A 114376-nucleotide genomic window follows, 5' to 3' on the forward strand; every position below is an offset into this window, starting at 1 on the left:
TTTAACCAGAAGTGAAGATTTCAGACCGAACAACAGAGCGGAGAGACGCTTCTGAAACGGACCGCAGCGCTTATGGTTTGGGTTTGAAATATTGACTAGAGCGGCCGCGATTAGCTCCAAAGGCTGCGGCGCAAAGGGTGATGGTCGAGTACGAACAGTCCAGATTCAAGTCAGAGACAGGACATATATGTTCGGCTCATCAGACTCTCAGCACTCCCTCATGACCCACTTGGCACCAATCTAAAGACTCCAGGTATCCCCCTTTTACTCCACCTGCAGCTCATGCACAGTCTGTGTTTTCCCATGAGGTTCATGTGGACAGATACAGATTGCTCTGGACCAATCAGAAGTCTCTATGAATGTGTCTCTTACCTGAGGCGAGGAGGGAGGAGTTAATTAACATACCGCTGCAGTTTTTTTGTGCCTTTCATTCTCAGTTGCAGTTGTTGGATATCACGCTGCTGCAGCACAGTTTGTTTATTTAGACACAGCAGAGTTTTTGGATTTCCTCTGAGAGACCGGGATAGTAATTACATTGCTGACTTTTCATCTGTGCGTCCACGAGAATGCGAGCACGGTGTTTGGGTTTTGTTTGTCTTTGTTGGCATTGTTGTAGTGAGTTTTGTGGGACTACAAACTTTTGTGATTCAGGTTTTGCACGCTGCACTGCGGCTCCGGGTTTTATGAGGCCTGAGGTCGGCAAATCAGGGAAAGGAACACCAGAGAGAGAGAAAGAGGGAGGGTGAGACTGCGTACCTGCTGAGTCATCCAGGTCAATCAGCTTTGGCATCAGGCTCTCAGGCAGCTTCTCGGGGAGGTCGTAGCCATTCTTCCTGGCCACGACCAGGTGGAAGGCGGCGCAGAACTCGTCCAGGGTCAGCGCTCCGTCTTTATCGAAGTCTGACAGCTCCCTTTAAACAAACAGCAGACATCAGTGAGTCCGCCGTCCTGACAAAACACAGAGCTTTAAAATGGATCAGCTGCCTTTCAGTCTGACTTTAACTTCCCCACATCAGTCAGATGTTTACTCTGCTCTCACTAGTTCAGACAAACACAATCAAGTTCACACTGCTATGCGCTAATAACAACCACCTCAAAACAAGTTGTGACAACTAAAATTAAGGCTTGCTCCTTCACCAATGAGCCTGTAAGACTGGTTTTTCAAGCACATTAATTAACTGTCCGTGATGCAAGTAAATGGTATTTCTCTTAAAAACTTGGGAGGAATGGTAGATTGGGGTTCAGACACAGATTTATTTTCTTTAATCAATCTTTTAAGTAACAAAATCAAATTGAAAAACAGATTTTTTCATTTCTGCTTTCTCATCTTGCAGGTTCTCATGGTAACCCGCCTGCTGCCGTGGTCCAGATCACGTCCGCTACAAATACTACTTTTAATATTGGAGTTTCTCCCTTTCCCCCGTCACTGAGTGATCATGGTGGGTAAAGTTGGACCTGCTCTATACGGAAAGTGTCATGAGATAACTTTTGTTATGATCTGATGCTAGTTCATTCATCAGAAAACTCAGATCCTCGAGTTAAAGTTTAATCTGTAGGGAAGTTCCTTTCAAAATAACTGAACAACAGCACTTCTTCATCCTGCCTTAACCCACCATGTTCAATAAATTATTAACTTTTTTTTATGCTGGTCAAAAACTTCACTATTAGCTGCAGTTGAACGACTCACCAAATATGTGATAACTCTAAAATCGGTAGTTTTGATTTGGTGAAGAACTCTTTTGCGGCTGAACCTGGAACACAAAGAAACAGAGCGCAGATGATTAAAACATTTTTATTTTAAAACAGAAATCTTTTTATTTTGTCTGTGTGTGTGTGTGTGTGTGTGTGTGTGTGTGTGTGTGTGTGTGTGTGTGTATCTTCCTACCAGGTATGAAGCCGGTGAGGTCTGGCTGGATGGTTTTAAACTGGTTAATATAATACTGTCTCTGCTCATCCGTGATCTTCCACGGATCATCGTAGCCGCTGGACTGTCGCTGGATCTCATTGGTCGTTGCTGCCGAGGCCACTGTCCGTATCGTTGTGCTTTCCTACGGCGAAACCGCACGGGACGTTTACAGAATTACACAAAATGAAGTAGATGGCTAAGTAAAGCAGTGTGTGGGATTTAGTGACATCAAGCGGTGCACTTTCTGATTGCAACACGTCTACTGTAGCTACTGTAGAAACATGGCAGTTCAATATGACGAATTACGTGCAATTCTGCAAATAGAGGCCTTTAAATCTTATACACCGGACCTTTAAGTGCAGTTTCTTCAGTGTCTATATGTACTGATAGAACCTCACATTATTCTGGGACTTTGGTGTCGTGGTACAGACAGTCCATCATCAGATCTCGTGCTCGTGCTCAGAACGAGGCACTGAGTACAGAGGCTGCCGCTGTTTGTTTTTTGCTTTGCCTGAGCAATGTCACACAAGCTGTTCGAGTCTTAGATAAAGCACAGATATGAAACGTTGACTCATGTTTTAGGCACAACTGTGGTTAGTAAGATATCTCATGTGTTATGTTTCGCACGGTTTAATGGCGCCTTTTCATCCGACGACAAGAGGTTGATGATACCATCATTCTTAACACAGCCTGTCAAAACAGTAAACGTGGACTTAACTTGCTGACTGTATTATCTCCTCCACGCCACTTGCATGTCCTGATGTTGAACGTGTGCGCCTCAAAAAAGCTCTTTGTCACCACCGGCATTGTTTCTGCTGTGTGGTTTGCGGAAAAGTTAGCACTAAACCTTTTGTGTTGCATATTATCAGAGTGGAGCTCGAACAACAAGCGAGCACGTCTGAATCGAGACGGTGACAGGAGCGTGGCGAAGCCTTACCTGGACTGACGAGGGATGCATTGCTGGGAGCGCACTGGATGGCGGGGTGTCCGCTGTGAAACTGACCCAACTTTCCTGACCCGGAGGAGGAGGAGAGTGGGACGACCACATTTTCTCACCTGGCACCGGACCTGGAGGGACAGAGGAGAGAACAGCGTACAGTGAGATCCCATGATGCACAGATAAATATACAGCAATATACGACAACTAACGACTATTTTCTTACTAGGTTTTTGTTGAAAATTGTAAAGAATTGTCTTTTTTTCATACTGATTATAAACCCAGAAGCTAAACATGTTAGTTTACTAACATAAATGACAAAGAAAGTTCAAAATCCAGACATTTTAGAAGCTGGAATCAGCAAGCACTAAAAGAAAACAACAGCTTCAATGACTAATCGATTCATTTTCTGACCACCGACTAATCAAAGAATCACTGCGGCTCTAGAGGGGATTATTTTCACACCGTTTCCACGACATTTTGTGCTGAAGAAAGCACAGCACCGATCATGTGACGCCCCCTTTGTTCCCCTAATGACTAACTGCCGTTCTCCGCAAACATCATTTATGTACAAGCTGCAAACGCGAGGACGCAAACGGATCCGCTCTGTGCCAGCTCTTTATTAACCCAAACTCACGACGAGTATCAGTATCACTTTCGTGTCACATCTCGTCCCCATTTCATCACATCTGTGGCCCCACAAAGCAGAAAAAAACTCCAGTATGTTCTTTGCTGTAAGACTCTCAGGTGGTGTTTGTTCTTCTAAAGAACTCTTCTCCACTCCGCTGTCCAGAAAAAGGCGCCGTTGTTATTTACCTTATCGCCTCCTCGTATTGACTTTAATCTTGGGCTGCAGGTAAAAAGTAATTACTTTCAGTATCAGTTCATCTGTTGTTTATTTTCTCGATTAAGGAACAAGTGAAAAATGTTCTGGTGTCTTGTTTTGTCTGACCAACAGTTTGAAATCTATAAATATTCAGTTCACATTGTTATGAAAGCAGGAAACCTGAGACAGCGGAAACAAACACAGAGAATATTTTGGGTCTTTTTGACTTAAAAAAAAAAGAGAAGAAGCTCCACACTAAATCATAACAGCGTGAACGTGGCATTAAGAAACTACCATCCAGCAGCGGCGGGTCAGCGGACGTTACCTGCTTGTGGTTCTCTGAACTGCGTCCACACGGCTCCGGTTGCGGCCACCACCGGTTGTCTTTCTGCGTTTCCACCGCTGTGCTGCCGCTTGTGTTTCCTCCACGAGTGAGGGGAGGTGGGGGGAGACTGGTGAGGGGAGACCACCGGGGACGTCGGTTCGGGCTGGCGATGCACAGAAAAATGGTGAAGAAACAGTTTGCAGCAGAGTACTACCGCCTTGTTTCGGTTTCACATGTTATGGGTATCAACTTTCAGATCGCATCTCAAACGCCACCCTAAGATTTACATCTCAGACATGCCACATCCGAGAGCCAATGAATACCACTTCAAAGCTTTTTTATCTGCTCGTCGCAGATATGGCGTGTTTGAGCTGTGAATGAACGTTGCACAACAGACAGCGGAGAGAGATACGAGGCGAGGAACATAAGTGACAGGCTGCTGGTTTCAGCGAAGAAAGGTCAGCATGGTAGCAGAAAAACTTATCTGAGCTAGAAGTACTCGAACAAGCAGGAAAAGACACAGGAAACGCATCAGACATATCTCTAGCAACTGCTGGTTAGGAGGAAATAAAATGTGTAGATATATACGAGTGAAGTGAACACAAAGCAGGCCTACACACTCTAAGTCTAATCTACTAACCTGTGGTTCTATGCTGGGTGCCAGAGGCTGGATGACCTCATGGACAGGAAGCGAGGTTGACGTTGGGGGACCTTTCTTGTTCTGGAGACCTCTGCCCGGTGGTCTGGGTATTACTGCTGTGGCAGAAGCTGGGTACAACCCCTGACTGTCTGGGTCTTGGTAGAGCGCTGCGTGCCTCGCCTCCGCCTCGTTCTTCCCCACCACAAACCTCGGCAGCGGCAGGTCTTTGACTGGCGAGAGACGGGATCACAGGATTAGAGGACTGATTAAAATCGTCAGGTCTGCGATGTTTAGTGGATGTCAGCGCGTAGCTGCTTTCCTTCATCCTTGCCTTGGGTGCTTCTAATTCAACCCACATCTCCCAGAATGCCTCAGGAAGGGGCGTGAACTTCCTTTGGTTTATAGGTATTTGTGGAGAGAGTGACAGCTGTACCTCAAAATAAAATGTTACAACAGATACTGCTGTAGCAGTGAACGGTGCGTTCGTCTCCTCTGACAAAACAGTGCAAAGAAAACAGACATTTTTGTTCCTGACTAGTTTTCTTTTGTTTACACAAAGGCAAAAAAAAAGAAAAACACAAAAATAAAATAAGCAAACAACATAACAACATGGACTTAAAAAACACACAAAGGTGCGTCACCAGAAGCTGTTCTCGTCTCTTTAACCAGCTGATTAAAAGCTCGCAGAGCAGGGATGGAAACAAATGAGATGCATGTTGTATTGGATTGTCATAACGAGCCATAATCAAGTGGGAGTTGGCAGATATTAAACCCGTATTGGAGTTCTAAGGGCTGATGTTCTGTCAACTCTTTCGATAAGATAAAATAAAATGTTCTGCTCGTCTTTGTCACACAAGTCAAATGTCTTTTTAAAAAGCTTTTACTGCGTCCAAACCCTTTGACATTTCAAAGACAGTAAAATAATCATCAGTTTAAATCGATGAGCAACCGAGCATCATTCAGCCTCATGTTGCAGAGAGGTGGAAGAGGCAGAGTCACAGATGAACCAGTGTCACAGATTTCGAGCTTCCAAACAGCTCTTCAGAAACCCGTGGGTGACGTCACGGATACGCTGTCCCTTCTTTAGACTGGGAGTGGTTGCAACGCTAAAACCGACAACTTGATGGTTGATCAGCCAAGTCAAAATAATGCTTCTCTTCACAGTAAACAACAGATCTGTGGTTTCAACTGAGGAAAAAAAAAAAGGTGCGTCAGCCAGAGAGACCTGAATGCTGTGGACTGTCTTCTAGAAATCACACAGCTACTGAACAAGCTTCTTCTTAGTTTGGGTTTTATGTGACACTTTAAGAATGTGAATCTTAAGTTGTCTACAAAATACCTGGAGAGCAGCTGTGCTCGTCTTCACAGAGGCCTCAGAAATGAACGACGGGGCACCGGTTAGTCAAACAACTTCATTTGTTCTGCCACTGTGTCTAAAACGAGTGTCTGGTTCTGGTTCTGACTATGACAGAAATCTTTAAACATAACTACATCAACAAATGTTAATATTTGTATTTATTTGGGGGTTTGGCTGTCTCTGTTATTTATTTATTCATTCATTTGCCAGTGATGGTCACCAAAGGCCAGGAATTGGTTGCCAGTTTCTCAAAATGGTTACCAGTGGCAACCTGGCAACCGTCACTGTCGAGTCCTGCTTTCTATTCAATATCTCAGCGTGACTTCAGGATTTCTGAACCCACAAAGTAAACCAACATTATTTTTTAACTTGCCGAGTCTGTAAACATCACTTTGTACTTCGTGTTCATCTCGCGATGAGGAAGTGACCTCGGTGCTTCCTTATATTTAAAGAAGAAAAAATTATGAAATTATTTCACCAACATCGTGTCGCAATATTTCAGGAAAAACAAGCGAGTCCGTGCAGCGGGTGACTGTGACATCTTCCAACGCACCAAAGACAAACAGAAAAACGCAATTTAGCATTTAGACCCTCGAGGGCTTACACTACACACACACACACACACACACTACACACTTTGCTCAGTTCAGACAAACACAAAGCTAGAACCTGATAACACAGGCGCTGAGCTGCACTGTGTGTGTAGAACATAATTTCTGATAACTTTAGATTACACGACACACAAATGATTGGCAGTTTGACGTTCTCCTCAAGGACACTCTGACATGTGGACAGACGTCAGCTCTGAACACTCTGTACCGACTGATGAAGATGAAGTGTGATTTGTTTGTTTTAATGTGACCTGACACAGAGACTTCTTTAACGTTAAGCCCATCATTTAACAGACAGTTCATCCTCCAGGCTTCCTATAGTTTCTGCCACACAATTCACCCGGGATAGACAAAAATCTTCGAGTTAAACCGACAAGCCGAGCGTCAGAGAACCTGATGGTGCTGAGCGGGGCTCTGTTCTTTCTTGTGTGTGAGAGAGGAGGAAGAGGGTTGTTGTGAAAGGTTTGGGAAAAGGTGGACTCACCCGAGTTGAGGCTCTCCACCCTCAGGGGCAAACCGGACTGGGCAATGGCAATGAGCTTCAGAGCGATGTAGAACTGGCTCCGCCCAAAGTGACCCAGTCGAGTGGCTCCACATAGCTCCGTGATCTACACACACACAGAAGGACAAGGGGGAACAGTTAGCAACATTGTATTCATGTGAAACTCTGATATTGAAGCGAAGAGAGGACCAGTCTTTATAAACGGAACACTGCAGACATAAACAAGAAAATAAAGGACATATACCAAGAAGCTAAACTGTTGTTGAGTTGTACTTAAGTTCTCCAAAGACGTGCTGACTTCATGTGATTCAGTTCACCTGCTTTAACGACACAGGACAGTCTTAATCACTCTGTTTATTGGCAGATGCTCGGCAGGTCTCACTCACTACTAAGCCTGATTATCACATATTTCCTTGGACTTGACGTCACGCTGAGCAGGCTTTGTCCAAAATGGCAGATTGAGGCAGCACGGGACAAACTACAAACACGTGTAGGATTTCATATTTACGTGCCCGGCGTGTCTACACATAGACGGCTAACTGACACCTGGGGGAGTTAAAACTTCACGACGTCAGGACAACTCCTTCAGCGCGTGGAGCCTGCCACAGCTGACCGATCCCTTTTCTTGCTGACAAAGGACTTATTCTGAAGTATGGTGTGGAAACAACGGTGACTTTCAGCTTCCAGCCTGTTACAACATGACACTGTAGCTTGTATGTGTCTCATAAGCCGCCGCTGCCACCACCACCACGGGTGTAGATTTTTGGAAAACAGGGGATTACAACACTGCCTAACTCTTCCACAGCACGCAGCTCTCTCCTCTTGTTGACCTTGAAAAAAAGAATTGTGACTCACAAACTGCAAATATTGGCCTGCTGAGAGAGAGAGAGAGAGAGAGAGAGAGAGAGAGAGAGAGAGAGAGAGAGAGAGAGACCTGGAGTCAAGATATAGGGCTGCAGCTATTTAACTGGCTGCTCATGAGTCTATAACAGTTAGCAGAGAGAGGGAAAGAGCTTACAGTTGATGTGAGCGTCGTGTAAATATTATAATGTGTGGAAACAAGCGTGCTTATTTACAGTGTAAAAGCCGGACTGACGTGTTGGGTGATACACCCCCCCTCCTCCCAGCAATGTGCTGTGAGGGCATGTTTGACACGTCGGGACGCTTTTTCAACACATGGAGCAGACATACAAACGTCTGCTTTATGTTTCTATATGTTTTAGATGTTAATACGAGCCCGATCTCACAGGTGCACTGCTGTTTTAACGCATGCATCCTTATCAAATGACCTCTCCGGTGTTTTAATCTGATTGCAGTGATGTTACAGGATGATACACACCATCTTCCTCATGTCATGTGTTGCTGAGATGAGTTTAGGTCAGAAGGCGACTTTGTTGACAGTGACACTGGCTCTGCATTTCCTCCATAATAAGAGGCTTTATCGGGAGACAGGAAACAGTGGGCAGTAATGTGACGAGGACATGATTTGACACGTGGGGTCGCTTTTTCAACACATGGAGCAGACATACTATGTTTTTCTAGATGTAAATACGAGCCCGATCTCACAGGTGCACTGCTGTTTTAATGTTTTAGTGCATGCATCCTAATAAATCAGGATGCTACACACCATCTTCCTCATGTCATGTGTTGTTGAGACGAGGTCAGGTCAGCGGGCGACTTTGTTGACAGTGACACTGACTCTGCATTTCCTCCATAATCAGAGGCAGTAGGCTCAGTCCATAGGGTGGCCGGTTCTAGTCCAGCATGGACCAAAAATATTGAAAACATAAACACCTGCTATATGTTTCTATACGTTTTAGATGTTAATATGAGCCCGATCTCACAGGTGCACTGCTGTTTTAATGCATGCATCCTAATTAAAAAAAATAATAACCTCTGGTCATGATTGCAGTGATGTTACAGGATGATACAGGTGAGTTTAGGTCAGGACTGTGCATCTGTATATACACTTTTGCATAATATATTTGATTTACTATTGCTATTTTGACATTTTATCATGTATAGTTTGTTCTTTATGTTTTTATTCTTATGTTGTCTATCGTCACTGTGTGTAATGCTGCTGTAATTTCCCAGCTTGGGATAAATAAAGTCTATCTATCTATCTATCTATCTATCTATCTATCTATCTATCTATCTATCTATCTATCCTTTTCCTTCACAATAAGAGGCTTTAATGTGGAGACAGGAAACAGTGGGCAGTAATGTGATGAGGACATGATTTGACACAACGTTAGGTCGCTTTTCAATAGCAAAAAAAAAGAGACACACACACAAACGTCTGCTTTGTGTCTAAAATGTTTGTTTTTTCTCCAGCTGGGGTTAACTATGTGACTTGTCTGCCCACTCTCTTTTAGCTACAGGCTAACATTAGCCCAGAAAGAAGGTGTGTCTCTCCCTTTGCTGCGCAGCGTTGCTAACCCAAACCGAGGGCTAACCATAGCCAGGTCAAGCTCTTACTGAAAAAGCCTGAGCTCAAGTTTAGTAAAAAAATAACAATGAACAAAAAGAGGAGGGGAGGTTACGTCTCTCATAGGTCCAGTCTGGTGGTATATATGTTTTAAAAGCTGTCTTACCTGCAGGACAACTTCGCTGGGTAGCTGGGCCGCCCGGAAAAGGTCAAGAACTCTCCCGTTGGAGGCGACTTTTTTGGTGTTGTCCGTGTCGCAGTAGACGAACAAATCCGAGTAATACTTCTGCTCGATGTCACTCAACGTTAGACTTTCCATCGTATCGTAGTGAGTAAGTACCAATCGGAACCTGGAGAAAGGAACCGGACTAGTTCAGCTAGTTTTCTGATTATTAACCAATGGCCGGGGCAGGATCCTAAAAAAATGGGCGAGACTTCACGTTCCACCAAAGCGACGGTTAGCGAGTGAATAACGTTCACCAACGGCTGCTCGTTCCACCCCCCGCTCCCTAACACTGTGTGTTCACAAATACAAACATTCAAAAACACAAAAAAACAAAAAGCGAGGCTCGCTTTCATACAGTTTAATCACTTAAAGTTAACTTGTTAGGGCCAACAGCTGGCTAGTAAACTGCAGCGGCGAGCTAACGGGGGCTACCTTGAATCAAAGTCAGTGGAAGCTAACTAAGCTAAAGTGCGTCCACCTCCTCCTCCTCCTCCTCCTCCTTCCTCCTCCAGCCGTTTGGAGCCCCCTTTTTTTTTTTTTTTTAAACCCGCTTTAAATCTCACGTACACCGCCACTTCTTCTCCTTTTAAATCCGGTTACGGGACTGTGTTTCTGCGTTTCGCTAGAACCGGATTCCTCCGCGGAGGCCGTTAGAAGTAAAGTTTCATGGTCTTCTCTGGGAGCCTTCCTCTAGTAATCTTAGCCGCCATTCCTACCGCCAGCGTCAAGACGCCCCGGAGCTAACGGGAGACTTCCGGTACAGTCCTTCAAATTAAAAGACGTTGCAAAAGCTATAATAACATTTTCACATGTTCCTTCACTAGTTAATTTGATTATTTGGAAATGTAGATAGATAGATAGATAGATAGATAGATAGATAGATAGATAGAATTCTTCCCAAAGCTATAATAACATTTTCACATCTTCCTTCACTAGTTAATTTGATTATTTGGAAATGTATGTAGCCCACAATAAAAGCTTGATTTAAGCCTTTTTTGACTAAATAAATAAAAAATAAGATAGATAGATAGATAGATAGATAGATAGATAGATAGATAGATAGATAGATAGATAGATATATAGAATTCTTCAAATTAAAAGACGTGCACTCCCCCCCAAAGCTATAATAACATTTTCACATCTTCCTTCACTAGTCAGTTTGATTATTTGGAAATGTATGTAGCCCACAATTAAAGCTTGGTTTAAGCCTGCTTTGACTAAATAAATAAAAAATAGAGAGATAGATAGATGCAGCCTCAGACCTGGATGCAGTTTTTGTGAGGACATGTGTGTGAGATAGACAGACAGACAGACAGACAGACAGACAGATAGATAGATAGATAGATAGATAGATAGATAGATAGATAGATAGATAGAATCTTTCAAATTAAAAGACGTAGCTATAATAACATTTTCACATCTTCCTTCACTAGTTAATTTGATTATTTGGAAATGTATGAAGCCCACAATTAAAGCTTGGTTTAAGCCTGCTTTGACTAAATAACTAAAAAATAGATAGACCTTCCGCACATACAATAACAACAAACCCTGGTTCACTGCAAAACTCAGGCAGCTTCATCAGGCCTAGGAGGAGGCCTACAGAAGTGGGGACAGAGTCCTGTACAACCAGGCCAGAAACACATTCACGATGGAGGGGATAGCAGCTAAGAGGAGGCTGGCCTTTCAGCCAGTGACCCAGCATCAGTGTGGAGACACACACACCTGCCCAATAAAGTGATTCTGATTCTAAATATTTCCACAGACTGTTTCTAGTCTCTAATCACTCTCTTTTTTTTTTTTTTACATAGTTTTCTATTTTTAGCTTTGCACAGATAAGACAGACCTTTAAAGTTCTAATCTTAAAGTGTAATCTTGAATAAATTTGTATTTAACCAAATAACCTCTCTAGTGCTTAAAACTGGCCATGCTTGTAGTGACGTTAAGGGAAAGCCCAAAGTTATATGGGTATATGAATATACAGCAGACATCTCATCATCTTTGTGCTTTCATTTTGCATATTTTGGAATTAATTCAATCCTGGGGTCGCGTCCAGCATAGTAAAACTGTTCACATTGCAGAGGGAGGAAAATAAGATAAGTAGGCTTTTCTCAGCACTGGGGGGCATTTTCTGTCTTTAAAAAACAAAATATTTTGATAATGAGCCAACAATTTTAGAGTTGTTTTTACACCCTTTTCCTTCAGCTGAAGTATTTTTATGAATGATAAGAGCCCAGCTGGTTACTTTATTAATCTGACTTCTGAATACATAAAGATCAACATACATGAACATTTATATCTAATAAATATTAGGCTCCCTAAAAAAACAAAACAAAAAAAACAAAACAAAGTTATGCTTTTGTTTTGAAGACAAACTCGACAAACTTCCGGTCGCATCTTTAGCTTTCTTATGGCTAACTTGATGTCTCGTGACGTCACTAGGCTACGGTCCGAGTCAGCGCGAGCTTGCTTGGCCTGCAGGGACCCGGATGAGTGATTTCAAAATAAAAGCCTCACCGATAACCGTGACTTGTTATGATGATGGAAACGGGACAATTTACTGCAGTTAGACTTTGAGACTGTCTTTTAGGACTCTGACACTCACTGCTGTATTTAAATGTTTAATAATATGCTAATAAATATTAATAAAGTAATCATGTGTCATAGTTTCATGTATACAAACATCAGTTCTACAAATTAAGAGCTTAAACTAAAATTATATGAGTTTTGGGGCCTTTTTTAACCTCTGTTTCTTCCAGCCTGTCATAAGCATACTACCTAGTCCAGATTCTCCCATTAATTTACAAATAAGCACTATATAGACACAAAACTGCAATAAAAACTAACTTGATACTGTGCTTTGGTGATTCATACTCCCACAATGGAGGTAAGGCTGCTGATTAATAATGAATGTCCTGGATGGAAATGTTCCGTGTGATGGAAATGTCTCTATTGTACTGGTTAGTTTCATTGATGGTGACTCTCTAACCGACATGTCTAACCTGTGAGTTGGACCTGAGACTGTGACCTGCTTCCAGAGGCGGATTACAGGCTGAGTGAAGACATCCTCTGTCCAAACACGCCATATAAGGGGCACACACCGTCCTAGTCTGGCATTGTGTCACGATGAAGTCAGATGAGCTTTTATGCTGCCTTAAAGTGCAATGGGGAAATTTGAGCTACCAAAGAAAGAGCTCATGATTTATCATCCCAAATGTGCCACTTTAGCAGAAAGTCACTCAGCTCTCAGCTGCATCTCATGACTTTAATTAGTAGGTGAAGTTTTATTCATGAGGTGATTCTGACGTTTGTTTATGTGATGTAAAAGTAATATGACGAGGCTGCTCGTGTGTTTCTGGTTCTGTGTTTTATGTTTGTACTTCTCTTTTAATAGCCACATACAACAGCTTTTTAATCAAAACACGTGTATAACATCCAAGCTGCAACTTCTGTGACTGTGAAGCCAAGAGTGAGTCAGTCTCCATAAGTCCTCATGTTAAAATGTCCAACTTCACAGCAGAAATAAACATGTTTACAGCCTGGTACAAAAAACAGTTTTGGTCTCTAATTTCCCTGTTCATGACAGCTGTACCAAGGGTGAATTTTATTTTGCTTATGATCAATCAATCAAAGATTTGTTATAGACATACCATAAAATATACAAATGCAAACAAAGTCCACAACATCAGACATTGCATATCAGAATCATTTTAATGACTTTAATTCGCCAGGTGTGTGTGCACACGCGAGGAATTTGACTCCGGTTACACTTTGCTCTCTTAGTACAAACAGGACTTGACAGGTAAACGTAGACATAAAAAGATAAATATATAAATATCTGTATCTGTATATAGGCTAAAATACCAATATAATTCCTTTCCTTTGTTCCAGATCATGTCTGGTGAATGTAAATGCCTAAACAACCCTGACTCCTTTTGCTATATTTGTGCTAGTTTCATCATTCCAAGTCAGAGGAAAGCAAACATCAGTGCATGTGTCAAACAAGCATATTTTGCATATCTTAAAGTAAAACTCTGTGATCAAGTCAAGCCATGGGCCCCTCACAAAGTGTGCAAGCAGTGTATCGAGAGTTTACGCATGTGGACTAAAGGAACACGTGAAAAGTTGGCATTTGGTATCCCCATGGTTTGGCGAGAGCAAAAAGATCATTGCACAAACTGTGTTACTTTTGTTTAGTGAAAACAAGCACATATCTGTTAAGTACAGTATTTTTCATATTTTTTTAAGAAAACAGGGATCCTATAGTTAAAAAACTTGACGTGATGGAGAAAAACTGAGATCAGTTTTGGATTCTGCAACAGCTGTCAGACCTAAATCAACAAAAAAATGTGTTCCCCAGTGAAATCAAGAAAACTAGTAAAGTCTAAAAAGTTCCGAGCAGACCGTGAACGCAGCAGCGTTATCCAGCACCGGCGCTGATTGAACACGGTGAGGTCGTCCACCATCATCCAGCTGCAGTCCAGACGAATTAAAAAGGTAAATCCGTGAGTTAATGTTACATTTAAACCTGTTTTCCACTTCGACTTTCATAAAATTATTGTGTCGCCCGCAGGTTTTATCCGTGCACCAGCCTAAAAACTCAACCCAGTTAACGCTAGAAGCTAAAACGTTACCGGCGAGCTCACGTCTGCTGCTCTTTGCTCTTTAATAATGTATATGAAGGGCTGAAAAACGTGTCTGAAACGTGACTATTAATCCACGCTTATGTATGAGTGCACACCGCTGAAATGGAGGAAGTACAATGAGTATTTGTGCTGTGAGGTGGATAGCTCGGAGCGCTACTCGTCCGTTTCCGCATTGGTGATATCCGCCCTGTTCGTGCTGCAGCTTGTTCTGCATGTTGCACAGTCAGTCCTCATGTTAAACCTGCTGCTTGTGCTCAATTTATTTGTGTTAATCGATTAAATAAAACTGCATTTTTTATTGCGCATAAATAACAGCTGCTTATAATAGAGGGAGAGAGAGGAAATCTCAGTCCCAAACTGCCTTCAGTAATCTGATTACATTAAAATGACCTCGCTGATAATCAAATAAAATCACACCGGAGAATAAAAGTTCAGCTTTTTTTTTTTAAATATCTTAATCATAAAAAATCACTCAATAATAATTAAATAACTGTTGTTTTATTCATTTTTACATCATTGTTGGTGCAATCGTACGGAAGCCCCAAATGGTCAAACATTCATATATTTTATTTCCTGGAGTTATAAATGCCATGATGTCAACAAATGTTGTTGATCAAGATCTCAAAATAATAAAATTTTGCTTTCCCGAGATGACGACATAATTAATGCGAGGAAATAATATACGAGGGAATAAAATGTAGGAATGTGTGACTGCTTAGGGTCTCCGTAGTGGGTCAGTCACTTAACTTACAAATTTTATTCAAATTAACTCCGTCGGGCAGATTCTACCTAATTACGGAAGCCCCAAGTAGTCATACATTCCTACATTTTATTACCTCTGTTTTCTTGTTATAGTGAGTTAATTTAATTTGTTTCCTCGAGATATCAATTTTATAAATGTCATTATGTTAAATCTTATCTCAAGGTAAGTAAATCATTTTCTCAAGATAATAAAACTTTTTGTTTTCCCACGATAACGACATAATTAATAGATATAGTTTATAATTGTTTTTTTTTGTTTTGTTTTCCCTTCTAGCAACAATGAATGTCGAACATGAAGTAAAATTGCTGGTGGAGGAGATTCAGCGACTCGGCACGAAAAGTGAGTCCATGCTATTATTTTGTATATATTATGTCTTTTATTTTGAAGTAGTTTCTCAGACAGTTGTTTAGACACACTAATGCTGTGTTCAGGGTCATATTGGAAATTTCAGAGAATTACTATAACAGCAATTCTCTGAGGCAAAGTTACCACAAGGCCACTTATTGCTGAAACTTTGCATTGATTGAATAAGCCTTGGTCAGACAACCAAATTTTTGAATATCTTTCATTTCTGGACAGTTGGTCGGACAGAAAACAGGCAGATTATAATCCATCCTCTTTGGATAACATCATCAATCTGCATTACTCTTGTTATTTCAGATGCTGACGGTCAAACCACCGTGAAGTTTGGGGTCTTGTTTAGTGACGACCGTTGTGCCAACATCTTCGAGGCGTTGGTGGGCACCCTGAAGGCGGCCAAGAAGAGGAAGGTGGTCAGCTACCAGGCCGAGTTGCTTCTACAGGGCGTCCACGATGACGTTGAGGTTGTCCTGCTAAAAGAATGAGGCCAAAGTTTGGACCAGATGAGCTTCTAACAACTGCGGATCATACTGAGTCCTTCCAAAATACTGAGCTTCTGCAGTGTGTACCGGCTTGTGTTTTCAGTTCTCTTCCTTCAATGTTTAAAATTCAAACATTATGACCAAACAGATTAGATCAAACAGTACACTTATAGACCCGGACGACATGTCTGCTTATGATTTCATTTGATTTCACTGTGCCAAGCAGATATTATGAAACTCTGAACGTCCACGTTCACAGTTTCAAATGACAAGAAAAAGTTCTCTTTCTCAGGCGCTGCTTTTTTATCAACCACGGGTCTGACATGTCATTTTGATCCATTTTTAAGACTATAAACGCACAAATCGGAAGTGTAATAATTTATGTAAAGCATTCATTTGGGATTCTTTTTTTGTTCATTTCTAGAAAAATTACAAACTATCACGACCCAATGCCTCTCATGATGGCATCAGTGATAGGATAAAGGACACAAAGAACAAGATACAAACTTCTTCTGTTTAATTGAAGCACTCTGATCTGGACAAATTGTTGATTTTTAAAGCTGCATTAGGCTAAAAACATGTAATATGTTAAATATTATCGCATTTAATCTAGCTCAGCTTTAAGACAACATTTACTGTTTACACGAGCCATTCATACTACCTCTTGTGGACTTTGTAAAAAAAAAAGAAAAAAAAAGATCTTATTAGACCAGTGCTTTTGGAAAACTAAAGATCAGTTCCTTCGTATGAAACTACAAAGACAAAGTGCATTTTAAACAAAACTTTTGCACCTTTTTGTACTCGCTGCAGTCTGCTAGAGTAGTTTTTATTCCATCTTTTTTATAAGCGGTCAACAAACTCCCGAGTTTTTCCTTTCGTAAAGAAGTAGCTGATGAGCAAATGGCAAAATGGATTTCTCGTGCAATTTTTATTAGTGTATAATTATAGGAAGGGCGGGGGGGATCGGTGCCAAATGCAAAAGATGAATAATGTTTAATAGGTTTCTCAGGACCAAATCGACACAACCAAAATATGTTTATTAATTGTCCTGTGGCTTAAATTAGGTGTCTTACTTGCGACACGATGTGCATTTATAGTTTTATTAGTTTGTAATTTTTTTTATTTCACCACACTTTGTTCTGTACTGTAGGTCAAATGATACTTGCAGATCAGGCGTGAACACTTTGTTTGGCTTCCCGCTATGAAAACTCGTCACTTGTGGGTGTTTTAATTGTGTCCGCAAATGTCCATTTTGCTAAATGTCAGAACATATCCAGCTCAGTATGGAGGCCCAAAGTGGTCCTAATTAAATAAATAATCAGACATAATGTGTAATAGAACATGAAATTGTGAAATAACGCAGTATATTTCTTAAATTCAGCTTTTTTTTTTTTTTACAAGAACATATCAAGATTTCAGCTCTTTTTATTTCAAAATATCATTTTCCCGAGGCATGGATACAGTTACATGATTGGCTGTTTGTCTCATATAGATCAAAGCAACAGCCAATCACCAACTGTCTCTGGCCTGGATTGAGGGAAAAGTGCATCATGAAATATCAATTAACATTGCCTGAGCTAAATATATTCGATTATTTAACAATTTAATGGTTATATTACACATTTTGTCTGTTTTTATTCACACAATTTCTTTCATAATATCTTGTTTTTTAATTTAATTTTGGTCATCTTTCGGTCTCCATAGCTTTGGCAGTTATTTAGACGTGAGCAGATGTGATTTGTTTCGGATACACATCAGAGGGACCAACAGTCTTCAGAGTTTTTGCCTGAATGTGACAGCTTTTTTTTTACATCACATTTAACATCCACCTCGCCTCATCTGCAAGTTTTATAAGACCCGTTTCTCATTCACTGCTGTCATATCAACCGAGCTATAATCTTACAGGTTCAGGTGTTTGCTGTTTGACTTGAAATATGTGTTGTTGTTTTTTTTGTTTTTCTTTTCTAAACCACACGACAGACTGTTCACTGTCTTTGTGACTGTTCTCTAAACGGTGTCAAAATCAGGAAAACCGAACGAGCTTATATTGTATTCTAAGATCCGCTGTGTGAAATGTAATCATCAGAATACGAACAATAAGCTGGTGTCGAGTTTGGAGAAGTTATAGGAACAAGCGTGGCAAAGAAACACGCTGCTTGCATAGATGTCATTTTGAATTATCCTGCTGTCGTTACACTGTAGTGAGTTTTAGGTGGCCGCCTGAACATAAATGCAAATCACAGTACAAGATTCAGTACAAGAGGAGAACATTATGATCAGAGCAGTGCCAATACCTCAAGCCATTTCTGTGAACGAGTGGGATGCCTGCATGATGTGTTCAAGTACGTCATCACTGTCTTTTTGTATTGGCAATAACACATTCCTAAAGGAACAGAGGTGTCTGTTACTGTGGGATACACTCCAAGGAATAAAACCTTCACACTTGAAGCCTTGAACCTGCCTCGCTGTGTGTTTTTGTCGCATGACTCCTGAAATACACTTTGTAACTTCACTTAATTGGATATTTACTTTTAATTTAGAATACGCTGCTTTTTAATGGCTATGTAAAGAAGCACAATCTTCATATTTCATTACAAAACCTTTACTTATATGGCATTTTAAGGGAAATTATACAGAATAAAGTAGTATTTTAAATGACAGTTAATTGTACAGTAAAATGCATGTCATATTTCATGGCAAAACCTTCATTTTATACAGCTTTCATATAGTATTTTCATGTCAATTATATAGCAAAAGGGTGCTTCTTTTGATGAAAAATTATTTTTTTATTTATACAGTAAAATATGTAATAAAATGCCAACCTTAAACATGAAATCAACAGTAATAATAATACATTTTCTGGATACATAAAAGAACATCAAAGCAGCAAAACAACATACTAAAAACACATTAAACTAAGCTAAACATTAAAAAATAAAACATTTAAATTCTATGTACTTCTGAGATTTTTTTTTAGCTTATCACTGCCCTATATACTGCCAATGATCAACACCCAGGCAGACGAAATATGTGCTGTCATAACTGTAAATAAGACAGTGATGCCTCCCCACAGGTATGTGAAACTCATTACAACTTCTGCTGAGACTCTGGCTGCGTTCAGGTACTGTGGGAATATCTGACAACATCTGTGAAGCCAATGCAGAAGTGCCAAAAACCGCAGTTCCTCAAACGTCCACTTGAGGCTGGTTACAGAACAAATGGATGTCCATAAATCCCCATGTTCAAATGTCCAACTTCGCAGCAGAAATAAACATGTTTACCACTGGCAGTATAAAGAATGGAGGCCGTGTGTGTGCCGTCACCCGTATGTTTCTGAAGAGCTTCCACCTCCCGGCTAATTTAAAAATCAGCAAAGTTGTGGATCTGGGAATTATAATTTTTAGTACTTTGGCTTTATTTCCCATCCACAGATGTTGCCACTTGGTCTAGCGCAGAGATGTCCAAATTACGGCCCGTGGTCAGATTTCATGCATCATTTTTATAATATATTATTTATGGCCTGTGAGGATTGTCAGATACTGTATGGCTGAAGATTTGCCTTTTTTGGTTGACATGATGAAGCATTTGAACCTTTAAGGACATAACTGCTGCTGTTATATATCTGTAGATTTGACACAAAATATTATTTTATGAATGATTTTGTTAAAGACAAGAGACAGAGTGATATATTTTAAACTTAAACGTTAACAGACTTTGCATTAGTGATTATATGTTAGAAATGAACATGAGGTTAAGATTTGTATCAAATTCATGCAAGTTTAACGTGTTTCCTACAATTTATTTGACTCCAGATGTGAAAGAAAGAAGAACTGGTTTTTAGATTTGTTCATGCCTGATTGTTTTAGATTTGGTTACATTGTCTTTTTTTTTTAAATGATAACTGTGACAATTAAAATGAAAAATAGTTGCAAAACATTTGTATTTTCTATTTTTAAAATCTTAGTATTGGCCCCCGGGCATCTTCACATTGTCAAATCTGGCCCTCTTTAAAAGGAGTTTGGACATCCCTGGTGTAGATGTTTCCCTGTTTCCATTAAGCTACGCTAACCATCTATCGCTTCATATTTTCAGACTTAAGACTTAACAACATATATCAAGATCAACCTCGTTGTTAAAATAAGTGAATGTGTGTTTTCCCACAGGACGTGAACGCCTCACAAATCGTCGAAGGCCAATGCGGGGGGCGGGGCCCTGTGACGTCAGGGGGTGGAAGAAAACAGCGGAGCAGGAATCAAAACAAGAGACGGACCCGCCTTCGTTTCTTTAAAGGTTACAGCAGCTTATTCTTTAAAACTGCTGCACACACACACACACACACAATACCTGTCGACCACGAGGAGAACCAAAAACAAACCAAGCAGCAACACAAAGAGAACAAACACTTGCAACAACACAAAACACTGGCGACCAACCATGGAGTCCACAGAAATGTCAGATGACAGCAGCCGCTGATAGAGGTCGAAAAATTAACACTCTTGACATCCGAATCCTGTAAAATGCCCAACCAGAAGAACAACAAGGGAAAGAAAAGCAAACGCACCAACAGCAGCGGAGATGAGCAGGAAAATGGAGCCTGCGCGGCCGCAACAGGAGGCGCGGCCGCGGCGGCGGCTGCACCCAGGAGCGAGCGCTCGAGTGGTAAGAGAGGAAACGGACACAGATGTACAAGTTCAGTGATGCTGTCTTCCTGCCAGGGGGAAACTCTTGGCTTGTCTCGTCTTTGTACGACCGTGACATTAATGTGCATGCACTGCAGAAATGGCACCGTGCTCCTTTCACTCGTTTTGCACAGCGGTGCCAAACTCCGGTTTGAAAATGCATCCATTTAAAGCTGACACGATTATCTGCATGTATACCAGGCTATGATGGTCGATCACGACTCGAGGCCTTGTGTCAAATGAGTGTTTGTTGTGTATGTGTGAACCAGCAGGTAGTTTGCGCTGAGCTGCATTGGATCTCTTGTCTGTGTCGTTGCTTTACGCACATTAAAAAAAAGGCCATTGTGGTTTGTTTTGGTACAAGACCAGAGCGAGAAAAAGTTTAAATATCACAAAGACAGGTGTTGCTTTGTTTGTTTTATGCAAGCCGAGTTTAAGAGTGGTTGCTGTGGTTTCACAAACAGTCTTTAATGTGGATTTGACGCGGATTATTCGTGCGTAATGCGCGATAAATCTTTAAATGGTCAGATTTATGAATGGAGTTTGGCGCAAGGAGCTTCACCTGGGCAAAACAAGGCATTACCCCTATGCATGTAATATTCCTCATGCGCAAACATATCCTCAGGAAGTCTTAATCACACAATGCAACACGTATTTGAACGTTATTACATCTGCGTTACTGATCCGTGGCTTGTTACATGTTGGTGTGTCAGTGAGGCTAACGTGCAAGGCCTCAGCTGTCTTTTCCTTTTCGCGCACCTTGTGCACACAGTTTTTTTTTTTTTTTTTTTTTTTTTTTGGTTGTGGCCTTCCTCAGGGGTAGTACTGACACCTCGCCGCTTGTCTGCGCACTCAAGTTCAACTTCGTCTCACACAGACTTTACAACGAGGGGCTTCCTGCGCCTCTGCAATGTGGTTTAAAAACAGACAGGAGGTCAGATCACATGCAGGTTATTGCACTAGTGCAATATATTCTGAGAAATAGTGTTAGATAGCAAAATAATAACTTTATTTCTTTGTTAGGACATTTATAATGTACACCTGTTATACCTACACTGCTTTAAAAGAGTAAAGCTTGCACCAGTCTTGCATTTATTTAATAAAACTATCACTTAAAGCCTGTTTTTTTTTTTTAAGTTAGTGGTCTTGACTTGATTTGGGAACCGGAGGGTGGTCGGTTCAAGTCCAGCATGGATCACACCGCTCCCAGGCTGCTGCTCCGTGGCTGCCCATCACTCCACCATCACACATCTATTAGCTCTTTGTGTGTGTGCTTGTGTTACGGGCCTATATGTGTAGAAATTCAAATTAATAATGCTTATCTTCTTCTTGTATATTAATCATTAAGTTGATCATCAGAAAACTGATCAGCTGATCTGGTGGTACCTGACCTCCTTGTCGTGGTACTTGGAAGAATTCCCTGGATAAATAAATATAAAACGTATAGTACTATCAAAATATGATGCTGGAATTAATATGTTGTTTTAATATCAGCCTGGTATGTTGTCGCTTTTATGCAGGTGGCGTGTAGCTCGTGTACATCCATGATTAGTTATGAGCTAAAATGTGTCTTCTCTGTTGACTCTTGTTTGGTGGATTGGGATGATTGAAGTCTGGAGAAACAAGACGTGTTGGCAATTTAACAATTTATTCATTGAGCAAACAGGAGCCTCAGTAGCGTTTGGAAGAACCATACACAGCCACAACAGCCTGGCACCTCCTCCTCATGCTGGTCACACACACACTGCTGTGGGATGGCGTCCCATTCTTTAACCAGCATTTGCAAGTCAGCCGTGCGTGGTCGTGTTGGTCACTCTAGCACGCCCAAGCTGGTCCCACAAGTGTTCAGTGGGGTTGAGGTCAGGTCCCCCCCGCCCCCCTGCGAGTTTGGTCGCAGACTGTGGAGATATGGGACTGCCACTGGTTGCAGAATTTGAGAGATTGAGATCGCCTCCAATGTTGACAAGCGTTGTTTTTCCAGTGAAGGAGGTGCCGCCCCAACGCCATCAACACAACAGTCACCAGCAAAGAAAAGCTGTGATCTGGCAAATTTTTCATGGGCACAGCTCACATACTCATTCCACAAATGCACGTTCCTTACAAATGTGGCACCATTTAAAAGGGAAATAATCAGACTTTCCCATGGTATAAGATTTATTGCCAGGAAGCATTGTTGCAACAAAGAAATAATCTACCAAACACACATTTCCAAACTTTTTGTGCATAGTTTAGAAGAAAGTCATGAAGTCGAGAGTGGTAGAGCTCCTTCGTCTGTTGCTGAAGGAGCTCATAAAGGAGGTATGAATAGATATGAATAAACCAGATATACTACACTATTTGAAACATATATAAATTGAGCATTGAGAGTGAAAGTATTAGACAAATATCAGTCCTGGTACAGGAGCAGCAGTCAGGGTTGGTCGTGCATATTTTGCAGACAGCAGTCCTGTTAGATTATGAGTTATGCAGCTGAAGGCCTGATGCTAGAAGCCATTAGACAGTAACAAGAAGAACAGTCTGTAAGCAGGGTGGCTGTTGTCCTTTAAGATGCTGCGTGCCATCTACAGACACCGTTGATGGAATATGTATCCCGTATGGCCGAGTGTCTGTCGCCTGTGATGTGCTGCGCCACTTCCACTGCTCTCTGTAGTGATTTCCGTCAACAAGCTCTTGACGGTGCACCTGTAGAAGTTTTGTGGGGATGCCGAACGTCCTCAGTCTGCTGACGGTGAACTGAATTATCTTTGAGTTTTGCGCTTCAGCAATCTGAATATGACACAACCTTTAAACTGACCAAAAATGAATCAATAAATGAATATGTATATTTGTGAGTAAAGCGTATTTTTAAGTCATCTTAGAGAATATCTTTGTAGATTTCTGGGTTTCTGTGTCTTCATTCAAGCTGAACTAGAACGCCTGTGCAGCACTGACAGGTCTAAAAATGCATGGGAAAGTATATTTTTCTCCTCTGTGTGGTGACGTTAGAGAGAAAAAAAGCACTTACAGTGTACCGGAAAAGGAGGAAACTTAACCCCTACACACACCCACGGTGTGTATTATCATGAGCTGCTTCTTGCAGAGGCCGTGTGCCCACATTTGCTTGATTCACACAGAGATTTGACAAAGCCTGAATGGAGCTGCTCACAGGCTAGTTGAGTTTCATAAATCGATGGCGAGGAGGCGGCAAGGACACTGAAATCTCTCTTTTTAACATTTCCACCTTGTGTCGATTGCTAATGTATCTTTAAGTGGAGAGACTGCTTTTAATGGCACCGTTTTCTGGTTAGGTCAGTGCGCATATGTTAGTGTTGAAGATATTAATCCACTATGTCACTGACAGATAAATAACAGATGGCAATCTTGATAGTTTTTAGCGCTGCGGTCTTCATATGTCTTGATTTGTTAAATCAGCAGTACAAAAACCAAAAATATTCACTTTACTCATATGTGACAAAGAAAAGCTGCACAGCCTCACATATGAGAAGCTGGAACTGGAACATTTTGTGGTGGTATTGCGGTAATCAACTGATTGTTTCAGCTCTTGTGACTTGATTACTGAAACCCTTTCAGATTATCCGAAATCTGGTGGCTTGCCTGGTCTTCAATCAACCCAAAAGGTCACGTTACCCCACTGCTCATTGAGGTACACTGGTTACCCGTAGCAGCCCGCATTAAATTCAAATCACTAATGCTGACTACAAAGTAGTCTCCGGTTCTGCACCCACCTACTTGAATGTCCTCATACAGACACGTTACCTCCTCCATTGAACAACGTCTGGCTCTGCCACTCGTACGCTCAGGACAATCCAAACTTTTCTCATCTGTTGGTGGAACGTCCTACCAGTTCCTAACAGATCATGGCCGTCCATCTCAACCTTCAGAAACCACCTGAAGACCTCCTTTCCAACACTACCAACAACTGGACATGCTAAATCTATCCCCCTTCTTTGCTGGTAGTACTTATTGCTGCACTAACGTGTCCTTGTCGTTGACGATCATTTCAGTTGTAAATCATTGATCAAACAAATCAAGCATAGCACAAAATCTGCCAAATATTCACCGGTTCCACCTTCTTAAATATTTGAGTTTTTGTTTGCTTTTCTGCGTCTCATATCAGTGTAAATTCAATATCGTTGAAGTCAAACATTTGATGGTTCCAGCTTCTTAAATGTGAGAATTTGCTGCATTTCTTTGTCTTGATTTTATAATAAATGCATTATTTTGGGGTTTTGTTCCTTTGAAGACATCACCTTGGACTCTCTGAGATCGTGAGCAATGATTTTCTGATGTTTAATAGACCAAACAATCAATCAAGATTAGTCACAGCCCTCAGTTGAATCCTTTGGGACATTTGGGTTTTGGACTGTTCCTGTTAGAAACTGCAAAATCTGATGCTACTTATAGAGAAATTAATGACAGAAGATCATTAGTTACTGACTTCAGTAGAATGCATGTAAGTGATGTGAATAGTCAGTTAATCACCCTCTTTTCTCCCCCACTCCTGTCTTTACCCAGAGGGCCAGTGTGCGACCCCTCTTGGCTGCAGCTTGGGCCGTCCCATCGACCTGGAGAAGGACGACTACCAGCGGGTTCTCTGCAACAACGAGCTCTGCCCTTACGGCAACTGGATGCATCTGCAGTGTTTCTACGAGTGGGAGAGCTCCATCCTCGTCCAGTTCAACTGCATCGGTCGAGCACGATCCTGGAACGAGAAGCAGTGCCGGCAGAACATGTGGACCAAGAAGGGCTACGATCTGGCCTTCAGGTTCTGCTCCTGCCGCTGCGGTCAGGGCCATCTAAAGAAAGACACCGACTGGTATCAGGTGAAGCGTATGCAGGATGAGCGCAAGAAGAAGCCGTCTGAGAGGAGCACGGGCAGGAATGGGGCCAGCGGAGGTGCTGCAGGGCCCGTGGACGGGCTTTTTGAGGAGGCCAAGAAAAGCAAGCTACCAGGAGGAGCTGTAGGAGGAGGTAAACTGTCCCACAGAGCCTCTAGTCAGGAGTTACCTCGGAGACAATCAGTGGACCGGCAGAACTCTTCAGAGAGAGGAGCAGCAGCAGGAGGACCCTTTTGTCTGGGACCTCCTCAGAAGTCTCCATGTGACTCACCGGGGCAGTCTCCCCCAGCTGGTTTCCCTTTCTCCCCCACTGCTGTCCTCGGATCAGGAGGCGGAGGAGCAGGTTTACGAGGTTCCCGTCCTCTGGGAGAGTTCCTCAAATCAGCCGTCCACATGGACCCGCAGAGGAAACACCTCCTGGTCGGGGGAGCTCTCGGTCGGGGAGGCGGCTGCTCGATGGGAGCCTCCGGCGGTGGAGCTCACCTCGACCCAGGGTCTGTTCTACCCCTGCCGCTGTCCTTCGCCCTCCCGCTCCACCACCGGCTCACCTCTAGCAGCGTGGGTGACGGCACCCACTCTCATCCAGTGCAGTTCCTGAGGAGGCTGGACCTCTCAGAGCTCCTCACCCACGTCCCTCGACACAAACTGAACACCTACCACGTCCGCATGGAGGACGATGCCCAGGCAGGCCAGGGAGAAGAGCTGCGCAGGTAGACTATAAAACATTTTTATCTGGCACAACTCAAAAATACAAAGTTATGTTGCTTTTGCTTTAAAATATGAGTTAACTGAACTTTAAATTGAATACTTAGTGAGTCTTGAATATGTAAACAAGCTTTGAATGTGAAAAAACAAGTTAGACAAACTATAAAATATTAAGTTTAATCTGACAAGCTCAGTTTGAAAGTCCGTTTTAACCATCAGAACTTGAAACAAAGGAGCTGTGACGGTTTCTCGTACACAAGAGTCAGTATAAAACATGCCAGGCTGAATTCTGTACTGACCTTCATCACGTTGTTTTCATTATTACGAAGAGGAACAACCATAACTTTAAGTTAAAGACACACAGCCGGTTTCCATCATGTCTGCTGTTTTTCCTCTGACTACAAAACAGTGGAGGTCTCTGGAGAGTTTTAACAATGCATGCTGGAAAGTCTGTTAATATCATCATGACGGTTGAACTTCTGTTAAAACATCATGATGATATTAGTGGTCTGACAATAAAATTCAAGTTGAACATATTTGTATTAAGTAAAATATATGTTTGGTTGAAACATTGTTTCTAATAAGTTGCCTTTGTTAACTGGTTTTACTGCAACTTATCCAGTATGTGTTAATATAACACGATTATTACACATTTGATGAATACACACCTGTGACCAGATAACTGCAATTTGAATATTAGTGATTTAATATATTAAAGATAGTTTACAATTGTGGCAAAGCAGCCATTTTATTCTTCTTTTCCACAAATATATTTTTTTTAAAAGACACGCCAAAGACAAAAAGTGACAGACGCTGAAGTTTTTCTGAATATCAGTCTTTGTTCAGCTACTAAATTACTTCATAAAAAAGGCAAATTTATTCGTACAGCACCTTCCAGCAGCAAAGAAATTCAAAGTGCTGTGTGTAATACATAAAAGGCATGGAGATGTGATCTAAAAGAAACTTTCAAACACATACAAACTGGATTTTAGAGGAAATATAAAACATCCATCTGTCTATTTCTTTCCGCTTATCCGGGGTCAGGTCGTGGTGGCAGCAGGTTGAACAGGGTGTTCATGATGTCCTTCTCCCCAGCAACTCATTCCAGCTCCTCCTTTGGGGATCCCGAGGTGTTCCTAGGCTAGATAGGCTATGTAGTCCCTCCAGCAGGTTCTGGGTCTGCCCCCGGGGTCTCCAAAGGAAGGCGTTCAGGAGGCATCCTAATCCAGATAACCACCTCCTGAGCTGGCTCCTCTCGATGCGAAGAAGCAGCGGCTCTACTTGGAGCTCCTCACCTTATCTCTAAGGCTGAAATACAAGATAAACCTGAGCTGTGTGAATGAATACATTCAGCTGTTTTCTGTGATGTGTGGAGCATAAAAACTAAAAGCTGCTTCTCCGTGTTTTGTTTTGACTCTGGGGACAGAAAACAGAGACCATTTGAGTGGTCTGGTTTATAATGGAGCAGCGGGTCATAAATTTGGTCTTAAAGTACTCAGTGCTTCATAAATCAACAGCAATATTTTAAACTGTGGACTTTGAATCAGCTGCAGCTGTCTGATCAACTGAAAAGACACAAGAGCTTCTATAATCATTAAACAGAAAAAGATTTTTATTCTGCTGCAACATCGCTTAACATCACTGTAAAGAATAGTGTGTTTGTCCTACATTTGTTTAGTTATAGTCAAAAGATTCTGCAATTATTTGGACTATACTTTTTATCTATGTGAAGTTCGTATCAGTGCCAGTAACCGTAATACAACCATAATATAATGTTTACAGCAGCCTTGATTAATTGTCTTTACTGATTGTGTCATAAACAATGTAAAATATGATAAACAGAGCTATGAATATTTCACAGTGACTCATTTTGGTCAACTTTATCAAATCAACAGTTAACATAAAAATCCTAGTTTAGGTAGTGACTAGCTTTTAGCAGCTAAAGAGACACTAAGACAACTAAAGGTAACTAAACAAATTAATGTTTCTCTGTTTCTTCATATATCTGCTGGATATGTAAATAGGCAACAGCCTCAGCTCCAGTTCTGGCACGACACTAGCTCGACTCCCCATCAGTATTCACCCACACCCTGAGCCTGTAAACCTCCTCTTCTTCTTCTTCTTCCCGGTGGTCCAAAACAATCCTGTGGTACGAACACTAACACTCCCCAGGTGCTCTGAGCTCAGTCTGGGCAGTCTGGCTAACAAACTGAGCTTAAGTTGGCTAACAGCAGCTACAGTTGTCAGTAGATTACTTCACTGTCCATCAGGAAACTCTGTAAATCACAGCGAGGGAAAACCAGAAAACCTTTTTTTCCATAAAATATGATCCAGTTTCACCAAAATCAGTGAAATAGTTGGTGATGTGTGACTTAGTGTTTGACTGTTCTGTTATTTTATGATGGAAAACTTGCACAATGTTGCTTTGAAGGTCATTTGAATGAATCCTTTCATGAAACATAAAACTCCAAAGAGATTTTTCACGCACATACGTAGACGGTGAGGTGACATTCATTGGCATTAGTGCGCTGCGGTCCATCATGTTAGAGGTACACAAGTTCTTAACCTCACCTTTAATATCACTAGTATCAGTCTGGAAAGTTGGCAGTCAACAGGAATCTGTCTAATAAAGAAGAAATCATATCACACACCAGAACCATTGTGGTGTTTCGAATATGCTGTCCATATTCTGAGTCTGTCCATGTCCATGTTGTCTGTCCAGGTTTATCCTGTCGGCCCTCAGTGCGAGCCAGAGAAACGTAGTCAACTGTGCGCTGTGCCACAGAGCGCTGCCTGTGTTTGAACAGTTTCCTTTGGTGGACGGGACTCTGTTTCTCAGCCCTTCACGCCACGACGAGATTGAGTATGACGTCCCCTGCCACCTTCAAGGTTAGACCTGGTTTCAAGATCCTGGCACGAGACCTGAGATTATATACTACTATATATGTCGTCTTATGTTATATGGAGTTAAGACAGCTCAAAATAATCCAAACATGTTGGCCATTTGAAAGAGTTGGAGCTGGTTAGAATAGCTCAGCATAAACACTGGAAGTGGGTGGAAAGAATTAGCCTGCATCATAAAAGTTGAGATTGCATAACGTGGTGTTTACATGCAGAATTATTTCCTAACATCAGCATGTTCGCAAGTTGTGTTAGGACACTGATGTTTAGCATTTAGCCTAAAAAAAAAAACATATTAAGTGGTTACATACACGCAGTTCTCAAAATAATTTTCACTAATTGTATATTCTGTCTGTGTTAGCTTTCTTTTCTGTGTAGCCAAATTACGACTGGTTAATCCATCCGTAAATCCATACCGTGTGTATATAGACATAAAAGGTTATGCTGGCTTCTGCACAGTCTAGTATGAATGTGAATTAGCTCAGTGGCTGCACAAAGCTTCTTTGATGTGCTGGCCCACAAGCTTTGATATGTATAGTCCTTGATACGCATCAGTATGAAAGGATTATTGATTAAATTTTTAATGCGTCTGTGTCAGGCAGAATATAAATATTGCAAGAGAAATGCTGTGTAGTTAAAAAAAAAGTGAGGTTTGTCAGTGTGGATGTTGCTTTGTTTATTTAATGGTAGTTAAAAGGACTATGTGTTAGATTCTGAAGCAATTTTACATATTAATTTTATGTTTTTATTGCCAAAGGGTGCAACATAACCTAAAAAGTAAGCTTTTCCATAAGTTCCTATAACAGCCTGTGGACGGATTTATACGTAAAGGACTCAGGACATATTTTCTGCAATACAGTGGTCCCTCGTTTATCGCGGGGGATGCGTTCTAAAAATAACCCGCAATAAACGAAATCCACAAAGTAAGGTTTACAATTATTATACATGTTTTAAGGCCGTAAAACCCCTAACCACACACTTGTATACACCTTTTTACACGCATTTCGTACAGTACTCCCTTAGCCAATTTAGGACGCAGAACACAATGCGCGTTCATACTGTACAGTACGCTGTAAAAAAAAAGATTAAAAATGACACAAAAAAAATCTGCGAATCAGTGAGTCCGCGAAAAGTGAACCGCGATATAGCGAGGGACGACTGTAATCCAAAGGATGTGACGAGCCAAGTCCAAAGTCAAAGCGAACATTACGGCAAAACTACTGAATGCTTCTCTCGCTGCTAACCTACAATCCATTTTCCAAACTTTAGAAGTGGAGTCTGCTAACAATTAAATGACGACACGTAGTCCAGCACAAAGTCCAAAGTCAGTTGTGATATTGTGGTTTTAACTAGATAACGTTAGCTTGCTTGCTAATGCAGATAAATGACTAGCTCGATAACGTAACGTAAATATTGTCTCGGGTGGATTACATTAAATTATTGTCCAGATTTCTGGGGCTGATCTGGCTGAGGTAAATTGCTCGCGTTAGCTGGCAAAGCCTGGTAGCATTGGATAGTGGTGTGGGTCTGGTTGCTTCGAAACACTTCCTCATCGGGGGTTTTGCAAACAACAAGCCAATGGTCTAAATAAAATATAGGAACATTGCACATACGTTATCCCTAATATGAATTTATCTCCCAGCATTCAGTGTTAACTTCAGCGTTCAGTCTCGTGTTTTTTAGTGGATGCCCAGGACGATGCTCGCACAGCTATGGAGCAAGAAGATGCTAAGCGCAGTTTACGTAACCCCCCAAAGGTGTCATTATTAACTAGGCTTTACTGAGTGTTACAGAACCTTTAACAGTTAAATCTTTTATCCCCTTTAAGAGGATTGAAGACTGATTTTGGCGTGGGGAAAATGGAAAACATGTGGGTTCCCACAAAACACATCAGAACACCATAATCATGACTCTCTTGTGACCAATTTTGGACTGCAGTGTTGCTAAATGCATTCATGTTTACTGTGACTTGGTGGTAAGCATTGTAGTTCCTCTATAACTTCAGTTTGATGAGGTTTACTCGCATAGTTTATTTGTTTTTTAGCTGTACAGAACTGGGGAAGTTTAATTTTGATACTTGGTCAGGGAGCTCTTTTAGGAATTGAAACCACTTCAGTTATAGACATCATGATTTATTTGTGGAGAAGTTTGCTGACTGTCCAGTACTTTGGTCAGTGATAATGAGTAAAGGAAGTAATCAGGAGTTTGTTGTTTTATTGATTTTCCTGACTGAGTGTTCTGGTTTGACAACAAACTGACTTGTTCTTTTGTTAATTATATGTCTTTATTCCTAACAGGCAGGTTAATGCACCTCTACGCCATCTGCGTGGACTGTTTAGAAGGCGTCCACAAGATTGTCTGCATCAAGTGCAAGTCACGCTGGGACGGGAGCTGGCACCAACTGGGCACCATGTACACCTACGATATACTGGCTGCTTCACCATGTTGCCAGGTAGAAACGCTGATTAACAACAATATAAGATAATAGAATATATATATATATATATATCATATATATTAATATATATATATATATATAATTATAGTATATATATATATATATATATATATCTCAGCACGATGTGATTAACTTAAGCTGCAAACCACACCACAGCCGTGCTGATATTCAGCACTCCCTCTCATGCAATATTGCTTTTATACAACAGTTCAAGCAGCATTTATTAGGTTACCATAATAAATGACAACAATTTATGATTTGTTTGTTTGTTTAATCATTTATTTGGCTCCACCCCACACAGTTTATCAAACACTGTGAGCTGCAGCTGAAAGCTCAGATAAAGCGAGTGAGTTGAGAGTGTTTTGTCTTGTTCGGCTTCAGTTCAGCATCCTGTTAACTGACCTGCGTCTCCTGTGTGTCCTCAGGCTCGACTCAACTGTAAACACTGCGGGAAGCCGGTGGTGGACGTTCGAGTCGGGATGCAGTATTTCTCCGAGTACAGCAACGTCCAGCAGTGCCCTCACTGTGGCAACCTGGACTATCACTTTGTTAAACCTTTCTCCTCCTATAAAGTACTCGAGGCTTATTGACAAATGCTGTTCTTGCATGCTAGTTAAGCTGCTTTTGTTCCTTTTTTTTTTTTTCTAACACAATCTAGAAAAGATTTTATTTTTTTGGGCCTTAAGGTGTTTTTGTTTTTGAGTTCTCTTTTTATGTATAGGAAAAGTATGACTCTAGTTTAAAAACACACACACAAAAAAAAAAAAAGTTCCAAGACAGTATCTCTACTGTTGAGAGAAAGGTGTTGATAAAAGTGTGGAACTGACCCTTCAAGTCAAGCAAACACATTTATCTGTGACAAGTGAATGTATATCTGTACGCCAAAATTTGCTTTTATTTTTGTTTTTTACCAAAAACATAAAGATAAATCTCAAATAAAGCAGAGAAAGATACACACTGGTGTTGGTTTGATATCTTCATGTCATCAAGTGGTTCACACACCTTCAGCTGATCATCCTTTACCTGAAAAAGTTCCTGTGAATTGTCAGAGTCAAAAAAGCGTTGTATTCCCTTCCCATTCCATTTCCCCCCTGAAAACAACTTATTCACGTGGTACAACACTATATTTTCACTCTATACTCCATAATTTTCTCCATAAAATCAGTGAAATAGTTGTAGTGGTGTGTGATTTAGTGCCCTAAAAGTGTTACGTACTTCTCGTGGATGATCGTACCCGGATCACGAAGTTACATAGTGTGAGAACAGATGTGCAGTTCGCAGAGTGAATTCACCTGATTATAAGTCATTGTATTGTTATTTTATGGTAGAAAAGTTACATAATGTTGCTTTAATTCATCACCTATTTGTATTTTGAAGCTAAGGAGCATTTTGGGGACAAACAGTGGAGAGATGATAAGAAACGAGGGAGAGAAAAATGCAACCAACTTGATGCAGGAACGTTGTAGCTCTTGGTCGCTGCCTTACTTTCACTGCCACTGTGTTACCGAAAGACTGGATTTTATTTGACAAGAACGTGTCACGATTCACAACATCCCTCCTTGGTTGTTCCTGCTCTTCCTTTCTTCCATTTTTTCCACTGTTAAAAGGATTTCTTTTTTACTTTTTCCTGATCTGAATTGAGTGTCTGAGAATAGAGGGTGTTGTATGTCGTACAGATTGAGGCAAATTCATGATTTTATATCCACATTTATGGTGAAAATGACTTGACAGGTCCCATTTAAAAAAAAAAACACCTGTGTTGCCCCATAGCTTAGGCGTCAGGACAACATGCTGTTATTTAGCTGATGACATTATCCAGTACAGGTGTATTACAACTGAAAATGGCGTCGAAACATTTATTCATTCACCAAAAAAATAAGATCTTCATTCAACACATACACGAGAATGTTCTGGTACCACCGCAGCTCTGCCACCTTCCAAGGACTAACGGCCCCTTTAGCTGGACGCATCATAATTACACATCGAACTTACACCAAACTCTGACACTCTTTGTGAAAAATGTTTATTTCCATCTGATCACTGCTGTAAAGTCTCTTCTGTTGTGTCAGTGTTGCTGACAGTTTTGCTCGGAGTTGCGTTGTCAGTCTGCGATGTCGCCGTCTCTTTTTTCCCCTTTTGTGACAGTTCCTTCGCTGAAGGCGGTCGGAGGACGCACATGGCTGCTCGACCGTCACGTACGACTTTTGGCTTTGAAACGAATCCAACCATCACCCCCATTTGTTGCACCATCTCCTCCAGAGTCGTGTCCTGTGGAAAACGGAAGAACGAACAAACAAATGTTGAAGATTTGTTGCGTCTCTGTGCTAGGACAGAGGACTGTAAAGTGGGAAGACGCCAACAGTTTCAGGAGAGTTATCAAAAGGAGATCATTTTAAAAAAAGATTCAAAGTTTAGAGATTCATTAGTTTTGATGAATTTCCCAGAGTCGGGCACTAAAGAACCAACCTTTTTAATGTCTTTATTGTAGTCTGAAGTGATGTCAAATAGCATTATTAGGCTATCTTGGCTCAATTATTGAGTGTTCATATGATCAAATAACGTAATCATGATCCCATAGGTATCCAGGAATTGAGCTAAAACTAACTTAAGAAAAGTAAAGGTGGGTGAGAGGATGGATCTTTCCAAGCTTTGTCTGTGTGGAGGCCCACTGAAAACAATCAAGAGAAGGTGATGACACAGAAAGAGTTTTAACTGAAGATGGTGGCATTCTTTTTACTTACAGTTACAAACCTCACTCACTGAATGTGACGTAAAAATTTACATGTTACAAAGCATAAAAAAGTTACCTAAAACTATTTAAATGGGAGATTGATTCCATATTCAAGCCTGTCTGATACTGATTCGGAAGTTATAACCATATAGAGGATGAGATTTGTTGTTTTTAATACAAACAAGTATTTGTAACAGTCCCTAAAAAATTAATTTGGCGACTTAAGTTGTTTTGGCAGATGGATTTAAATCTGCGATGCAAAAGTTGAATTTGGGAATGCACACAGAATATTTTGGATCTGTTTGAGGTGTTAATAAAAAATGTTAAAAAAGGTCATACTTAGATATTCTGTCTATTTTTGAAGGTCAAGAAATCAAATCCAGACATATTGGATAGCATCATTTCTTGTGAGTGTTAGTTGCACTGTCTAATAAGGGAACAACATGTGAGTGTTCTTCCTCACCAGGTTGGCTGCTGTCTGCCCTCGTCCTGATTTCAGAGTCATCCGAATGTGGTGCTTCTTCTCCAGCCAGCTCTCCACTTGTTTCAGCTTGGTGGTGAGGTCGTGAGCTGCGATGCCAGTTGTAAACGTGAGCTCTTTCACCTGCACGGGGGCTGCAAATATGAATACGATGAGTACAATTTCATATGCTGTGTTTCACGTACAGTGTGCACAACTGGTTGCTCTAAGATCTGTTGGATGTTACTGAGATGGAACTAGTCGCAAGGTCCTTTACAAAGTAATGGGGTACACAAGACTGAAGACTGCAAACAAACAGGATGCGTTGCTGCCGTGAAAACGCGGGTTTTTCCACTCATTTCAGTGCGTTTTGGCTGCGGCAGTGTGGACTGCAGAGGTGTCCACACAAAAATGTGGCAGAGAAGTCGAGTAGGATCCAACTTTTGAAAAAATCGCAGTGCAACATCACGCTGTGGCCACCAATCAGACAATCAGATCAGTCAAACCTCCACAGTCGCCTGAAATATGTCTGAAACTAACTGAATCTAAACTCTGATACTTTACTTGTTGTGCTCTGACTTTGTTTGTTTCATGAAGCAGCTTCTAAATCGGAGTCTGACTCGTAATTTAAGCTGCAAAGTAGTGAAACGAAGGTTTGTGTTTGTTCAAAAATAAAATTAATCCTCAGGAATACAACTGAACTGAAATACATACGTGGTCTGGCTTTCAGTTTCTCCCGTAGTTTCAGCTGCTCTTCATGGACTTGTTTGCCGCTCATCAGCCTGTAGACTGGAGGATCTTTGTGTTCACTGAGCACCACCAGTTTGAGACCCTCCTTGTCCATGATTTGAATCACTTGTGCGCGGTGCATGACGCCCAGGTTCTCGCCCGTGTCGCTTATCACCTGTATCAGACGGTGCGGGATCTTGCGGCCGACAGTACTGATCGTGGCGTGAGCTCGGGGATCCTGCTTCTTCTTCTTCTGTGGAGTCGCCTCTGTGTCGCTTTCAGCAGTGGAGAACGGAGACCACCTCCAGGAGGAAGCGATGATGTTGGCTCTTTCGCTGCATACGGTAAATCTCGATGACGGTGTCCGGCAGCCAGGGCTGCCGCCACACACAGCTCTCACTGTGCGGCTTAGCAGCCACCTCACACAACCTGCAGACATGTCCTGGATACAAAGAGAGAGGAGCTGAGCTGCCAGATCTGTTATATCAAACTCAATATTTCAGGAGATTGTGAATGAGATGCATTTTATATTTTACTGAGAGCTTGTTTTAAAATGAAGTAATTTAAACATGAAATCATCTAACCACACTTTGAATGAAATCAAACTGAAGAAGTAGCTGGCATGTTACCTAAAATATCTTGTTTCAATATCAGCCTGATACGTCATTCACGTAGCGCACGCATACATCCATGACTGCAATCGCGGCTCCAGACAGGAAATACATCCATCCATCTTCTGCAACCGCTTATTCTGATCAGGGTCACCATGGGGCTGGAGCCTATCCCAGCTGACTTAGGGCAAGAGGCGGTGTACACCCTGGACAAGTCACCACGTGTGGATCAGGACCAACACTCGCTCTGGTTCTTGAACTGGTGTGTTCAACATTACAACAGGAATAAACCTGCTTCCTGCTTAAACTGTCGGATCAGCCTACGCTGAAAGGAGCTGCTGGACTTTAATGCAGTCAATGTCAAAACAGTGCTACTTGGAGAGTTGAATATTTGATTGTATGTCTGGAGTTTGCATGTTCTCCAGGTGTCTGTGTGGGTTTAACAGGTTAATTGGTGCCTCTGAATTGTCCGTAGGTGTGAATGTGAGCATGAATGGTTGGTTGTCTCCATGTGTCAGCACTGTGATGAACTGCAGACTTGTCCAGGGTGTAACCCGCCTATCTCTCTCCTTAAGTCTGCTGGAAAAGGCTCCACTAACCCTGATGAGGACAAGCGGTTACAGATGTTGTAGTCCATGCAAAAACTCTTTCGTCCCCCCGGCCATAAGACAATGACATGACAATCTCATTCTGTCAACGTCACTTTTGACTCTGTCTGCACTACCTCTGTTTTATGTTGTGACCCAGATTCATTGTCTACAGCCTAATTTAATTCTATTTGTAGTTTTATTTCTTATTTCTATCAACAACTTTTTACTTTTTATATAGTTTTCTATTTGTAACGATCTTAGCAAAGGTTTAATTTAAATGTAGATTTATCTTATAGGTAAACTGTAATATATATTTACTGTGTTATAGGTTAACTTTAATGTATATAATATATATTTACTGTGTTATAGGTTAACTTTAATGTATATTTACTGTTTTTATAGGTTAACTTTAATGTATCTTCACTGTGTTATAGGTTAACTTTAATGTATATTTACTGTGTTTATAGGTTAACTTTAATGTATATTTACTGTGTTTATAGGTTAACTTTAATGTATATTTACTGTGTTTATAGGTTAACTTTAATGTATGTTTACTGTGTTTATAGGTTAACTTTAATGTATGTTCACTGTGTTTATAGGTTAACTTTAATTTATGTTCACTGTGTTTATAGGTTAACTTTAATTTATGTTCACTGTGTTTATAGGTTAACTTTAATTTATGTTCACTGTGTTTATAGGTTAACTTTAATTTATGTTCACTGTGTTTATAGGTTAACTTTAATTTATGTTCACTGTGTTTATAGGTTAACTTTAATTTATGTTCACTGTGTTTATAGGTTAACTTTAATTTATGTTCACTGTGTTTATAGGTTAACTTTAATTTATGTTTACTGTGTTTATAGGTTAACTTTAATTTATGTTTACTGTGTTTATAGGTTAACTTTAATTTATGTTTACTGTGTTTATAGGTTAACTTTAATTTATGTTTACTGTGTTTATAGGTTAACTTTAATTTATGTTTACTGGGTTTATAGGTTAACGTTAATGTATGTTCACTGTGTTTCATGCTGCTGGATGATTGAATTTCCCTCGGGATCAACAAACAATGTTTTGTATCATGACTGTCATCTGCCAGAACCAGTACAAATATATTTACAATCAAGGTATTAATATAGCTCCTGACTGACGCTGCATTGGCCTTTGTAGGTATTATGTCAGATAAACCTATGTTATATGTTAATAATCAATCAGTCAGTCATTTATTTATTTATTTAATTTTTCAGGTTAGACACACCTGATATCACAAAAATATGCATAAAAATTTAATTTAATTTCTGCTTCATGACCAGAATCTTGTTTTAAACTTGAATTTGTCTAAGCCTCTATTATAAAATCGTCCAATTAAACCACCCTATAAGTCACCACACACATCACAAACAGGGACTTATTCTATCACATAACTCTTTTAAAGTTTTACACTTTTATTTGTGCTTCAGTGAGGCTCCTTCACGTGTTATTCTGTAACAGCCTGTGAAAAATCTAACATTTACTATAAAGTCCATGAGTACTGTTATCCCGAACTGACCGACAGACATGAGTAACTCATAAAACGCTTTGCAGTGCATGCATGCTGCAAAATGAACATGTCAACATTAAATTGTGAGAGTTTAGACTTGGAGTCTGGAGATGACCGACAGAGCTGCTCACAGTTTAATGTCGGGCTGACATTGTGGAGACATTAATGCACATGCAAATGATCAGATCTGAGCTACAAACGCTGATCTCGTCTGTAAACAAACCCCCCGATCCTGTCTTATGTTGCAGCTGCAGCTGTGTACTCACTGTAGATCAATGTCGTTAACTCATGCTCTCTGCTGCAGGGTGACTGTTATGTCTTCTTCCTCCATCTATGCTGCTTCTTCTTCCTTTTTTTAGGGCAGTTTGCATCCTTTGAGTTGCATTACTGCCCTCTATTGACTTTACTCGTCCAAACTAGTGATGGGAAGTTCGTTTTTTGGGGGGGAGTCGGATCATTTGACTCACCGAGAAGACTCGGCTCTTTCGGCTCCCAAACAGCTCTTCATTTTACCACTTATACAGTAGTTGAATAGGGCTATTTATTATATGCCAACACTACCTCTTTAGGATTAAACATGAAACATTCAGCATGATCAAGAAATGATTATCTCATGACACACCTGTTCATTGTAAACCATTCCAGGTGATGAAGATGATGATGAGTGTGCAATGTTGTCACCAAAGACAAAGGAGGCTACTTTGAACAGTTTTAGTTTGTTTGAACACTGTTTTTTATTACCACATAATTCCATATGTGTTCCTTAATGTCTTCAGTGTTCACCTATAATATAGAAAATAATAATAAAATGAAAAAAAAGAAGAAAAACCACTGAATGAGAAGCTGTGTCTTTAAATAAGTGTGTGCATATCACACTGTATTATTCTATTATGAGCATGTTTTTTTGTGCATGAAGTGTTGTATTATTCTATTATGAGCATGTTTTTTTGTGCATGAAGTGTTAGGATCTATATGATTATTCTAATGTCTAGAAATATTATGTTAGGATTATGACATTTTTGTTTAACATGTTTTCTGTTTTGATGATGGTATTTCAGGCAAAGAGACATTAAGAAATAAATGCTGTGTCTTTAAATAATAAGGTTGTTTACACAAGTACACATCACAACCACCATTTATTCCATGGCTTTCACTTCATGGTCATCCCACCGTGATGTTATTTTCATAGAAGAGCATAACGTGTCATGACGTATCAGGAACTGTGAATTTGCAAAACAAAATTGGTGCAGCAGGCAGCTATGCAAAATATTGATCTGACCAAAAGGTTCTGTAGCTCTTGTTTAGTGCTGCCACTTCACTTCAGCCAGAGAAGAGGAAGAATTAAAACGTGGAAGAGTTTTGACTGAAAAAGTACTTTGGAACAATATTTGCTATTCATCTACTGGATCATACATCTTGAACTTGAGACTTTATGCCATCGGCAGAGCATGAAGTGGATTACTTGGCTTTTGTTTGTGGCGATTCTGGGGATTGGGATTGAGATGAGTAAGTAGACATGATTTCCATGTACTAAATCCTGACAGGAACCTAGTATAGTAACTTCTTTTATTTAAAGATATGTTATTGGTATTTTCTTCTTTTTATTTATTAGAGTGTGGGAAAAACAAAAACAAAAACAAAGATAACGATTCTCTACCAGGTGAGCTACCAAGGTGCTGCTATTATAGTAAAGTGTGTGCATATCGCACTGTATTATTCTATTATGAGCATGTTTTTTTGTGCATGAAGTGTTAAGATCTATATGGTTATTGTAATGTCTAGAAATATTATGTTAGGATTATGACATTTTTGTTTAACATGTTTTCTGTTTTGATGATGGTATTTCAGGCAAAGAGACATTAAGAAATGAATGTTTCGCTAAGGGACAGGCAAGTTTTGTTGTTATTGACATGTTCACCGGCGTCATCAAGAGAAATTTCGGTCAGGGTGAGTCTCCAATTATAAGAAACATTTACAGTAGTTGTTGATTTTTTTTACAAGCTATAGGAAATGGGGCTGTGGCCATTCAGAAAGGCAAAAACTTTTTACCTAGGATGTGCTTCGATGACACTACTAGTTTGCTTGCAAAACACTGATAACCTGTCTCTCTCTCAGTGGATGCTGGGATAGCTACCAGTTTAGACCAAATGACCAGATCATATTCCTTTTGCATCAATTGAACTGCTGTAAATTATTCTGATTTTATCATTTGTTTTTGCATTTTGTTTGTAAGTCATCCTGCTTTTGTGTAACTGATGTAAAATAACGTGTAAAAGTATGTAAGAGATGTACCGTATGAGTTTTACTGCTTGACATACAAAGGTGGCATATTTCTTTATCTCTCAGGCAAAAAAATTTGCGCAGTTTTTGTGAAAAATTGTTCATCATCAAGTGAAAACATGACGAAAGAGTGGCCTGAAATGGATTGTGATGGCCGACTGAAAATTTCAAAATGGCATGTTCAAAGGGAATTGCTTCTGCATGTCCTACGTGGGAGGCGGTGCAACAACACAGTAGCTGACCTCAAATTGAAAAGTGATGTTACACACGCACACACACACACACACACACACATATATATATACATACATACATACATACATACATACATACATACATTAAATTAAATATGCAAATATTTATATGATTAAATATACATTTTTATACAAACATAAAAGTTGATTATTTGTTTATGTTAATATAAATTTCTCTTATAATCCAAATTCAGAGTGTGACTCTCAGGCACAAGACCCAGGTAAGCCCATCATCCGACTGTGTTGGTCATTCTTCTCTCTTTTTCTTCCCTTTTAAAGTTCAAGATGTAAAAATTAAATGATAAAACAGAGCTAATTTAAATTTAATTACATCTGGAAATGTGTATCTTTTACATTTTAGTTAAATAATTTGGAACTATTTAGATCCAAAGTGGAAAGTTTCCAATGTGATATGCCTTAATAGCATTGGCACACCTATATTTCTCCTCTTTATATTTCTTCTTTACTGTGGATGTGTACTAAATTCAGACTCTTTTCATTAATAGAAACATGCAATGTTACATGTTTGGACACAAAGAACATATGTAAATCGTCTTACAGTGCTACATCATGCAGCAACACTGGTGAGTTCTCTTCAGATAAGCAAACAACAAATGTGTAAATGTTACTTCTATCATTTCTGTTTTGTTTTGTTTTTTTTTGCTGTTTTTTTTTTTGTTTTTTCAAGTTGTCGAAAAGGCTAGCTTGAGATAAAACTAGATGTCACTCCCTTTCAGGTCAAGATTCAAAGGACAAGTACATCATCAACTTAAATGACAAAAAATGTATTAACTGTGATAATCCAGTTAAACAGCCTGAGGCAACTTTGACTTCTGAAGATCTCAATCTCACGACGTTTGAAGAGCAAGGAAAAGTCAGTTCTTCCCAAGCTGTGTAAGTTATGTTCCATAAATTAAAAAAAATAGATATTTGATATAGATATTTATGGAAATATGTATGAAATTGAAACATTTTGCATGTGAGATGAATTAAACTAAACCAAGAGTTGTTTGGTGCCCGGTGGCCTCAAGCATTGATTTTAGAACAAAGAATATGTAATGTAATATATGTGTAAAAATGGACCTTAAAAAAATGTTTGCAAACCCTTTTTTGAAAATATACAGTATTATTGCAATGATTACAGAGTTGCCTGCATGACCTATATCAATGCTCTATTTGTCAACAGCGAAGTCATGGGAAAAATGTCCGACCTTGTCTCTAACCTCAACGAGTCTTCAGCTGCAGTGAGTCTAGGAAATGGAGTCCAGGGTATCATAGTAAGAGAAACGGAGCCCGAGGACGTGGATGAAATCTCCTTTGCTTATTCGTCTCCAGTTAGCGAGCTGAATGTGGGTGCATTACTTTTATCTGACCTTCACATATGTTACATATCAACAGAATAACAGAGTAGAACTCTCAATATAGACTTACAGTATGTTTTTGGATGGGACTATGGGACTTGGAAAACATTTGTTTTGGATTAACATTTTGGGAAATACTTGCTTTCTTGCTTTTTATAGAGTCAGTACATGTTTAGCACAGCAGTGGCTGGTGGGAATGGCATTAGTTTTGCAAGTATTTGGTCATTAAAAAAGCTAATTAAAGAAGAAAGTTATCACACAATTTTACTCCAAACCTAAAAAGCTGATGCTTGATCCCACCGGGCACAGCTGCGACGGGTTCTGGGTGCGGCCGCCAGAGTTGTTCATGACTGTCATGAATGTAAAATGCTTCGTCACGGCTGCAAAGTCACAGAGCTGAGCGTGGTGGGGTGCCCACTGCCCAAATCAGTATAGGAGTCAACCCCTGGTGACCGTAAATGTACAACATTTCATGGTAAAGCTGGCTGAGTGACCAAGAGATCACCCACAGAGCCATGCTAATAATTACATCAATATTTGATTTTAGGGTGAGCTTCAGTGTGTCGCATCAGAGTTACCATTGAACCTGTACAGTGACCAAACCCCAAAACCCAATCAGAGTGAATCTGGCAATCCAACAACGTGTTACCCATCTCTCAATATTTTTTTTATCTTCTCTAACCTGTTTGTGACACTAGTTAAATAAAAAAAATAGTAGTAAGTACTTTCCTATAATTGGACTTGGAGTTAAAGTGAATAGTTTTATAACTCTTTAGACTTAACTGCTGCATTGCACACAATTTTGACAATACGAACCACTTATGTCCTGTGCTCTTCCCTGCAGATTATAGAGGAAAGAAAAGAACTGGAAAAATTCTCAAGATCTGTCACAGTGTCAAAAGAAGCATTTGAAGAAGCTCTTAAGATGAACATTAGCGTACCATTTGCAGCTGTTTTCCGATTCATCAACATGTCCAAGGTAAGAATTATGAGAGACTTTCAGTGACACTGTAGATATATCTATATACTTATATACATATTTGTTAATGTTACAATTTTCCCCCCCATTTTTTTAGGACGAGAAAAACAGCACTGTTTTAGGTAATGAGATTTTAGCCGTTGAAATGGGAACCACAATTTCCAATCTCACAGACAAAATCGGGATTAATTTTTTTAATATGGACTACGTAAGTAAAGTACATTATCAAATGTGTTTTGAGCTTTTCTTTTACCAACCATGAGCATCATTTTTAATGCAGTTCTGTTGTTTTGCTTGCAGGAAGGATATCCGTTTTGTCATTCATGGAATGGTGAAGGTATTTTTTTTTTCCAGTTGCTAATTTGCAAGTTGCTGTAAGATATTGCTTAAAAGAATTGCAAGATTATACTTTCACCAAGCAACCTTGGCAACCTCTGCAGCTGTGAAGTGAAGCCAATGCAGAAGTGCCAAAAACAACTGCAGTTCCTCAAACGTCCACTTGAGGCTGGCTACAGAACGAGTCAGTCTCCATAAGTCCCCATGTTAAAATGTCCAACTTCACAGCAGAAATAAACATGTTTACAGCCTGGTACAAAAAACAGTTTTGGTCTCTATAGCTAAGTTCCACGTTCATGACAACTGTACCAAGGGTGAATTTATATGGAACTCACCTGTTCAAATTATATTAAGGCTTAAAGTTATGAATAATGAACAACCTGGCTGCTTTAACTGACAGATAGGTGACATAACAGGTGGCTTGTTTGAGTAACTAGACTTCATTCAGCCCACCTCAGCTCCTCAATATTTGAGCGTGGGATATAATGATAAAAGTTGAATGTGGTATCACAGCGTGTTAGGAAACAATATTTGCTGTTAGATTTTTACCATTTTTCATGTTTGATTTTTTTTTTTTATATACAAAACAAAAGTTAGAATTGGATTTTAAACTCCTGAACTTGAAGTGTCGATGCCAATTTCAGCTCTGCACTATTTTACAATTCTTGTCTTTCAGGAAGCCGACCAAACTGGACCGACGAGGGATGTGAGACAATACAAAATGGAACAAACATTACATGCCGCTGTTCACATTTGACATTTTTTGCCATTTTACTGGTGTGTTTTATTTCTTCTGAAATATTTTTGTGATATACATTCGAAGTGGAATACAAATATTTAACCTCAGCACCGCACTACCTCCTGATTACTGATATCAAACATTACATTTTTTGCTCTTTGCAGACACCTCTTAACGAAACCATCTCTAGCACTGACCTGAGCAATCTCACCATTATCACACAAGTTGGCTGCGGGTTGTCCATGTTCTTCCTCGGCATAGTCCTCTTCATGCACTGCCTTCTGACGTAAGGATAATATATTATAATACATTTGAGATTAAATAGATTTAATCTAAAATTAAATAGATTTCCAAGAAATTTTCCAGGAAGCTCTCAGGAAAGTACGGCCACGTAGAATACAGTATTACTGTCCAAAATAAAGGTTGAAATTATGTTCCAAAGCCTTCTTTATACAAGTAAGAATAATATGACATTGTAAAATTACTAAATGTATTTATTCAGTCATTTATTTCTGTTCATACATTGAGTTAAATCTGAATATACTGAACCTAAAAACACTAGACTTGCCCTAAGTAATCAACCATGTGTAAGTACTGCAGAATCTAAACTATCTGATCACCAGGGTTGTTTAAAAATATGGAGATCATGTTATAGATAGATGTAAATATGGTTGCTTAGGTGTTTCTTAGGAGTTTTTTCCTGTACAAAAAAGAAAAGACGAGAGACTGAAGTCTTAGTTTCAGTCCCAAATAGTAGAAACAGAGTAAAGATGTATATAGAGATTCACAGTTGCCAACACACACACAAATATTATGCCATCCGAGTACACGAAAATAACATCTCAGGCCAATAGGTGTATTGTTCGACAGTGGCTAATGTGGTGGAAGTTTGTAAGTAAAGCTGCTTTCCGGTATTAGTAGAACATGGAAATGAGACTGGTGAATAGTACCTTCATTGTGGGAGTGCTATGGAAATGATACATGTTATGTATCTGATGAAAGCCTGGTGAAAACATCCCATCATTTCCTCATCCTGTCATTTAACAGTCTCTGTTGCACCTTTGCATTACACAAATGAGGAATAGAAGGTTTTCAATATGATCTCTCTCTCTCTGCCCACAGGAAAAATAAGGCCAGTTTGTCCACAAAGATGCTCATCAACCTGGTGGTGGCCATGTTCCTGCTGAACTTCACTTTCCTGATCAACAACTTTGTGGCCTCACTGAAGAACTCCGTGGGTTGTAAGATCATGGCGGCTGTCATGCACTACTTTATGTTGGCCACATTCACTTGGTTTTCAGTACAAGCCTTCCACCTCTGCCTGCAGCTGTACATGATGGGAAAAGTTGTAATCAATCGCTACTTGCTCAAAGTCTGTATTATCAGTTGGGGTGAGTGCCGATATTTATATTCTACTATTTGACCCGATCATGGCTATCGCATTTGTAATTTTCCATTTCTGTTTCCAGTCCTACCGGGTATCTTTGTGATTGCCCTGCTCAGCACAGGGAAATATGGCGAACAATTCATCAACACTGATGACAATAATGGAAACGCCATGTGAGTCTTCAAATAAAGTCTGAACAATCATACAGTAGAGCCATGTTTCCGTTCCTTTACTAATGGTTTTTTTTCTGTCCCAAGGTGCTGGATCACTGACAATGACACCCACTACATTGTCAACATAGGCTACTATGTGGTGGTCTTCATCTTCACCTTTACTACTTTTATCATCACAATGTCCTGGCTCTTCTGTCTCCAGAGAACCAACACAGGCAAAACACAAAATGACACAAGTGGCCCAAGCATTGTAACTATCATGGGACTGTGTTGCTTGCTGGGTATCACATGGGGTTTTGCCTTCTTTGCCTACGGCCCCCTTCGGATGCCCTCCTACTACATTTTCACGATCCTCAATTCTTTCCAAGGTATCCACAACGGTGATCCAGCATGAATTTTGTATTATTTTGTTAAGCCTATTTTATATCATAGATTTTTACTGCTTTACTCACACTATACAGCTGCTTTAAATATTATTTCCACAACAGATGAATAGACTGTGTAATATGAAAGGGGTCACACACTGCAGAGCTTTACTGTTGTGCTCGAGTCTTCCAGCAAAATGCACTGCCCATTATTTAAAATAACTCTCCACTTGTTGACATATTTGTTTTTGTTTCAAAATTCACTTATTTGATTTTTGTTCCGTAGCTTTGGCTAAAACATGGATCTTATATTTTTCCCCCAATTTTTCACAGATTGGATGACCTATGTGTACATTAGAAACAAGTGTAACGTATTAATTTCCATCTTTCTTTGCCGGCAGGTTTCTTCTTGTTCATCTATTACTACAAGAGCACCCGCTCCCAAAACATAAAGGGTGGCGACAGGTCAACCATCAACAGCAGCAGCAGCACCACCACTCTTAAAACCAGCCTGGACATCTTGGAGAACCCCTACATAAAAAAATAGATCCTTCAAAGACAAACAGGATGGGTTGAAGAGACAGTAGCGAAAGAAGTTCTCAGGTAGCATCAAAACATACTTGCAGAATGGTCCATTTCAAAATAATATACAGTGCTTGACAAATTTATTAGACCTGTCAGAGACCATCCAGCATCATGAAGTGGTTTGATACAGACTATTTCATTTTCAGCGAGCTCTCGACTTTTGAACAGGAATGAGGAATTTCAAACTCAATACACAAATTTGAGCCGGCTCACTGGGCTTCTCTGAGAAGTTAGAAATTAATCAAGCATAACATTCAACCACTAAAACTAATTCTTCTGTTCAGGAGTGCAAGTAAATAACTATAATTTGACATCTTAATCAAGAAATAATAATGTGCATTACTATTTTTCAATTTTTTTGTAAAACAGTAAAATTGAAAATTCATGCATTAACATTAATAATTATATTTTAGCATAAAAAATATCATTTTGGTTAAAGAGCTTCTAAAGAGCATTACAGAAACAAAAACGATTTTAGTAATTACCAATACTGTTAATTTATGGCAGCTTTGGCATAAACTTTACATTGGGTGGTGGTCTAATAAATTATTAGACATTATTAGATAAAAATAGTTAAGCTCTGTATTTTACAACACTGCATTATAGTTAGGAATTTGGTATAAATCAGAATTTACTTGTTGAATTGATCATCTGAATCAAAAAAGTACCATCTAGCTACTAAGGTTGTCAAAAAAATGTAGTGGAGTAAAAAGTACTACTAATACTAGTACTAGTAATATTGGCTTCTGAAATGTAGTAAAGTAGAAGTAGCATAAAAAGAGGAATATTCAAGTGCCTCAAATTTGTAATCCAGTACAGTAGTTAAGTAAATGCACTTAGAGTGAAGATCTCAAATGGTTTGCAGTTTCATTTAATGGGATCAGAAAGTAGTGTATGCTTCATGCAAGTTGTTGACATACCTAATAACTTTTTTATGCTTTCGTAGATTTGTACTTTAATTTTTAAAGCTGTAAGTGTATGTGAACAGAATTTGGGTTTATGTAAATATTGTTACTACAAATAGCTAAAATATTATACATCCTGTTTCGACACATAAGAAGCTGCTGTATGTAAAAGCACCAGTTGAGAGATGAGGAACATGAGGAAACAAAAATCCTTTATTCATTTCAGCGTCACACTAACATTAAAACACACATCCATATACATTTTTTAAAATATTATACACTTTTACAACAAGAGAGCTTCTGCGTCCTTGAGAGCTTTTTCCATTTCAGCAGCCTCCAGGGAAAAATTCTCTCTTTCCTGCATCATATGTTCCCGTGCTTTAGTGAGTTCTGTCATTGTTGTCTGGATTTCCTGTAAGTGTGTAAAATTAGGGACATTTAAAAAAACACTTAAATCAACTACAACAAATAGAAAGGTTGCATTGGTCGACACAAAAGTTTCACTCACATCTAGCCGTGCACGTTGCTGTGATGCAATGTCTCCGAATGCTTTTAATTCATGCAGTAGGTCTGTGGAGAGACTCTGAAAAATACAATAAAGTTATGTTTAGTAGATGCCTATAATAACCTGTAACCGTTTATGTGTAGAATACAAATATAATGTAGATTGTAATTTTTTTAAAACATGTAATGTTACTCAATTTTCTTAAACAAATGAATATATCTGCTGTATGTTACCTTATTTTATATGTTCTAATTCTTTGTTTGATTTGATTATTTGTTGTGCTTTGATTTGAAATGTGATTAACCACACATACATATTATGACAAAGTAAATAAAACATATATATACCATGACTTCTTTTCTCTGGTCTTCATTCTGTCGTGCAGCTTCTCCAACCCTTTCACCTAAAACTAAGAATCAAAGATGTTATTTTTTTTGTTGAGCAACAACAGAGACTTGTCTGACAAAAATATATCTTGAAATTCATATTCACCTGGATCTATTTTAGCTGCAACAAGGAGTGCATGACAGTCTCTCAGGTTTTTCTGCACCTCTGAATTCTCCTTTTCAAGGTCACCGAACTGCAGCTCCAACTCAGTTACTCTTTGCTGCAATATAACAAGTACTTTAGCAAAGCGATGCAGATATTAATAACATAAATAAATGCAGCTGACGACATTTTACCAGGAGCCTGAGTATTAATGTATCAACACTTGAGTATAAATAAAAGTACTTAGTTGTATTACAGTGCAACAAGTACGTCATTAAAACTCCTTTCTGCACCTGTGTGTCTATGAGGTTTTTCTGCAGCTCCTCATTGGTGGCCATCAAATGCTGATTTTGCTCTTTGAGCTCTGCCTGTTGCCCATATCTGGTAGAGACCCTATAGAAAGGTGCAACATAAAGTTGTAAACAAAACAAAAAAACATTTGCAAAAGACATGTGCAAGTTCAGGACGTGCAATATAATGCATGACTTACCCTTTGTGAACTTTAGGAGCAACATTTTTTCTGGGAGACAAACATGAAACAAAAAAAAATTAATTCAATAACTTTGAAGAAAACATACGGAAGCTGGCAGGGATTAAAGTAAATCTCCTGTCACTAGTGTGTCCAGGTTTTTCTAGATGAAGTGGATGTTTACACCTTGATGCCCATTTCTTCCATTCTCTCCTTGAGCTTCAGGAGAAAGGCTCAAGATAAAAACTGATTTGGAACTCCCTGAACTTTTTTATGCTTTCATAGATTTATACTTTCATTTTTAAAGCTGATGTGAATAGTGTATGTGAACAGAATTTGGGTAAATGTAAATATCGTTACTACAAATAGATAAAACTTGATTTGGAACTCCTTGATCAAATTTTGTCCATCTGTCACAGACTAGTATGGAGTGACACGTTAGTTTATTTAAGTCTAAGTTCATTTGTACGGGTCCTATCCCACGGTTGGACACATTATTTTAAGCCATAACATCTCTCTTAATAGTTTTAATTGACAATTTCTTACCTTGGCACATTGTCTTTTTGAGATTTAAGGACACCATCTGATTTCTGGGCAGCGCTTGCTGTGTCTTTCTGACCCGCTTTCTTTGTTTCTGCAGGTAACTGCAAACCTGGACAACACACATGATGGTTATTATCAGCTTTGTTTGACTTCATATAATTGAAATACGCATTCATCTAAATACTAACAAAGTGCAAAATCAGCTATTTATGCTCACCTCTTGGGATTTTTGAAGACATTGCTCTCTCTCTCTGTCAATACAGAGGCACCTGAATGAAGAAATAATCAACCACGTTTAGTCAAGTCAATTTATTTATATAGCACATTTAAATACAACAAGACATTGCCCAAAGTGCTGCGCAACATCAAAACAAAATAAAATACATTACAAGGAAGGAAGAAATAAATAAATAAAACAAATTAAAGACTAATTAAGCAATTGCATAGAGTAATGGATAGTCATAAATACTGTAGACAATAACAAAATTGAAAATTGATCAACTCTTAAACGCCAGCGTGAATAAATGTGTTTTTAATCCAGATTTGAAGGCTGGTAGCGAGGTTGCCAACCTGATCTAATTTAAAAGATGAATCAAAAATAACGCCAAGATTCTTTTTATTATTATTATCTTAGTTTAGACTAACTTTACTGAACCAGTTCTTTAAATATGATTTAACTAGGTGTGCTTTTAAAAAAAACAACAACAAACAAACAGGTTATTCTCATATGGGTTCAAAAATATTAAAAAGCTAAAGGTAATATATATTTACTACTACACAGAACTACATAAAATACATATTTTGAATGTGGTTTAGACATAACTAGGTCTTAAAAAAAAACATAACAGGCGCCTAGTTAGCTTAAGTGCAAGTCAAGCGTTCAATCTGACTAAAACATACGATGTGTTTAATGGTTTAATAACACAACATCAGTGCTTACCTTTGTTGATACGTTAAATATTAAAATGTGTCAACAGTCAAAACGGAGCCGCACGAATTCAAAAACATCCCGCCCTCTGTCCTCACCTCCGGTTTGTCTACGCTATTTCCGGTCAAGATCAAACTAATTTTTTTTCAATTTATTGTCGTCGGACGTTTCTTATTTTTCGATTATTTCGAGTTTAGAAGTTGTAAAAAAAATAAAAATAAAAAAATTTTGTAATCCAGACACATAGGGTTTGAGTACACGGACTGCGCATGCGCGGAGGCGGCTAAATTCAAAACTCAAGACGTTAGCGTCACCGAGGCTCGTTGACGTTAGCTGCAGTTTGAAGCTCCGCGTAAAAAAAACAAAAACAACAATAAACGACATGAAAACAAGTTTAAAAGTAGTTTAGCACGAACAACACAACCGTAACCCGGTGTTAACCGTGAGGAGCCAGCTCACAACAACTCAAAGGTATGCGCTGTGTTGTTTTATTTAGTGCTGCGGGTGGCACGCGAACACGGACGTTAGTGTTAACGTTAACAATGGCGCTAAAGTCGGTGTCAATAACCTCGTTTGTGAGGTTAGTTAGTTTTGTGCAATGATTGATAATAGTTGGGACGCTGTTTTGTTTTAACTATGACAGATAGTTAAAAGCCTGTGTTGTGGTGCAGAAAAGCATTTAACTTGTGCATTGTGTAATTTATTTTCATACCATTAGGAGTTAATTTATCAGTTTGTAGCTGAAGACCAGTCTTCGTCATCCTGCTTCACTGTTGTGCACCTGATCTGCCTGTTATTTAACCAAAAAAGACGATACGTTTGGTTTATTTATTTAGTTATTTATGCTGTATGGCCATGAAAAGTCAGGTTAATTGTGCATATTTGTCATATCTGTCACTGCAAATGTCTTGAACTTGTCTTGTAAGTACTGACACAACAAACTGCAGTATATAAACTGCGATATATATATATATATATATGTATGTATGTATGTATGTATGTATATATGTATATATGTATATGTATGTATGTATGTATGTATGTATGTGTGTATGTATATGTATATATATGAATATGTTAGTAAGATATATACAGTATGAACAGCAACAGTCACATTTGCAGGTGTAATCAACAGTATGTGGGTGTAAATACAAGTAATTGAATTGGTCACGAACAAAAAGCAGAATAAATTGCACTATAGGTCATGTATATATATATATATATATATATTATATTTATATATAATTCTATATATATATATATCTATATATAATATATATATCCATCCAGTAGGACAGTATAGATATGTATAAGAAGCTGATCTTGTCTTTAAATGTGTTCACAGCTGAAAATGGAGCCTCTGGATCCTGCCAAAAATGAGTGAGTGAAAATGTTATTATTACTTTAAAGCGACAGTTTACACGTTATCTGAAGGCCAGCTTTACATTAACATACATACATAAATATGTGATATGACTGTATTCACATTGTACACCGGGCGGCCACTTCATTAGGTACACTTGTACAAGCCAATGTGATCCGATGCAACAACACTGCCATCAGTTTATACTTTTTACAAAATGACGATCTGATCACACCTGCCCACGCCTGCACACACACACCAGAGCTTAATACTTACGTGTTTCATGTTTTCTTGTGTTACAGTGACAGCGGTGGATTGTCCAAGCGCCGCCATATTTCTTCTGTCAGTGCTACAAATAATTTTTATGGACAAAGTGTATACATATTTTTTAGTGAATAAATCATTGAACCATATCATTTGCAATTTATCATTTCCAGATTTTAAAAGCACCACGGAAATCAATCAGATATCCTGAACCAGAGGAACAGGAAAATGTGGTAAATTGATTGTTTTATTTAACGTAGTTTAAAAATGTTTTTATACAAGTATCAATTCTCACCCTGACCAGGTAAAAACTGAATGAGGTTTATTGTTTCATATTTGACTTTGTATATTATTTTTATTTTTAATAAGGTGGAGGTTGCCAAACCAGTGGAAAGGAGGAATTCAAGGAGAGTCAGTTTTGCCCCTGCCAACAACGTTCTCCTGTTCACAAAGTGAGACACAAGAACAAAACTCCAGACTTAATGTTCCACCAGGACACTGACATTTCAACCTAATCAATATTTTGTCTTTACAGGGATGTAAACAATGCCTCTCCGACCAGAAGTCCTCTACAAGAGTTAATGACAACAAGTAAGTATGTTATGTATATATCTGTAAGTATGTGATGTTTTATTAAAGCAGCTTTGTAATATTAGTTCTGCACTTATTCACAGCAGCAACAGCAGCAGCCACACAAAACAGGTAAGGTGATTTGATCCTCTGTTCTTTCAGCTGTATTTCAGATGATAGTCTTAGATTTCAATGCAAATCAACAAGTCAAATTTTCTGTCTTAACAATATAAATATTGTGTTGTTGTTTTTTTCCCATAAGGGGCCAGGTGGCGGTCATGGAAGATGGGGTTCAACAAATTATGGGTAGGAATATTCATTTTTCAACTTCAGTCAACTGTTTGTGTGTTCACATTATTTGTTACAGGCTAAAATGACTCTTGCTAAATACAAGTCTTCATGTTTAGGAATGGAAACTCTACTGAATGCTCCTCTACATACTTCTCAACAAAGAGATAAGGTGAGCTGTTGCAATGTTGTGTTTTTTTTTTTTAACAGCCACCAAATGGTTGAATTGCTTTGTTCAGATTAAATTTATGATAACAATAATAATGTTCTTCACTGGTTTTCATGTGAAACCTGATATTTAGTGACCATTCATTAACATAAAGCTACTCATTTGCACCAGGTCAACTTTGATACTGGAAATGACTACGGGGAGAAAACAGTTATGTTTTCAGATGATGCATTCATGGACATGACCCACAGTCACACGATAAACATTGCCAATGATGGAGAATTACTTGCAGATATTTCCCTCCACAACTACGATGTATTAGCAACCCGCAGAGAGAAAACAGTGATGTTCACTGCAGATGATGGATACAAAAATAAGACCTTAAGTCATACTGTGACAAGTGGAAGAATGGATTTAGGTGCAGAGATAAGAAACGTATCGTCATCAGTGCCTAGTATGGATCCTGGATTTGAAAACTTTCTTGCAAGTCTGTCTAAACCAAGTGCACCCAGCATTAATCCTGTGATGACCAGAATGACACCTCCTGCCGGAGCATCCTCTGGTGATGCAAAAGGTTCCCTCGCCCAGATTAAAACACAGAAGGCTGAAGTGGATAAAGAAAATCAGGTTCCAACTTCTGTTTCAGCTGCAAAGGAGACACTGGAGAAGTCACTAAATACATCCAGGAAGATTAGTGAATCATCACTCTATCCAAAGGATGATGTAAAGGCAGATATGTCTGAAGCTCAGACAGACCGCATCAGGGGACTCACTGATGATAACGATCCCTTTCAGTGGCTTTTTCCCACACAAGAAACACACTCCCACCTTGACAACAGAGTGTCACAGACAGCAGAGAAGACCAAACCGCAGCAGAGCAGTAAAACACTGGCATCATTCAACACTAAAGGTATTGAGTTTTCTCCCAACTCATTTATTAGTAGGCTAAATGTTTCAACATCAATGTATTTCTTGCTTTGACTTTATACGTGGCATGTTGTGTGTTTTGGGGATGCTGGTATTACATTATTACATTTCAATTTCTAAATATAGAAGTGGCATCCTTGAAGAATCCTTCTCTACAAACCTCTCATCAAAGACACAAGGTGAGTCTTATATGTTTCTTGTTAAAACAAAATTTCTATCTTCATTTTAAGTCTGGAAATAGTCATACTATAATGTCATTAAATGAAACTAATGCCTGCATAAGAAGTATAATATGTATGTAAATCAAATGCTAGTTTTTGGAAAATGGTCAGTTTTGAGTGTATATATAAGTGAGTTTTTATAACAATGTCTTTTCTCCTTTAGGTCGACTTTGACACAAAAGATGAATGCAGAGAGAAAACAATCATCTTCACTGCAAGTAATGAGTTCATGGACATGACTCAGAGTCACACAGTTAACATTGCCAGTGGTTTATTCGCTCCTCCAAACCAAAGTAACACTCGTCTGGAGGAGAGAAAACGTGAGACCTGTGGTACTCCTGGCATTCCCTCGAATGGTTTGGATCTAGGATTTAAAAGCTTCCTTGCAAGTCTCTCTAAAACAGTACCAACTGCTGCAGTATCCTCTAAGGCGCCGGAAGAAAATCGCTCACTAAATACAACCAGAAGCTCTCGTGAGTCATTTATTGGAGGTGCTGAAAATGTGAGCATGGATATGACTGAAGCTCAGACAGGTCGCATTGTTGGGCTCACTGGCTCAGATGATCCGTTTCAGTTTTTGTTTCCATCACAAGCCCTGAACCCCCACCGTGACAGTCTGAAGAGCGCAGAGATGACTTCAGGACAGAAGAATATCAAGCCATCTTTAAAGACTAATGTGGAAAGACACCAGGTGAGTTTAAAAAGTAACTTCCAGAATTCAGTGAAGTCTGTAATGTGTTGTTACATTGATTCACATGAAATAAACACATTTATTAAGTTATACAGTGATTGCATTGAGGACAGTAGCATACTTTATTTTAATGGGGGCTTTGAAAAGTAAAGTATTCTAATTATTAATTAGAAATGCCAATGTGATGTTTTCTATAAGTGTACACAGTGATTTTTTTTATTTATTTATTTTTTTTCACAGGTCAAATTTGATGCTGAAGATGACTGCAGAGACAAAACAGTGAGGTTTTCTGCAGATGATGCCTGTATGGATGTGACACGAAGCGGTGAGAAGACAGTGAGGTTCACTGCAAATGATGCAGCCATGGATATGACGCAAAGTCACACTGTAAATATTGCCACCGATTTCGAGCCACAGTCACGACATAATGTGGAAGTATTACCTACAAGCGGTGAGAAGACAGTGAAGTTCACTGCAAATGATGCGGGCATGGATGTGACACGGAGTCACACTGTAAATATTGCCACCGGTTTCGACCAACAGTCACATCAAAATGTGGACTTTTTACCAGCTTGTGGAGAGAAGACAGTGAGGTTCACTGCAAATTATGCAGGCATGGATATGACGCAAAGTCACACTGTAAATATTGCCACCGATGTTGAGCCACAGTCACGACATAATGTGGAAGTATTACCTACAAGCGGTGAGAAGACAGTGAAGTTCACTGCAAATGATGCGGGCATGGATGTGACACGGAGTCACACTGTAAATATCGCCACCGATTCAGTTCTTTCACGTCAAGATTCTAACATTTCATCCTCTCATGAAAATATGGATTTTCCCTTATCTGTCAAAAAGTGCGAAAGTGAGACGTGTCGTCCGCGTAGAAACCATTCTTTATCAATACATTCTCTGGATCCAGGATTTAAAAACTCCCTGTCTAGGAGAAGTGGCCCCTCGGCTTATCCTGTGACCACCAAAGCATTGGCTCATGCTACACCATCCCCTCAAGAAACCGTGAACACAAATGGCTTCTTGGACCAACTTAAAATGCAGAAGCTTGTTGTAGATGCTGAAAAGGAAGAAGCTCCAGGTTTTGTATCAGCTGTCACAGAGAATCCAGTAAATAAAACCATGATAGATGACGATGTATGCATGGATATGACTGAGGCTCAAACAGGCAACATTTTGGCACAAACATGTACAGATGAGTGCTCACAGGACTTGCAGATCTATTCTGACCATTTGAAGAACACTGAGGTGACTTCACAACAGAGCAATGAAGCACAGGGATCATCCAATCCTGATGGTGTGGCAATCACAAACTGCCCAGATTCCCTTCCCTCAAATGAAACTGATGACAGGAAAGATCCCGATCCTAGAAGTCAACCTTGTTCAGGTAGTGCTGTTGACCACGATGTTGATGCAGTACCTTCACGAAAGTCTAGACGAATTAGTTTAGCTGATGTCCATTCAAAAGTAAGGCGTTTGAGCCAGATGATAAAAAGCGCTCCTGAGTCTGTCGCCTTGGACAACTGCACAGCAACTTTGCCTCAGCTGGAACACATGGACATGGACAAAAACCCAAAAGACAAAACTGAACTTGAACTGGGTTTGGAGAACACTGAAGAAAATACACAAGCTCAGTGTCTTGTGGAAGAAGAACAAACCACTATGACTACTACAACTCCTTTTAATTTGAAGACGAAACAACTTATGTCAAGACTGTCAGTGGGAGGTTTTAAGGCGAAACTCCCCCAAAGAAGCAAACCCGATGATCCAAAGAAGGTGAACTCGGTGGGAGAACATACAAGGACGATTACCGTCAATGTCACTAATCAACTGAACAATTTTGATGATGATGTGAGCGATATATATGATGAAGAGCTTGGTAGCTTGGAAGATATGTCAGAAATGTTGGACACAAGGAGTCCACAGAAAGCCACTGAAGAAGAGCATCCATCTCAGAAATTTAACATGGATGAGCCTTTGGAAGATGATGTGTTTGACCAAGACTTTATTAGTGCTGGCCATGGAAAAAAGAGACCTTTGCCAGTAGATGAAGATAGTATGGAGGATGAGAAGAGAATGAAAGGATCCATGGAGATGACTGCTGACTTTGACATGGTAGGTCAAATTAAAGAATGATAAATTATCAACTCATGGACTCTTTATTTACTTACATTTTTATCAACTGCATAGAAAACTACATTTATATGAGACATCCTTTAAGTTCTAATCTTTCTTATGTTGTTAGTATATTTTTCAGATTTACATAAGAAGCCTCCATGTTTCCTGGTGTGCTCAATCATGTTTCTCTGTTTTAGTAATTTCAGGATAATGTATATTACCACAGCGCTGATCCCATTAGTACAAAAACATAGTCATGTCATACTCACCACTTTGCTGCTGTAACTAGAAATGCAGTTCTTATTCCCTCATTATACCAGGTTGTTTCCATTTCTCCATTTTTGATCGTGGGTTAACTTTGAACACTTCCTTTGGTAGGCATTAATTAAAGGTAACTTAATCACACTTGAAAAAAACTATTATATTCTAAAGTAAAGCTCACAGCAGCAGAATATGGTGAATATGACATGACTGCTGTTCAGATAGACTTTGGAAATCTGTTGTGCTAAATTAGGTAGTTTACATTTACACTTATTTGACTAGTGACGTGTGCTTTGTGTGGGATTCTTCATTTGTATTTACAGGGCTTACAGTCCCAAGTTGTAGAGTATGAAGGTAACATTACTACAGCTCCAGGCATGACGACACAGACCACTGATTACTCCAACAGCAGTCACACAGCCAGCATCCGATGTGAAGCTACATTTAATTCAAGTAAGTTGTTCACATAGAGTAGCTCAGTGTTACTAAGATTCTTATATTTCTGCCATAAATATGCTTTCCTATATTTTCTGACTCAATTATTATTTTTACTTTTTCAGCCTTCAAACAAAGCATGTTTGAATCCCAGCTTGAAGACTACGCCAGTGATGTGCAGAGGGTATATTGACATATTTTATAAATATATATTTGAAACATTTATTTTTTCATGTCACTTATTTATTGTCTTAAATGTTTTAAATTTCAGAAACTCGATGACGGCACCATCACAGTATTGGAGTTCTTGAAACTCTTCAACATAGACTTTGTCATCCATAATCCTCGGCAAAGTGTTCTTCCTGGAAGAGTAGGTTGATCTTTTATTTATATTATGAATATATAGAAATACATGAAAATCAACAGCCAAATAGTGATTTGACTTTTGTTTTTGCAGCTTTTGTCAGACACAGATCGCACACCGATGGATTTTTTGAAAGACAGGCATATCAACCGTCCTAAACAGATGGTGTATGAGACAAACGTCCTGAACCTCACAGAAAAAGTGGAGGGGTATGTGCGCTTAATATTGTAAAACACATTTGGGACTAAGATGAAAAGTATATTCACATTCATCACATTTTAACTGTGTAATCTTGTGCTTTTCTTTCTGTGAGATGTGTGTCTCATTTTAGGTTTAAACATGAATTTCCTTTAAGACCTCAGAAAACTCTTGCCAGGAGTTTAAAATTTGATTGACAGCTGTGTGGCAGTGTGCTAGAAACAGCATAAAAGTTGGGTCTCAAAAAATCTGATATTATGATTGCAGCTCAAAGACAGACCTGTTTTGTCCTCTTAGGTTAAAAGTGCGAATGAGGGATCTCGATAAACCACTGAACATTGTCAATAGACCTCTGTGGGAGGAAATGAGAAATTCTTCAGAGAAGGAGGTAATAAAATATTTTAATTTTCAAAATGCTGTTTGTTTTCCTCTTACCGTGATGACGATGCTTATGTGATGCATGTGGATATTTAGCAGTAGGTAGCCGTAGAAAAAGCATCAGTTGATCTTATTACCGAACCTTCACTGCCTTTGTTTGAATTCACAGCTCAAATCTTTTGGTGCAAAACTAAAAGAGAGAAACAACTTGTTCAGAAAGACAAGCAAAGTCCAGTCGCATGAAATGAAGGAGGTGTTGTACTCAGAGCTTGTGCACGCTAATCTGGTAAGTGCCTTAACACAGAAATACTCACATGGATGTTTTGAAAGTATCTGAGGTTATTGATATATTTCATCTTTTCAGGAGGAGCAGCAGAAGTTGAGAGGAACGATCGAGAAAGCAGATGAGATGATACGAAGTTTGGATGACTGCATTGGTGAACTTGAAGCAGGTATGGCAACTGTTTACTCAAGTTTACAATGCAAGCTCATCTGTATAAATGTACTAATGATTCAGACCCACAGTAAGGCCAAAGAAAGAGTCTGTGTCTGGGAGAGCAGAAGATACACCACATGGCTGTAAAACCATCTCTGTTTTAATTTCTTCAGAACTTGCTGGAGTTAAAGAAAAAGGCTTTGACGGCAAACCAAGCCTGAAATCATGTCAGGAAGGTAACTCGTCATTCCACTTCATTATTTAATTTATTCATTCAATTCAGTTAAATTTTATTTATATAGCGCCATTTCATAACTTATATCATAAGTTATCTCATGAAACTTTTCATACAGAGCGGGTCTAGACTGTACTCTTTTTATAGTATTATTTACAGAGGCCCAACCGTTCCACTAAGAGCAAACACTTGGCTTGGCTCCGGGGAAGAAGTTTAGTACTAACATTAGTTTTATTATTATTTTATTGATCTTTGAATTTTATTTTATTTTTTTTACAGAAATGCAGAAAGTCACAGCAGCTTTGGCGGATAATGACCGGTGAGAATATTAATAAGCTTCTTCTTTTTTTCTTTTATTTATTTTTTCTATTTGGAAGATTACATAATGTACAGAACCTGTTGATATACTTTATATACATTTGTGTACTTATGCATACAAACAAAAAGGTATGACGTCTAATAATTCTTGTGCACCATAACTCAGTCCTCCATCTTCACTTCCAGGTGTCTCCATGTACTTCTGCTTGAATGTACCAGTAGTTTTCACCTTCAGCTTTCTCACATCTATCTCACATTATATTAAAAGATATGCCTTGCCCAAGAGATGAAATGAAGCAGTTCCATAATGAAAAGTATAAATAAATATTTAAAGTTTGTTTTGTTTCTTATTCTTTTTTTCCTTGTTTCTGCCACAGACAAATATCCGAACTGGAGATGCAGAAGAAGCAGAATTCAAATAAACTGAACAGGCTGAAAGCTGAGACCAGGAACCTTGAGAGCCACATCACCACGCTGCATATGTCAGTTTTTTAAAGTCTTTGAATGACTGTTTGTGTTCAAAAGTAGTCTTGACAATACTTTGTATACAAAGATATTAAAAGCCATTTTTTCATATGTCAGGGTGAATGAATGGAAGTTTGGAGAGAAGAGAGACAACTGCACAGTCTACACTTTTCTCCATGACACCTTCCATCTACAGTTGGTGTACGAAAAATCAGATGGTAAGAGTTTCCCTTCAACAGACACCATCCAAAAGTAGACATAATAATGTTAATTTTATTAGGATGTCCTTCCACTTGTACAGGCAAATAAACAAACATTGTTGCCCATGCTGTACCTGCTGCTTTGCAATTAAAATAAGTGTCAACTATAACTCTTTGAAGTTTGGACAGTGAACAGTAAAAGTATGTTTGTAATAGATAAAAACATGTTTTGTTTTTTTAAGGAAATGATGCTGATCATCAGCCTGAGAGGAAAATATCACACATCACATTCAAACATCAACTTGATGGTGAGAAAAAATACAAAAAGTAGTGTGTTATGAGCAGCCATTTGCTATAAAGTAGATTGTCATAACCTTATTATGTGTTTTGATTCATATCTGTTTCACATCTACTCACCTGTCCGACTATCGCCCATTTCATATGATTATTACTCCAATATTTGGTAGTTTCTAAGTAGCTGTGAATTGTTTATAATGATGGTGCATTTAATGTCTATTAGCGTCTTGAGTATGATGAACAAAATAATGTAAAAACTGCTGTACATTTTGTTTTCTAACCAGATGAGGAATCGCAGGGTCACGCCTGCCTTGTTCACAAACTGCTCTCTCAGTTCACCGAGGGCGAAGCTTCCTGGGTGGAGAAGTATCCAATGACCAGACATGTTCCAAAGGTAGGCATGAATAGAGGTTTGTTTTGTTGCTAGAGAGATGGACACATGTTCAGCTGCATCTTACATATCTTATCTTGCACTGTAAAGTAAATGTAAATATTGTTTATGCATCCACAGTGCAGGTTACTTTACCCAGAAGATGCAAATAAAAATTTTACTTCACTATACAGAAGCTTTGTTTCCTTTTGTACGTAGCTGCTCCATGACGTCAGCCTTGTGGTGAGTCGCTGCCGTCTGCTGGGGGAGGAGCTGCGTCTGCTGAAAATGTGGGGAAGTCTGAAGCTCGATATTCTCGACATCAGCTGTATAGACACTCGGTAAGGAGTGCTCCCCACAAAAGATCTTGAGCAGTGTTTCTCAAACCTTTTACACCACCTCAAAATATTTGTCTCTCCAACCACCACCATCATGTTCAGTTACAGACAATTATTTATTGAACGGAATGAATGAATAGATACTTTACTGATCCCTCGAGGGAACTCAAATCTTTTTCACAAGCATTTTTACCCGTGGGCATGTAGACATGCAAATGCGGAGAGAGATGGTGGAGTGATGGGCCGCCACCCAGAGCGGTACAACCAAAGTTGTCCTCCCAAGCCGTGTCAGGGGTTTATCCCTGCCGTGACCCTGATTCGAACCAGGGCTGCTGTGGCCACAAGTGCTAACCACTGTACGATCACGGCGAACTACTGGGAGTCATTGCTGACTATCATTGAATCAATTAAATGTGTAAAACCATAATATCATGATGTACATTTTGAATTAAAGTACTAAGATACTAAGATGATCTTACTCCCCAAACAAGACAAAGTAGAATGGACATGGCCACATATTCTGCTATAATTAGGACTAATTTGACCTCAAGTCAATGTAACTTGTAACACATTGACTTGATTTTTGAAAAATAAAGCTACATTACTTAATATCCTTTCTTCTTTTTCTTCCTCTAGAGTGCACATTGTCTTCAGCAGCCTCAAGAAATTTTCCAAGTTTGAGGTGATCTTCTCCGTCAGTTTGACCAACCATCTCTGTGCCCTTCAAGTGCAGAGCTTCAAAAACATGATCGGAAACACGACGTAAGTTTGACCCACCGTGACCTTTTTCAAAATACAGGAGGCAGTGCTTTCTCACAGGGAAATACAACTTTAAAAACACTTAAACACCACTGTGTTATGGTAGCAGCATTACAAAACAGTAATACTCGATTTGTTTTTATGTATTTACAGGATCCAACAGATTGAAGAGATTGTGGCATCGTTTGTCCCAGGCAAGAAACTCTTGACGAAGATTGTCAAGAAGATTCATGAAAGCCTACTCTGTTGAGAGTTTGCTCTTTACTCTTTGTACAATATAGATGTTAAAAGATTGAAAAAAAAAAACCTAAAATCTATGAAGTGAAAATCCATTGCATTTTGTTATAAATACTTCCAACATATATAATATACTGGCAGATAAATGAGGACAGTATAGTTTTGTCACAGCTACATGGTCAGTTCAAGTCCTGCTCAGTTGTGTCATCTAGAACATTTGTTTTGATTTAAATTTTCTAAGTGATCATGTGAAACGTTTAAAAGGTTAAATCCAGTCGTCTTTCACTGGTCTGGAGTGCAGACAGTGCAGTGATCTCTATGCACTTTCCAGAGTCGCCTGCAGGTGGTGAACATGGATTACCTGATATCAGACAGAAATGTCAGCTCATTACACTCAGATGAACTCAGTGGAGTGGGTGGCTTCAAATGTCTGGACCCAGACAAGAACTTTACAGAACTTTGTTCTTTGTTTGATAAAGGCGTGCTGATTTGTGTATCAGATGGAGGTCTGTCACTGTCTGTAGCTTTGTGCAGTACTGAACATATGTAAATATCTTTCATTATATTTTGTTCATAATATTACCACAGTTCCTCTGTTCTTTTAAAAACATTAAAAAAAAAACAACTTTGTACTTTGGTCATTAGAGAGCCGAAATTGTAAAATAAATGTCCCGATCCTTGAAAAGATGAATATTCTCAAACGTTTTCATTAAAATAATTTTGTTTATGATTGTTTTGTTTTTTGTGCCTTTGTTTGCATAAATGTGCTTTTCAAGTTAGTCGTTCTATGATTAATGCTTACAATACATGTTGTCGTATCAAGCTTAATCTGTTAATACAAGGAGTGATACATAAATCCATCATTAGATTAATGTACTTTAACACTGGCAGTACCTCCACTGACTTTAATAATAATAATCATAGGCTTTCAGCTGGATTGAATGTTTTTTTTTTAGGAATATTTAAATGATCCAGTAACCATTGGTTATCATCAAATTAAAGCTTCAAACCCCCCAAATAATCTTAAAAAAGGCACCTTCTGTGTCAGCTGCTGCTGAACCATAGTTTGGCTGTAGGTGGTGCTATGGGCCTTTATAATACATTATGCACACCGTCAATCCTGAGTGAATGTACTCCTCTTTTACAGTGTATTACTAACGTTTTACTTTAAAAGTAGGACAGCTTTCAAGTAATCGGAAGATGTTTTCTGACAATATGAGAGTTTAGAGTTTAGTGGTGCGTTTTAAAAAATAACCTTTTTTTCCTGTGACGTCTTAAGACAATAAAAATCCACCTTTGTCTCCTTGCCGCTGAAAATGGCCCCAGTGTGGATATGAGTTGTAAGCACTGCTTGCTCAGATTGTTTTATTTTAAGGATTTTAGAGACCTAAAGTATTTTATGACAAGTATAATCTAATATATAATATATTTGAATCATCTTATCACCCCATAAATGTATCTAATGATCCTTTGGGGGGGATCCCGACCTTGAGGATGTGAATCTCTGAATAATCATAGAGCAAAATGTAGGACAAAGATTTCAAAATAGTCCTAAGAGTAGACAAAAATAACTAATGCTGCAACTTACAAATACTTTTATGCAGTGCAACATTGGTCTGTTTTTCATCAATGAAATGTAAACAACTCAGCAGCAATGTTTTAAAGGCTAATAAACAGCTTTGTAATCAAATATGAACACAGTTTCCCTCAAGCAATCCCCCGAGAGCAGCTGCACCTCTTCATCAGACAAAGAAAACTCTCTGCTCTCTTTCTTGTCTTGAGCTGATATAAACCTGATGTTTGTATTTAGCTACAGATCTCTGCTGCTGTTCAAAGTCAAACATGTCAAAACAGCCAAAACCTGACTGACATGGACAGTGTCCAGAGGTCATTTGAAAGGTTAAACAGCCAGAGACAAGCCTCCAAGAGGGTGAGGGGAAAGACGACTGTCCACTCCTGAAACCCCGACGTCAAAGGTCAAAGTGGACTTTCCAAACCGTCACCCTCGAGTGAGCCATCAGGGGACACGAGTTCCTCCCACCCTCCCCCAGAAACAACGGCTGCTGTCAAAGCAGATAGAAGACACACAGGGTGTTCAGGCAAGAGGTTAAGTTTGGCTGAAGCGGCATTTGGGTCTCCTGACCTCAACCTGGGGGTCAACTCAATTTCATTTCAATTGATCCACTGAATGATTTTTTCGTTATTCACACGTGAAACTGAATCATTCAATAGATCATAATACAACAGCACAAATAGGTATTAGATGTTTTTACACCGCTTGAGTAAATTCAAAATGATTTTCTGTCAAATTTTCTCTTTGTGATTGAATTCCTATAACTTTGCAAATAGCTTGGTGATATGTGGTCTTTCCCATTTTTAAAAACACTTTGTTGCTGGTCTGGTGAGCGAAAAAAAGCTCAATCCTAATCCAGTTATCTAAACGGTAAATTGATAAATGAAAATATAAATTCGTGAGCATCTGCTTTGGACTGTTTAATCTTGTTTGTTAGCTCTCTTGGGTAAACAGTTTCATGTGGAATAAACACGATAAGCCTTGCGATTATGTAGCCTCGTCCAAGTAAGACTAATTTCTTTCTTCTCGTAAAATGATCAGCAATGACAGCGGTAGTAATCATCTCCACCTGCAATCACTGTAATTTCAGTGCTGCCTCAAGAGAAAATACTGGGTATAAAATGTGAGAGTAGCACTTTGACAAATTGGACTTAAAGAGATCGTTGATTAAACATAGTGAAAGAAAAATCAGTGTGTTTTGTGTTTGTTGCGTAGCTGAAAACACGACCGTAAGTCTAGTGAAACTAGAGTCATGTTAGCGCATGTAAACATTTGCTAATGCACCCAACTTTGGGATCACCAAAGTCAGTATCATGGTTCATCCTCTGGGGTCCATGAATGTCTGTACAGAATTTCATACCAATTCACTGGATAGTTGTTGAGATATTTCAGTCTGCACCAAAGTTGTTGTTAATCTAAATCATGTTGTCATTTCATGTATTAATTCATGATTAAAGAATTAATTGGAAGATTATACCAACTGGGATTTAGACAACATGCTAATCTTTTTTGGATTGGACGATTGGACCCAAAAAACACAAACTAAAGCAGAAACCAAAAACGTGAAAAGAAAGGCAATTAAATTAATTATATTTAGCTTTGTATTTAATCACACGCTCCCCAATAACGTAAAGTTAATTTCCACCTGATGGTAAATGCATCAACACATATGAGAGGTGCAATGAAACACCTTTTTTTGGGACGAATGTAACAGTTTATTGGGGTTCAGATGAAGTTAGCCAGCGACATAACGTCAACACTCTAAATGTCTAATTCTGTTAAGAGGAACATTTGGCCTCAAGCAACCTGGTCCAAATCTGTTTATCCACAGATCCAGGAGCAGTATTTCACCTTAATAACCCCATCAATGTCCTCCACTGACATTCAGCAGGGAGGGAGGTTTAAGGCTGCGGAATTGGTTTTGTAAGATGGAAAAGTGCTTCGAGGTTTCCTTTGTATTAAAACCAAAACATGACCACCTGCCAGACACACTGGTGCTTTATCCAAGAAAGAACAGAATAGGGAAATGAAGAGCATATGGACTTTCTTCTGTTAGGACTATTTTCCATTTCTGATTCTACAAATAAAATTAGAAACCTATGATGAGCTGTATCATTATTTTAACCAGCATGGATCTATACACACACAAACACACCTGAAGCCAAGGGATAACATGTTAAAGTGAGAATATATTTAGATGTTAAATGTATTCTCCATTACAGGATCATCTGCAACTTGGATAATAAAGTAAGTTTCAAGTTTTAATAGGGAACTAAATAATATTTCAATAATCCCAAGTCCACATTCTAAGATGTTGTTTGGCCTTACTCTGCGTATATATTTCTTAAATATATGTTAAATGACATGTGATAGAAATGAAATACTACAAAATAATGAGCAGTTAGTCAGTTAGTTTAAATAATTTTAATGCTACACTGACTTCTAATCAGATGATTTCAGCCCCTGTGTGCGGGTGAATGCTGACAGGGAGTGGATTGTCATGCCAGAACAGGAGCTGGGCAAGCAGACAATGTAACCGGGCTCAGTAGCCTATATGGTCATAATAACAGAGGAGAAGACACTGAAGGGGAGCCTGAAAAAGGGAGCTAGGAAGAGAGAAGGAGAGAGTAAGCCAGCAAGAAGCCACCGGAAAAGAGTAAATCTGGGACTGACTTTTAGTCGTTGGCGAGAGCTTGGTGAAATAAAAGACTGAAAAACAGACGCTGAGCTGAGAATTTCCAATTTCTACATAAAGTTGTTTTAATAAAGATGCTTGATGAAATGAAACATCTGAATGCGCAGAAGCTCATTCACAGTCGCTCCCGAATGAGGTCAGAGTTCATCAGGGAGCTCATTCGCAGTAAACCAACAACCATAGCTGTAACTGTAATGACAGACTGCTAACACCTCCAGTCTGCTGTAATTGGCCTCCATTGTTCGTCCCTTCCTCTGGCCTTGGTGGCCATGTTTGTCCATAGAACAACTCAGCCGTGTCTTATCATAATTATCTCACAGCGTCCAGCTGCGACAGCTTCACTCATAGAGTTACAGAAAGATAAAGGCGGCGCGGTTTAAAACAAAGTGTTGGGTTTCTGACAGGCACACAGGAAAGGCCTGTATTGAAGCCAAAACACAATGGATTTATTCTTAAGGCACTGCTGTACATTCACAACAACCCATAATACTTTCACTAAAAGGTAGAAAAAAGGTTTGTCTGGATTCCCTACTATTGATATAGATGAAAAAGTAGTTTTGTTTACTTGCTGGTGCTTTTGAACTGACATATTGGAGTTATCAAGCTGATAATGTTGCCGTCCAACAAGCCAATCAGCAGAAACTAGTATTAGCTGAGGCCAATGGCTGTTAAAAACACAAGGATAACAGATCAGCTCTGCTCTTATAATTACCCATATGCAAACATAATCTGTCATAGCCAGACCTCTGTTTTATCCACAATAATACCTTTATACTATGTAGATCTTGTTTATACCCAATCAAGAGCGCAAGTGTTTCAAACATGCCGCTGATCTAAAGGTTACTGGACAGTTTCCAAAAGCATTTTTATTTTTATAAGACCTCCATGACTTTAAAAAAAAAATGGGTTATGGGGTTGTATTAGTGCACATTTGTGTGTTGGCATCCTGAAACACAGACATAGAGTAGCCACGACTCCGCACAGTTGACTTGAAATGTCACTGTCCTGCACTGATCAGTGCCTCCCCACCTCCCACTTGCTGCCATCCTGCACTACTGTAGGCCTTCTGTAGATTATCTTGTTAGGGGGGCATTAGAGGGCGTCTTAATTGGTCCTTCCAGGCAGGTAATTAGCTCTGATGGCATGTGCTCCCATAGAGATGCGAATGACAGGGCCACAGCCACGTCCCACCCCTCACCCCAAACACCACCACACACACACACACACACACACACACACAAGTAAAGACTATGTGACCCGAGGAGTTTCCACATTCTCTGGTCATTCTTAGGAAAAGACAATAGGTCTAGCTTGTTAAAATAGGCTCCCACTCAGCAGGAGGACGGAGGAGCCGCAGCAGCTGTCCCATAGTATCAAGCTTCAATGGTCCCAGCAGCCTGAGAAAACATCCAGTCCAGAGGTTTTTTAACTTCTGTGGGGACATATTTACATCTCATTAGCAGGAAAAAAAAATAATTAAATATTCCCTTAATCCGTGTGCTCTTCTGTTGAGAGAGGATGTTACACAGCATCCAAAGTTTGTTAAAAAGCGAGGCACAACACTATAAAATACACTTAATCAAAATGTATGGTGTCTATATAAAAAGAAAATTACTACAAAACAATATTGTTGCATAGTTATAGAGTTACAAAGTGATCACACACATATTACACATACTGGATTTCCTTAAGGTCTCAGTATACTCCATCAGAGCTGCTCATCAGATGGTTGAATACTATCAGAGCTCAGTAGTGGGTGGCAGTAGCTTAGTCCATGTGACTGTTAAAACAGTTAAATGAACAAATGACTCGGTTCACAGGACCTTGTTTTGGGTAAAATGTTTGGGCTGACTTTTCTGACTTTCTAGCCCAAAGAGGTCAGACACTGATTCTAAAGTAAATATTCTGAGAGTGAACTGTTAAAACGGTTAAATGAATAAATACAATTTGAATTTCAGTTCATGGAAATTGTTTTTAGTTGGTGGCTTGTCAAGGGTTCCTCTGGGGGACTTTTTAGCTCAGATCATAGGCCCTTGGTTCAAGTCCATCATGGACCACAGTATGGAGCGTGGACTGGTAGTGGGAGAGGTGCCAGTTCACAGCACTGCTGAGGTTCCCTTGAGCAAGTTACCAAACCCCTAACTGTTCCCAGGGCACCGCTATGTGGCTGCCCATCCCTCCACATTTGCATGTCTATAAGCTCTTTGTGTGTGTGTGTGTGTGTGTGTGTGTGTGTGTGTGTGTGTGTGTGTGGAATTTCCCCATTGAGTGATCAATAAAGTAACTTGATGAAGTTAACCTTCCTCTTAACACTGAGCTCTTGGCTATATAATATATATATGTGTGTGTGTGTGTGTGTGTGTGTGTGTGTACAGTAATATATATGTCGTTCGGTATGAAATAAATATGACATAAACCAGCTGTAAATAAGATAGCGGCATGGTTACATATATATTTTGTGTTGTATGAAATCAACCCAAGATTTATAGGTTGTCACTTTAAACCTCCAGGCATCTGAAATGGTGAAACTAATTATTATTGATTCATTGGGAGTAAAACTGAATCTTTCTTTTTGTCCCTAGTCCATCTATTGCAAATGACTTCAGCGTCACTTCCAGCTGAGTTAGACTGAATTCAAACTATTCTCTGTCACAATAGCTTCACTTAGCTTCGGCCGAATGCCATCTCAGGTCTATTTGTATCCATGGAAGACAAACAAGTGCCAGGAACCCCAGTTAACAGAGAGTATTGTGGGTAAGTCGCCTATTCTCTTGTAGAATAATGACGACAAAACAGGAATTCTGACCTTGTTCGGGGGAACACATCCTGGGGCACGCAAGCAACAAGGGAACAGAACAATAATAGCTTTTCCTAAAAATATAAGGGCCTGACAGAGGAGGGTCTCCATTACAATGGCATTGAGAGTTGGATCTTGCAGAGGAGGTGGAAGAGGAGGAGGTGGAGGTGGGGTTTTCTCCTGAGGAGTTCAACATAGATCAGATTCACTTATTTAAGACCCTGCCAGGAAGAGGAGCTCTGATGAATCTGACTCATCCAGCCATGTGGCCACGCATCCGCAGAGCTGTTTTTAAATCCTTTGGCCGAGTCACTACTGTACTCTTTACAAGCAAAATGCAAGTCAATTGAAAGTCTTTCAGGTTTCTGCACGCTGACTATGACATGACTCAACATTAAGATATTTGTCTTAAAAGCGGTTATATTGTTACACAGCTGATACCAAGTTATTCAAAGGCATGTGTTAAACTTCTGCCTGCCTCTGTCTTCTGAGAGCTTCAAGTTAAAACTACAGACTTGAATTGTTGTCTTTCAGTCTTAAGTCGTGTCACTTCTTCAGGGAGTCAACTCTCAGTTATTCGCAAACTCTATGTTATTTGCCCCTATAGCTTAGTCCTATTAATAGCTTGGTCTCTTCCATCCCTGTTGTTTACCATAGACTGTACAAAACATGGATGTTGTATCCATGACGTCACCCACAGGTTGGTGCAGAGACATCCTGAAGCTCGGTGTGGTGGCTCTGGCTGCCACCGTCTTGGCAGCCCTGTCTCTGCCGCCTCCCCACTAAACTAACACGAGGCGGGCTGAATGAAGCTTCAACTCAAACAAGCCATCTGTAACAGAACCTACCTGTCAATCAAAGTAGCCACACTATTAATTATCCATAACTTTAAGCCTTAATATAATTTGAACAGGTGAGTTGTATATTAATTCACCCTCTGTACAGTTGTCATGAACGGGGAAATTAGCAGAGACTACAGAGACTAAAAAATTTTTTTGTACCAGGCTGTAAACATGTTTATTTCTGTTGTGAAGTTGGACATTTGAACATGGGGACTTATGGAGATCCTGCTTCTGGAACCAGCCTTGAAGGAACTGCAGTTTTTGACACTTCAGCACTGGCTTCACTTCACAACGACGGAGGTTGTTGGTTGTTTCCTGTGTTTTCCTCTCCCATTGTCTCTGCCTGTTCGTGTGTGCTGCTGGGTGTGGCCTCTGCTTTCCCTCTTTACCTGACTAATCGCCACCACACCTGCATCCCATAAACCAATCAACCCGCTCAGGACAGAAGATCGACTTTTCCACACTCCTAACCTACGCTACAGCCAAACTCTGCTTCTTGTATTTTTGCCTTTTTATGATCACTGTATTTCAGGATATTTCCTGCCACATCTTCCACATCTTGTCATCCTCTCTGCTTCTTGGATTTTGTCATCACCAGCCCTGCACCTCGCTCGACACCCCCCTCATCACTGATTTGCCAGACTACCCTGATCTCCAAGAACCTGCTGATCCATCTTTCTAATAAACTGTTTGTGCCTGGCTTGTGTTTAGTTCATTATAAAACTCAATATGATTCACTGTGTTCACCGCCAAGTCGCTAACTTTGTTCTATTCTTTGGTGGTAAGGAGCTGCCTGCTGCATCACCTGTGAGTGCAGTGAGCGTGAACCAAGACAGTAAAGATGTGGGAATGTGAAAATCTCACCGATCAGCTTGGCGGCAGTCCTGTCATCATCATGTCATACTGTCCTCACCATGGATCCTCCATCAACTCCTCAACCACCCAACACGTCGATGTCTGCGCTCTGTTATCGAGTGCCCTTTTGACACACGGCGCTATTTTGAAATCCAAGCTCACATGGGAGGATACAGGAGAGTCTCCTGGACAAGGCGATTGGCGGCTGAACGTCCAGACTCCCGGACGGGTGACTACTGGTCATCTTGACCCACACCCTGAGCCTGCTAACAGAGGTATAGCAGCCACCTTTACTAAGTGCATTCCCTGAGCCGCTGACCCAAATCCCTGCTTGACCCTGGCTGATAAACTATGCTATGGATAGACCACTGGAGAGTTTTTTCCTTTAAAATGATGCTTAGTCCAAAGTTTCCACAACAACAAATCCATGTTGTGTGTCATAAAAGTCTTTGGAGCCCAAAAAAGAATCTCATACTGTATACTTTCCAAAGAACATAGCACGATGAATTTGTTTTAGTTCAAATTATATTAAGGCTTAATGTTATGCAGAATTAACAGTGTGGACGCTTTGATTGACAAGTAGGTGCCGTTACAGATGGCTTGGTTGCAGCAAACAGGTGTCATACAGCTGCCTTCAGTCCACAGATGATCCACGTCTTTGTTGATTTTGGCCAGAGCCACAGATTTTGGCTCCTCAGAAACCTGTGGGTGATTTCAAGGATACAACGTCCATTCTTTATACTGTCAGTGATCAGAATCAGTTGAGAAACACACAAACAATACTGATTTTTCATCTGATAAAAGACTTCAAGGAAACATAATGTAAATGGTCACACGTGGTCACACGTTATAATCTTGTTACATTTCATTGTTTAAAAAAAAAATCAAAAGAGATTTTGAGTTTCAAAACAGCTCTTCAGAAATCTGTGGGTGACGTCACGATTCATTATAATGTCGGTGGGTATTACTGATAACTATAATCAATATCAATCTGTGTGTTCATGCTATTCAAAGTATTTAGAGAATAGACTAAGATGAACATTTTAGATATAAAAACCAGGTAGCTCTAACAAATAATAAATGAGTGAGTGTAAGTGATTTATTGTATACCAGTAAGTTGAAAAGTATTTAACCGTGATAAAATTACTGTAAAAGTTATGAGTTAATGGATCAAAAGAACAGAAAAATAAAAGAGAGCTGCACATACTTTGATTAAATGAGTGTCAGTTAGACATAAAAAGATGAACTATGCAGACAGACAGGAGGAGAAGGTTCGGTGGCTTCAGGAGGCTCCAGGTTTGGTGCTGAGCTAAGCCCGGTCAAAGTCTGGCCTGCATCAATCGCCTGCGGACGGTAATTGGTCATGACTGCAGTGGATCCTGGACCCACATGTTCATGGAAGGATGGGATTAACACGTTATGGGTGCCTCAGGACGCCGGCTGAGGAGCTGATAAGATTTTTTGGAGGCCTTTTTGTGGGTGATTCTCCCCTAGAGAGGCCCCAGAGAGGAGGGTACAGTAAGTTTTACATTTGTTCTGGTGACTGTGTTGTTCCAAGTTCACAAAGAAGTGATACAGAGGCTGTTTACAAACAATGAAACATATTCTATGAATCTGAATGACCACAGATACAAAATAGATTTTGTTGTTAAGACATTGGCACAGTATATCGGCTGTGAAGAGTTCTATTTGGGGAATATTAATATATACTCATTTATTTCCCACTTCTTTGTGCCTTAGTCTTATTTCATGCCCTCGTTCGTCTTCCATAGTTTCTTTGTCCTCATTTCTTTGAGTGTGGCAGCAAACCAGAGCACGGTGACTCCTGTACAATGCTGCATCAACTCGGCAGTCCTCCCCCCCGCCTCCGTCTTATCGTGCCCTGCAGCTTGGCTTGGATCGGGCAATATAAATGGGACGTGCCCAGGAGGAGAGACGCCGGTTCCTCTTTTGGGTCTGCACATTGTTTCGTCTAGGCCTGTATTTATTTAGATGTAAATCAGTTCGCAAAGAGTGTTACGTCCTGTCCTTGTGTAGTGGGCGGTGGACTGGGGCTCATTTGTTGGAGGAAGTCAGCCCCATCGAGATTGGAGCTCTGCAGATTGTTTTCCATTATAAGGCTGTTATTGATGTGAGGGGGTGACATCATGCAGCCTCACCCTTCAAGGCAGGGTTGGTGAGAAAGAGCTCCCACACCCATTTCTTAGTCATTACTCAGCACGGCGAGGATGCTGGACTTCCCATCATGTTTCGACTAATATGAACCTCCATTTGATGCCGTCAATCCCATATTTATTGATTTAATACAGTGACTGGCAGTACCAAGACCTAATTATGACGTCTGACTTGTTAAAGGAATAGAGTGACATTTTGGGACACTTGAACACTTGAAGCTGGGGGACACACCTCTAATGTTCATTAATTAACATGTTGTATCTGATCTGTTTAATCAGTGTAAAAACAACCCGTTGTGGTTTTACAAAGGGTTTTGGTAGAAAGGGCTAAATATTTTTATTTATATTTTGCCAGGAACATTAACTTCCTGGAGTCTCTGCAGGTTGCCATGCAACCCATCGCAGCCAGGAAACAGTCTGGCACACAACCCCCTTCAAACAAATCCTCATCTTCTTTTCTGATTCAAAGAACAGATATGGTGGATGGTTCTGATGGAAGAAGCTCACTCTTGACCTCGGAAATGGAAGTTTGATTTAAATATCTTAGTAAGTAGCTTTTTCTGGAGCTTTTTACTGCATCTCACAGTCTTAAATCTGCTGATGAAGACACTGATGACCTGTTAAAAGCTCCGTAGACTTATATTTCAGTTCAAAAGAGCAAGTCTGAGTATGGAAGTACCAAGCAGCCAATGTCCTGTGGTTGTAAAGTGAAGCCAGTGTTAATGTACCAAAAACTGCAGTTCCTCAAACGTCCACTTGAGGATGGCTACAGAACGAGTCAGTCTCCATAAGTCCCCATGTTAAAATGTCCAACTTCACAGCAGAAAAAAACATGTTTACAGCCTGGTACAAAAAAACATTTGTCTGTCTATGGTCTATCAGTTGAGAAACAATCACAATGCAGATTTTTCACCTGTTTAAAGCCCTTTGCTTTATACAGTACGTGGAAATATAATTTAAATAGTCACATAATGAAATTCTAATACACACACACACACACACACACACACACACTAAACATGCTGTCCTTGATAAATAATGCATTCTTCCTTCAGGCCAATTAGTTAGTCATGTCACCTTTATTTGACCTGTGACTGCTGGTTCCTCTCAGCCAATCAGTGTAATGTTAACGGTGAGATGCTGCATCTCTTTGTCTTCATTTCCCATCATCACCTGTTCCTGATGTTACATTACGTTTATACATTTTCGTGAATGCAGACTTTCTCTTTTTGAAATGGACACAGAACTGCAGCTGTAGGTGGAGCGTTACTACTAAACTAAATACTACATACACATAAAAACGGTGGCAGTGTGTAGTGGTTTGCACTTCTAGGTGCAAAATCCACCTGCTCTACCTGTGTGGCTCTAAATCACCTGTGTGTGTGAATGTGAGTGTGAACAGTGTGCCAGCCCTCTAATGGCATGTCTGTAGTGTACCAAACCATTGGCTTTTTTCCACATACACTTGGTTAATGGATGAACCAAAGAATCCCACACACTCTCCATAACACCCCGAATCGTCTGACAGTGACTGACAGTGAGTGATTCTTTAGTCCATTTAGTAGAGTTTCAGAAACCATCATCAAAGGTTTCAGCTTCTGCTTTAAGAAAAGATTTCAAAACTCACCTGATTAATCTTTATTTTATTTTTTGATTTAATTAAATCTTTCATTCTATTGATTTATTTGTCCAATTTGATTTATTATTTTTTTATGAATATTTATTGATTTTGTTTTATAACTGTACATTATTAAACCTGTACATTCATTATTGGAGGGTGCCATCCATCCACCACTGCTTATCCTTATCGGGATCTTGGTGGGCTGAGCTGATCCCAGTTGACAGTGAGTAAGAGGCTGGATACACCTTGGACAAGTCGATGGGGTGCAAATAAAGTTTAGATAGTAGATGATAGATAGATAGATAGATAGATAGATAGATAGATAGATAGATAGATAGATGATAGATAGTAGATAGATAGATAGATAGAAGATAGATTAGATACAGACAGATAACTTTATTCATCCCAGAAGGAAATTAGGTCGTCATAGCAGTCCGGTATATTTGTACAGTTAAAACAATCGACAACGAATAAATACTGGTAGACAAAAATAAATAAACAAATAAATAAACACCGAATGGGACAAGGACACTTAAAACACACAAGATATAATCATATAACATTATATCAACAACAATTATAAATATCTATAGAGATACACATAAGAAATGTGTCTAGCCTGTGCAAGGTGGCATACATACATAACTGCAAATATATGTACACATGTATAAATATGTGTGTATACATAAGATATGATATGATATAGAATATCAATATCTATCTATCTATCTATCTATCTATCTATCTATCTATCTATCTATCTATCTATCTATCTATCTATCTATCTAATATCTGTATACATCATTCATACATTATTCATTTGCTGACACTCTTCCACCTCTGCTCTGCTCGCAGCTCGCTCTCATGTCCTCTCCCGGCTCCCGTAGACATTCCTCCGTTGTCAGTGTGTGTGTGTGTGTGCGGTGTCAGACGAACCGTCGGCGAGCCAGCAGCCCAGCAGCTCCAGGTCCGAAACCATGGAAGAGATAAACAACATTGAAGTGGTTCCGTGCACAGAGTCCGACTACCTGAAGCCGCTCAGGGTGCACTACAACCAGGTGAGCCGTGTGTGTGTGACGGGAGGAGGCTGGATGCTGCTGTGGGCTAGCCCAACCCCCATCCTGCTCATTCATTTCACAGCTAACATGCTACCATAACATGGAGGCTGAGCCGACACAAACACAGATTAAACACAGCAACAGTTGACTTCTGCTTCACACACACACACACACTTCATCCTCTGTGTTCACACACACACACACACGGTGTGTTACACTGTTACACTGTGTCCGACGTGACAGCTATCAGCTGTTAGCGTGCTAACGTTAGCTTTTTTTTTTTTTTTTTTTTTTTAAAGGTTGAGCATCACGTTAACGTTTGCACGTGCTCCACATTAGTATGAGTAATAAGTTTTAGCAGTGTCACGTGACAAGGGAGCATGTCTGCCCGTCAGGTGAGACTTGTTGATCTCCTTCAGTGTGTGTGTGTGTGTATGTGTGTGTGTGCAGGTCAGAGGTCAGCATACATGTCATTCATATATATATATGTATGTACACACACATGAAGTCATGTCTCTTTTCATGCACTCTACAGTCAAAGTCCAGCATGCATGAAAGAAACACTGCAGGGAAAAAGTGCACACAGCTCACGACAGCTGCAGTCATTTACATAAATGTAAAATGATTTAAAGGTGCAGATTCAGCGTAGTTCTTATCAAGCCTGATCACGTGCACGGACTACAACCTTTTTCTTATTTTGATTTACTGCACCGATCGATTGTTTTGTTTGGTTCTTTCCGCTGTGGACTGATTCCTGAAGTCTCAGCGACAGATCGATTCGAGATTCGAGATCTGTTTACGGTTAAAAACGCGAGAGATGAGTTAAAAAAAGAGATGTGAAAACAGTGAAATAAGACATAATAAATAAGTAGGCAGAATAAGAAAAGGTGCTACATTAAAGGATTGTTCGATTTGGGAAGTGGTTGTTCAATTTTGAGTTCTGATTGGGTTGAAGCTGTTTCACAGTCTTGGTCCGTAAAACTGTGAAGAGAAGAGAAGAGAGTCTGTAGCCGGGTTGGGTGGAGGTCTTTGATGATACCTTTTGCATTTTGTCAGATATCTTTCACGATCCACCTCCTCAGTGGTTGGTAGAGTTGTCCCAATAGTCCAGCCTCAGCTATCCTCACCACTCTCCTCAGCGCCTTTCTCTCTGTAGTAGCTACAAACCAGAGAGAGTTAATGTTGCTGGTCAGGACACTTTCTGTGGTGCCCCTGTAGAAAGTGGTCAGGATGCACGGACTTGAGGTGGGCCCTCTTCAACCGTTGCCAAGAGGGACGAGGTGTGCAGGTCCCAAGTACAACAATCTCCACAGCAGTCCCACTGATGTGCGGCGTGCATCATCTCCTTGGTTTTCTTGACCTTCAGGGCTAAGTTGTTTGTCCCGCACCAGTTGGAGAAGAGTTTCACCTCCTCCCTATATCCACTCTCATCACTGTCCGTGTACTTCATGATGTGATTGGTGCTGGACTGAGCATGACAGAAGAGAAGAGGGATGAGAAAGATAGCTGGAAGTTTGTTCTCATTTTTGGTCTTTAAATCTGACAAAAAGTGTACAGGTAGCTTATTATATTACACCTTCAAACCCAAACACATTACTGAACTTTACTGCATGAGAGGGCGGTACGATTTGACTCAGCAGGTAGAGTGAGTCGTCTATCAGAAGATTGTTTGTTCCTTCTCTGCCTCCTCTGCATGGTGGTCCATGGGCGAGATCCTGAACCCCAGATTGCTCACAAATAGTTCCTTCACTGTCGGTGTATGATTGCGTGTATAGGTCATTAAACATATGTTTGTTCCTCTTTTAAGGTGGTATTATTTAGACCAGTATTTATCAAATATTTTATACTCTCTACCAGCTCAGAAAATATTAAGTACCAACATTATGACTGATGTTAAAATATAGTCGTGTGCTCTACTCAGCTACACAGGAGGCAGTGTCATTACTAACAGGAAGATTATTTATTGTGTACTGTTGAATCTGTAATGTTCATAGAACCGGAGCTCATTTGTTGTGAAGCGGTATTCCATCTTTAATCTTCTTGTCACATTTCAGCTCACGGGCAAGAATGTGTCAACGTATGATATCATAAATATTACAAGAAATGCAAAACTTATTTTAATTTACATTCCAGCGATCCAAGAGTTATATTCATGGTCATATTTATTAAATATGTTGTAGAGATCCCTCCATGTATCACTACCCATCAGTGGATTGAGAAACAGTGATTTAGAGACATGGTGCTCATATTGATCATATCGTTATCAGACCCTAAATAAATATGATGCATGGAACTTATTGGATTACATTTATTAATACTTTAATTATCATATTCGTTAGTGGAAAAATTTGGATTTGTGGTTATTTGTAGTGGATGTTGTGTTGTATTTTCACAGCTGCATACATTATGTATAAGTACGTTTATGAACATGTTGGTGGGGTTAATTATGTATATGGATACATTTATATTGTCTCACGTTATGTATCGTTTTATTGGCTAACTCTAGTTGGAAATCGATCGTGACAGGTTGACCTTCAAGCCTAAATGTGCTCGTACATCTCCTCCGATATGCGTGGACCTACTGTGGCACATTTATACCAGCATATACAGTCAGCTTATTCTATAGGGCAGTGTGGCTTCAGGTATAGTTGCTATTCATCCATCCATCCATCCATCCATCCATCCATCCATCCATCCATCCATTTTTAGCTGCCTATCCAGGTCATGGTGGCAAACAGGGCGGACAAAGTGGGTTGTCTGTGACAGACGTCTTGTTAACTGTTTGCAGTGAATGCACGATATTATCAACTGAAACAGGGATGAGGTCGTGGTCACCTGAAACGTGACTCAAGATCAGTGTTACAGTGCTTTATCTGTGTTTAAAGTATTAGCCTGCTAAAGGAAAACAAAGTGTGATGACTGTGCCATCCTGATGGTTTCTAAGTAAGAAATGCTTCCTCACCCAAACATCGGCTGCGGTCCAGGATGAATTTATTTTTAGGATCAAAATATTTCTTTTTGTTTGTTTGTTTGTTCCTGGCTTCTGGATGGAGGCAGCGGTGCACAATACAAGTTAGACTGCATTCAGACAGGATCCCGCACTGCAGCGAACACTCAGGTTTCTCCATTCATTTGAATGGGGTTAGTGGTGGTGCAGGCCGAAGGGGTGACCACCAAAGAACTGCAAGCGGAGGAGTTGAGCCAGATCCAAGTTTAAGGAAAAGACATGCGGTCAAACCTCCACAGTCAGCCTGAAATGTCAAACTGAGACTATCTAAACTCTAAACCAGCTTCTAAATCTGAGTCTGACTCACAATTTCATTGCAAAAAAGTGACAATAAGAAGTCTAATTTGATTTGTGTCCGATGGTTTGAGAGGGAGGGAGAAAGCAGTGGTTGAGTGACATAGACAGTGAATGAGAGTGAGGGAGCGCCAGCATCCATAAAGCCGGTTAACACCTCCAGCAACCCCGCACAGCGCCGGACAACCCTGCGGCGATTTGCTGGATTCTGCCTGAATGGCAAAACTCATACATGCATTAAAAACTGATTTATTTACACCACGACGAAGAAGATGTTATTTAAAGTAGTCATACTGATGAAATATGGTTTGTGCCATTGGCACGTACGATAAAGACTATTTAAATTGGTCTTACAGTGTACACTGGTGCACATCTCTGATTGGAAGGTGCTCTTTTGTCATGTCGTGTCCAATTTAATCAAGTAAGCTCACAGTGGAGTTTTTTTTTTCCATTTGGGGTTCACACCTGTGACAGCGGAGAGGAGGGGGGGGGTGTAAGCTTGTCAAGAGACTGGCTAAGACAGCAGATGGACAACAAAAGGAGGTGATGGTGGACTCCCTCTCGCCTCCGTCCTGTCCTCTCTTTCATCCTCGTCATCGCTCCTGCGCTCAGCTCAGGGTGGGGCTCTTCAGGGACTCCCCTCGTCCCTACAAAGGCTTTTTCAATCACACCGAGGGAGCATCTCTTCCCCCCAAAAAACCTTTTATGTTCTTCGCTACATCTGCAGCTTAGCCACTGGTCACTAAACTTATTCACACACACAGAAACACACTCTAAAAGTAGATAAGGTCACGTGTAAGAGGCTGTCCTCATCATTAGTGTTTACTGGTGTTTTGTCTCCTCTCCCTCGCCTCGCTCTACAAAGCAGGTGATTGTCCCTCGTTGACTCCGGGAAACCCCTTCTTATCTTGGTTGCCTCGTGCTTACGTTGAATCACGGGTTGCCACTTAGAGCGGGATAATTACCTTCCATTTATTCATTATAATGACTTGAATTATTCATCTGGAATTATTTATCTTGTATAGCTTACAGCCCCGATTGGCCCCGCCTCTCCTTCAGTGAATACGAGATCTTAAAACACACATGAATAGTTATAGGCTTGAGCATGAATCACGGCAGTAAACTGAGTCCTAATGAGCGCATGTTCTGTGTACGGAGAGAGGATTGTCAGTGGAAAACTAACAAAATAAGTTATTGGAGTTTACCCAGTGAACATTTTGGTCTGAGGTACTAAACAATGGAACACACGCTGCGTTAAAAACCTGAGTTTCCTGAACTAAAATTGAAAAGTTTCCACTTATATTTCCTTCGTTTGACACAAAGAACTCAACAGCCGTGTTGGGATAAAGGCAACGTGCAAGGCCGCTCCCAGTGACCTTGTTAAATTAAACGTGTTAGGAGGGTAGGGACTGAAATCGATCCTGACCTTGGCCATTGTACACTTTGTTTTCATTGTTATGAGAAGAAACAACCACGACTTGGCATGTAATAAAGACACACAGCCTCCAATTTCCATCATGCAAACTCTAAAGCTCTAAAGTTTGGGGTCACCTGCCACAAAGGCTTGATTCAGTACATATACGTACGTATATTAGACAATCTTCTTTGTATTACTTTATGGAGACAGTAATGTTTTGTACATGAACAGAACATAACACTGTACAGCGGTTCAACCAGATTAACATTAAAAAGACCAGAAAGAGACAAACATCTCTCTGAGTAACCGTTAAATCAGAATATAAGAAATCAAAATCTGTGCAGATTTAAGTGGCAGTTTCCTGTTTCAGTGTCAAGTGGATTTAACAGGCATGTCGCTTTAGCAAAGTCATTCCTTAAACTATTTTCAAAACTAAAAATAGAAATTGAAGGTTGGTCTAAGGTTAGCACTGTTGGAATTGGGTCACAGAATCTCAGCTGAACATACTATGAACTGACAAATCACAGTTTGATCTAAACACTGAGCAAACTGCACAAGGCCCAAATATTTAGAGCCCAGTTACAAGCACTTACACTTTTCCGGACTGGAAAGAAAAATTTGAAATCAAAGATATTTGAAGGAAAATGGTTACAACAGTACTCTCCACTGTGACGGCATTTACTAAATAAAAGTTTAAAATATTTCTTCTTCTTTTGGGGCCAAACCTCGAGCATGTAACCATGACGATATTAGTATTTAGCTCAAAGCACTAGAAGAACTTCTAGCATGACTGTAGACTCTTAAGCTGTGTATCAGTTTGGATACTTCTGTTAGTACACTTCTATGTAGTACACTGTGTACACCATCTACTGCCTGGCGTAGTTCGCAAATTTCAGCAGGGTAGTGTCTCAATTTTAGTTTCTTCTTCTTCTTCGCAGATTTGCAACCAGGCGGAGCATTAACTCCAACATTTGACTGCCAGAATATAAATATAAAACATACGTACAACTTACATTTATATATTGCTGGTTTTCAACTGCTTCAGCTCCAGCAGCTTCCTTGGCTTCCCATTTTCACAATGCCGGTTCTGATACGTAGCCAAAATGGTGAGTTCCTCAAATGCCCACTTGAGTCAGTTTCAATAAGTCCCCATGTTAAAATGTCCAAACAGTTTTGGTCTCTATAGCTAGTTTCCCCGTTCATGACAAGGTCAGTGTGAGGTTTGTATTTAAACGAATTAGAAGAAGTTCAGATCCTTGAAGGATTGCAGGAACCTCTTTAGGATCTCAATATCTTCTATAGTTTGACCTGAGGAACCTGTTCTACCATGTGGTCAAACAGTGACATAGTCTGCTGGGATTGACTTGGCACTGAATGCTGCAGATTGCTCAGGGTGGCCTCAGCGTGTCATCGAGGCACCCTTTAAGGACCGCCCACAAAATCCTGAACTGAAAACTGGTGAAAAACTGAGGGTGGATTTTTATAGAACTCACCTGTTCAAATTATATTAGGGCTTAAAGTTATGAATAATTAAGAACCAGGCTTCATTCTGCCCGCCTCAGATCCGGCACGATTTTTAGATTAGCCGGGAGGCAGAGGTAGTCTGCGTGCTCAGGACAGACAACAACATGTAAACTGACTTGATGTGATTTGAGGTCTTCATGCTTTCTGTGGCTTTCACTGGAGGACACAGTCACATGGGCGCGTACTTGAACAGAGTGTGTCCTTGACGCTGGATTTGGCGCTAACGGCTAGAAACCACTCACCAGGTCATTTTTTTTAATGCTGCAGATCTGTAATTTGATCATTAAACGGTCCGTCAGTTCACGCAGGTGCAGAGCTTTTTTTTTTTTTTGTGTTTGATTTTTAAACTCCGCTGATCATTAGTTCACTGCTTGTAATGTGTGTGTGATAGCGGCGCCGCCTTTGTTGAAGCTTGTGTGAAGACTGACCGACCAGAAAAAAAACAACAAAAAACTGGAGAGCACATGTTGAGATTCAAAGAGTGCTTTTGTATTTTGAGGATGGGAGTTGATTTTTTTTTTTCTTTCTGCTGCAGCTGCCGGCTTTATAGTGAGCACAGGAGGTGTGTGTGTGTGTGTGTGTGTGATGGTTGTTAGACTTTAAGCACCTAAAAAGATCAAGACCATACATCCCTCCCTACAAAAGCCATTCATGCAGGAGTGTGTCATTTCTGATGCCCAAAGCCAGAGGGACCACATTAATTTCAAGGTCCTGTGTCGCCTTGTTCCTGCTTCCCTTCCTCTCTCTCTCTCTCTCTCTCTCTTTCTGTCTCCCTCTATCTCTCTCTCTCCCTCTCCCCATGGGCTAATCTCTCTGTCGTAATCCATGTCGGCCATGATTCTCCGTCTCCCCTGGGCCATTCAAGCCGTCCTCCCCGCCCCCCTTCTCTCAGCAAGTGGCCCGAGTAATGAGGGGAACCCCACCATCTGTGAGTGGTGACAGGATACTAGACAGGGAATGTGTGTGTGTGTGTTGGTGTGTGTGTGTGTGTGACGCATTCATGCTGAGTCGCTTTACAGTATGCGGTCGCTGGAAAAGAAACGTGTCATCTTGAGCGGTGTAATCAATCATCGCCAAATTAATTGCTATATTTAGATATGATTACGGTAAACAACCGCAATCTAAATGTCTGTTAGTCTTTGTCGTCTGTAACTTGTATATTAACTGGTACTGTTGGTGTTTGTTTGTTTTTTTCTTTAAATTGAGACCACATTTCATTAATCCTTGGAAAGATTTGCTTTGCCTTCCTAAAATCGTTTCTTGGAAGTGATTTTCATGATCTTCCACTGCTGTTTTAGAAATCTCTGAAATCTCTAGCTCTGATTTACGCCGGAAGGACGGCACACTCCCTGTGTGTTGTATCACAGTTCACAGAACCAGTACTGTAAAGCATTCTTACACTATGTCTACTCTAAGGTGGCCAAATTTGACAGTTTTAGCCTTTCACTCACATTAAACTTGACTTTTTACACTATGTGCATCCTCTATACACTATGATTTTGTTCCGAGTTGCAGTGTGTGTGGCCCCCTGAAGTGCTGCTGCTTTTGATTTTCAGTAAATACCTCGGTTTATTGTTGTCGGGCAAGACGCAATAGGCATTTGAATGAATTATGGGAGTTGTAAATTAGTGCTTAGCAATTTTTTTTTTTACAGTTAATTGCCCATAACTTTCCAGAAACCATATATTTGTTTGCTAAATATTGATAATGCTGCTGTTGGCGCTGCATCCTCCACAAATCACGTTTTATTTACTAAACATTTAATAAAACAACTATTAAAAGAGAGAAAAGATAAGGCACCTTGCTTCAAAAAATGTATTTACATAGCTAGTCAAGTAGTGTCAAGTATCCTGGTTATTCTAGCTTTAATGCAAAGTGCGATATACAGTAGGTATGAGCTGCACAGCAATATTATCTCTAAAAATAAAGACACCAGTTTGACATACTCAGTATTTAATTGCTTGGATTTTAGGCAGGACAGCCTGAGAGTACATTGGTGGTAATGAGCTACGTTTACTGATGCAAATACTCCGCAATTTACCTGTAAAAGGTTCACTGACAGGAAAAACGCTCCGTCTCATACATTATTCAATATGCACTCGCACTTGAAAAGCAGCAACGCGCGAGAAGTGTGTCTCCTGCTCTGTCACGACAGGTGATTTATCACACACACACACACACACGCGCGCGCCTTGACACTAGTTTTGCTTTCAACGAGGAAAAGTGAGCGGGGTGCGGCTGACTTGGCCTCAAGGAGGAATGATGGCATGTAACACACTTGCACACCGACATGTCAAGTTTTGTGTGAGAGTAATTATAGTCAGAGAGACTGTCTGCAGGGCAGGCAGAACATCTTCTATGACAGGACTCCGCAGTGAGGAGCTTGGATGATGTCAACGCTTTACTAATGGCTCACAGCGAGAGAACAGATTAATGCTATCACGTTTGTCTTCAGGTCCTGAGTGCATGAATTCTGTAGTATGAGCCTGCAGTGTTGGTTTATGAACTATTAAAACAAAATATGGATGTAAAATTGTCTCTAATATCATACTGTATGTACTTTTATATAATACTGATACTGCTGATTTTCTGGTTTTCCCTTAGTTAGTGTTTGTACCACAGGCATTTTGGAAGACGAGGTTGTCAGGCCCGGGGTGTGGATACTGACAGTGAGTGAGCTAGTGTCATGCCAGAACCTGAGCTGGGCAAGCTGGCAATGTAACCTAGTTTAGTAACCTCTATGTACATCATGTCAGAGGAGAAAAGACTGACGTTGATTGAGTGAAGAGATGTCAAGAGTGGCTGAGCAAGAAGCCGCCGGACAAGAGTAAATCTGGGACTGACTTTAAGTCGTTGGTGAGAGCTTGGTGGAATAAAAGGCTGAAAGGCAGACGCCGAGCTGGGCTGACTGCTGTTGGACTAGTAAGTAATATTAGCTGGCTGCTGTGTCTTGTGTTGTTGACCTTGCTTGATGCTTGAAAGTTGTCAACTCGCTAGTTTTTGATCATACGTTATGTAATCATAAAAAATACATGTGTACAGCTGTCCATATTTACCACAGTGGTATAGCACTTTAAAACCAGGGGCGCTAAATGTAAGTAGTGGTCAATCATACAGTCCTGACATGATAGGTGTTATAGATGTTACAGCAGATGAAGGTGATACCATGGAAATACCATAGCTAAACCTATAAAAACCTCGGCTTCATGCTCGCATTTCACATCACAACATGATAGTTAATGGTGCATGAATGGCATTATGCTAGCTTGGCTTCACATTGAGGCCCTGTGGCCGTGACCTGTCATGTACTGGTCGTTCGTTGAGATGATCGTGAGGGCTTTCTTTAAGGTGAATACAGCACGTCTAAGACCAGATACATTCATAAGTATTAACCTAAGAACTTTTGGGAGTGTGTGTTGCACAGATTTGGTCACTTGCAGTTGAAATCTTTGTGTGTATGTTTATTACTTTTAGATAGATATCTTAAAGTTTCAGTTGCAGCTTTAAGTACATCTCTGGCACAGTGGCACATCCTAACCCCAATCCTGTTGCTACAACAGTACTTTTTATTATGTCTGACTCTATCAGTGCAATCAGGTTGCACTCCCATTTCTTGGGTGGTACAGATCTGCACCGCCACGCTCGCACACATCTATTGTAGCTGAAATAAGCCTGTTCTACTGAAGCCGTCATCCCTGCGTCTGAAAGAGCTTGTGGGTGGAGAGGAGGTGTAGCCTAAATTTGAATCAAAGCCATATTTCCTCAGGCCTAGAAAATGTAGGCCAGCTTCAACATATTTATACGGCATGCGGTCTGAAGAGAAGAATAAATGCTGAGTTTATGTTTCAGTTTAATTCACACATCTTTGGTTTGTAGTTTGTAGCAAATGAGGTAATTTGTCAGGGACTATTTTCAGCCACTAGACTTCATTTGAATCTGCCGTGTTACGATGCGCAGAGTCGGTTAAATATCTGCAGATAAAACAAGGCTCAGACAGGGGCTGCAACTTATTTTCATTACTGATTAATATGTTGATCATTTCCTTGATTAATTGAAGCTGTTTGGTCCAGAAAATTGTGAAAAATGGATGGATGCCTTAGATTTATTTGGGGACTATTCTTGTCTTCTCTGGACGATAAACTGTGTAATGCTGACTCTTTCTAGATTAGCTCCAATCACATTTGTTTTTCTTGTTACTTAGTTACAACATATACATCGATACCAATATATATTCAGTAGGCCAGTATCATTCAATTGTCTGGACGATTTATTATTGTAGCTCTAGTTGACATATGCAAGAATCTTCCATTCAGAACTGAACTGATCAAAAATATATTAACCAATGATTTACAGCATCTACAGCAACTGAAATTGTACATATGTTCATACAGAATGCATGCATACCATGAGCAGTTTACAGTATAGAGCCTGTAGCAGGTATGGCTTGGTACCTTCATGACTTTGCCTGCCACCTGCAGCTCTTCATCTCACCTGTTCACTATGGGCTGCTGCTTAATTTACCATTTCTGTCTTGCAAAACCAACCCAGCAGTTTTTCAAGGGACCAAGACTTTGCAGATATTTGTGTGTTAATGTTTGAAACTAAAAACCAGTAGGGTTGACGACTCCTTTGTGCAGACTGAGCCACAGCTGCAAATGATGTATATAATTATAATTTCTCTTCATACAGCGTGTCACCCTGAACTGCAAACACCTTTGGTAGCTTTCAGGATGGTTTCCTCATTTTCCTGTAATGCTTGCTGCAAAGTGACGAGACAACAATCAGACAATGTGGGTGTCCCTGCCCACATATTTAAGATTTCTGTACGCCAGAGTTTTTCCTGTCTCCATTGTGCTGGTCACACACCTGCCTCACCAGTTTGATTGCTGCTGGCAATTTACTGAAGGAGTGTTCAGCTGTACGTCCTATTGACAACGATGATGTGGCCACAGGGCATAAAAACAAAGCATAAAAACATGTTTTAGTATTTAGTCATGAGGAATCCAATCCAGCTTGCAACTGCCTTTTTTTCTCTGTATATAGTTCATAACAATGAGGATGTATAAGAGAACAGTCAATGTAATAGAATATGGAGGTTCCCAGGTTAAAGTAACAGGAAGTCGTTGACATTTTGACCCTAGCTGTTGATTTTGGACTCCGACAAACCATCAAATTCTCGCCAATGCTTGCTGTAAGTTGTGTATTGAATTTGGCATTTGTTATCCCCATTAGCCACTATGATATCAACTATTTATTTCATAGGGAAGAATAACACGCATTGCTATACCTTATGCAATGTTTTGGCTGCTGATCATTATTATTGTTACTGTTCAAGTTTGCGGTTTTCTTCCACACACTTTTTGCTGAACTACAATTGATAGTAGTTTGACATGTTCAACATGTTCAGCAGTGTCATGTTTGGCGCATCTACAGATGTTTTAGCTGGGTGTGGTTTGTGATGCTACTTTAGCATGCCCAAGCAAGCATCTGTTGTGGGGCTGATCACCCCCGCAGTAGTCATATTAAATAAATCAGAGGTGATTTGACATCCTGCCATGCAAGTTACATATAACAAAGGGAGTGGGAAGTTGTGGTGTACTGTATGTGCACTGTGTACACACTTTTTGTTTATACTACTTAGTTGCTCAACCAGTGTTTGAGGATTAAAATAGATTTTACTGTGTTTGCTTATGCTGTTTATCTTATTCGTTCACAGAATGGCACAAAGAAATCCTGGGACTTCATGCGAACCCATGACAGGTAAAACACATTTCATTCTCCTCAGTTGGATGAAGCATTGGCCCTACCCATCCACACAAACATAAACACACATTTACAAAGAGATGATAGGCTTTACACTATACAACTTTCATTATTTTTAAATTGATTTAAACTGTAGCCACTTAAACGTATCTACCTCATGCTTGTTTGTGTTGTAATACATGGAACTGCGACTGTAACGCTTGAATTTTCCCATGGGGATCATTAAAGCACTCTATCTATCCATCCAGCCATCCAACCATCAAATCAACAAACCAACCATCAAATCATCAAACCAACCAACGAACCTGTCAAAACATTATTTTCAGAACAGGCTAACACATAAAACCATCTCAGAGTGGGTTGGAAACACTGATGTGGAATAGGCCTCAAACAGCGACTTCAGCTCTCTTTCATTGGCAGCCATTTGCCAATGAAAAATCTGCATGTTGATGTCATGTCATATTTGCAATCTGAAGAGCAAATCTGCTGTAGCAAACGAGGGTGAATGTGGTGATCTGAGTGGTAAGAAGCTTCATTTGCAGCAATCTTGACCCATACTATCTCTGTAAATCATACATCTGCCATGCTTTGATTTATTTTTACTTGTAGTGGTTATTTTTAGCTGCAGATTTAAAGGGAAGTAGTTTCTAAACAAACAGATGGAAACAGACCCTTTGTGTCCTTTCACCTGCATCTCTCTCACATGACATTTGTATACCATTATTCTCTGGCATCTCTAAAAGAGAGAGCCAAATACTGGGAGGAAGGTTAAACCAAAACAGACCTTGTTTTCCATGAACTGGTGCCCTGTTAGTCTACGTGGCAGTGCTTTTAAATGTCTGAGCTTCACAGGGGGCACTGTAAGAGAAATATCACACATTTGTGTCAAAACCCCAGTTCCTTCTCCCTGTTTTGCCCAGGGTACCATAATGCCCTGAGGTGTAAGGTCTTAGGTCATTTAAAACCCTCTTTCCTCCACGCCTGACCCCAAAAGAGTGGTCCCTGTGAAAAATAGTACCACAGAGACAAAAGCAGTAAATCTCAAACGTGTACTTCCAAAAGAAAATACCCCATGGGAACATCTAGTTGACCCCCAGGTGGAAATTCTGCCAAAGTGTTATTCCGCCTTTAGCGTGTATTGAATAGACGCAGGATTGTTTTGCATTTTTGTTTAAGTGCGCATAACATTTTCTTCTCAGCAGGACAGTTGCTGACACATTTTAGGTGTACTAGCAAAAGATGTGGAAGACAGATTTGTGGGTAACGTACTGTAAATTATCTAAGAGAGAGTTAAGTCCTGAAGTTCTACCAAACATCAGTTTCTTGTGAGCTGCTTGTTGGTTTAAAACAAATTCCTCATGAAATTAAGACCCCTCCCATAAGTAATAATTATTTGACTGTATGTTACATTCACCTTCGCCATGACTTGTGATTGCTTGAATTTGTTGGTCTCTCAAAGATCATTCAGATGGTTGCTGCTTTTTTACACCATCTATTCAGCCAAACATTTCCCACCACTTGTATGCAAGGTGGCCCGGACTACCTTCTCCCCAACTATGTCCTCCAGCTATTCCAATATTTTGGTATTTAACCTGAGGTCTGAGTTATTGCCCAAGATTGCAAAAGCGATTGATAGGGCCAGAGGGTTAATCACTCCAGCATGTTCTGGGTCTCCTCCTGGTTTGATGTGCCTAGAATACTGCATGGGAGGCATCTACAGACATCCTAATCACTTGCCCATACCACTTCATTTTGCTCCTTTTCACATGCTTCCAATCCAAGTTTCCTCCAAAAGGGGGACCAGGATGAGGAGTGCAAAGTTAACATCTCTCATTTTGGACACTTATTTTCACAATCTAACTTATTCAGTCATTACGAAGGCTGGAGGGTAGATTGGTAAGGTGAACCTTCAGACTCACCTTTCTCTTCACCGTCCCTGTCCAGAACAACACTGGCTTGACCACAGAGGGCACAACGATCCACCCATCGATCTTAACCTCACCCTGAGATACTTACCAAACCATTCCCAAGGGGACTGGAAAGGGCTAACCATTTTTTCATCACACATGTGTCATGGCCCTCTCTAAGGTGAACTGGAGGTCACAGGCTGATGAAGCCAACAGAACTGCGTCATTGACAAACTTCACTAACTGTAGACATGTAGAGGAACATGATTATAAGCTGTCTCCAAATCTATAAAAACATGCATAGGTTGGATTGGCAAACTCCCATCGCTTTGTTCCTTTGACACCTATGTGTTTATGGGAGAATTTGCCCGCAAGCGCCTTTTAAAGAAAGCCAGCATATTCAGTTCAAGAAATTTAAGAGACCACAGACAACTGAAAGATGATGTCATTTGCTTTTGCTGTAGTCCTGCTCAAAGTGTCTTCCATACCTTTCACAGGAGTTTGGTTTTGTCTGAGCATTTATGCATCCCCAGCTAGAGAATACATGTGGGGGGTACACTTTTGGGATTCATTTGAAACAATTTGTTAACATAGTACCAGTTGAATTTCCCATTGGTAGGCCCCAATAAAGTTTTCAGGGAATTTCATTTACAGGAAATAAGATGCATCTGTGCTCAATTAACAGTGTTCTAGTAATGGGCGGTGCATGTCAGTGAAGAATTTCTGACCTTTAGTTCAAAACAATATGTTTTGCTTGTAATTATTGGGTGTTGTGAGTAGAATGAACAACTAGAAAACACATTTTAAAGTTCAGACCATAAAATGTGGGAAAAATAAGTCTAACCACAAAGAACTAAAAGAAAATGTGTCTCTGAAGTTGTTGATCGTGTTCGATGCCTTCTCTCATTTTGGTATTGGAAGACGAATTACATAGCACACAACCCATTTTTTTTCACTTCTATAAAATAGGGCCTGATGATAAAGTTTTGTTTTTTCAAGCTTTGCAGCCCAACCTATAGTCACCTCAGTCCTGCTCCTCATATGTCTGCAATAGCCCAGTTTTTCCCACTGTCCACTTCGAGACCCTGCAGAGAAAGATTAACGGTGCATGAAAAGTCCTAAGTGTCTGTTTAGCCTGCTTCTTGGTTTAACCATTAGAGCATTTTTTTTTCAGCGGGAAGCTGTAGAACAGCAGTAATGGTGTGGAACAGCACTGCATGACCCAGACCTGCCTCAGGGGACAGCTTCCATGCCTCAGGCCTTTGTGTCCCACTTTTGGACCAAATCTACCACATTATCTTCTCCATACTTGAACATTTCAGTGGCGATACTCGCCTGCAAGACTCCGTCTTTTGCAGATGTAGGCTGTCACGAATACCAAGTCTGTTTTTTCGGTGTCTGGATATCTATAATAGACTCTCAGTTTAAATATCTGCATTGCAAATGGATATTAAATCAGTATCAGCCCAGGCGCTATAGCGAGAAACAAGCTGTAATACCAATGTCCTGGTTCTCTCTCACCATGGGAAAGGCAGGGCAGGGCTTCCTGCCGCCTCAGACACATCCGTTTTCCCAACACAGACCCCAGGACTTGAGTCTCCACGGGCAGCGACAGTCACACTCAAATGCAGTAAACCACCTGAGTGTATACAATTCATTGGGTGACAGTGGTGAAGCTTATCACACTGACCTTCCTTCTTAATTTATCTTGACATCCTGCGTGACTGAGAGTCACAGTTTAAATTTGGAATGAAGTAGTCCTCCTCTTTTAAGTATATTGTTTAGTTTTAATGTCAGTTTTAGTTTCATTTTAGTACTCCCACATGTTTATAATTGTATTTAAATCAGATTTTAGTCATCACATATTGTGATACATTAGGTAAAATTAAAGATCGCAGTAGACCTGTCGTATATACAGCTGTTAATGATGGAGCACATCTGATAAAATAGTTGCTTCTCTGTAGCATCGCTGGGAAATAGGATAGTGGTGTATCTTGATATGGGATGCTGATGGAGTATAAGTTAGCATGAAAAGCAACAGACATGGGTGTTTTGACATGTCAGACTTTAACTGCATTTTAAACAGAGCTGCAACACTTGGGTGACAAATAATCTATGAGTTATGAACTATTGAATTAGTTGCCGGTTTGTGGACTGTGCAGATACTGAATGTAGTGTAAACAAAACTGTGTGCTTCAGTTTTGGACTATAGTTACTGTCCAATAGGAAGTGTCAATGTCACTTTTATATAAATAAATTCCAATTCCTTTTATTTATATAGCACCAAACAGAACTTATCTCTTGCCACTTTCCATATAGATAAGGTCTACTCTTTATGATATTTGCAAAGACCCAACAATTCCCACCACCGTTGTGGCGACAGGGGCAAGGGAAAACTTTGAGCAGTAGCAGCTTATTGGTGGGTAATGAAATAACAAAAACTGGAGATATGACTAAAGGTAGTAATAATGAAAATGATAGTATATGTAGTGGATGTCAAGCAGGACCACAGCAGCAGGCTTGACCCATCTCTGATCAAGGCTTAGCTGCGATCACTGAAAACCTTCAATACGAGAAAGAAGAACCAACAGAAAGATGAACACAGACATGGTGTTCGTGGTGAAATTTGTAGCTGTCTTAATAATTGTTCAAGTTGCTCATCCAGATTGTCAGGCTGATCTTACAAGAGATTTTGTTTTGAATCCACAAGCTAAGAATATTTGTGGACCCATCATCCCGAAATACTAGATCTTCCCCTGCCTTTTTTTTTAACCCCCTGACCTCCACTCCCTTCTTAAAAGCTGATCCAGCCTTGACCTCCTGCTCACCTGGAGCTAAATTCTCCTATATGCTGAAAGAGATTATCAGAGCGGCGATATATCGTGCAGGCAAAGAGATTTAAGCAGAAAAAAGGTTGTCTGATTAAATTTAAACTTGACCTTTTTATTTCCTCTTTTCACTCTCAGTGTATCAGTGCTGATCTTCAACACCACCTCACACTGTTTTGTTCTTGTCAAGCAATTCCGTCCAGGTAAGTTTTCACAATACAAAGCAGGAAACTAATTGTGCTGTGAGATCTAATTATTTCATTTTCCTCTTGTCAACGAGCTCGATCTAGATTGTTATATATCCTGTGGGCACTTTCACTAGAAAAGCAGTGCATTACAATCCCTGTTTATTCTACTGGATCTTAGTAACAATGCAGACTCATAAATAGACCGCAAGAGGCCCCATTACAAAGCAGCCCTAACCTCCTTTGTTAGAAGTCGCCAGGGACTGTTCCACACTGCAGTGTGCTAAATTCAAGGAAGTCTGGGCATTGATATATTTATTTCCTCTGCTCTCTCATTGCTGTTGGGAAAAAAACTGTCCTTTTATCTGAAAGAAATCACAACCTAGAATGACATTTGTTTTTAAACAGGGTGTGTACGATATATCGGTCAGCTTTTTTATATCGGACAATTAATGTTTAGAAACGTGTTCGTAGCTCAAGGCCAATAAAAATAAGATGTTCACTATAATCAGGGTTTCACCCGAGAAATTGATCAGCATAGGTGGTAAGTGCTACATCTCATAAAAATGTAATGATTTACGCTGACGATGTGGCACTTTATGTCAGGCAGTGCCTCGACAATAAAACTCAGGAAGCTTATTTTTTACTGATTTAAATATCTTGATGATTATATCTGAATATTGCATAGCATGTGCAACATTTGTTTCAGAACTAGTGTTTGCTGTGCAGTTTAAAACATGAAGGGACAAAGATGATTAAAATGTTGTTTCCACTGATCTTCTTGACTGATTTCAGTCACAGTGGAATCAATCAAATCAGGACAAGTATTAATAAAACTATCGTACATGTCTGCATTTGCATTAATACTCCCAGTTACACAGTGTGAAACATAAATGCCAGTGTAGGAAAAAATATCTGTAACTGTAAATGAGATATCTGTAATTTAAGTTCCTGCTTCCTTCATTTTTAAGTTTATTACAGTCTTTTAAAAACAGTTGTTTTCTCTCTGCTCCACCACCAGCTGTATACATGTGTGAGTGGGAAAGGACCAAGACACAGCCGCCCCAGTCTGCTGAAAAAATTGAGGAGGGAGCCGCCGAAGCTGCCGCTGCCTCCGAGTCTCAGGAGGGCCAGTCAGCCTCAGAGGGGGAGAGCTCTTCTCAGTGGCCCCCGGCCACGGCGGGGATCACCTACGAGCTCTGCGCTGGCCTGGTGGACAAACCTGACCTGTCCCTGGAGGAGATCGCCCGGCAGGAGGTGCTGGAGGAGTGTGGCTACGATGTGCCTGCCTCCAAACTGAAGAGGATCACCTCTTACAGGTTAGCTGAAATATGTACAACGAAGTTGAAGCTAAGACTTAATCTTTTTTAGCTTTTCATTGTCTTTTGAATATCTGCTTTAGTCGCTCCCACTGGATTTCTTGTCCCTTAACAATTAATTTTCTGTTGTCCTATTTTGCACAATTTTCATTTATAATTTCTGAACCTCCTTGAGCAATGTTCAGTCAGAAATAACCTACATTTGCATCTTTAGTTGAACTTTTCTCCTAAAATTCAATTCCAGGTAGCTTTAAAACCTCTTTAAAAAGTCTGAGAGTGATATTCCACCAAGAAAACTTTCAAAGAGGCCTTTAAAGGACAAACCTTCACGGATGTGTTCGCAAATAAACCGGATTTCACCGCTGTACTCAGGATGTTGGCTTGGTCAGGATATCTGAATCACTACCCACATCTTCCGCTTCATTGCCTTCTTGTGCCAGAGCCAGAAAAATAGCAACATCCATGAAAAAACAGTAACATAAAACTGGCTGTAAAAATGGTGACTGGCGTAGATGAACTTGACACGGCTTTATAGGTTGCTGTAGGCTGACCTCCCGAATTAACAACATTGAAATCTTTCTTACTTTTTTTTTTCTTACTACTGCCAAGATGGATGCGTCACTTCCTGCTGATTGTTTAGGGCAAAATAAAATGTTGTAATTAGGGTTACTCCTATGCGCAAGCCCATGCGCAAGTGCCAAAAACTGCAGTTCCTCAAACGTCCACTTGAGGCTGGTTCCAGAAATCGTCTGTCCCCATGTTAAAATGTCGAACTTCACAGCAGAAATAAACATGTTTACAGCCTGGTACAAAAAACAGTTTTGGTCTCTGTAGCTAATTTCCCTGTTCATAACAACTGTACTGAGGGTGAATTATTATGGAACTCACCTGTTCAGATTATATTAAGGCTTAAAGTTATACAAAATGAACAGCGTGGCAGGTAGGTTCTGTTTCAGATGGCTTGATCCAGGCGTCACATGATCCACGTTTTTGCTGATTTTTAGATTAGCCAGGAGGCGGTAGAGGCATATTCTGCACTTCAAAATAGTTCTTCAAAAACCTACGAGTGGCGTCACGCATACACCGTCCATTCTTTATACTGTCAGTGGGGCTACTACAGTTATCTGGCTTAATTTCCTCAATTAATCAGTTAATCATTTGAGGTGGTTTACTTTCTGCAAAATGTCAAAAAAATCAGCAAATTCTCTCATTTGAGAACCTGGAAGCTGCAAATGTTCTCATATAAATTTTGCAGTTTTGGCCAATGAATGAACAAGAAGTGAGCTAACCACTGAGCCAGCTAGGATAGAGCAGTCCTGACATTGTGATACTATAAAATTAAAGTTCGGACGCAGTATCACTTTAAATCTAGCTCTTTAAAAGGTCACATTATCTGGTGCACCCAAAAGCAAAAGATGCATTTTTATAAATCTCAAATAAAAGTTACGGTGCTATCAGGATTAAAAAATGTAACCTTAATTGGTGACAGACAGATTTTTAGAGGTAGTGTCCCATTTTGGTAAGAGTCTGGACTACAGAAGAGGTTGAGGTTATGTAAGTGAGCTGGAAAAGAAGCATCAGGGGAACCATCTATCTTTGTCAACATATTATTAGCTCCCTATAACTTGACACAGAAGTTGAAAGTTTCAGGAACAGACGAGTCCCACATTAAACAGCAGCACCTGGACAGCTGTGACTGACTGTGCTTTTGATTTGACTTGAACACGTTCTCTGGTTTTGTTGGTGTTGTCTATGCCCGTTGTTATGTGTGGGCTGCTTCCATTAAATACATAAGGTATCGTCTTAACCCTCATGACCCCTATGAAGGTGTATTTGATGGAAGAACACAGTGTGGTAAAGTTCTGTGCTGATAATAGGCAACCTGAGGTCAATCTAGTTTAAATGGCAAAGGAATCCCTTAAAAATACAGTTTTTATCTGTACAAAGTGTACACAATATGTCATGCTTTTTGTGTTGAAACAAAGTAATTTAAAAAAGATTAAACCATCAGACCATGGTAGTTCAGTTCTGATACTGCATTGAACCTGAGAAGTGAGAAGTGGGAAGTGAGCTTCCTTGCTTTCCTGCCCAGACAGGGCAACAGGCTCTAAGTGGCATGATCTAGAGAAAGACATCTAGTATCTATCTAGTTCAATTATAGCAGATGTAAGATGTAAAGTTATATGAGCTTGACCATGATAGGGACTAAAAGTCAAGCTATACTAATCTCTGCCTCACCAATCTTTATGGTTAGTCTCTTCAAGCGTCTTTATAGAAATGACAACTTGAAACATTTGCATGTTGTTGAACAAGAGAAGTTGTGTCAATGTTTTGTTTTAGCATCCGTACTAAGAGTTCCCTTATCCCCCCCCTCCTACAGGTCAGGTGTAGGCGTAACAGGCTCCAAGCAGACCATGTTTTACGCCGAGGTGTCTGACGACAACTGCGTGAGTGCAGGTGGAGGTGAGCCACGGGAGGGCGAGCTCATCGAGGTGGTCAAAGTCCCGCTGCACGAGGCCATGACGTTTGCCTACGACGAGCGTATACCCAAAACCATGGGCGTCATTTTTAGTTTCATCTGGTTCCATAATAATATGTCTCCCAAGTACAAGATCTCCACCAACGTGTAACTAGTATTAACCAATCCTCTTTTTACCGTTTATTCCAAATTAAATCAAACACTGGTCCAGCACATCCATCCACTCTTCCCCTCATGGCTCTTCATCCTGTATTGCCTTTTTGCTTATTGGTACATGATGAAAGATGGGCCCCTTGTCTTGTTGCCAACATGTATCTTTAAGTTTTGTCCTGTTTACCTTTTAAACTACATGCAGTCTTAATATATTTTAAAAAACAAAAAAAAATAGCTGGTTGTCACTGGCACTTTTGTCTCTTCTTGATTTTTTTATTTATTTATTTATTTTTTATGTACTGTGCCATCTGTTATAAATGGCTGCATATCACCGATTTCATTTGCCTGCCCTTGATTAAAGGAATACTCCACTGCTTTTAGCGTAGACTCTTTAATCTCAATATTTTAAATACGCCTGATTCTGGCTGAGAAACGACATTTAACTTTCTGCTTACAGTCAAATTCCAACTTGTTTGAACTAACTTGCTAGTATTGGCATTGGAGTTAATGCAAACATTTCTACTTGCCTGACAAAGTGTCTCACAGGAGGTTTTTTTTCTACTGGTCATCACTTCAACCTTTAAAGATGTAGAGATACAGTAAAGAGAACCAAAACAAACCAGTGGAGTATTCCTTTAACCCATGATCCAGTAATGCAAAAACTATGCTAGTCAATGGTGGGGCCATGTAATAGGGCCTTGTAACGGTCGAGGTGATAGATGTGTTTAAACCACCACTTGCTCAAGCATGCCTCAATTATTTTTCTCTGACCCACAGCCTTTAAGCAATACTTATCATAATCCCCCCCAGGCTAAACAATCATTCCATGTCACTGAAATAACTCTCACTCTGTTAGAAAATGTTCACAAAGTCACATCGGTGGACATATTAGCAGACTTTTCATTCAACGAGCAAAGACAACAAGCTACGGCTGCACTGAGGGCCTAATTTCAGTTTTAACTGTGTCGTCGTTCTCAAGCACAATCCTGCAATGTGTTACCGTTTGTCAGCGAATAACCTGAAAACCCATGAACATGGAGAGGAGTTTAAATTTATATTGCATATTTTTTTTCCTGAGACAAAAAAGAACAGTAGAGAAGACGCTGTATACAGGCTAAATCCTCGAAGGAGTTAAAGATTACATTATGAACACATTAATGCAGGTTTATGAGCATATTTAAAAGGACTTAAACCATCTAAAAGACTGCTTTTGATCATAATTCATTTTAAAGTAGTAAATCTTGGATGGTCATTAACACACAAACCTAATCTCACAAAGCGAACAGCAGTTTTCTAAACTCAGGTCCAAATAGTCTGTTGGTCATGTTCAGGGTGGATCTCTGAATGTGATGACAACCAGCATGTATATTTAAAAAAAAAAACAATTCACATGCAGCTTAAAGGCAACAACGTTCTTAATATTCATACTATATGTATTTTACTTCATTCAAAAAGGGCTGGTACTTCATTATTAATTACTATGTGATTGCCCCACCTTTTAGTTTTGTCAAAAAAATAAAAAAATATGCAAGTTGTGAAGCAAAAATAATGCTGTTATTACCTAATACTGATAATGCTAGTAAATTACCACTCACTTAAAACATTTCATTCCAAATTAAAGGCCCAGTGTGTAGGTTGTAAATGCAACTGAATACCCCTCACCTCACCCTTCCAAGTGTGTAGGCATGCTTGGCTGTCCATTGTGGTTCAAGATGGCTGAACCGCTGTCTTTGTTAGATATAAAGCTCATTCTAATGTTACAAAAACTTTTGACAATTCTTCTTTTCAGATGATTATAAACAAAAATATTAAATTTCTGCCAATAGACCCTCCTAAATGTTACACACTGGACCTTTAAGAGAACTCCAGCACAGATCTTTAGCTGCTCTTCTTAATGCACAACAGACAGTACAGTTATTATTTGTATGACCTGTAAGTGCAATGTTAGTAATAACTTTAATATACTCAGATGTTAAAGTCTTATCAAACAAGTTCCCATAAAACAATTTAGAGCTGATGTATTTGACTGAATTCTGGTGTGAAATTAAGAAATACTGCAGGATTTATTTTTTTAAATCGGATGAATAACTGACAATCAGATGTCAACATTTGTCTTTTTTTGTTCATTTTATGTTAATTTGCTCATCAGCTTTATATCCTTATCAACAGTTCTCTTAGAAGAGGCACCATTTTCAGACATCTCCACATGAGCTCTGAAAGTCAAATCATTTCCATCTGCTCAAACAAAGTCAAAAGAATTTAGCCAAACTTAATGTGTTTGGTTTCATACATAGTCAGATATTTGGAATATATGCAGAACTTTTAAGCCATATTTATCTCCCTCTACGCCCAATCTTTGAGCTTGTTTGTCCGTCTGTCCACTGGAGATCATTTCTTGATGTATTAGATTGTATTGTTTGCTGGAACTGCTTGAATTATTTTTATTTTGTATTTTTCTTGGAGGAAGAAAAGATGACTAACCTAAGTTGATTCATGTCCTCTCAAAGGAAGCAACCAAACCTGATTAATAGTAGATGTGTAACACTAAATCAGATTCTTTGTAAATTCTGATACAAAACTTCAAATGCACACAAACAACAGGACGTTTAATATTTGGAACAATTTGGAAAAATGTGGAAAGCACCTTTGGAAAACCATTAAATTACCACTGGACCACTTCTTCCAAGAGGCATGTAGAGTAAATCAACAACACTAACAGGGCTTTTAAACTTCGCGTCACGATAACCAACCGCCATCATATCTTTAGGTGTTTATTTAGCTTTCAGGAAGTTATTTGTTTGGCACCTTTCCCTCATTACCTCCTTATTATCTCCACCTTCTTCCATGTGACACGCTTTTGTCTTCAGTTGATTAAAGTCTAAGTGGATCTCAACACTTGTTGAGAGACGTTTAATGGAGAGCCTCATGGAAAGATTCCCAACGGTGCTCGCAATTTTCCATTGTTTTGTTCCATCGTATGAAATAACGAAGATGGTCCTCTTTATATCCAGGATTGACTCATTAGAAAATAATCTGTAGCCCACGTTTTAAAGGGGTTAGCCATAATCATTTGAAAGTTGATGGAAAAAAAATCCTCTACATATTAAAATCAAATATCAGAAATCAGAAATATCATGAAATGTAACAAACAAAGCCATTTTAACTCTTAAGGCCAGTCTGTAACTTTATGTCCCTGTCAAATGTGGAGAACTAGCATCACGACTTCTCTTTTGGCCGAAATTCTTTTTCTTTTCGAGGAAAGTTATCGCAAAAAGGCTTTTCCTTTGCCTTTCCCGTAGGCTTGTCACTGTGGGCGGCAAAAGCCAGCAAGCCAACACCGGTACATACTTCTCCACACCTTCCCTCCAACTATTATCTGAGAGTCGAGTGCATTTAATGAACATCACAGAGGGCATAGAGTTGTCTTAATGATTGACGCACTGAAAACAAAGGTGACATTTACAAAAATAGATAGCAAGTGGGTGGGAGCTCTAACGTCTAATGATGTGATGATTTCAGCTCGATTGTTACAGAGAACTCAGTTGCCAAAAGAAACACAAGCACTTCAGGTTCAGCTGGTTCAGCCAGCATCTCTCTATATAGGCATTTAAGTATATGCTGTATATTTAATTTTCGTGAGGCCTCTATATTATTTTTGTTCAGCCTGTGGAGTTCAAACTTACAAGTTCATGTTATCAGACCTGCAGTCTATTTTATACCATTTTTAATTAGTTTTATAAGCTATGTTTTTATAATTATTATGTTGATTAAATCTTATGTGTGTTTTTGTGTTAAATGCTAAAATTTGAGTTTAAAGCCAAATTTTGCACTCTTACAGTGTTGACTTTATTCTAAAGGAAGCCGTGAAAAAGGCACTTACACTGGTGATTAGCAGTGTTCTTGGAGGAGTTTGATGTTTCAGAAGAAAAAAAAAAAAGTGGTTATTTGCTTTACAGCCAGACTTTTTCTTGGCCGGTACCAGTAACTTCCTGGTTTCTGCTTTGGTCGCCTGGCAAATAGTCTTAGCCAAAAAAAAAAAAAAAAGAAAAAAGAAAATTTGGCAAATAACCTCTTATAAATCTGTGAAATGTCTCTTTTACTCTTGTATTTTTTGTATAAATTAAACAAAGAAAATACAGTGTATTGCTGATCTGCTTCGGCTAGCTGTTTCCCTCTGTTTCCAGTCTTTGTGCTAAGCTAAGCTAATTGGCGTCCGGCTTCATTTTTACCATACAGCAGTAAGAGTCGTATCAATCTTCTCATTTGACTCTCGAGTAAGCAAATTTACCAAAATCTTGAACTATACCTTTTAAATTTCCCACCGCGACAAGCCTAACCTTCCCCTCTACGACAAACGTAAATACACTTTTGACAGTCCAGAGTGAGGTTGCAGACTGTGCCAGTGGAAAGCCATATGCTACTACTATTAAATATAACACAAACATTTGAGGTAAGTGAATGGTCTTATAATTCATTCTTGCCTATGCTGGATATTAACCATTAGCCCAGTATTGGACATTTCTACCTCCATCACTCAGGCACATAACAGAAATATTTTGTGTCCATTTGCTTGCTTCTAAGACGCTGACATATCAAATTCTCATGTCAGAAATGTCAAAACTCAGCGGTTCTCTGTGACAGAATACTTAATTCATTGGTACCAGACTTTTATAGATGTACCCCCATGGCTATGCTGTAGTTGCTTCTTCAACTGTGATTGTTTTTGTTTTTTCTTCTGTTAATGGTTTGTGCACTGTTTGACTGTATTTTCAATGATCATGAGCTGAGCAACAGTTTATCATGAACATGTTTTTTAAAGGTGCTATGTGTAGTATTCTCTACTAAAAGATGTATTACTGTTAAATTATAACGTGGACCATGGATGTGACAGTTTTACCTCTGGTGATCTACTCAATATTCAGTTGTTTCATTAAACATTCAGCGACTCCTGATTTGCTCACTAGTCATCAAAACTTTTTGGATTTTGGATGAAGTCGGTCACTTTCGCTTCTTTATTGGCGGACTGGCGGCTAAATATTCAGAAGCAAATGGTGGAAGATAATCAGAATTGCTGCTATTAAGCAGTTCATAGTCACTGTAATGTGTAGCACATGTGTTATTCTATTAGGTAGTGTAATATTTTGTGAAAATCCTACACATAATACCTTTAAGTGAAAGAAATATTAGGATTTTTCTCCCGGTAAAGGCAGAAAGAAATGTGTCCAATCGTGATTTTTATTTTCTGGTGTTTTACACTGAATTTGTGTTTTTAAAAAATATTTTCTGGAAGTTCAAAAAATCAGTACAAACACAAACATTGCAGTTTTATGAATTTTTCATGTATATTATGCTTTATTAAAAGTGTATACTCATTGTGGGCAGTGTTTTCAGTAATGTTTTGATTTTGTTAATTTATTACCTAAATGTTAAAATATTTGACTTTTAAAAACATGACACTTGGTACAAACATACAGTATATATTTAAATATGATACTTTGCATGTGCACTAACTGTGTTGGATTAAACTGCATTAAGTTGAAATAAAATGGGTTTGATGCCCAAAATGTTATTTTCTCTCTCCTGTAATTATTCACTCAGCCCAAAATGTTATTTTCTCTCTCCTGTAATTATTCACTCATGTTTCAAGCTTATTTTTTAGGAGAAATTCAAGTGCATCTACACTATTAATGTCATCTGATTACATTTTTTTTTAATCATCTAGTGACCTCCCAAAAGATTTAGTGAAATTGGTTTGCCTAGTCACGGCTAGGTTGACTCTCTTTGAACGTCACCTTCCAGCACCTCTAAAGCTCACTAACTATGCCGTAGACGTTTAGAAATACAGTACAAATAAAGTACAATTCGTGGACGTTATGTTCTGAAACTATCCCTTGGTGAACAACAGCTTGGGCGCGGTAACGCAGTGAGTCATTGTCAGAGTGACGCTTCCACATAATAAAATACCACACAACTGCCTTGAAAACCACAATTATTTATTTTTTTTAAATCATTTTGGCTTGTTTACACATTTAACAAATGAGATGCAACAAGTTTTTTTAATTAGCTTCCTTATTTAATACACAGACATGAGAAAGAAACAAAGAGTCTGAATACTACACGTTTGACAATGGGCTCCACAATGATAAAACATAAATGTCTTTTGTTTTTTCTCTTTGTCGTCATTACTCAGTACTATAAAATACTGAAACGCACCTACAGTGATCTCTGCAACCTTTAAAATCCTTTACGTGCTGTAAACTAAATGTATTTTAAGTAGTGTACAGCACTTCCCTGCTGCTTACATGAAACTGTCAGCAGCCTTTATGCAGCCCGTTGATATACATCATCTGTTTTGAACTAACACCCTGATCAGACAAAAGTAGATGTGCATCAGGAAATAGGACAACACATTCATGCAAGGAATCTCTCTGTGGAGATAAGCTGAAACAAATGTAAAATCTGCAGATCGGCTCTCGATTGATATCTTGAGAGGTTTCCCAGAAATAAAAGCAGGGTTCTCACATTCTGCCGGAGAAGAAATAGAAGCTGTCGTAGTGTGGAGATGATTTTTATCTCAGATGATTTAGCAGAGGTGTGTATGTGCAGGGTAAAGGGAAGCAGGAAGAACATTTTCTTGTAGTCATTGTTCAAAGACTTCAAATACTCTTCAAACTCTTTTCATCCTATTTAAAATGTTTAACAATGAGCTCGTTAAGCAGCTGTTTAACAGTCTAATAATACACATTTCAACATCTTTATATCTAATTCATGTCTGCCGAGCCTCACGTACACTTTATATCCTTTCTTTTTTCAAATGCCAATACCACACATTTGCTCTCATAAAAGCATGTTGCTTGGGAACAAAGCGGCAACAGGTCACGCTTTTACTCCCCCTACTTCAGTATCAAGACAAGCTTCTCTGGTAATGTCACTCCTGCAGTACAGAAGTACACCATAGAAACTAAACTATGTACGTGACAGGTTCTTATTTCATTTTCATGTAAAGCTTTTGACCTTAATAACAAGAAGTAACACGAGAAATGTTTGACCTCTTCTGTTGCTGTCTTCAGCTTTCTACTGTTATTGTAGCTCACTGCTGAAATCAGGTTGTTGTGAAGTTGGTCTGGTATGTTAAGTTGTACATTTACATGAATATTCATGGATGTTTCCATGTGGTAAAGTGTCTTTTAAAGGTTTAAGATTACTCCTTCAGTTCCCCAGTAACATAAAGCGAGCAAGAATTCGGCCTAATTTCTGCCAAAACTTTTTGCTTAAATTAAGCAAAATTTTTGGTTATTTTTTAAGATATTTGTTTGTGAGTACAGATTTCACTTAGAACTCAAACATTTCTACAAATATGATTATTCACTGTCTGGTAAGAGTTGGATGAGAAGATCGACACTGTTGTCTGAGGAAAGTGGAGCTGGAGTCAGGAGGTGATTAGCATAGCTTAGCATAAAGACTGGAAGCAGGGGGAAACAACTAGCCTGTCTATGCGCAAAATTCAAAAATATGCATACCGGGGACTCACTAATTAACACACTGCTGCCTTTGCTTAATCTGTACACATGCATAAATGTAAGAATACATTTCACACTTCTGGTTCAGTTCCTCAGTTTGACAGTTTCTTAGAGCAGAGTACTGCCGTGCAGCTTCTTTGCTGGATGACTAACAACCTAACCTGTTTGTGTGCAAACTAAGATGCATGTGTATTAGTGAGCTTTGTGTGTAGTTAGGCTAATAGCTCCCACACTTTATACACACAATTAAGAAATGTTATGAGCTCTATAACCATGTAAGTGGCCCTGTGAGGTTATAAACAGAAACTGGTTTAAAAAGGAAAGATGACTGCTATCTTAGACATATTTCTCAAGTGGGGCAAACTAATAAACCTTATTCTTGGTGTGCGTATGAACAACTGCTCTGTAAACACACCCCTCTCTCCACCATCACCCATCCATCTTTAAAAATGTGTTGGGGATGGGTGGACGGATGGGTACTTAAATTGCGTCCCTGTTGCTTTCATGTTGTAACTGGACACATAGGACGTCTCTGTTCTCCAGAGACCATCTGGATATGTGTGTGTGTGTGCGTGTGCGTGTGTGTGTTACCACAGCAGATGGATTACCACCCCTCTTTCTGAATGTAGTCCATTCACAGGTGGGAGCTAAAAACCTGCTTTTGGAAGGAAAGACAAGATCCACCACTAAAGTTAGACGAGACACTGATGTGGACAATACCTGAATGACTCCACACACACACCGACACACTCTCCACCTGTATGCAAATGAGGTCGTATGCATGGAAGGAGGTGTGTTTTTTCCACCTTTTCTTTAACCTATCTTAGCAAATCTGACACATTTGTAGTTGGAACAAGTTCAATAAATAAACCTTTTTGACTTAAATGCAACAAATCCTTCAATAAATGACAAAATACATCATCAGTTTATGCCCTACAGACCAACACATGCAGGCACTTTCTGATCCGACTCCACTAAGAAAGGATGACAGCACTGTCACAAAAATAAAATGGGTCTTCTGATCTTATGTCTTCAAGGTTAATGTTGCATTCACGCATTCAGGCAGACGGTAGACAGTAAATTGAATATCATGTTTGTTGAGAATTCACCCCCCTCACAGTATTACTGTAGATACTACTATAGAGACCAAAACCAGAGCCTGAACCAGGCTGTAAACATGTTTAATTCTCCTGTGAATTTGGGCATCTTCTTACGGAGATGGACTCAGACCGGAGGGTTCGAAGTCGCACCAAAACAGCATGACAGAGATGTGCCGGGTTTTGGCTTTGTCTAATGGCAGCTAATAGCTTCCATACCTAAAGCAGCATTGTGTAACTACTACCATCAAATAACAGATTTTAATTTATTTTAATGGTACATTTACATTCCTGCTGGGTGCCGTGTACTCCTGTTCTCTCACTATGTAACTTTGGGCTCTGGGTACGTAAGTACGTAACGCTTTATGGTAACTGTATCATATTTCATCGAGATAATTTCTTCTGCTTTTTCATCTAACGTCTGTCTGAATCCCTGTGAAGTGTTTAGGCACAAAAACAACTTGGTTAGAGAAACATTGTGGTTTGGGTTAAAAAAATTATAATAATAGTGGTTATGGTTTAGGATGGTCATGGTTAAAAGAATCCAATGTTACAGGACCCATCCATCCACCTCAACCTATTTCCTGTGAGGACTTTGTGGCACTATAATAGCATCACACTACTTCCTTTGTTTCCTGCATGCACAAGAGTCTTTGAAGGTAAACATATTTTATTTAACATCATTTTTGGGGTATTTGATGAAACAACCGGTGCTCTCGTTTTTCTTGGGAGGATAGTCTCCTTTAAAGTGAATCTACTCCTACTCGTAACCCCACAATCACATCACAGGTTATTATGTCGATGAGTTACGTTCATCCAAAGAGTTAAGTTCATGTTAGTTAATTCACGATCCCTCAGATTTATCCTGCTACTTCTGAGGGTGACCTCTTCCTCAAACATTAGTACACACAATTGAATTTTCCGATCAGTAATTTCATTGTTTCTTATCTTCTTCTTTAAACCAAACCTACACTTGAAATTCCTACAAGATGTGCTGCTCTCCTGCCCCTCAACTCCTGAGCGGTTAGGTCGTAACCTTGGATTAACGTGGCATCGTGCTTTGAGGAAGAGCAGAGGAGGAGTCTGGTTCATACTGATAAACAATCCTCGATAGGAACCAGGTGGATAACCACAACCTGTTTCTGTTTTAACGGGCTAATATCAGTGTGGTCATAAAGGTTTTGCAACCTTGTGAGTCCTTGTGCAGCATCTGCTGGGCCTTATCAGTGACTTATATTTACGAGGTCCTGGGCTTTGCATCCAGGGGTGGACTGGAGGGTTTAAAGCAAGTCACCCCCTATGTATCTCCATATGTGGATGGCAAAGTCTTATCCGTTAACACCGGCAAGAAAAGAAATCTGAACAACATCCCACATATTCTACCTTAATCATGTATTTTAATCAGTAATTTATGCTAAAACAGGCAGATTTAAGATAATCTGAGCATTAGATGTGAAAGCAGTGGAGATCTCTTGCAGCTTATTCCTCCTTGTCTTCTCTCAACGTCAGAGATGATTTCAAAGATTTTAGCAACAGAATAAACATTAAACAGTGGTGCCAAGCCATGACAGGAAATACTTCAAATTAAAGGCAGTCCTGGATTCGCAACCGTTCATTTTGTTGTCGTGTCCCACATGTCTAAAAGGTTAAATGGGGACTGCCATTACAAAATCAGTTCCAAGGCATGAACAGGAAAAGCAAGACATACACTATAAAGTGTCATTAACTTGCCCAACTGGTTAACATTGTAACTGTGGGTTTTTCCATTGTAAATCATTCTCAAAAATATGTGTGTGCGCGTGTGTGCGTGTGGGTTGGCGGATGGACTGTTTTGTTTTGTTCACCCAGTGTGAATAAAACCCAACTATGCATTTCCAGTTAGTTTGAAAATGCCAGTCACTCTTACCTTCCTTTCTTCTGGCATGTGCTGCATGAAATCTGAGCTTTCCACATAAGAAAACACAAATGCATACAGTACTATCAGCAGAGCAGAACATGAGGGTATGGGAGCGGTGACTACTGGACATGTCTCATCTTATCGCAGCGGAAATGTCCTTTCCCCACACTTGATAGCTCAGTCAAACATGGGAAGTGAAGGAAAAAACTGTCTGAAACACTTTGGCCTCGTTTATAGAGAAGCTGCTACCCTTAACGTGCAATTAACGAAGAGTAGAGTATTGGAGGTCTGGTAAAATCTTAAGAACTGATTTCTAAAACGGGGTGAGGTTATATTTTTAATACGCGATATGCTTGGTGTTCAAGTGGTTCAGATCATGAGAACACTGTCTCTTCTACTAAATAATAGATTTTAATTAAGTTAATTTCCCCCTGATTTGTCTGTCTAAAAAACAAACTGTTAAAAATCAACTAATTTGAGACCATGTTTCCTCTTTCTGTCATTTGATACGTCTGTTTTTGTTTTCTTTTTGCTTTTTCGTCATTACCTTACACTCACCTGACGTTGTTTTCACTGCCTATCATCAGGTGACATTGCAGAATGGACTTTGTTCCTGTTACAAGGTAATGTGCGTGCTAAGCTGTGTCTCAGTTCGGAAACTTCTGTTAGTACACTCCTATGTAATACACTGTGAACACAATGTACTTCCTGATTTTTCCTAATTTTGGCTGGGTGGTGTTGTCTCAGGTTTAGTACGGCCGTTGTTCACCTACCAGAAAAGATGATCGCAAGGCTGCTTTTACTGCCAAAATATAAAATATATGTAAAACTTGCATCGCCGCAACCCCTTCAGCTCGAGCAGCTTCCTTGGCCACCATTTTCACAATGCCGTTGGTCCCTCCCGTTATGCTGTGTAGCGTAAACGGCGACTATTGAGAGTGTCCAGCGTTCCACACTCAACTTTTTAACTGTTAGGGTACTCACAGTACACTGTGTTTTGCTATAAGTAACAGTGTGAACATTCTTATGTACTGAAAATAGCAAATGTAATTATGGAAGTACGTGAATTGAGCTAGCTGGCATTTTGGTCCTGAAAGTTTTTTGTTGGTTCAAATTTGAATTCTTGGCCTTCTGAGATTGGAGTTTGTAAATTTCCGCTCCATTTTAAACTTACTGTTGTCTTGCTATAATATTGTGCCAGTGCTTAATGTACTGTGACAAGCTGACAAGGGGGTTTAATCATTTTTGAGGCTGTGCTCATTTGCGTAACCGACATACGGCGTTACAGGTTTTCCCTGGCAAACTGCTGGCTACATTCCTCGCACGCAGTGCCGTTTCCCCATTCTTTCTACGGCTGATAAACACAAACGTTAAATCTGTTTCTACCACACATTTTTCTCACTTGATCCACTTGATTCACGTGTGGGGGAATATTCGCTTTTATGTGCACCACTGTTGTCGAACATCTTGATTTGTTGGTTGGCTCAGATCTGGTCAACGATCTGTTTCACTCTACACGGTTAACAAAGACAGAAAATGACTAAATAAACGTGGTTAGAGCCACTTTCAGAACCTTAAACTGTGTCTACAGTAAACCAAAGTACAAAGATGTTGCGATACCGGATACAAAGTTTTATAGGTGATCCCATGGAGAGTGCAGTGACATTACATATGGATAACTGTTAAAATGAATATTCATAAATGTTATCTGCAATTCAACCTCACTGAGATTATCTTCGACCTTTTCAGGATGTCACTTACTGTATGAAGACATATTATATGGTCAAATTACACTGTGCGGGGCAGTCTGATGTAAAAAAAGCACAAAATAATTTAGATAAAATCAAGCAGCAAACCAATGAAGCCAATGTGGAAGTGTCCGTCTCCATAAGTCCCCATGTTAAGATGTCCAACTTCACAGCAGAAATAAACATGTTTACATGTCATTACAGATGGTTTGTTTGAGCAACCAGGCATCGTTCAGGCCGCCGCGGGTCCACAAAGATCCACGTCTTTGCTGATTTTTAGATTAGTCGGGCGGCGGTAAAGGCAGGACTGCCAACATGAACACTCTGAGCTTCACAACAGCTCTTCAGAAACCTGTGGGTGACGTCACGCATACACCGTCCAAGCTTAGCACCTGTCCAACTCCATACAGATTATGACTTGAATGCACACATTTGTTGTCCACCAATCCAAACAGAAATTAGCTCCTTTTATTGATATTCAAAAATGAACTATTTGATGTTTGAAGGCTAAAATGACTTTAATCTTTTGATTATTCTTCCAGTGCTTTGCAGTGGATATTTCTGTTGGAGCCTTGTGCTGAATAACTTAATCTCTGCTGTGGAAATATTGATAGTTGAAGGCTTCTTAAGCTTAAAGGGGAAGGGTGGAGGCCAGGAAACAAGTTTGGTCAATGATGATGAACCATAGAGGTCACAAACGGAGGTCATTAATTATTCAAAGCCCCCTTTTAAAGGACATATGTGTTTGAATTAATTCACAAGGGAAATAAACTGCTATTAAACAGCACTGTTTATGTATGGTCCGTGTGGACCTTAATATTCCTATGAGATCTTGACACCCTTGCATCCATCTACGCTGTCTGACTTATACCTACCTACAGTTAAAACCACGAAGACATCAGCGAATGAGCATCATCTTAGCAGCCAGTGTGGTAGATATTCATTAGAGCTTGATGGAAAAACAGCATGTCTCAACCTTGACCCATGCTGCCACCATCTACTCACCGCCCCCCCTCCACCACCACCACCAAACGCAACCAGACGCACACACAACACACACACAACACACACACCCCCAAAAGATGCTTAAAGATAAAAGAGAATCGACCCGTCAGCCGTATGTACAGAGACTGGAGATCTGAAAGGAGAAAAGCCATGAAAAATGGATGAGAGAAGAAATCCACTTCACCTCCCCCCTGGAGGCTGGCAAACCCCCCACAGCGCTCCCACTCATAATCCCTTCTCCTCCTGCACACACACACTCCTCTCTCTGTGCCTCACACACATGCATGCGGCGTATGCAAACAGGAAGACAAGGTAGGCACACACCACCAGAGGCTATTTGGTAGGTGTTAGTGTGCGGGAGATATTATAGTTTTGGATATATTGGACTAATATTATGCATTATTCATGCCTAACGTGATGAAACGCACAGCTGAAAATTGTGATCTTTAGTTGTTATTTTGCATATTTCCCTTTGCTGCTTTTCAAGTAGGTTTTTTGTGGTGAATCACTCAGGCTTAAAGAGAGAGGGAGCGAGAGAGGCCTAACAAATGTCTTTAGTCACGGTTTCAATGGCGAGGTTCATATTAGTGAATCATTAAGGCCTAAATGCTTTTACAGAGGCATTTCCACCTTAACATGTAAGCAGGTCTGAGGAAAACACTCAATGATGTTAATTTTACGGGCATGAAAATGAGAAATATCTTTAAAAACAAAATAGATTCAGCAAAAGACATTTGTTACAAAGCAGCATATTCAAGACAGAGAATCCCGCACTGCAGACGCTGATATACGTTACATGTTTACCATCTTGGTTTAGTGAGTTTGCATGCTAATATTTGCTAATTAGTTGTAACATAGTTTGTCTTAATTGGTTCCGTGTCTCATTACTAATTCTCCAGTCATTTCAGATCCCATCTTTCTTCCATGCAATCAGCTCATTTCCCTCACCTGGTTTTCCCCGCCCATCTCCTCACCTGCAGTCCATTTGCTCATTAGCCCCTCAGTGTATAAATATACACTAGTCCATTTCCACTTGATCCCTGCTAGATTGTCTTGTGTAGTTTTTGCCAAGCGCTCCAGTAATTCCAGTTTTTGACTTTGCTGACCCTGTTTTGCCTGTCTTGGACTTCGGATACCTGCCTGCTCCTTGTCGGATTTGTTTGATCTCCTGGTTTTGACCCTGCCTGTTCCTTGGAGTAAATTCATCTTCCCTTAAATTTGTCTGCCTCAGAGTCGTGCTTTTGGGTTCTCCTTGCCAGTACCAGCAAACGTGACATTAGTACTACACAAAAAAAACACACTCAACTTTTTGACTGTTATGAGACACTCACGGTACACTGCGTTTAGCCATAAATGACACTGTGAATACATTTATATATGAACTCAAAATAGCAAGTACATGTATGGAAAAACAAACTGAGACACTCAGTTGAGTAGCGTTGTTGGTTAGCTATCTTACCAAGATGACTATAGGTAGTTAGTTAGCTCATGTATCAGACAAACTACCTCAATTTAGCTGGCAAACTTGTCCAAGATAATGATTTTTTTTTTTATCCTGACAGATTTTTGCTGGTTTAGATTTTAATTGTTCGGCTTCTAAGATTGTAGACTGTAAATATTATGCTACAATATTGGGATAAATAATAATTCTAACATTTGCTAATTAGCACTACACAAAAGCACTAGACAATAACAAAGTTGTATCTAATCTAATAAATCTAAAATTACATTGTTGAGATATTTTTTACTCAAAACCAAATATTAACCCGTGGTGTCCTCTGGACCAAAAACATCCAATCTAATTTGATATCTCCCAAAATTTAAACGTATATTAGAAAAATCTTTATTTTAATTTACTGTGTTTTAAATTTAAAGAACAAAAAGCCTGTGGACATAAAAAACTGAAGTCAACTATGACACCCAACAAACATCCAATCACACAGCTTCACGTGCTACTTAAAGATAATGATAAAACAGATTTTACAATTGATTCACAGTCAGTATAAAATCAACATCATAATTCAACAATGTCCTGATTCTCCCCGCTCATCAACTGCTTCTGCATAGTAACATCAGCCGGGACTCATGGGTATTGTAGTATTAAAAGGTGGCATTAAAAAAACATGATTTTTCAGCAAGTAGAAATCCTAGAGGGAAAGTTAGAGGGACATCAAAGTTTGTAGGATTCAGCCTTTTTAATTTCTTAGCCACCCCGCCAATAGTTGCCAAAGTCAAAGTGGTGACCAACCAACAAAACCAGAGCCAGCACTTGTAGTATGTCTAAAAACTCACACTGGTCAAACACTACAGAAGATTCACACACACACACACACTCATACACACACTGCTCCTTCACCACCTGAGGCCCTTTACTAGGTGTGATCCAACTTAAGGCACTCACATGTACTTGTGACAGCGTGTGATATGTTCCAGTCAAAGCGGCTGCAGCAGCTCCGGCTATCGGCAGCCTCCTTTAAGGCCTATCTGACGGGCTGGCAGTCGCCTGATGAGAAGGAGACAGAGACATGGTGGGTAGGAAGGGGTGGCGGGGGGGTCGTGCTGTCACGTCCTCTTTGATTGGCAGCTTCTTTGTCGTGTTTTCCTTGTCACAAATGGAGTGTGGTGACTTCAGAGGCAGCATGGTGCATGTCACTGACACCTGAGGAGCAAAAAAAATAAAAATGAAAAAACTTATGCATACTACCTGGTGAATACTTTGCACATTTTTTGTTTTTGTTATTAAACCACCAAGACAAATGAATTGTACGTGAAAACAATAAACCTGTTTCTGGTTCTAATGGTTTGGGACTACGAAAAATGTCTGTAAATTAGACATTAGATACAAGAATAATGCACAGTTTACCTTATAGAATTATGTCACCCATACACTGACAGTATAAAGAATGGAGGCTGTGGTGGTGTTGGCTGCAGCCATGTCTGTAGTCCTGCTTCTTCCGACTCCCGACTAATCTAAAAATGTGCAAAGACGTGGATCATCGACTGACGTGAGGTGGGCCAAACGATTCCCGGGTTGCTCAAACAAGCCACCTGTAAGCCACAATGTAAATCAACTTGCAAATGTTGCTACAACTTTAGGACAAATGATGGTAACTGAGATGGATTATCTAACTGTAAAAACAGCAGTATGGTCCTTTAAATGGACACATCCACAGTAACTTCTATCAACAAGGATCAGATCACCTGACCATGCTGTCCGGTGATGCTTATATCTTAAACTGGGACATTCGTGTGTGTGTTAATGCAAATGTTTACATCTATGTGTGCCCGGTATTTGTTTGTATGTACAGTATGAAGGACGGACATCTTGAACATGTCTGGTATGGAGATCAGAAAGTGGATTTCTAGTCTTCTGACCACTCAGTGTACCCATTCACACACTGGATGCCAACTGTTTATCAGTTTTTGGGAGCTAACCGTTACACATGCACACACAATTTGGGCTCAGTATGTTGCTCGAGTAGACAACGCAGACTGGAGGTGCAGGGGATTGAACCGCCCATCACGAAACTGCCCGCAGTCAACATTAAATGAACTTTTAACATCTGTCATCATGGTGGTGCTTGGAGAGTGCAATATTTTATGTGGTGGTACGTGTTGTAAAAAGTGTGAGAAACACTATGATTGTACATAATAAGTACTTAAGGTATATTTTTATGCTGATACTTGTGTACTTTTAAGATTCTGAATGCTTGTCACAGACTATTTTAACTCCTCCACCTCTGATAAGAACAAGAGTAGAAAATAAAAATGCATTTTCTTCATATCAAGATACACCAGAATATTATCATATATCTATTTCTGCATGTCTTATGTACTCATATCACCACCATTTGACCTGAATCTCTAAAATCCGGCAGCATTTTAGAAAATCAGGTTAAATGGTGACTGATGCGGACAGTAGAGGGCGCTCTAAACTGCTGCTGCAACGTATGTGGGTTGAAGTGAGGAGAGCTTGTGTGCTTAAATCCTGATTACTGAACAAAAAGTGATTTTATGTGTTTGATTTTTTTTATTTTTTACTTTCAGGAGACATTAATGCTGCAGAAACAGATGAGTTCTCTTGAGCGAGTGCAACAAATAATTTGATATTTTAAAAAATGTTGTTTTTAAGCATCCTTTAGAATTAAAAGCAACTAGAAA

At 39.6% G+C, this 114376-nt stretch overlaps 8 protein-coding genes across 12 annotated transcripts in view; 5 read left to right on the forward strand and 3 right to left on the reverse strand.

The window, feature by feature from the left end:
* The window catches only part of reps1 (RALBP1 associated Eps domain containing 1), a 20023-nt gene extending 9515 nt beyond the window's left edge, over positions 1 to 10508 (reverse strand). Inside the window, exons 1-9 of one of the 2 annotated variants that reach the window (XM_027284095.1) lie at positions 10326 to 10508; positions 9699 to 9882; positions 7087 to 7210; positions 4635 to 4864; positions 3995 to 4157; positions 2844 to 2974; positions 1886 to 2048; positions 1688 to 1751; positions 757 to 911 (exon numbers count right to left, since the gene is read on the reverse strand). In XM_027284095.1, the coding sequence (XP_027139896.1) occupies positions 757 to 911; positions 1688 to 1751; positions 1886 to 2048; positions 2844 to 2974; positions 3995 to 4157; positions 4635 to 4864; positions 7087 to 7210; positions 9699 to 9851 (1183 nt within the window). In that variant the 5' untranslated portion in view covers positions 9852 to 9882; positions 10326 to 10508. Of the gene's footprint in view, positions 1 to 756; positions 912 to 1687; positions 1752 to 1885; positions 2049 to 2843; positions 2975 to 3994; positions 4158 to 4634; positions 4865 to 7086; positions 7211 to 9698 lie in introns of both variants that reach the window. The other variant, XM_019274748.2, reaches the window with a different exon arrangement.
* Positions 10509 to 14120: 3612 nt separating this feature from the next.
* abracl (ABRA C-terminal like) lies at positions 14121 to 18462 on the forward strand. Its single transcript, XM_010739365.3, has 3 exons — positions 14121 to 14252; positions 15438 to 15503; positions 15825 to 18462. Exons 2-3 carry the CDS (start codon positions 15443 to 15445, stop codon positions 16007 to 16009), a joined length of 246 nt encoding a protein of 81 aa, XP_010737667.1. The 5' UTR covers positions 14121 to 14252; positions 15438 to 15442; the 3' UTR covers positions 16010 to 18462.
* Positions 18463 to 20101: 1639 nt separating this feature from the next.
* heca (hdc homolog, cell cycle regulator) lies at positions 20102 to 33338 on the forward strand. 3 transcript variants are annotated; one of them, XM_010739364.3, is made up of 5 exons: positions 20122 to 20665; positions 25201 to 26233; positions 28951 to 29117; positions 31427 to 31581; positions 32013 to 33338. In XM_010739364.3, exons 1-5 carry the CDS (start codon positions 20524 to 20526, stop codon positions 32175 to 32177), a joined length of 1662 nt encoding a protein of 553 aa, XP_010737666.1. In that variant the 5' UTR covers positions 20122 to 20523; the 3' UTR covers positions 32178 to 33338. The 3 variants fall into 3 exon arrangements, with proteins under 3 accessions (XP_027140116.1, XP_027140115.1, XP_010737666.1); XM_027284315.1 differs by lacking the exons at positions 28951 to 29117; positions 31427 to 31581; positions 32013 to 33338 and adding exons at positions 27273 to 27563; positions 28253 to 28270 and having other exon boundaries at positions 20102 to 20665; XM_027284314.1 differs by lacking the exons at positions 28951 to 29117; positions 31427 to 31581; positions 32013 to 33338 and adding an exon at positions 27273 to 28373 and having other exon boundaries at positions 20102 to 20665.
* mtif3 (mitochondrial translational initiation factor 3) lies at positions 32219 to 38623 on the reverse strand. The gene is made up of 4 exons (XM_019274744.2): positions 38512 to 38623; positions 35493 to 35949; positions 34782 to 34933; positions 32219 to 33855 (listed from the first exon to the last, which is right to left on the reverse strand). The coding sequence occupies exons 2-4, from the start codon at positions 35944 to 35946 to the stop codon at positions 33625 to 33627; spliced, it is 837 nt and encodes a 278-aa protein (XP_019130289.2). The 5' UTR covers positions 35947 to 35949; positions 38512 to 38623; the 3' UTR covers positions 32219 to 33624.
* A 2667-nt stretch (positions 38624 to 41290) lies between these two features.
* Positions 41291 to 46999, forward strand: LOC104925682 (adhesion G-protein coupled receptor G2). Its single transcript, XM_027284505.1, has 12 exons — positions 41291 to 41363; positions 41517 to 41673; positions 41966 to 42128; positions 42985 to 43119; positions 43217 to 43327; positions 43420 to 43456; positions 44132 to 44232; positions 44359 to 44480; positions 45317 to 45585; positions 45664 to 45754; positions 45839 to 46122; positions 46521 to 46999. Exons 3-12 carry the CDS (start codon positions 41973 to 41975, stop codon positions 46664 to 46666), a joined length of 1452 nt encoding a protein of 483 aa, XP_027140306.1. The 5' UTR covers positions 41291 to 41363; positions 41517 to 41673; positions 41966 to 41972; the 3' UTR covers positions 46667 to 46999.
* An 801-nt stretch (positions 47000 to 47800) lies between these two features.
* On the reverse strand, positions 47801 to 50683 carry knstrn (kinetochore localized astrin (SPAG5) binding protein). 2 transcript variants are annotated; one of them, XM_019276310.2, is made up of 9 exons: positions 50556 to 50683; positions 49833 to 49884; positions 49619 to 49724; positions 49094 to 49123; positions 48897 to 48996; positions 48607 to 48721; positions 48462 to 48523; positions 48118 to 48192; positions 47801 to 48021 (listed from the first exon to the last, which is right to left on the reverse strand). In XM_019276310.2, the coding sequence occupies exons 2-9, from the start codon at positions 49852 to 49854 to the stop codon at positions 47893 to 47895; spliced, it is 639 nt and encodes a 212-aa protein (XP_019131855.1). In that variant the 5' UTR covers positions 49855 to 49884; positions 50556 to 50683; the 3' UTR covers positions 47801 to 47892. The 2 variants fall into 2 exon arrangements, with proteins under 2 accessions (XP_019131855.1, XP_019131856.1); XM_019276311.2 differs by having other exon boundaries at positions 49833 to 49867; positions 50554 to 50660.
* A 116-nt stretch (positions 50684 to 50799) lies between these two features.
* knl1 (kinetochore scaffold 1) lies at positions 50800 to 62889 on the forward strand. Its single transcript, XM_027284413.1, has 30 exons — positions 50800 to 51014; positions 51889 to 51923; positions 52209 to 52248; positions 52344 to 52403; positions 52540 to 52622; positions 52706 to 52761; positions 52845 to 52872; positions 53003 to 53046; positions 53148 to 53200; positions 53369 to 54107; positions 54251 to 54303; positions 54509 to 55036; positions 55277 to 55440; positions 55567 to 57163; positions 57751 to 57880; positions 57988 to 58046; positions 58134 to 58232; positions 58320 to 58435; positions 58722 to 58812; positions 58972 to 59088; positions 59167 to 59254; positions 59412 to 59474; positions 59753 to 59792; positions 60169 to 60273; positions 60374 to 60474; positions 60699 to 60764; positions 61038 to 61147; positions 61343 to 61464; positions 62098 to 62223; positions 62374 to 62889. Exons 2-30 carry the CDS (start codon positions 51895 to 51897, stop codon positions 62468 to 62470), a joined length of 5004 nt encoding a protein of 1667 aa, XP_027140214.1. The 5' UTR covers positions 50800 to 51014; positions 51889 to 51894; the 3' UTR covers positions 62471 to 62889.
* A 12959-nt stretch (positions 62890 to 75848) lies between these two features.
* On the forward strand, positions 75849 to 100885 carry nudt14 (nudix (nucleoside diphosphate linked moiety X)-type motif 14). Its single transcript, XM_027284421.1, has 5 exons — positions 75849 to 76072; positions 88031 to 88074; positions 92951 to 93015; positions 94019 to 94316; positions 96697 to 100885. The coding sequence occupies exons 1-5, from the start codon at positions 75992 to 75994 to the stop codon at positions 96944 to 96946; spliced, it is 738 nt and encodes a 245-aa protein (XP_027140222.1). The 5' UTR covers positions 75849 to 75991; the 3' UTR covers positions 96947 to 100885.
* The last annotated feature ends 13491 nt before the right edge of the window (positions 100886 to 114376 follow it).

The sequence above is a fragment of the Larimichthys crocea genome, chromosome XI (assembly GCF_000972845.2).
Source record: "Larimichthys crocea isolate SSNF chromosome XI, L_crocea_2.0, whole genome shotgun sequence".
In the NCBI taxonomy this organism is placed as follows: domain Eukaryota; kingdom Metazoa; phylum Chordata; class Actinopteri; family Sciaenidae; genus Larimichthys; species Larimichthys crocea.

What these genes read in the sequence shown, in the direction of transcription:
- heca (XM_010739364.3), top strand. Translation starts at nt 20,524, where the DNA reads ATGCCCAACCAGAAGAACAACAAGGGAAAGAAAAGCAAACGCACCAAC. An exon ending in CAGGAGCGAGCGCTCGAGTG is followed by an intron (nt 20,666 to 25,200) that starts GTAAGAGAGGAA and finishes GTCTTTACCCAG; the next exon opens with AGGGCCAGTGTGCGACCCCT. An exon ending in CAGGGAGAAGAGCTGCGCAG is followed by an intron (nt 26,234 to 28,950) that starts GTAGACTATAAA and finishes TTGTCTGTCCAG; the next exon opens with GTTTATCCTGTCGGCCCTCA.
- LOC104925682 (XM_027284505.1), top strand. Translation starts at nt 41,973, where the DNA reads ATGGGAAAAATGTCCGACCTTGTCTCTAACCTCAACGAGTCTTCAGCT. An exon ending in CATTTTTTGCCATTTTACTG is followed by an intron (nt 44,233 to 44,358) that starts GTGTGTTTTATT and finishes TGCTCTTTGCAG; the next exon opens with ACACCTCTTAACGAAACCAT. An exon ending in AGTCTGTATTATCAGTTGGG is followed by an intron (nt 45,586 to 45,663) that starts GTGAGTGCCGAT and finishes TTCTGTTTCCAG; the next exon opens with TCCTACCGGGTATCTTTGTG.
- mtif3 (XM_019274744.2), bottom strand. Translation starts at nt 35,946, where the DNA reads ATGTCTGCAGGTTGTGTGAGGTGGCTGCTAAGCCGCACAGTGAGAGCT. An exon ending in GAAACTGAAAGCCAGACCAC is followed by an intron (nt 34,934 to 35,492) that starts GTATGTATTTCA and finishes TCATATTTGCAG; the next exon opens with CCCCCGTGCAGGTGAAAGAG. An exon ending in GGCAGACAGCAGCCAACCTG is followed by an intron (nt 33,856 to 34,781) that starts GTGAGGAAGAAC and finishes CGTTTTCCACAG; the next exon opens with GACACGACTCTGGAGGAGAT.
- nudt14 (XM_027284421.1), top strand. Translation starts at nt 75,992, where the DNA reads ATGGAAGAGATAAACAACATTGAAGTGGTTCCGTGCACAGAGTCCGAC. An exon ending in TGTCAAGCAATTCCGTCCAG is followed by an intron (nt 93,016 to 94,018) that starts GTAAGTTTTCAC and finishes CTCCACCACCAG; the next exon opens with CTGTATACATGTGTGAGTGG. An exon ending in AAGAGGATCACCTCTTACAG is followed by an intron (nt 94,317 to 96,696) that starts GTTAGCTGAAAT and finishes CCCCTCCTACAG; the next exon opens with GTCAGGTGTAGGCGTAACAG.
- knl1 (XM_027284413.1), top strand. Translation starts at nt 51,895, where the DNA reads ATGGAGCCTCTGGATCCTGCCAAAAATGA. An exon ending in TGAAGCTACATTTAATTCAA is followed by an intron (nt 57,881 to 57,987) that starts GTAAGTTGTTCA and finishes TTACTTTTTCAG; the next exon opens with CCTTCAAACAAAGCATGTTT. An exon ending in GAAATTCTTCAGAGAAGGAG is followed by an intron (nt 58,813 to 58,971) that starts GTAATAAAATAT and finishes TTGAATTCACAG; the next exon opens with CTCAAATCTTTTGGTGCAAA.
- abracl (XM_010739365.3), top strand. Translation starts at nt 15,443, where the DNA reads ATGAATGTCGAACATGAAGTAAAATTGCTGGTGGAGGAGATTCAGCGA. An exon ending in TCAGCGACTCGGCACGAAAA is followed by an intron (nt 15,504 to 15,824) that starts GTGAGTCCATGC and finishes TTGTTATTTCAG; the next exon opens with ATGCTGACGGTCAAACCACC.
- knstrn (XM_019276310.2), bottom strand. Translation starts at nt 49,854, where the DNA reads ATGTCTTCAAAAATCCCAAGAG. An exon ending in AAAACCTCATAGACACACAG is followed by an intron (nt 48,722 to 48,896) that starts GTGCAGAAAGGA and finishes GTTATATTGCAG; the next exon opens with CAAAGAGTAACTGAGTTGGA. An exon ending in ACCAGAGAAAAGAAGTCATG is followed by an intron (nt 48,193 to 48,461) that starts GTATATATATGT and finishes TGTATTTTTCAG; the next exon opens with AGTCTCTCCACAGACCTACT.